The 144,179-nt window shown below is 36.8% G+C and overlaps 3 protein-coding genes, 1 non-coding gene and 3 pseudogenes across 13 annotated transcripts; 6 read left to right on the top strand and 1 right to left on the bottom strand.

Moving 5' to 3' along the window:
• The first annotated feature begins 15,011 nt into the window (after positions 1 to 15,011).
• Positions 15,012 to 32,016, top strand: PLK4 (polo like kinase 4). The gene is made up of 16 exons (XM_029235333.1): positions 15,012 to 15,129; positions 15,796 to 15,891; positions 16,625 to 16,720; positions 16,802 to 16,916; positions 19,123 to 20,149; positions 20,882 to 20,988; positions 22,872 to 23,239; positions 24,095 to 24,199; positions 24,573 to 24,675; positions 25,885 to 26,034; positions 26,904 to 27,037; positions 27,133 to 27,224; positions 27,375 to 27,519; positions 28,310 to 28,450; positions 29,903 to 30,009; positions 31,423 to 32,016. Exons 1-16 carry the CDS (start codon positions 15,100 to 15,102, stop codon positions 31,523 to 31,525), a joined length of 2,919 nt encoding a protein of 972 aa, XP_029091166.1. The 5' UTR covers positions 15,012 to 15,099; the 3' UTR covers positions 31,526 to 32,016.
• A 3,009-nt stretch (positions 32,017 to 35,025) lies between these two features.
• On the bottom strand, positions 35,026 to 78,150 carry MFSD8 (major facilitator superfamily domain containing 8). 7 transcript variants are annotated; one of them, XM_029235718.1, is made up of 13 exons: positions 78,014 to 78,098; positions 69,558 to 69,649; positions 65,185 to 65,228; positions 59,454 to 59,694; positions 58,544 to 58,657; positions 56,082 to 56,226; positions 55,306 to 55,361; positions 51,724 to 51,832; positions 44,136 to 44,270; positions 40,840 to 40,943; positions 40,505 to 40,752; positions 38,618 to 38,728; positions 35,026 to 36,211 (listed from the first exon to the last, which is right to left on the bottom strand). In XM_029235718.1, the coding sequence occupies exons 1-13, from the start codon at positions 78,076 to 78,078 to the stop codon at positions 36,056 to 36,058; spliced, it is 1,620 nt and encodes a 539-aa protein (XP_029091551.1). In that variant the 5' UTR covers positions 78,079 to 78,098; the 3' UTR covers positions 35,026 to 36,055. The 7 variants fall into 7 exon arrangements, 5 of the variants coding, with proteins under 5 accessions (XP_029091551.1, XP_029091555.1, XP_029091554.1 ...); XM_029235722.1 differs by lacking the exon at positions 69,558 to 69,649 and adding an exon at positions 64,681 to 64,770 and having other exon boundaries at positions 78,014 to 78,076; XM_029235720.1 differs by having other exon boundaries at positions 36,101 to 36,211; positions 38,655 to 38,728.
• A 273-nt stretch (positions 78,151 to 78,423) lies between these two features.
• On the top strand, positions 78,424 to 113,113 carry ABHD18 (abhydrolase domain containing 18). 4 transcript variants are annotated; one of them, XR_003795628.1, is made up of 13 exons: positions 78,424 to 78,566; positions 87,782 to 87,890; positions 88,533 to 88,617; positions 92,366 to 92,466; positions 94,050 to 94,128; positions 94,490 to 94,574; positions 96,118 to 96,145; positions 99,783 to 99,921; positions 102,039 to 102,128; positions 102,802 to 102,903; positions 106,829 to 107,207; positions 107,664 to 109,054; positions 110,749 to 113,113. XR_003795628.1 is itself a non-coding variant. In XM_029235736.1 (13 exons), the coding sequence occupies exons 2-13, from the start codon at positions 87,799 to 87,801 to the stop codon at positions 110,798 to 110,800; spliced, it is 1,395 nt and encodes a 464-aa protein (XP_029091569.1). In that variant the 5' UTR covers positions 78,424 to 78,566; positions 87,782 to 87,798; the 3' UTR covers positions 110,801 to 113,113. The 4 variants fall into 4 exon arrangements, 3 of the variants coding, with proteins under 3 accessions (XP_029091569.1, XP_029091570.1, XP_029091571.1); XM_029235736.1 differs by having other exon boundaries at positions 107,664 to 107,826; XM_029235737.1 differs by lacking the exon at positions 102,802 to 102,903 and having other exon boundaries at positions 107,664 to 107,826.
• On the top strand, positions 83,131 to 83,726 carry LOC114902970 (annotated as a pseudogene).
• Positions 99,985 to 100,121, top strand: LOC114903278. Its single transcript, XR_003795672.1, has one exon. It is a non-coding gene; the product is annotated as a small nucleolar RNA SNORA42/SNORA80 family (small nucleolar RNA).
• Positions 113,114 to 114,518: 1,405 nt separating the features above from the next.
• LOC114902470 lies at positions 114,519 to 119,349 on the top strand (annotated as a pseudogene).
• An 8,861-nt stretch (positions 119,350 to 128,210) lies between these two features.
• On the top strand, positions 128,211 to 129,085 carry LOC114902472 (annotated as a pseudogene).
• The last annotated feature ends 15,094 nt before the right edge of the window (positions 129,086 to 144,179 follow it).

The following is a 144,179-nucleotide window of genomic DNA, read 5'->3' on the forward strand; positions in this document are numbered from 1 at the left end:
CCTAAAATTTGTATGGAACCACAAAGGAACCCACATAGCCAAAGCAATTTTGAGAAAGAATAAGAAAATTGGAGGCATCATGATTCCTAATTTCAAACTATGTTGCAAAGCTATAGTAATTAAAACAGTATGGCACCGGGATTAAAAAAGACACATAGGTAGTTCCCTGGTGGGCCGATGGTTAGGACTTGACACTTTCACTGCCATGGCCTGGGTTCAATCCCTAGTCAAGGAACTAAGATCCCACAGGCTAAGCAGTGCAGGGAAAAAAAAAAAAAAAAAAAGACACATAGATCAATGGGACAGACTCAAGAACCCAGAAATAAACCCACACCTATACAATCTACTGATTCATGATAAAGTAGTCAAGAATATACAGTGCAGAAAGGACAACCTGTCAGTAAATGGTGTTGGAAAAACTGGGCAATCACATGCAAAAGAGTAAGACTATACCACTATCTTACATCATACACAAAAATTAACTCAAAATGGATTAAAGACTTGAACACGAGGCTTGAAACCATAAAATTCCTATTAGAAAACATAGGTGGTAAGCTCCTTGACATAGGTTTTAGCAATGACTTTCTAAATCTGACACCAAAAGCAAAAGCCAAGAAAAGAAAAACACACGGCAAAACATCAAACTAAAAAGCTTCTGCACAGCAAAGGAAAACCATCAACAAAAAGGCAACCTACTGAATGAGATAAAATAATTTCAAATCATATATCTGGTAAGGGGTTAATATCCAAAATATAGAAAGAACTCACACAACTCAACAGCAAAAACACAAACAACCCAGAGTTTTCCAAAGAAGACATACAGATGGCCAACAGGCACATGAAAAGATGCTCATCATGACTAATCAGGAAAATGCAAATCAAAACCACAATGTGATACTTTACACCTGTCAGAATGGCTGTCATCAAAAAGTCAACAAATAGCCAGTGTTGGCAAGGATGCAGAGAAAAGGGAACCCATGTGCACTGATGGCGGGAATGTAAATTGGTGCAACCACCATGGAAAACAGTATGGTGTTTCCTTAAAAGATTAAAAATAGAACTACCAGTTCCATTTCTGGGTATTTATCCAAATAAAACAAAAACACTAAATCAAAACTACACATGCACATGCACCCCTATGTTTCACTGCAGTACTATTTACAATAGTCAAGATATGGAAACAACCTAAGTGTCCACTGATAAATAATTAGATAAAGAAGGTATGGTGGGCTTCCCTGGTGATGCAGTGGTTGAGAGTCCGCCTGCCGATGCAGGGGACACAGGTTCGTGCCCCGGTCTGGGAGGATCCCACATGCCGCGGAGCGGCTGGGCCCGTGACCCATGGCTGCTGAGCCTGCGCATCCGGAGCCTGTGCTCTGCAACGGGAGAGGCCACAACAGTGAGAGGCCCACGTACCGCAAAAAAAAAAAAAAAAAAAAAAAAAAGAAGATATGGTATTTTACATATATACTATAATATTATTTGGCCATAAAACAGAAAAAATCTTGCACAAATTGATAACATGATGGACTCAAAGGACATTATGCTAAGTAAAACAAGTCAGTAAGTCAGAGAGAGAAAGAGAAATACCACATGATTTCTCTTATATGTGGAATCTAAACAAATAATGAACAAATGAACAAAACAAGTTCATACATACAGAACACAGACTGGTGGTTCCAAGAGGCAGGTGGTGGGGGTAGGAGAAATAGATGAACTGGGGGGGGGGGGGGTGGGTGGTTTTTTTTTTTTTTTTTTTTTAGTTTAAATAGGTTAAACAAAAATTTTAAAAAGAAAAAAAGAATAGGTATGGAGGGGACAATGGGCCCCTCCAATGTAGGGGATACTGGAAAGTGCCTGAAAGGAAGGTATCCTGCACTTTAGACCATGGAAGGTAGGTCAGTCCCCCATTCCTGGGGTCACCAGCTTTATGTTGTAAGCAGCTTAGCCCCAACAATATTCAGAAGCCCCACTCAGAATTCTCTCAGGAATAAAAAGGAGGGGGTACCAAAAATACAAGGCCTTAGACTTCCAGTAGCCAATGTGACAAGTTCTTATATGAAAATATCAGGCTTTTGGTATGTCCATACTATGGGAAGTTATAAGTTTAATTTATATGTGGTGATCTTGGGTAATTAATTTGATACACTGCGAGTTTAAAAATATAAATTGCAGTACATATAATGATCCCATTTCTTTAAGTAACAGGAAATATGTATATATTTGTACAAAAATAGCAAGGTATGGAAGGAACCATTTCAAAGTTAACATTGATTACCTAAGAGAGAGTAATAGTTTAACAAATATTTTCAAAATAATAGTATATTACATACAAATTAAAATGAAATTTGAAAAAAACACCTGGTGCTGGAGAAGTCTGAAAACCTTGTAGACAAGGAAGGTGTACTTCCTTCTGTATCTTCCTGTTTAGTCTAAAGGGGAGTCTACATTTAAGTGGCTGGGGAATGTCCCCAAAGTGTCCCAGGTTGGAAAATCTTCCTACAAGAGGAGACATCAACGACAGTCAACCACACCAAGTCAGGATGTGATTTTCAGCTGTTAAACTGCAGGGGACATTCAGTGGTTTCCCAAATGTGGTCTGTGAAGGACTAGAGAGTCTGGGAAAGGGGAGTTATGAGGCTAACAGGTGAACTTCTGGGACCCCACTGCCACTGTCTGTTTTGCGATTGGGATTTTCATTAAACTTAGGATTCAGCAGCAACAAAAACAAAAGAAGTTGAACATTTCTGATACAACTGAAAGGGACTTTGGAGTCAAAGAAAATTTACTTAATCTCCCTGAGTCTTAGTTTCTTCATCTGTGTAATGCAGATAAACCACAACCTACAAGGGCTGTTGCGAGGATAAGATGAAATAATGCAGTTAAGCATTTAGCACTTAATAAATGGTCACTTAAAAGACAAAAGGGTCACCTAACTTGGGGTGAATAAAACGGGCTTGAAACATTTTACACTATAGCATTGTCTTCAACTTTGCCTGTCACTTTCAGACATAATGCATTTCAATGACCTGGGGTGAACTGTCACCATCGTGCGCTCTGAGCACCTATTCATTCTGGGTGCTACTTTTCTGTTTGAAAAAGTCACCTCATTTTGTGAGGTAAGGAACCTAAATTCTTATCAGCCTGGAGGGAAAGAAGGGTGATAGAGACCTATGAAGCTCATGTTTAGTAAGCATCACAGTGGAGAAGACTGCTTCTTGCATTCTAGGCCAGGAAAAAAATGTGAGGCCTTTACTGAACCAGGCCGACCCAGGTAGTCTGTCTCCATCAAAATGGGATAATAAATACAAAATGGGATAATAAATACAAAGAAACATAGTGGCTCAGAACCCAAACTCTGAAACTAGACTCCCTGGATTCAAATCATGCATTGGCCACTTACTAGCTATGTGACCCTGGTGAAGTTGCTTGACATCTCTATGCCTTAGTTTCCTCATCTATAAAATAATAACTATTGCATATGGTTATTGAGAGGATCAGATTAGTTAATATATGTAAGGCACTTAGAATATAATAAGAGCTGTATAAGGGTGCTATATAAGAGTTAGCACATATGCTACATTCTACATATACCTAGGCATATATAACTAATCAACGACAGCATTTTTTTCCAATGAATCTGTTTGAGGTGTCTATATCCTTTGCAAAAAAGACACTCGGTGTAGCTGTTAACTGATTAGCTCACCAAATGAAAACTGTTTTCACCTCATAAAGTCAACTGGAATATTATAAGCAGTGGAGAAAGTCAGTTTACCCATACCAGTTTTCTATACCAAACACTCCACAAGAGTAAAATGTATCCTGATTAGAGGCAAATGATGCCATGTAAGGGAGATTCGGCACCCAGGCCTGGTGGCCTGTTGTGTGGACACAAATGTTTTCAGCTGCTGGAGACAGTCTGTTCACATCCTGAGACAAGCAGCCATGAAAACTCATTTTTGTCTGTCCTCATTCGTCATTTGCTATAGAATAAGAGCAGTTACTAAGCCACAGACCACAAAGAAAAAAGTTAGTCTCATAAAATACAGCATGATCCTGCTTGAAAAAGCATGCACACTTCAAAGTCACCCATGGACAGAGACACATAGGTAACCCACTTGAGGACATTTATTTCAACTAGGAGCATTTACCCTGAGAACCCAGCCCTTGGTTAAAGAAAGAGACAGAGAGAGTGAGAGAGGGAATTTTGTTCCACATAAATATTTCAAAAATTATAGGCTACAGAAGGTAGAAAATGAAGCTTCCCTACAATCCTCACATTTATTTGTAAATACTATATATAGCCAATAGACTGTCATAATAAAGTACTCTTATCTCTTGACTTGGGCTACTTCAGAGGGAAACTAATTGTCCTAAGAAATTAGATATTTTTCCCCAGTTTTACTGAGAAATAATTGACATACATCTCTGAATAAGTTTAAAGCAGAGATCTTCTTAAAATAGCTTCCTCAGAGCTATACATCACTATTCTTTGCATTGTTCTGGGTACTAGCATTGTTTCTCATTCTTTTTAACTGTAGGGAAAACCAAAAGTTACATAAATAAAGGAAAAAGGATTTTATGTCTCACCTGGAAGTTAGTGATATTTACTTAATTATAATATAAACTGAATATTGTGATAAACAAAAATTATGAGGTAACTACATTTGGAGGATGAGATTAGATGAAGGGAGGACAGAGAAGGATGAAAGTAAAAACAACTAAATACATAATTCCTCATCTACAACAGAAAACAGATTTAAATCTAAAACTAAAAAATCAACAAAGAACATAAGCATGTTATTTAGTAATAAGGTAAAATATACAAAAATAAGGTGTTAAATGAATTGAAGATGGTTGCACCTGAGGAGCAGAAACGGCTGTTTTTGGATGCTTCTTTATTGTTTGTTAGTAACCTGTGATATAAAACATATGTGTGTTTTGCACCAGTATCAGCATATCAAGAGTGATGCTATGGGCTAGAAATGCCTCGAGGCATTCACCCAGGCCCACAGTGAGTCCCACACACAGACATTTCCCCTTTCAGAACCACTGCTGTGGCTGGATCAGCCCTTGTGGTTCTTATTATGACTGCAAGATGCCTTCAGCAATAAACATCAGGAAACTTTGAAAAAAACAACAAGGTTTATTACTCACAGGTCGTACAGAGTACACAGCACACCTGGGGCTACACAGTGAAGTCACTGATAGAGAAATTTCTCTATTATTTTTGTAAATTTTCTCTAAGTTTGAAATTATTTCAAAATAAAAAGTTTGAAAACAAAAATGCCTTGCAAAAATGTTAAAAGAAGTTCTTTAGAAGATTTGGTGGCTGACGAGAAACTGCTTCCTGGTTCAGAGCCGGCTGTCTTCTCACTTCCACATGGTAAAAGAGGCAAGGGAGCTCTCTGGGTTCTCTTTTATAAGGGAACTAGTCCCATTCATGAGGTCTCCACCTTCATGGCATTATCATCACACAAAAGTGCCATCTCCAAATACCATAAGGTTTCAACATATGAATTTGGAGGGACACAAATATTAAATCTACAGCAAAATGGTGTAGTGTTATTTGTAAATGGACTAAGATTAGTTGTCAACGTACACTGCAAACTCTGGGGAAAACACTAAAAAATGTTAAAAAAAAAAAAAAAAAGAAGTATAACTGATATGCTAAGAAAGGAGAGAAAATGAAATCAAATAAAATGATCAATTAAAACTAAAAGGCAGAAAAAGAGTAGAAGACAAAAATAGGAACAAAGAACAAAGGCAACAAATAGAAAACAGCAACAAATATGGTAAATATTAATCCAAATATATCAATAATTGCTTTGCGGCTCAATAGTTAAATGCACCAATTCAAAGACATGTGATTGTCAGAGTGAAAACCCAACTATCTAAACTTACCTACAAGAAACCCACTTTAAATATAAAGACCCACATAGATTGAAAGTAAGTGGATGGAGAAAAATATATCATGCTAACACTAGTCAAAAGAAAGCAGGAGAAGTTACATTAATTTGCAACAAAGCAGACTTCAAAGTAAGGGAAGTTAACAGGGATAAAGAAAGGTATTACATAATGATAAAAGGGTCAATACTCCAAAAAGACATAACAATTTTTAATGTGTATACACCTAACAACAGAGCATAAACTGGGTGAGACAAAAACCGATAGAACAGCAAGGAGAAATAGATGAAACCACTATCATAGTTGGAGACTTCACTCTCTTAGAAATGAACATATACAGCAGGAAGAAATCAGTAAGGATAAACCTGAACTTAACTGTAATTTAAATATATATATATTTATATATATATCCCTGCAAACAAAAGTCCAGGACCAGATGGCTTCACTGGGGAATCCTACCAAACATACGAAGAAGAACTTATACCAATCCTTCTCAAACTCTTCCAAAAGACTGGATATGAGGGAACATTAACTAAGTCATTCTATGAAGCCACCATTACCCTAATACCAAAACCAGACAAAGACATTACCAAAAAGGAAGATAACAGGCCAATATCTTTGATGAATATACATGCAAAAATCCTCAACAAAATATTAGCAAACTGAATCCAACAACACATAAAAAAGATCACACATCATGACCAAGTTAGATTCATCCTAGGGTCACAAGGATGGTTCAACATATGCAAATCAATCAGTATGATACACCACATAAACAAAAGAAAAGACAAAAACGACATGGTCATCTCAACAGAGGCAGAAAAAGCATTTAACAAAATTCAACATCAATTCATGATAAAAACTCTTACCAAAGTGGGTATAGTGGGAACATATCTCAACGTAGTAAAAACTATTTATGAAAAGCCCACAGCCAACCAAACACTCAATGGTGAAAAGCTGAAGGCCTTCCCACTTCTATTCAACATAGTACTGGAAGTCCTAGCCACAGCAATCAGACAAGAAAAAGAAATAAAAGTATCCAAATTGGAAGAGAAGAGGTAACATTATCATTATGTGCAAAGGATATGATACTAATATATAGAAAACCCTAAAGACTCCACATAAAAACTACTAGAACTGATAAACGAATTCAGCAAGGTAGCAGGACACAAGATTAACATACAAAAATTGGTTGCATTTCTTTACACTAACAATGAAATACCAGAAAGAGGAAGTAAAAAAAAAAATCCCTTTTTAAATGGTATCAAAAAATAAAATACTGGGCTTCCCTGGTGGCGCAGTGGTTGAGAGTCTGCCTGCCGGTGCAGGGGACACGGGTTCAGGTCCCGGTCCAAGAAGATCCCACATGCTGCAGAGCAGCTGGGCCCATGAGCCATGGCTGCTGACCCTGCGCGTCCGGAGCCTGTGCTCCACAACAGGAGAGGCCACAACAGTGAGAGGCCCGCGTACCGCAAAAAAAAAATAATAATAAAATAAAATAAAATACTTTGGAATAAGCCTGATCAAGGAGGTGAAAGACCTATATGCTGAGAACTATAAAACATTGATGAAGGAAACTGAAGATGATTTAAGCAAATGGAAAGCCATCCCATGCTCTTGGAAGAATTAATATTGTTAAAATGGCCATACTACCCAAAGCAATATACAGATTTAATGTCATCCCTATCAAATTACCCATGACATTTTTCACAGAACTAGAACAAATAATCCTAAAATTTATATGGACCCATAAAAGAACCAGAATTGACAAAGCAATCCTAAGGAAAAAGAACAAAGCAAGAGGCATACCTTTCCCAGACTTCAGATAATACTACAATTAGCTACAGTAATCAAAACAGCATGGTATTGTCAGAAAAAAAGACATATGGATCAATGAAACAGAATAGAGAGCCCAGAAATAAACCCACACACCTACGGTCAATTAATCTTGCCAATTAACAAAGGAGGCAAGAATATACAATGGAGAAAAGACAGTCTCTTCAGCAACTGGTGTTGGGAAAGCTGGACAGCCTCATGTAAATCAATGAAATTAGAACACTCCCTCACACCATATATAAAAATAAACTCAAAATGGTTTGAAGACTTAAATATAAGTCGTAACACCATAAAATTCCTACAAGAGAACAGAGCAAAACATTCTCTGACATAAATCATACCAATGTTTTCTTAGATCAGTCTACCAAGGCAATAGAAATAAAAGCAAAAATAAACAAATGGGACCTAATAAAACATAAGCTTTTGCACAGCAAAGGAAACAGTAAACAAAATGAAAAGACAACCTATAGACTAGGAGAAAATATTTGCAAGTGATGCAAACAATAAGGGGTTAATCTCCAAAATATACAAACAGCTCATTCAACTCAATAACAACAACAAAATCCATTTAAAAGGGCTTCCCTGGTGGCGCAGTGGTTGAGAGTCCGCCTGCCGATGCAGGGGACACGGGTTCGTGCCCCGGTCCGGGAAGATCCCGCATGCCGTGGAGCGGCTGGGCCCGTGAGCCATGGCCGCTGAGCCTGCGCATCCGGAGCCTGTGCTCCGCAACAGGAGAGGCCACAACAGTGAGAGGCCCGTGTACCGCAAAAATAAAATAAAATAAAATAAAATAAAATCCATTTAAAAAATGGGCAGAAGACCTAAATAGACATTTCTTCAAAGACATACAGATGGCCAATAGGTACATGAAAAAATGTTCAACATCGCTAATTATTAGAGAAATGCAAATCAAAACAACAATGAGGTATCACCTAATACTGGTCAGAATGTCCATCAGTAAAAAGTCTACAAATAATAAATGCTGCAGAGAGTGTGGAGAAAAAGGAACCCTCCTACACTGTTGGTGCGAATGTAAATTGGTGCAGCCACCATGGAGGCTCCCCAAAAAACTAAAAATAGAGTTGCTATGTGATCCAGAAATCCCATTCTGTGGCATATATCCAGACAAAGCTCTAATTCAAAAAAATACATGCACCCCAATGTTCATAGCAGCACTACTTACAAGAGCCAAGACATGTGAACAACCTAAATGTCCATCAACAGATGAATGGATAAAGAAGATGTGGTATACATATACAATGGAAAAATTACTCAGCCATAAAAAAGAATGAAATAATGCCATTTGCAGCTACATGGATGGACCTAGAGATTATCATACCAAGTGAAATAAGTCAGAAAAAGAAAGATAATAGCATATGATATCACATATATGGAATCTAAAATATGACACAAATGAACTTATCTATGAAACAGAAACAGACTCACAGACATAGAGAACAGATTTGGGGTTGCCCAGGAGGAGGGTGAGTAGGGGAGGGATGGATTGGGGGTTTGGGACTAGCAGATGCAAACCATTATATACAGAAGGGATAAACAACAGGTCTATTGTACAGCACTGGGAACTATATTCAATATCCTCTAATAAATCATAATGGAAAAGAAAAAAATAAAATAATTAAGTAAATAAAATCATCTAAACCTCCCCCTCAGGAAACTAGAAAAAAAAAAAAAAGAGCAAGTTAAATCAAAAGTAAGCAAAAAAAAAGAAACAATAAGAATCAGAGAAATCCAATGTTCATTGCAGCGCTATTTACAATAGCCAGGACATGGAAGCAACCTAAGTGTCCATCGACAGATGAATGGATAAAGAAGATGTGGCGCATATATACAATGGAATATTACCCAGCCATAAAAAGAAACGAAATTGAGTTATTTGTAGTGAGGTGAATAGACCTAGAGTCTGTCATACAGAGTGAAGCAAGTAAGAAAGAGAAAAACAAATACTGTATGCTAATACATATATATGGAATCTAGGGAAAAAAATGGTTCTGATGAACCTAGGGGCAGGACAGGAATAAAGACACAGACGTAGAGAATGGACTTGAGGACACGGGAGGGGGAAGGGTAAGCTGGGACAAAGTAAGAGAGTAGCACTGACATATATACACTACCAAATGTAAAATAGATAGCTAGTGGGAAGCAGCTGCATGGCACAGGGAGATCAGCTCGGTGCTTTGCAACCACCTAGAGGGGTGGAATAAGGAGGGTGGGAGGGAGACGTAAGAGGGAGGGGATATGGGGATATACATATGTATATAGCTGATTCACTTTGTTATAGAGCAGAAACTAACACAACACTGTAAAGCAATTATACTCCAATAAAGATATTAAAAAAAAAGAATTAGAGAAATCAATGAAATTGAAAACAGTAAATCAATAGAGAAAAATCAACAAAACCAAAAGCTAGTTCTTTGAAAAGATCAAAAAATTCATATGACTCTAGCCAGGCTAACTAAGAAAAAAAGAGAGAAGTTACAAATTACTAATATCAGAAATGATAGAGAGGACATCACTACAGATCCCATGGACATGAAAAGGATAATAAAGGAATACTTTGAACATCTCTACACCCACAAATTTCATAACCTAGAAGAAATGGACCAATTTCTGTAACACATAATCTGCCAAAACTCACACAAAAAGAAACAGACAATGTTTAGGCCTATATCTATTAAAGAAATTGAATCAATAATGGATAACCTTCCAAAACAGAAAGCACCAGGCCCAGATGTGTTCACTGGTGAATTCTATCGAACTTTTAAGGAAGAAATAATACCAATTCTCTACAATCTCCTTCAGAAGACAGAGCAGAGGGAATACTTCCTATCTCATTCTCTTAGGTCAGCATTACCATAACACCAAACCCAGTTGACAACATTACAAGGAAAGAAACTACAGACCAATATCTCTCATTAACACAGATGCAAAAATCCTCAACAAAATATTAGTGAATTGAATTAAAAAGTTATATAAAAAGAATTATACACCATGACCAAGTGAGAGTCAACACTCAAAATTTAATTAATGTAATTCATCACATCAACTGGATAAAAAGAAAATCACATGATCATATCAATAGATGCAGAGAAAGTATTTGACAAAATCCAACATCTACTGACGATAAAAACTCTCAATAAACTAGCAGTAGAGGAGATCTTCCTTAACTTGATAAAGAATATCTATAAAAAACCTACAGGGACTTCCCTGGTGGTCCAGTGGTTAAGACTCCGCACTCCCAATGCAAGGGGTGTAGGTTCGATCCCTGGTTAGGGAACTAAGATCCCACATGCCGCGTGGCATGGCCAAAATAGGAAAAATAAATTTAAGAAAAAAACCTACAGCTAACATCGTACTTAATGGTGAGAAACTAGAAGCATTTCCACTAATATCAGAAACAAGGCAAGTATGCCCCCTCCCATAATGCCTTTTCAACATCATACTGGAAGTACTAGCTACTGCAATAAAACAAGAAAAGGAAAGAACACATGTACAGGTTTGGAAGGAAGACATAACTGTCTTTGGTCACAGATTATTCTATCACCTCTGTAGGAAACCAAACAACAACAACAAAAAACCTTACTGGAACTAATAAGTGATTATAGCAAGGTTGCAGGATATATGGTTTATATACAAAAGTCAATTGCTTTCCTATATACCAGCACTGAACAAGTACAATTTGAAATTTAAAATACAATGCAATTTACAGTAGCATCCCCAAAACGAAATACTTAGGTGTAAATCTAACGAAATATGTACAAGATCTATATGAGGAATACAACAGATCTGTGATGAAAGAAATCAAAGAAGAACTAGATAAATGGAGAGATATTCTGTGATCATGGATAGGAAGGCTCAATATTGTCAAGATGTCAGTTTTTCCTAACTTTGATCTACAGATTCAATGCAATCCCAACTGAAATCCCAGCAAGTTATTTTATGGCTATCAACAAGCTGATTCTAAAGTGTATACTGAGAGGCAAAAGACCCAGAATAGCCAGTGCAATATTGAAGGAGAACAAAGTTGGAGGACCGATACTACTAAGGGTATTGGGTCATATAAATCTACTGTAATCAAGACAGTGTGGTACTGGTGAAAGAACAGACAAATAGATCAATGAGAAAGAATAGAGAGCCCAGAAATAGACGCACAGAAATACAGTCAATTAATCATTGACAAAGGAGCAAAGGCAATAGAATGAAGCAAAGATAGTTTTTTCAACAAATGGTGATAAAAAAACTGGTTATCCACATGCAAAAAAATGACTCTATACACAGCCTTTACAGACTTCACAAAAATTAACTCAAAATGGATCACAAACCTAAAAATAAAACTATAAAACTCCTAGAAGATAACACAGGAGAAAACTAAGATTACCTTGGGTATGACAATGGCTTTTTAGATAGAACACCAAGACACAATCCATGAAACAAATAATTGATAAGCTGGACTTCTTTAAAATGAAAAACGTTTGCTCTTCCGAAAGACATCTCAAGATAATGAGAGACAAGCCACAGACTGGGAGGATGTTGCAAAAGAAACAATGATAAAAGACTGTTATCTAAAATACAAAGAACTCTTAAAACTCAACCATAAGAAAACAAACAACACGATTAAAAAACCAAGGCAAAGAGTTCAATCCATATCTCACCAAAGGAGACAGACATACAGATGGCAAATAAACATATGAAAAGATGTCCTACATCATGTATCATCAGGGAAATGCAAATTAAAACAAGATGCAACTACACAGCTATTAGAATTTCTAGGCTAAAATCCAGAACAATGATAACATCAAATGCTGGTGAGGATGTGGAACAGGAATACTAATTCATTGCTAGTAGGAATGAAAAGTGGTACAGCCACTTTGGAAGACAGTTTAGAAGTTTCTTACAAAACTAAAATATACTCTTACCATAAGATCCAGCAATTGCTTTCCTTGGTATTTACTGAAAGGAGCTGAAAACATGTCCACAGAAAATCCTGCAAGTGGACATTTATAGCAGTTTTACTCATAATTGCCAAAACCTGGAAGCAACTCAGATGTCCTTCAATAGGTAAATGGATAAATAAACTGTAATATATCCAGACCACGGAACATTATTCAGCGCTAAAAGAAGTGAGCTATCAAGCCATGAAAAGGCATGGAGGAAACTTAAATGCATATGACTAAGTGAAAGAAGCTAATCTTTAAAGGCTACATTCTATATGATTCCAACTATTCAACATTCTGGAAAATTCAAAACGATGGAAAAAGTAAAAAGATCAGTGGTTGCTGGGGTGGGGTGAGGGTGGTGAATAGGAGGAGCACAGGGGATTTTTAGGGTAGTGAAAATACTATAATGATGGATATATGTCATTATACATTTGTCCAAACCCATAGAATATACAACATCACGAGTGAATCCTAAGGTGAACTATGGACTTTGCATGATTATGATGTCAAGTAGGTTCATCCTTATTAAAAATGTACCTTTCTGGCGAGTGATGTTGATAATGGGGGAAGCTATGCATGTTTGAGAGGAGGGAGTATATGGGAACTCTCAGTACCTTCCACTAAGTTTTCCTGTGAACCTATAACCGCTCTAAAACATTCTTTTCTTTTTAAGTCGATATAATCCCTGATACTAACAGAATAAAGGATAAACACCACAACCTCCACACCCCCCCCAAAAAAAACCCACGATGACAGCAAATTACAGGAACTTCTGAAAGTTTAACAGCAAAAGCAAGTCTAATTGGAAGACTGGACTCTGGAACCAACCGCTCAAGCAATTGTAATATATAACCCTAAAGGAAGGATTTCCAGGAACGAAGGGAAAAGTTGACTTTTCTCTGAACAGCTTTTACACAGCTTGCAAGTAGACAAACTTACATAAACCTGATATATCCATTAATGTAGAAGAAAAGAGCTTTCCATTTAGAAACTGACCTAAGTTTGTGGAGTAGTTCTCAGTTTGTTACATATCCTTGCTGAATATCACCATCTTCTCATCTGCGTAAAGTGTATCATACCAACCTCAGAGGTTTTTTTTTTGTTGTTATTTCTGAGATATACATTTTAAAGTAATAACAAGAATTATGACATAACATTATAGAAGAACAGATAAGATTTTTATAAATTTCTAAAACTTTCAGGTTTTTTTTTTTTTTTTTTTTTGCGGTACGCGGGCCTCTCACTGTTGTGGCCTCTCCCGTTGCGGAGCACAGGCTCCGGACGCGCAGGCTCAGCGGCCATGGCTCACAGGCCCAGCCGCTCCGCGGCATGTGGGATTTTCCCGGACCGGGACACGAACCCATGTCCCCTGCATCAGCAGGCGGACTCTCAACCACTGCGCCAACAGGGAAGCCCTCGGAGGTCTTTTGTGTGTGTGTGTGTGTGGTATGCGGGCCTCTCACTGCTGTGGCCTCTCCCGTTGCGGAGCACAGGCTCCGGACGCGCAGGTTCAGCGGCCATGGCTCACGGGCCCAGCCGCTCCGCGGCATGAGGAATCTTACCGGACCGGGGCCTGAACCCGCGTCCCCTGCATCGGTAGGCAGACTCCCAACCACTGCGCCACCAGGGAAGCCCGTCAGAGGTCTTTTTTGATCAATACATTATCGCACGTGTGTGAGAACTCTCAAATGTGTTATTCTACAAATGGCATTATAATTAATAGAAATTTACCAAAATAAATAATGGAGTCAATTTTCTTAAAGCACCGTATCCATTCATTACAGATATGAAAAAATGGAGTAAGCACAGAGGTGTAAACGGGTGGTTAAGTCAGGTACTGACTTTTTTCCCCTATGCTGCTCCGTCAAGTTTAAGCATTTGGAATTCAAAAATTGTGTTAAACCCTTTACAGAATTGGAAGAAGTACCTTTTCAGACCGTGAAGTGAGTAACTGACCAGTTGTTAATATCTCATATCTTAGGCTACCTTTTTTATCCGTCTTGCGCGGGTCTTCCAAGAGCCGAACTGCCAAGGTTCCCAACCAAGTTCCAGGCCGCCGAAGCACTTCCGGTCCTCGGCCCGGAGGCGAGCGGATAAGGAGCCTGCCACGCATGCGCGCCCAGGCGCTGCTTCTGCGGAACGCCCCGCCTCCTTACGTCCCCTCCAACCTCGCTAGAACGGCAACCGGCGGGAGTTTTTCAAAATGGGAGCGCGGAGGCGCCGCCCAGGCCTCGGAAGGTGCCCGGGAGACCTTTCGGTGGCTGTGGTGTCGTCGCCGGGAGCGGCGGCCTAGAGAGCCGAGCCTGATGGACGCCAAGACACGCTGCCTACTTGGAGCGCTGCCTCGAAAGGACTGCGTAAAGGGAGTTAATCCAGGGAGCACGGACCGCGGCCTGGAAATATGGCGACCTGCATCGGGGAGAAGATCGAGGTGAAAAGACTCGGCAGTCCTCAGTAGGGCGGGTGGGAGTCGGAGTGCTGGGACTCGTCGAGACCCTGGCAGGAAGGGGATAGAGCGCAGCTAACGGCTGCAGGTTGGACGCCGGAGTACTTTGGGAGGGTCCCAACCGCCGGGGGCCCGGCTGTTCGAGGGCGGAGCGGACCGCCCCTCTGAGACGCGGGGGCGGTGGGACAGGTGTGTTGCTCGCGGCCCCGCCCTTCTGTCCCTAGACACCGCGGCTTCATGTCAGCGATCCCGCCGGAGCTGCCGCGTTAGAGCAGGGCAAGGCTATCTTCCCCTTCTCGAAGGGGATGGCGGTTACCTCCGGCGGGAGTTGCGGCGGGATTCCGTTCAGGGCCTTAGCTTTCGGGGGCAGGCTGGGGGTGGGACGAGGATGCTGAGGCTACGCTGAGGCTGAGGAACCAGACCATTAGGGTGCTCTATCCAGAGACCAGCCTGGAAGCTCAGAGACCCGCAAGGCGTCAACATGCTGTCCACCCCAGACACCTGCTGTATCGAGGTGTGATACCTGCTTGAATTTTGAATGCAAATTCTCCTCCCGATCCATTTTAGCCTATTTTTTCCAGCCCCTTCCTATTTTTTCTTCCTTTCTGCGTCGAAAATCATTACACATATTCTTTAATTTTAACTTTTAAGGATTTTAAAGTTGGAAATCTTCTTGGTAAAGGATCATTTGCTGGTGTCTATAGAGCTGAGTCCATTCACACTGGTTTGGAAGTTGCAATCAAAATGGTAAGAATATGTTAATCAGTTTCTCACTTCTACTTTGCAAGTAACTAGAGAGGTTTGCTACTTGAGATGTTAGAAACTCCTTACCTGCCAGCCTTTTCTTTATGCTGTAAAAAACCCATTGCTTAGGCAGAAGACAGTAGTTCCAACAGTTAAACTTAAGGATCTCTTAGGAGATCCTTAACCATGCTTAAATAAGTGTTCTGTCTTTACTCATGTTCATTAGATTTGGTATCTGTTCTAATTATATGTACTTAGAGTAATTGGTAGCAGTCAAAGAACAAATAATTTGTTTATAATAAGAAGAATACACTGTGCATAATTCTGTATTACACTGTAAAAAGCTAAAATACTATTCTTGATTGTTAGAAGTCAGTCTAATAGGGGTAACATAAGGAAATTAAGAAACACCTAAACCAGTAGGAAAAGGGAAGATTTGTTTTAAAGCTTTGCTAAATTTTATTTGTTATTATCATAGATATGATGGTTGAGCTATTAAATTCTTTAAGTTGGTAGAGTGTATTAGAATGCATTGGGCAAGTTTATTGAATGTCCACCCTGTCAAGCACTTTGCTAGGTGCATGGGGAAAATAGACAACGAAATAAATTGATCTCAAAAAGAAGATAAAAGGACTTCAGAATATTTTATAGTATACTTTCTCTTTTCAAAGTTAACATGACAACTTCACATTTGAAAGTTTATCATCAACATTTAAACCTCTCATGTTATTTTTAGATAGATAAGAAAGCCATGTACAAAGCTGGAATGGTACAGAGAGTCCAAAGTGAGGTGAAAATACATTGCCAATTGAAACATCCTTCTATCTTGGAGGTAAGATACAAATTTTATCAAAGTGGCCAAGGGCATTGAATTTTTCTGTATTATAATTTATTATGCCCTTTTACATTTCAGCTGTATAACTATTTTGAAGATAACAATTATGTGTACCTAGTATTAGAAATGTGCCATAATGGAGAAATGAACAGGTATCTAAAAAACAGAAGAAAACCATTCTCAGAAAATGAAGGTAGGCTGTGCTTCTTTTTTTCTTTCTTTCATTTTTCTTAAAAAAAATTGTTTTTGGAGAATACAAATTTTACTCTTTGTAGTTTTGAAGAATGTACTGTTTTATAATTTTTAGTAAAACTGTTTCAATTATTACTTTGGGCTATAAAAAGAGATTTTTGCCCCCCAAGTTAAGAAAGTTGTTAATTCATATAAATAATTCAGGCATTACAGAAATAAAGTAGAAGAAGAAATTTGCTATCCATCTTTTGCCAAAACAACATTTTAAATTAAGTCATTGGTCACAGTTGAATGTGTATCTTTTCAAATTTAGAAAAAGCTTTTTAGGATGCTGTTGATGACTATAAAGTAGTTTCTAAGTCAAACACAGTACCTGTTGAAACCATTTATTATAGAAAATGTCAAACACTTAAGTTAAGACAGTAATATAATGAGCCCCTATGAACTTACCACTGAGCTTCCAAAACTATCAACTCATTGTTTCATCTGTACCCTTCTTATTCCCCCAATTCCTCAGAGTATATTGAAGCAAATCATAGACATCTTTTTATCTTTAAACAATGCAGACTTTAAAAAAAAAACAAAAAACATAAGCACAAAGTCACTATCACACCTAATAATTCCTTACTGTCAAACACATTGTCAGTTTCAGCTTCCCCAGTTTCTTATAAGTAACTTTTTTTACAGTTCAGATCAGGATCAAGTAAGGTCCGTATATCATCACACAAATGATTGTTTTCAAATTATCTTACCCTGCTAACTGACATTGCAGGCTAAGATGGAAAGCTAAGAAAGGTGGTTGCTGATAGGCTTTTTGTCCATTTGATCTATATTTAACCCATTTGGAAAACAATTTGGTCATATGTGTTAAGAGTTAAGGAAATGTTCATATCTTTAGACTGAAAATAAGAACATAATACATAATAAGAAAATAAATTCATATACATATTGATGATGAGTACTGCATTTTTCATAATACTGTATAATAGTAAGGCCTTCTTAAATAAGACAACTTGCAAAAGATAGGAAGGAAATGAATTACCAATTTGATTAATTAAAATTAAGAATGTGTATGACAAAGGATACTGTCAACAAATTTAAAAGTTAAAGATAGGAAGAAAATATTTGTATAACAAATGGCTGTCCAATTAATATTTAAAATATAAGGCATGCCTTAAAAGAAAAGATAATTGTATAGGAAAATGGACAGGGGATGTAAGCAGACTGTTTACAGAAGAGAAAGTATAATTGGCCAATAAACATACGAAAAGATGCTCAAAATCAGTAGTAATCATAAGAATGCCAACTAAAATAACAAGTACCATTTTTTTACCCATTGGATTGAGACTACCTAATTTCAACAAGGATATGCTTGAAAATAACAGCCTTTTGGAGGGCGATTGGCAAGGTATTAAAATACTAAATTTTATCTTTGAACCCAGTGATTCTACTTCTTGAATTTACCATAATGAAGCACCCCATTTATATGCACAAGAAAACAAGCATGTACAAGAATGTTTATTGCTATATTTTTTTATAATCTTGAAATGACCCAAATATTAATCAATAGCAATTTAATAAGATGGAGATCTATGTGTACTGACATAGAAATATCTCCAAGAAATATTGTGAAGTGGCAAAAAAAAGTAATAAACTATATTTTTATACCATTTTTATATTTTAAAAACATTTATTACAGTGTATTTCTATAGATTTAAGTGTACATAAGCACATGGAAGAAAAGTTTAAAAGAATATATATAAACTGTTAATAGTGACTACTTTTTAGGAGGGTTTGGGAGGACATCAAAGGAAATTCAGCTTGCTTTTCTTTTTTTGTCTTTTTTACAATTTGAATTATTTATGAATTGTTTAATTATAAATATTTTCTCTTTCTATGGACTTCTGGTTACCCTAGTTAACTCTGGTCACTCCCAGTTCCTAATAAAATTAAGCTTCCCTTAACTGTATTTAGAAAACTCATTAGTTGGAAAGGACAGAGTTTAAAAGGAGTGCCTAGTTGTCTTAATAGGAATTACTAAACAATATTATGAAATTATCAGAGTGGTATTTTGGCTGGTAAAACTAAGCTACAAACCAGTTTACTAATTGTCATACTGGCATATGTACTTGGGTTTCATAATGTATTCTAAATACTGAATCTTCAGATTTTCTAAATTGTAAGTTTTAATTTTTGCATTCTAATAGCTCGACACTTCATGCACCAGATCATCACAGGAATGCTGTATCTCCATTCTCATGGTATATTACACCGGGACCTCACACTTTCTAACCTCTTACTTACGCATAATATGAACATCAAGATCGCTGATTTTGGGCTGGCCACTCAATTGAAAATGCCACACGAAAAGCACTATACTTTATGTGGAACTCCTAATTACATTTCCCCAGAAATTGCAACTCGAAGTGCACATGGACTTGAATCTGATATTTGGTCCTTGGGCTGTATGTTTTATACGTTAATTATTGGAAGACCACCTTTTGACACTGACACCATCAAGAACACATTAAATAAAGTTGTATTGGCAGATTATGAAATGCCAACTTTTTTGTCAAGAGAAGCCAAGGACCTTATTCACCAGTTACTTCGTAGAAATCCAGCAGATCGTTTAAGTCTGTCTTCAGTATTAGACCATCCTTTTATGTCCCGAAATTCTTCAACAAAAAGTAAAGATTTAGGAACTGTAGAAGACTCGATTGATAGTGGACATGCCACAATTTCTACTGCAATTACGGCTTCTTCCAGTACCAGTATGAGTGGTAGTTTATTTGACAGAAGAAGACTTTTGATTGACCAGCCACTCCCAAATAAAATGACTATATTTCCAAAGAATAAAAATTCAAGTGATTTTTCTTCTTCAGGAGATGGAAGCAGCCTTTATACTCAGTGGGGAAATCAAGAACAAGAAACCAGTAATAGTGGAAGGGGAAGAGCAATCCAAGAGGCAGAAGAAAGGCCACATTCTCGATACCTTCGTAGAGCCCATTCCTCTGATAGATCTGGCATCTCTAATAGTCAGTCGCGAGCAAAAACGTATACAATGGAACGATGTTACTCAGCAGAAATGCTTTCAAAATCCAAAAGATCAGGAGTAGATGAAAATGAAGAAAGATACTCATCCACAAACAGCAATGCTAATATTCTTCACTTCTTTAAAGAAAAGACATCCAATGGTTCTGGATCTTTTGAAAGACCTGATAACAGTCAAGCACTGTAAGAATAATTCTATCAAAAAGCATTTTACTTTTCAATAAACATTGTATTAGCACAAACATGAAGCTGCATCTAACTAAGGGTTACCTTTTTTCTAACCTTGTCAGATATTCCTGGGGCACTTTTAACTATGACTTCTGTTTTTTAATAGGAAGAGAATCAGAATGATGATTTTGAATTGTGGTTAAGAATCTCTTAAAATGAGTGTATGTGCTCATGAATGTATTTGTAGTATGTGTTTAATACTTGGGAATTTCTAGTGTCATTTTAAATTTTATATGAAGCAGGTCTCCAGTGCAATGTATCATATATTAAACATGTCTGATTCCTAAAGTACTCTTAACAGTAACTGTACACACACACACACACACACAAATAGAGAAAGAGAAGTTGACCCTAAGTGATGAGTAATCATATTGACTGCTTCTCACATGAAGACAAGTTTTTAGTGACTAGTGTTTTTCTTTTTCTGATCTTTGATTTTTATGTTTAAATTAAAAGAGGACAGTAGCCATATAGAAATGTTGTCACAGTGCCATGGGCATTTTGGCATGGGAATTTAGCTTCATAGGCACAATTTAGTTATGCAAATGTTGGGTTCTACAGTTAATGTAAAAATTTTTAGGTATTCATATCAGAAGAGAGCTCCCTTTTTTAGTGTTTTTTTATCTTAAAAGGTTTCTACCTTTTAATTTTTTATTAGTTTATGGGAAATTGTTTTTCTTTGTTTAGCTCCAATCATCTTTGTCCAAAAAATGGAAAAACTCCTTTTCCATTTCCAGACCAGACAGCTCAGACTGAAATGGTGCAACAGTGGTTTGGGAATCTGCAAATAAATGGTGAGTTTTTAATGGACTATTTAATAAAAAGTTAATGACTTGGCCACTTACCAAGCATTGCAGTTTTCTATTTGGGTTTTCTTAAGAAAATAGTACATTTTCAATAAGCTTACAATAATAGTAATAATTACTGTTAACACAGTTTGAGTATTTACTGTATCAGCCACTGTCCTTAATGCTTAACATATATTATTAACTTATTAATAATTCTCACAAAAACCATATGAGGAAGATACTATTATTAGCCCTGTCTTATAAATGAGGAAATAGTAGTACGCAAAGGTTAATTTGCCAAGCTGCACTGTCCATAAATACAAGAGAGAGGAGTCTAACCCAAGCAGTCTGGCTCAGAGACTTTACTCTTAACCCCTCCACTCTTGCAGCCTCTCTGTAATAAGTACCTACTATCAGTGCCTATAAAATAATCAAAAGATGGTTGACTTTATTTTTAAGTAGAAGGTGATGTGGACCATCATAGTGTACCAATGGGACCTCACATACACTAAAATACACAGCTACTAAAACCTAAATATTTTTAAACAGCTTTCATCCAAGTCATTATTTATAGATACAGAGTTTGAAAGTTAAACATTTCTCATTATTGAACATGACATTCACAGAAGGTGGGTTGGAAAATAATGATGGAAGAAAGAGAATAAAAAAGAAACATATGGAGAGGAGGAGAGAATTTTTTACTAAGTATCATGTTACCTCAGACAAGTGCGTAATATGGCTGTAATTTAAGCAGAGAGTTGTTATGTCACCTCAAGAGTCTATTTTTTTCATGTATATTATTTTCAAGGGCCCAAAAGAGAACTAATCTTCTCATGTGTACTTGTTAAAGATGATAATTCAAGTTTATGTTTTTTAAAACTACAGATCTTGCACTTAACCTTCTATTGTGTTTATAGATACTTTTATTTGGTAAACATGGACATGTCTGAAGTAACTTTGTTTATAATACTCTAGTAGTGCTGCTACAATTTTAAAGTATATTATTTGATGTAGGATATTTTCTGTCATAATGGGAGTTATGGAGGGAGGCACTTAAAAGTTATTTAAGGGGAAAGCTGAGATATAGATTTTTGTAGTTTAGCATTAGAAAAATTGCCTTACAAAGTTTTATATAGTCTAATTATTTTAAGGGCTTTAAAAAAAACAATGTTCCCATGTGAACTCTAAAACTATATAAAATTTAAATGGATAAAGTTCAAGAACTGTTTTAGAAATGTGGGTACAAATACATTTATAATATTAAGTATTAATAATAAACCTATTTCATATATTTTAGAGTGTTTTGGTTTTAGTTGCATATTTTGTAAGTAAAGATGAAATAGTCCTTAGCTTAAAGAGAGTGAATTTACATGTTATGTAGAATGATTACCTGGGAACTCCTCTCAAATCTATTATTTGTTGCAGCATTGGCAGTTGCTTTAGTATTATAGGTGACCCTAGGTGACTAGTTTTTGCTTTGATTGAAACATTAATTTCATATTAATATCTTTTGTTTCTTAGTCTTAGACTAAAGGTATTCCTTTGCAGTCTGGCTTAAAATGTCCTTTTAAAGTCACTATTTTATTATGCCATATCTTTTTGTTGTTTTTTTTTTTGGCCGAGCCGTGCAGCTTGTGGTATCTTATTTCCCCAACCAGGGATTGAACCTGGGCCCTTGGCAGTGAAAGCGCCAAATCCTAACCACTAGACCACCAGGGAATTCCCTTATGCCGTATCTTAAACTGAAAAATTACAAGCTTTTTTTTAAAACTAGATTTCTTTTGTTCCTCAGGAAAAAAAAAATGCTATTGTAACCAGCATGACATTGTTTTGTGTAGACTTGACTTTTTAATTATTCACTAAATTGCTTTATTCTATGTATATTATAGCTCATTTAAGAGAAACTACTGAATGCAACGGCATTAGCCCAAACAGAGATTTCCAGGGCCATCCAGATTTGCAGGACACATCAAGAAATGCCTGGACTGATACAAGAGCCAAAAAGAGCCCTGATGCTTCTGATAATGCGCATTCTGCAAAACAGTTGAATACCATGAAATATATGACTGCATTTCACAGTAAACCTGAGATAATTCAACAAGAATCTATTTTTGGCTTAGATCCTTCTTCCGAACAAAGCAAGACGAGGGGTGTGGAGCCACCATTGGGTTATCAGAAACATACATTACGAAGCATTACATCTCCTTTGACTGCTTACAGGTTAAAACCAATCAGACAGAAAACGAAGAAGGCTGTGGTATGTCTATTATTTTTCTAAATCACTGGATGATATTTTCCTTGAGTATATGGTTTCTGGTATCAAACATAATAATATCTTTTCAGTTCCCTATAATGTCCCTGTATTTTTGATACGTACTTGATAAACTCACTTAAAAGAGACTGGGTATTTATGGAAAAATAGCTATTGTTTCCTTCTGGGTACTTTAAGAATGGTGAATTGATAGTAATTTTTGAATTTTAAATTATTGATAATGAAAAACATTTAAAAGTAATACTGGCTAAATACTGTGTTAAATATTATCCACAATCCTAATAACTAAGTTAATATTTAATACTATCTTTTGCTTTTGTTTACATTGTTTCTACATTTAATCTAGTCTCAAAAAGATAAACTAGAAAATATCACTTTTTTTAACATCTGAAACTATTTAAAGAAAAGGAGTATGCACAAAATTAAGTATAGCATTTTTTTTTAAATGTCATGTGTGCATTGGGAATGGTGATTTTGATTTTTTAATTCTGTCTTCATCCTGTTTGTCCCTGTTTTCCCTTTCACCCAGTCTTGCCTTTATTTGGCGTGCTATTGTCTTTTCAAGCCCTTAAATTCTCCACCCTACCTTCTGCTTTCTTTCTGTTCACTGGTTATCATTTCACACTTCATTATACCTTCTTTCCTTTGCTCCTTATGTTTCACAGTTGTGCTGAAATACACCTGTGGTCTAGACAATTGCAGTGAAGGGGCTATTTGATTTTTACTTTAATTTTTGTTTCTGCCATGGTTAAGTACTTTTCTCTTAACTAATATGTATGTCAGAACTGTTCTGGTAAATAAGAGAATTGTTACTGATTTTAGTTTTGTTTTTTTTTTTAGGTGAGCATACTTGATTCAGAGGAGGTATGTGTGGAGCTTCTAAAGGAGTATGCATCTCAAGAATATGTGAAAGAAGTTCTTCATATATCTAGTGATGGAAATATGGTAATGTGGATTTCCTTTATTATCTTGCAGCTTCATCACTTAAGCATTTATTATTCCATTCGTTCTATAATGATATTTAAAAAACAATTTTTAGTCGCTTTTCCTGATATGATAGTATCTCTGGAATTCAAAAACTAAAATAGTATACTACATACCTTTAAATAAATTAGTGTGGTGTAAAAAATAATTATAACCAGGAACAAAATCTAAACTTTAGGCTTAAGTTTAAAAAGCAAAAAAATTACTTTTAGAGAATATTTAGCATTTTCAATAAAAATAATATACATGTGAGCTCTTTTTATAATTTTAGTAACAAAATATAATGCTCTAACTTAATGGCATCTAATCAGAATTCTTAAAAATTTTTTGCCAGATCACTATTTATTATCCAAATGACGGAAGAGGTTTTCCTCTTGCAGATAGACCGCCCTCACCTACTGACAACATCAGTAGGTACAGTTTTGACAATTTACCAGGTATGTAAATTTACCAGGGAATAAGTTTAGATAATGGATTTATATATACATAAACTCTATACTGTGGGTATCATAAATTGTAAATATTTTGGCTTCAGTTGGGATGCAGGTTATGTTCTTATAACTTTATATCTGGTGAGATGTGCTATACCTTACTAATCCAATATTTAGTCATATTCTGTGTTATAATGGTATTTTATTGTTTACTTAAGTAAAAACTAACTCTAGAATATTAGTCATGTGTCACACAAATATAATTTGTACACTTGTATAGTTACAATTTGTCTAGAATCATGTTAAAAATTCAACATGAAGTATCTGGTTTTTGACTTTTGAAATCATTACTGTGCTACATAATGATCACTTGTAATTGTGGTTAACCAAATTTGGCTCCCGGTTTAGCTTCTGGATATCATGAATTGGGAAATTAACTACTGAGTAGTAAGACTTCCCTAAGGTAACTTAGAAGCAAATAAGAGAACCTATCTAATCTAACTCTGTTAGAAATTAAGACACATAGACAAGACTATCAAATATTATAAATGACCATAGTTACAGGGAACTGCTAAAATTTACTACTCTATGTTTTACTAATATAAAAAGTGCTACATTTCTTTTCCTAAAGTCATTTGGTTCTGATATCTCAGGTAGAACTCTTTTCATTTCATTTATTAAAACTTTCCTGGAGTCATTATCTTACTTTTAATAAGGAGTCAGTGATTCAAAGTAAGAGATTTTTAAAATAATCATGAGACTGGGACTTTCCTGGCGGTCCAGTGGTTAAGACTTCACCTTCCAACGCGGGGGTGCAGGTTCTATCCCCTGGTCGAGGAGCTAAGATCTCACATGCCTCATGGCCAAAAAACCAAAACAGAACAGAAGCAATGTTGCAACGAATTCAATAAAGACTTTAAAAATGGTCCACATCAAAAAAATCTTTAATAAATAATCATGATACTAATCATCAGATTTTGTTATATACTTCTTAGGCATTTTATTATACTGTCTTTAGTTTTCATTAAAATAGTACACTTACATCTCTAAAATATTTTTATTTGGGTAATGGAACTGTTAGCTTTGGGTAATGGGATTATTAACTTTCGACTTGAATTTTTGAGGAAGAGTAGAAATAAATGTTAGACTGTTATGGAATTTATGTCAACACTTTATTCCCTAATGTTAGGTAACTTTTTTGTTTTCTCTCCCTAGAAAAGTACTGGCGAAAATATCAATATGCTTCCAGATTTGTGCAGCTTGTAAGATCTAAATCTCCCAAAATCACTTATTTTACAAGATATGCTAAATGTGTTTTGATGGAGAATTCCCCTGGTGCTGATTTTGAGGTTTGGTTTTATGATGGTAAGTGCCATTTAGAAATAGTAATTTTTTTCCCTTTAGTTTGTAACTTAGTAGTTGTGGGGTTTTTTGTAAATTCAACACAATGAGATTTATTTATTTATTTTATTTATGGCTGCGCTGCATGGCTTGCGGGGTCTCAAAGCTCTGAATCCTAACCACTAGACCACCAGGGAACTCCCCAACACAGCGAGGTGTGTGTGTGTGTGTGTGTGTGTGTGTGTGTGTGTGTGTGTGTGTATATCCATACATAAAAATTATACAGCACAGTATACTATATGTCAAATGTTAATCAAAATTTATATATACTTGCTTGTAAACAATTTATTTTCTAATACGTATATTAATTCTCTTTCCCCTTTTGGCTCCAGTTTAACAACATTCTGATTGATATTATAAAAAAATAACATGAAATAAACAATATCCTGTTTCTTACTAGAAATTTAAACGGACACATACCAAATTTTTAGGATAATAAATATCACAAAAGGATAAGGTTGAATCAGAGAATTTTATTTTCTAAATCTATAAAGATGTTTACTTTTTAATATGTAAAGTTTCCTCCTTTAAGGGACACATAGTACATACACTCACACAGTACACATAATTATAGCTGTCCTTCACTTATGTTTTTGTATGAGAGTAGTGGTTTTTTAAAAATATAAAAGCATCAAACTTAAGCCAGTTATATGCGGAAAAGAAAAATGGCCTATATTTTTTGAATACTACTTTGAGAGCCTCATTTTATTAATGGCCAATAAGTGAATATAAATGTTACCTTGATCTGGGAGTCATGTACTGGGGTATGATAATGAATATAAATCTAGTAATATTTAAAGAAATAATAAAGGGTTTTCTGCTTAATTTTTAAGGAGCAAAGATACACAAAACAGAAGATTTAATTCAGGTGATCGAAAAGACTGGCAAATCTTACACCTTAAAAGGTGAAAGTGAAGTTAATAGCTTGAAAGAGGAAATAAAAATGTATATGAACCATGCTAATGAGGTATGTACCGACTTTTAGTAGGTTTTTTCTTACCAATTAATAATAATACAAATGACATACATGAAGTAATGACAGAAAGCACTCTTTTGAAATAGGGCCACCGTATTTGTTTAGCACTGGAATCCATAATTTCAGAAGAGGAAAAGAAAAGTGGAAGTGCTCCCTTTTTCCCAATAATTGTAGGAAGGTAAATGTTTGAAAATTTATTAAATATGGCTAAAATGTGTAGAAATGTTTTTTTTAAAAAACAGTTTAATGTTTACATTATGAACATTCTTTTGTTTTCTATAAATTGAAAGCTTTAAAAGAATGTATTTGACATATCTTTCTCCTTCAGAAAACCTAGTAGTACTAGTTCACCTAAGGCCTTAACACCTCCTTCTGTGGATCCAAACTACCCAATGAGAGAGACACCATCTCTGAAGAGAATGATCATAAATAGTGCAGCTTCTCCAAAACAGGCACCAATATTTAATCCTTCTGTAAGTAAATATATGTCACTTCTGTACTTTAAACTCTTCAATGATTGCCTAATGTCCTTGATATCAAACTAAAACACCCTACTGTGGCCTTACTATCGCCTACCTACTTTTCCAGTCTCATCCTGAGCTACCCAACACTCTCTGTGCCTAGTTCCTTGATTAAGCCAAACTCTCAGGGCCTTTTCACATGCTCTTCACTTGACCTGGAACTCTTTTCCTGAACCTCTTAATGGCTAACTCTTTCTCATCTTTCAGGACTCAGTTTAAATATTACCTCAGCAAGGCCTAACCTGACTCCTCTGGGAAAAAGCTAAATATATTAACATATATATTGTTTTATTTTCACTAGTAAAATATCATTCACTGCCTTAATATCCATGATAGAATCATGGTTAAACAAACTTATATTTTTACTCAATGAACTATCATGCCAATAAAAACTATATAGCAATGTAGTAAAATGCAAGATTAAAGAAATAGATCTCTGTTTGTATATATGGGTATGTGTGTATTCACACACACAAACATATATACTATAATTGAAGCTATGAAAAATTATACCTTGGGAAAAGAAGACAAAAGAAATCTACCAAAATCAAAACAGTAGTTCTGTGATTTTTTTTCCTATTTTATACTTTTCCAATTTTCTGTAACGTGATTGTATTTTTTTTAATTTTGTCTTTTAAAAATTAATTTAAGATAATGAAAATCTGGTCATCATCTACTTTTGCTGAAGTTGGCTTATTAGAATGCTAAGGAATAATATCTTTCTTTCTTTTATTGTTTGTAGATGGTTACAAATGAAGGACTTGGCCTTGCAAGTGCAGCTTCTGGAACTAACAGCTCTCCTAGTAGTCTAAAAGATTGTCTCCCTAAATCAGCACAACTTTTCAAGTCTGTTTTTGTGAAAAATGTCGGTTGGGCTACACAGGTGAGAAGTTAGATTTCTCTTTGCAAGACAGTTTTTACACTTTTTGCATTGATTATATCATTAATAATTTTCACATTTTTTTATTTGTATACAGATGGAAAGCTCTAGATATTGTTGATAACATATTGCCTGCTAGGGCCTAGGTGACCTGTTCTTGCCATTTTTTTTTTAATTAATTAATTTATTTTTGGCTGTGTTGGGTCTTCATTTCTGTGTGAGGGCTTTCTCTAGTTGCGGCAAGCGGGGGCCACTCTTCATCGCGATGCGTGGGCCTCTCACTATCGCGGTCTCTCATTGCGGAGCACAGACTCCAGACGCACAGGCTCAGTGGTTGTGGCTCACGGGCCTAGTTGCTCCGCGGCACGTGGGATCTTCCCAGATCAGGGCTCGAACCCGTGTCCCCAGCAGTGGCAGGCAGATTCTCAACCACTGCGCCACCAGGGGAGCCCTTGCCATTTGTTTTTAAAGTAGAGGTCATGATGATGGCTAAACATTAGGATTTGAGAATGCCCAGGGCATCGTAAGTTTTAGAAAGTATTTGTAATCTATATTAATAGAGTAATTTTTATTTGGCAGAAAAGAATTTTTGCATTTAAAAATTAGGTCTACATTGAGTTTCAAACTTAAAGAATTTTATGTAGGTGTAAACTTAGATTTGTATATTTTCTGAAAGCTTGAACTTTGGAGATGTTTGAGCACAGCACATGTAATTTTTGAAGTAAAATATAGCCTAGTCCTTTATGGAGGGTAGGAAATATCGGGAAGGGAACTCAGCATTTGTTGAGTACATGCTATGTGGTACAATGTTTTCCACATACATTGTCTCATTTCCCAAAATAAAACCTAGTAAAGTTGATGTTATCTCCTTTCATAGATAGTAAAATTATGGCTCATAATGGATGGTTGACTTGCATATTCCTAGTTTGCAGAATCTGGATGTAAACCCAGGTCTATTTGATTCCAGCGTCCATGTCTTCTCTGTACTCTGTTTGGAGTGGCACATTGTAAACATCAGTGACTAAAGAAACCAATTTCAAAAGCAAAGATGTAACATTCTCAAGCAGAATAGAAATTCTTTTGGCCTAAGAACAAAGAACAGAGGGAAATCTAATTTAAGAAAGTGTTGCTTGGTTATTTCCTAAATCTCTTCTTGGTTAGAAATACTATGGGAAAGGAAAAAAAAAAGGTTGCTCAGATATCCTAGTGGAAATGAATGGGAAACAGGATTTATGTAGAATAATTTTAATTTATGATGCCCTATCCATTAAAGGAATAATCTGAAAAAGATATGAATATTCTCAAATGTTACTACCATCACAGCCCCAAATTTGTAGTTACCTGAAGGGTTGTTTTGTTTTCTTTTTAAACTATATGAAAATCCTTTTAAACATGAGTACCTTTTAAGAACTTCATATCCTCTGTAGTAATTTTGCTTGCTTATTACTTTTCTAGTTAACTAGTGGAGCTGTGTGGGTTCAGTTTAATGATGGGTCCCAGTTGGTCGTGCAAGCAGGAGTGTCTTCTATTAGTTATACATCTCCAGATGGTCAAACAACTAGGTAAGTTCTTAAAATACTGGTTGAGATTCAGCTCTTTGCTCTAATTTTGTTTTATCTATATGATGAAATAAATGACATAATAAAGTTACTATTTTCATGTTGACAAAGTTCATATTATTATTTAAACTGTTAAATATTCATAGCAGCTCATATAGTCTAATGCATATTTTATGAGTATTTACAGGAATGCAGGGTAATTGGTATGGATTATCCACTCCAAGTGGTTAGACTCCTTTAGCCTTCTTATTCCTTCAGTCTAACTAGGTTGGCCCTTTTCATAAGTAATGGACTTCTAAGTTCAAATATACTTAGACAATTTACATAAAAGAACATAGAAACAAGGAAGCTTTCTTTTAAAAGGTAACCAGATTATTTTTCCCAAATGAAAGGCTGTATCCCCTGATCTAATGTAAAGTGATTAATGTTAAAAGACTTTTTTGGATGTATATATTCATTCTAAATGAGGATGTATGCCAGGCTAATAAGTATGCTAACAAGGAGGATCTGGGAATAGTAACAATAAGCAGTAGTTTGGTCTCCACATTTCAAACCATAACTTACTGAAAAGAGGTAGGGTGCCGACAGTGCCAGTACAAACACGCTACTTTATGAAAAGTGCATATTGTAGAGAAAATACTTGGTACAAATATAACTTGTGGATATCTACCAACTGCTTTTGTGTGTATATATGCAGTACCATCATTTAAAGAACTCATAAAGTGAGAGGTTTTGTTAAATCAGCTCTTTCAAATGATCCAGAAAGTGGACAGATACAGATATAAAATGGGTAGAACCCATGTTCAGAAGATAAAAGTTCAGATTTTACTTGATATGGTCATTTGGAAATTTTTAATATTTAATAGAAATGTATTTATAATGTGTTTAGCTTAGTATTTGCTTTAAATTAGGGTCTTCAATTTAATGAAGAATCCAGATTTTCAGCTTGCTTTAGAAATTATAAAGTCTGTTCAAGTTTTTTGACCTAATTTTCTTTTTATTATTTAAATACATTTAGAAATTGATCTATTTTAAAAGGAAACAGGGACTTCCCTGGCAGTCCAGTGGTTAAGACTTCACCTTCCAGTGCAGAGGGCTGTAGGTTCAATCCCTGGTCGGGGAGCTGGGATCTCACATACCTCGCAGCCAAAGAATAAAAACATAAAACAGAAGCAGTGTTGTAGCAAATTCAATAAAGACTTTTAAAAAAATGGTCCACATCAAAACAATCTTTAAAAAATAAGTAAAGGAAACAAATTGAGTATGCTTAATTTAAGTATCTAATAATTTTGTATGATCTCTCTGAAGTGCCTTTGCCATTGAAGAATTACTGAAAAATATAATGTGACTTTTGGTACTCTTACAAACCAAGTGACTAAGTTATAATTTTATCTTTTTCTCTTTTGCTTCACTTAGGTATGGAGAAAATGAAAAATTACCAGAATACATCAGACAGAAATTACAGTGTCTTTCTTCCATCCTTTTGATGTTTTCTAATCCAACTCCTAGTCTTCATTGATTAAAGCTCCTTTTAGATATATATATGTTTAATAAATAACGTTTTTGTTGGCTTTCAAGTAAAGTGACTTTTTTCATTTTAAAAAACTTCTTCAGAAAGCCTTTCTATAAAAGAGAATTTTAATCTATACCATAACAGATGTATTCTAATGAGAGAACAAAGCAGAATGAAACTTGAGTCACTTACAAAATGTGGTCGTAGACTAAAATAGGACACCTAACTTTGCTCTTAGAACATATACTCCTAAAATTACTGTGTTGACATATTTGTATTGAACAATCTTTTAAAGCAAAAATATAAATGGTGTGTGGTATATTTGTGCTTCTATTTTTTTCCCTACTTCTTAGACATGTTAAGAATCATGGACAAAACATGCTGGAGTTTCTGAATTTTGAACATGTAAATAATGTGTATTTATGTTACAAGTAACATATGTAAACATGTATATTTGTTTTATATTTATTTTTGTAGCACTAGTTTGTGATGAAACATTTCTGAAAATGCATTTTATTAAAAAATAATAAATACAGTGTTACTTTATCTTTTGATTTATTTAATTAAATACTTAATTTAGGGACTTCCCTGGTGGTGCAGTGGTTAAGAACCCACCTGCCAATGCAGGGGACATGGGGTTCAATCCCTGGTCCGTGAAGATCCCACATGCTGCGGAGCAACTAAGCCCGTTCACCACAACTACCGAGCCTGCGCTCTAGAGCCCACAAGCTACAACTACTGAGCCCACGTGCTGCAACTGCTGAAGCCTGCACGCCTAGAGCCCGTGCTCTGCAACGAGAGAAGCCACCGCAATGAGAAGCCCGCACACCGCAACGAGTAGTAGCCCCCGCTTGCTGCAACTAGAGAAAGCCTGCATGCAGCAATGAAGACCCAATGCAGCCAAAAGTTTTTTTTAAAAAAGAAAAATATATAATTTAAAATAATTTACATAGTAAACTCATTTTTAGTTTTTTTGCCTGTTTAAGACCCAATTAAATTTTTTAAATTAATTTTTCAAATGGTAAGTACATTGTTTCTCTACCTTCATCTGAAAATATCTGTATATTTTAATGATAAACATTTTAACACTGAAGACCTCAACAATGCAATTAACTAACATGAGGAAAAAGAATATTTGATAGGGGGACAGCAATTAATGAAATACTCAAGGTAAAATAGGAATAGAATGAAACTACTTAAATATAAAGACTGTTAATGCTTCCTGCTGATTTTTATAATCAGAGAAATATTGGAGCCAATTCCATTAAATAGTCAGGAATACCCAATGTCACAATTATTCAGCATTGTTTTGGAGGTTGTTAACAACGGCAATGAGAAGAAAAATAATAATTTGTAACATAAGTTGCACAGTTAATAAGAAAAAGACAACCCAATAAAAAAATAGGCAAAAGATATGAACAGATAATTCACAAAGGAGAAAATCCATATAATGAATCAAAATCCATATAATATACTCAACCACATCTGTAGTCGGAGAAATACAAGATTAAAACAAAAATCATTTCCCTTTATGAAAGATTCGTAAAAAATAATAATAGTGGTACAATGAGCAGGGCTTTCTCAGGTGGTGTTGATTACGGTGTAAATGATAAAGCAATTTGGCAATATCTATTAGAATTATTTTAATACATAGGTAATCCAACTTTGGGGAGGAAAATTATGTAAACCCTTCTCTTAGGGATAAAAATATGATTAGAAGAAAGAATTTCCTCTTAAAAATGGAAATAATTAAAGGAAGTCCTAGCTTAATTTTGAAAGCTAAAGACTCAAATACATTTTGCTTTGACAGAATTTAGGTGTATTTTTTTTGTCATCTCCTTAATAAGTCTTAATGTGTCTATGTTTCAGGTATTTCTCTTATATATACTATACAGCTGAATTTTTTCAATCCAATGTAATAAGCTCTGTAGTCTACTTTGTTTACATTTATTATCATTTCTGATTTATTTTCACTGTTTGTCATTACAGTTCTATTGCATTTACTTCCCATCTTATTCTGTTTTCTACTAACCATACTTCTTTGCTTTTATTTTCCTTTCCTCCCTTCTTTCACGTTGAATTTCCTTTTCATATGCATATTTAAATTTTCTTTCAGCAGATTTTTCTTGAATTAAAGTTTTTAGAATTTGTTCTGTTTCATTGCTTTTGGTTTTCTTCTTCAAGGACTTCTGCTATATGTATGTTAAATCACCTGTGCCTAATTTTTATATCCATCACTTTCTCCACATCATTTTTTTCTTTGTTATTTTAATTTTCCTCCATCTTTAATTTCCCTTAAGAAGTTATCTATGGCATCTTATTTACTCTTGTGTTCCTTCTAATTTGTTCTTCATGTCTGAAATTATTTTTTAAGTTTTGTATTCTTTCCTGAGCTCGGCCAGCAATATTTTCATACCTTCCTATTATCTTCTCTAGTTCATTGGGAAATTTTCCCATTTCTCAGTTTTTCAAATTACGATGTTATTTTTTAATCTTTCCATTACTTCGTAATTTCTTTCATCTCATTTTATAATACATTCTGTTTTTATCTGTTTTATGGGCATATCTGTCTGGCATGCCTTTGTTGTCTATGACAACATTAGTTCAACTGCACTCTTCCTGTTTCTCCTCAGTATTTATTCCAGTAAATGGCATCTGCATCACTAGCTGTTCATGTCAGAATCCTGGAACTCATTCTTAACACCTTCTTTTACCTCATCTAATCACCAGTTAATCCAAGTCTACCTCTAAAATATATTTTACATGCTTTAAATTCCCAATTCCACTGTCAGTTCCCTAATTCAAGTCACCAGCATCACTCATCTGAACTACTGCAATAGCCTCCTGCTCGTCTCTAAACATCTACTCTTGCCTCCTGTATGAGTCAGGGTTTTTACTTGCAAACATCAAAATCTAACCTAGTTAGTTTACACAGAGAATATATTTATTAAAGGATATCAGCTCACAGACCCTCAAGGAGGGAAAGAGATTCAGGCTTTGCAGCTAAAAACAATGGCTGAATCATAATGTAGGAGCTTCCCCAGAAGAAGACATCCTAACAACGCTGCTCAGCACAGATCCCACAGCCATGCTGATGAAGCTAGGGGACTAGGTTCTGGGAGCTCTGACGGCTTTCTCGAGAATTTAGCCACTGACCTTGCTCCCTCACTAAAGTAAGTTTTGCTTATATTGCTCACTTCCTCCTTTTGCTCAGTTCCTTATGAAGTTTCACATTGGAGGAGTGTACTGGCAGAGCCAGAAACACAAGCTCATGGCCTGGCTGCAAAGGTAGAGAGAACGAATGCATTTTGGCTTCTATCTAAAAGGAGAGGCTCAATGTGAGAAATTCTCCAAATGTAGAAGGGTCTGCAGGAAGTGAAGAGTGGTCACATACATGATAAATGTCCTCCACATCCATTCCAATTCATACTTCACACTGCAGCCAGCTCATTCTAAAATACACAGCTGATTATGTTATTAACTTACGTTAAATTAATTGTGGAAATTTAAAAACAGAAGTACAGATATACCAGGATAAGGAACCTCCATGTGTCTCCCACCCAACTTCAACAAATATTTTGCCAATCCTGTTACATCTCTCTTACTGATATCCTTCCCCCACTGGAGTATTTTGAGGCAAATCCCAGAAATCATATAATTTCTATCATAAACTCTTTAGTACCTTTAACAGATAAGGAGCTTTTAAAAGCATAACCAATAACACACATCTCAGAATTTACAGTAATTCCTTAATATTTAATGGTGAGTCCAGTTTCAAATTTCTCCAGTTACCTCAAAAATACCCTTTTACATTTGACTTAAAACAAGATCCAAAATAAGATCTATATAATGCATTTGATTTATATATCTCTGAAGTTTCTTTTCATCTATGACTGCTGATCTCTCAACTTTTATTTTTTCCACGGCATTTTTTTTTTTAATTTTAAGAAACTGGACCATTTGTCTATAGAATATATCATCTTCTGGGCTTAGATGATTACTTCCTAGAGGTGGCTTTTAGTTGTATCTTTCGTATTTCCTATAAACTGGTAGTTTACATCTACAGGCTTGATTAGATTCTGACTCAATGTTTTTTGGCAGGAACACTTTCATAGGTGGTGCTGAGTACTTGCTGCATCAAATCAGGAGGCACGTAACGCTTACCCACTTTTAATGATGTTAAGAGTGATCAGTGCGTTCAGGTGTTGGCTTCATCCATCCTTTGGAAAGTTCCTCAATAATCTTCCACCTCACTAGTTTTATCATTCACTGATGAATGGTGCCCATATCTATAATATTATTTCTCTAAAGGATGCTAGATGGGGGTTTTTCTAATTCTATTATTCCCTTGTATTTATTAGCTTGGATTATTCTATAGGAAATAACTGTCCCTCAACAGTATTTTATTACCCTGAAGTTTAGATACAGGAAAGGCAGAAGAGAAGCTTAAGTCTTTATTTCCTGGTTTTTAGAGTAAAGAGTTAAAGCCCTGGCAACCTCCAAAGGTGACCAGTGTGTTTCTTACTTTTAATATCATTATGAACTCACAGATTTTGACACATTCGATGTGTTTAAATTGGCTGCAGATATTATTCTTCTCAATGCTTTAATTGTCCCATTTTTGGCTAGTATAAGTCCCTTTATTTGATTCCTGGGTCCTTTTGGCAAGACAAGCCACAAAATGGAGAATGCCTAAAAATAAAGTCAAACAGAGGTACACAATGAAATATATCACCTCATGCTTGTTAAAATGGCTATCAAAAAGATACAAATAACAACTGTTTGCAAGTATGTAGACAAAGGGAACCCTCATGTCCTGTTGATAGGAATGTAAATTGGTGTAGCCGCCATGGAAAACAGTATAGAGGGTCCTCAAAAAATTAAGAACTACCATGTGATCCAGCAATTCCACTTCTGGGTATATATCCAAAGAAGATGAAGGCAGGATCTCAAAGAGATATCTGCACTCTCATGTTCATTGCAGCATTATTCACAACAGCCAAGATATGATGCACAACCTAGGTGTCCATCAACAGATGAATGGATAAGGAAAATGTAAGTAAGTGTGTGTGTATGAATATTATTCGGCCATAAGAAAGGAGACCCTGCCATTTGTGACAAGATGGATGGACCCTGAGGGCATTATGCTAAGTGAAGTAAGTCAGAAAGAAAGGGACAAATACTATATGATATGACTTGTATGTGGAATCTAAAAGAGACAAACTATTAGAGGCAAAGAGTGGAATGACAGTTGCCAGTGGCTAGGCTGTGAAGGAAATGGGGAGATGTTGGTCAAAGAGTATAAACTTCCTGTTATAAGATGAATAAGTTCTAGGGATCTATTGTACAGCATGGTGATTATAGTTAATAACACTGTATTATATACTTAAAAGTTGCTAAGAGAGTAGATAGATCTTAAATGTTCGCACCACGAAAAAAGAAACAGTAATTATGTGATATGATGGAGGTGTTACCTAATGCTATGGTGGTTATCATTTTGCAATACGTAAGTATCAAATCAATATGTTGTACACCTTAAACGTATACAATGTCATATGTCAATTATATGTCGATAAAGCTGGAAAAAAACAAATGACAAAGGGAAAAGATAACCATCTACAAACCAAGGAGAGGCCTCAGAAAAAAACCAACCCTGCTGACAACTTGATCTCAAGCCTTCTAGCTTCCAGAACTATGAAAAATAAATTTTTGTTATTCAAGCCACCCCCCCAAAAAAGGTACAACAAACAACATAAAGTGCAAATTATAGTGTTTACTCTTAGATTTGAAATATTTATAACTTAGAGTAGGAAACATTTGGAAAAGTATTTAGAAATATTTTTGCATTTTTGGATAATACTGATTATCCATATAGATAGTTCTGTACTAGTCCCTTTTAGCAGCATTCAACTTATGTGAGGTAGTAAAGTGTACATAATGTGATTTAGCCAATTTCTAGTAAACTCACTAAACTGTTAGATTACAGCTATTTTACCTCAGATTTATTAGCCTGCCTATATTGGGGCTGTCGGGCTTATCCAAATTTAAAATTCTGCAGTTCTGAGTAGCTATGCAGACACAGATTGAAAACCGTTGGGTCTTCCCTACCACTACTGAGAGAGAAAAAATAAATAAGGTAATAGTTTTTCTCTAGAATTTAAGGGAATTAGAAAATGCCAATAATTTTAAGTTTGCTGTTCAGTATATGTATACAATAACACATATCTGGCTTATGTTTCTAAAGTGAATTATTTATTAGGACTTGAAAGAAAAAAGTAGTTATCTGTACTACAGGTAGCAAAATCCATCTTGATCTCTTAATCCTCTTTATTGCTCAAATATGAGCATTATTCATACATATCCATTAACTTAGGGGTTAATTAGTAAGATCCTGAACTAAAATAAGACGGAAAGTGTAGTATTAAAAATCATGACTTATAGAAGCTAAGGGAGGATGGCAGGCATGGTAAGTATAAAATTTAAGTCATGATTTTACTTCATAAGGAAAACTTTATAATAACAGAAAATGCATTTTTTAATAAATAAAAAGGAGATAGCTGTGAATAAAAGTACCTCTATTAGGTAAAAGATTTCTATAATTTCATTCTATTACAGGTAATTCATACAGAACTCTCCTTATGATTTCACTGCATATTCTCTTGTTATTTTAATGACGCCTCTGCAGTTTGTCTTAAGAGCATAACTTCACATTTATAGACCACTGTCTATTCACTCATGACTTTATGCCACCCCCCAAAAAATGTCATATGAAGACTACTTCTTTTTTGAGATAAGGAAACTATGATCCAGAATTTTTATATTATCTTGCTATTCATAATTACACACAGAATTTCCTATTTTATTCAATATATGTTCTTGTTATTCAACATATGCAATATCTACAACCTGACTTTAGGAAACTGACTCTTAGCAATCATCTAGCAGAGCCTTAAAAGAGAAAGTTCCACACAGCAAGTACTTTCCACCACAGTCTTAGCTAGGTTATTCTTGAATCCTTCCATGCCTTACAGAAAAAGCAATGAGTCTTCTGTAAACCACACCCAGGAGTGTGGTGGTGAGCACCACCATTCCACACACCAGGCTGAAAGCCCATCGTGGACCCCAGGCAGCGTACACTTGGCTGATGAAGACAGGTCCAAGGATCCGTGCTGCACTTCCAGACGCTGTTAACCAGCCCATGTACATACCCTGTTGGGGGAGAAGCAAACTGACACTCAGGTGTAGTTATTTTAAAAGCAAGGATGATGCTAATATTACCAAACTATGACAAACACGAGAATCACTTCCTCTGTTATTTTTAAATTAAAGTACCTCTCTATAAATACAGCAAATAATGAGCAATAAACTTATTTGATGTACTGTTTAGGAAAATAAAAGTGTAAAAGAACGAACACTTTCTGCTGAAATGATTCATAAATTTACTTTTTAAGGCTACTATTTATTCTGTACTTGCTATTTTCCAGACACTGTGTCAGGTGCTCTACATATATTGTTTCCAACGTTCACAAATTTCTATGATTGGTATTATCCCCACTTAACAAATGTGGAAGCTAAAGCTCAGAAAATTCAAGTAACTTATCCAAGAGATATGAAGCCCTGTTTGGCTGACTCCACTGTATTAATTTCCACTATACCACAATGTCACTGCTCCAACTACTGTATCCAAAACTATAGCCCATACAATATACCCAGGAACGTGCAATGCAGCATTACTTTTAATATCCTCCAATTGTAAATAACCTGTCAAGCGTGGATTAAGTAAATAAACTATGGTACATTTAATAAATGGAATGCTAAACAGTTGCTTAAAAGACTATGGTCTTATACAGAATAAGATCTTATAACAAGAATAACATCTCTATACACATTGACGTGGAAAGGCGGCCACGGTATATTAAGGGGAAAAAAAATCCAAGATGTAAAAAAGGTTTATATACATGAGATATAATTCATTTTATCTTTTTTTAAAAAGGCATGAGGGTGGATATGTTTGAAAAGGCATAAAAAATATTGTGACGTGTACAAATGAAGTAAACAGTGGTTGACTTTAGTGTGATGGAGGTAAGGAGAGCCTTCCTTTTCTGCTATATACATTTCAAATTACTTGAATTTTGTTACAACCATCATGTATTGTTTTTGTAATTAATATGCTTTTATTCTTGATTTTGAAAATGTGAAAATATAACTTTATAGATTAAAAAACCCAGAAATTACCAAAATGTTTTACCTATTATTATAGCTTTAATACACTGATGTTAAAATTTTTTTCTTTGCTTTATTTCAATAAACATTAATTTCTACCTTGAAAATGTAAAACTATCAATATAATTTTTATAAAGAACAAGATACTATTTTCATTTTGTTGCCATTTAAATAACTGCTACTAAAAAGAAAAGTCAGAAGTAAAACCTGGAAATAAGCTAAATATACAATAATAGGAAAATGACTGAATAAATGATGGTACATACATAAGATGGAATATGTCTCCATTAAAAATAATTCCCTAAAAGAAAATTAAATGTCATGGGAGAATATTTACAGCGTATTGTTATATTTCTTTAAAAAAAGCAGATTACAGGGACTTCCCTGGTAGCACAGTGGTTAAGAATCTGCCTGCCAATGCAGGGGACACGGGTTCAAGCCCTGGTCCCGGAAGATCCCACGTGCCACGGAGCAACTAAGCCCATGCGCTGCAACTACTGAGCCTGCGCTCTAAAGCCTGTGAGCCACAACTACTGAGCCCACGTGCCTAGATCCCGTGCTCCACAACAGGAGAAGCCATCCAGTGAGAAGCCCGCACACCACAACCAAGATTAGCCCCCGCTCGCAGCAACTAGAGAAAGCCCACGCAACAAAGACCCAACACAGCCAAAAACAAAAAAAACAAATACAGAATGGTCACAAAAAATGTGAATGCTTACAAGTATACCTCACGCAATTGCAGTGTCATGCTAGCTGACTCACCTGAGGTTTTGGCCCCAGAATTTTTGAATATAATGTATATGACATAACATTGCAGGATGGATAGCCTACTCCAATTAGCACAGCTGATGTGAGGAACTGGGCCAGATGGATCATGGGGGTGTAGAGGCACCAGGCTTGTTCAACTGGGCAACCAGTTGGTCCTTCATTGTGATCTTCTCTTGGAATCTTCCAAAGAGTAATAATTATTTCTCCAAATGTGGTATTAGGGATTGAATTATTATGTAAATCTGTAAGAACAAAATCAGTACAGTGTATTACTTGTTAATTTAAATGAATAACAGGGGCTAACATTACAGAATTATGTATAGCTATACCTTCCCACTGTATTTTGGGAAACTGATGTCCCCAAGGTAACAAGATAAAGAAGCCAACCCATACAACAATGAGTCCTCCCAGCAGAATAGCACGCTCGCCAACCCTGTTAAAGGAGAGAAACTGTAATTAAAAAATGAAACATTGTATTATAACATAGCTTCATTACTTTTAGAATTTTTAAGACTATAAATAAAATAATATCTTGATACTTTTAGTGATATACTAATTAAAACGAATGCAAAATATAATTTCCCACTAAAAGGAACCAGGACTCCTCTGAAAACTGGCTGATATCAGGTCTGGGACAGAAAATATATAAGATGAGCCTGGACATCTTATCATAACAGGAAGAACAGAAATTACCAGTGACTACTAGGTTATGATTACAAGGACTCAGAGGGAATTCCCTGGAGGTCCAGTGGTTAGGGCTGTGAGCTTCTACTGTAGGGGGCACGGGTTCAATCCCTGGTAGGGGAACTAAGATCCTGCAGACCTCACGGCATGGCCCCCCACCAAAAAAAAGGACTCAGAGCCAATTTGAGGAAGCTGGCTAAGAATATGACAACGTGAACACCAAAAAGAACAGTAATGACAATGGCTTGAAACACATCACAATGTTATTTATAAATTCATACTATATTAAAATAAAATACTCTTGGTCATTTTTAGAGGATGTTAGGGAACCCACTCAGTATTTTAAAAATCAGTTAATAAAAGAAAAGGATCACCCTGTCTCTCCTACAAAAACTGTACCTCACGATAACCAAATAGGTAGTGATGGAAAAGTTCTCTTTATAGAAAGTGTTCCAGCAAATAAATAAAGGAATGATAGAATTAAAATACCAGCATTTTGCACTGATCTATTAATAAATTAATGGATCTAAGGAATGGTCAATGGCCACTTACATCATAAAAAGAGATAAACAAAACTTTACATTTCTCCTGATGTAAGCACATACCACCACCTATAAAACATTCTTGCCAAAAAACTGAACTCAAGTCTCATCAAGCTTTTAGATCTAAGTACCAATTTTCAAGAAATATTGTAAACACAGGAAAATACTAAAAAACAAACAAAGACACCACAGGGATTTATTCAACAAGATCCAAAATGTGGGAAACTATAGGGCAAACATCTTGGTTAGTTCAATTTGTAAGGGAGAAAAAGAGAGAGATGGAAGAGATGGTAAAGAAACTTATAGATTAAAAGAGACTTAAGAAACGTAAGAGCCTGAGTCAAGTGAGTAAGCTGTGAAATAAAACAATATAAAACAAAACAATTTTTTTTAAAAATTTGAGACAGTGGAGAAAATTTGAATACTCCCTGGATATCTGATGATATTTAGAAATCACTGTTAATTTTTTTAGATGTGATAAATGCTGTCATCATTAACTTTTAGAGATACATACTGAAATATTTATGGAAGACATGAAATGATGTCTAACATCAGCTTCAAAATAATCCAGATGTAGGGAATAGGCAGTGTGGAGTAGGTGGAGGTATAGATGAATCAAGATTGTCCAAGGTTATAATTGTTGAAGCTAGGCAATAGATATTAAACATTCAGTACATGATTCTCTCTATACCTTTGTATATGTTTGAAATTTTCCATAACAAACAATGAAATATACAGGGACTTCCCTGGTGGCGCAGTGGTTGGGAATCTGCCTGCCAATGCAGGGGGCGCAGGTTCAATCCCTGGTCCAGGAGGATCCTACATGATGTGGAGCAGCTGAACCCGCGAGCCACAACTGCTGAGCCTGCGTGCCACAACTGCTGAGCCTGCGTGCCACAACTACTGAAGCCCACGCGCCTGGAGCCCTTGCTCCGCAACGGGAGAGGCCACTGCAATGAGAGGCCCGCACACCGTGGCAAGGAGTGGCCCCCACTCACTGCAACTGGAGAGAGCCTGCACGCAGTGATGAGGACCCAATGCAGCCAAGAATGAATGGATTAATTAATTAATTTTTAAAATAAAATATGCAAACAAGATCAAAGATTCCTAAAACAAAACAAACAAACCCAACACCTCCCATTACCCTCAGAATACCTACAAGGCTTCACATCTTTCCAACCTGATCTTCTCCCATTTGCCATTTCTCTCATTCTTCTCTGGCCAAAACGGCCTTTCTGCTTGTTCCTTAAACGTATGAAGCACAGTCTTCTGGGGCAAGAGAGTTCCAGGCCACTGCATGGCTGTTCTCTGACTTCACTGAGGTCTCTGCTTGGATGTAACTTCCGTTTCAGCTGCCCTCCATGAGCAGTCAATCAGAACAACACTTCCCCTCTCTCCCAACCCTGCCTTGCCACTTTTTATTCTCTTCCTCTGCTCTATTCTTCATAGTACTTCCCATGACCTGATTTCACATTTGTGTTTATTAGCTTTCCCCCCAGTAGAATACAAGCTCTTTGAAGGACATGAAATTGGATCATCTGTAAGAATGCCTATCAGCAGGACCACTCTACTTCTGTAGCAAGATGTAATGCATGTACTATTATTTAACTTTGAATATGAATCTATGTCTATGTCTATATCTTGGCCCCTCTACTTGGCTCTATAAGGGTAGGAATCTTCGTAGTATTCCCCATAACACCTAACCCTACACACTGACTCAATATTTGTTAATTGATTTTAGAACTTTATTAAAGCTCTAAAGTATTGTTAAAATATTTTAGGAATAATTAAATCATTAGAACTGTCTAAATTTATCAACTAATGTTCCACTCCAGACTATATGAATGAACTTAATTTTATACAAGTATTTTTCTTAGTGTGCTCCTTACAGTTATACTTTTACAAAATGCTTCTTTAAAAAAGTGTTCTGTGATCAAAGTTACAAAAAACTTTGCGAAATGCTACGTACTCTTGTCATGAAGGTGATATAGCATATATACTGAAGATTTAGAAGTTTTAGAGTAAAGAAGTTTGGTGATTTTAACCAGAATTTTCCACACTTAACCATTAATCTTTCACAGCAGAACAATGTTTTATGAAATACGCTTATAGAAATACTTTAAATAAAACATAATATACAAAAGATACGTTAGAAGACAATTATTCACTTTGTAAAATATCTTGCTTTACCAAAGAATATACTACATGGTACAGAAATATGCTCCCTTAATAAATTTTAAATCTGTTTGCAAATATTCAAGGACTAAAACTCATGCATAATGACAGAAAAGCTTTATATTACTTTACTAACATATTCATTTACATCATTAGCTCTGTTTCATGTTTCACTTTAAAAAAAAAAAAAAGACTTGAAATAAAACCAAAGACAAATAACCTACTTTTTGGAAAGTAATTTTATCCCCATGAAAATAATAACTGCCTCAACTCCAAGAGCAGCAAGTATTATGCCATCATATAACACAGCTTGTTCTCTGGTCCAGGCATACATATCCATTGTTAATGGAGTAACAATGCTAAGAAAAATAAAAAAGAAATTATTCTTCTTTTATTTCAATCATAGGCATTGTTATTTAAAGTTGAAATAGTAAGATTTAATAATGATACCAACACATTCAAGAATCTGCATCCTTTTTAACAATGACACCAGATCTACAGAAACAAAAATTTTAAGACATTTTAAGTACATTTTGTTGTAACATGCACAAGCTACTAAGTTTGGCTGTTTGCATTTTTATTTTTTAATATTTACTGTAATTATATAAGTAACATGTCCAACACTGCAAAAAGTTTGAAAAACAGGAAAAGGAAACAAATCAACCATAATTCCTACCATTCTAATATAATTAAAAAATCATGGTTGTGTTTTGATTTAAACTGGTCTCTTTTCAATGAAATAATTTTACTATGATTAAGTTATTAACTTACTATGATTAAGTTATTAGAAACTTCTGGGATTTTTTTTTCTCTTCCTCTGTCTCTTTCATACCTATCTTTGAATGTACATATTTTTCTCCCTACCTCCGAATGCTGCTCTTCCTTTATATGACTATCTGTCTCCTTCCTTGCCAAGCTTCTTTTCCTACTTTCTGTCTCCTTCTGTTAACTGGCTAAAAAAGGAATTTAAAAATATTCAAAATATTCATTCTTTTAAAAAAAATCACCATCTTTAATTTTAAAATCAGATGAGCTGCTTTGGAAGATAGTTCACTCATTTCTCAATAAGTGAAACATAGAATTATCATATGATCCACTTCCTGGTATATACCCAAAAGAACTGAAAGCAGGGACTCAGATACTTGTACACTAATGTTCATAGTAGCATTATTTACAATAGCCAAAAGATGGAAGTAACCCACATTTCCACTGACGGATGAATGGATAAACAAAATTGGTATATAAATAACAGTGGAATATTATTCAGCCATAAAAAGGTATAAAATTCTGACACATGCTACAACATGGATGAACCTTGAAAACATCATGCCAAGTGAAACATACAAGACAAAAAATGACAAAAGATGCATGATTCCACTCATATGAAGTACCTAAAATAGGCAAATTCATAAAGAAAGAAAGGCGAATAGAGGAAACCAGGGGCTGGGTGAGGGGGAATGGGACTTAGTGATAAATGGGTGTAGCACTTCTGTTTGGGATGATAAAAAGGTTCTGGAAACGGGTGGTGGTAATGGTTGCACAACACTGTGAATGTATTTAATGCCACTGAATTGTGCAATTAAAAGTAATTAAAATGGTACACCTGAAACAAATACATTATTATATACAAATCTGGCCTCAATAAAAACAAAAGAAAATATGGCAGAAAAGCTCTAAGAATCATAGCAGACTACAAGTTTAATACATGTCCAATAACATGGTTCAAAAATGGGAAATAAATATACAAGAGAATAAATTATATCCTTTAAATTGAAAAAAGAAGTTAAAATAGTAAGTTTATGTTATGTATATTTACCATAATAAAATAAATACCCCCAAAATCAGATGAGCTAAAAATTCCATGTATCTCAATAATTAAAAAAAAAAAATCAAGTATATCTGGCATAAAATATACTGGCATAAAAATGTTACAATATATCAAAAAGTGAAAAAAACAAGTTGTCAAATGATAATATCACATATTCTTGTTGGTTTAAAGACACACACACACACACACACACACACACACCCCTTAATACTTACAGTTGTATAGAAAAAAATGTTTCAAAACAACACACACTGAAGTATTAGCAGTGGTTACCTCCAGGGAAAGAAGTGGATGTGGAAATACAGTTGTAGTGTTTGGAATATTTACAAGAATATACTATTTTAATAATGGAAAGGTATTTTAAAAATTAAAAAGCCATACGACAAGGGACGTCCCTGGTGGTCCAGTGGGTAGAACTCTGCATACCCAACGCAGGGGGCCCGGGTTCAATCCCTGGTTAGGGAACTAGATCCCACATGCATGCTGCAACTTTTAAGAGTTCGCATGCTGCAACTAAGAGTGCACATGTTGCAACTAAGAAGTCCGCATGCTGCATCTAAAAAGATCCCACATGCTGCAACTAAGACCCAGTACCACCAAAATAAATAAATATTTTTAAAAATAAATAAATATCTTTTTTTAAAAGCCATATGGTAACTAACAGTCAACAAAGCCTACACAAGGCAGAGATTTTGTAATATACTAGCTTTCTTCAGGATCAGAGCTTAAACAGAGTTAAAATTTCTAGACTGAACCCAACATATATAAGTAGGGTGCTGCAGGACAGAAGGGAGTGGCAGGATATATTTAAAGTGATGAAAGGGAAAAACTTACAACCAAGATTACTCTACCCAGCAAGGATCTCATTCAGATTCAACAGAGAAATCAAAAGCTTTACAGACAAGCAAAAGCTAAGAGAATTCAACACCACCAAACCAGCTCTACAACAAATTCTAAAGAAACTTCTCTAGGAGGGAAACACAAGAGGAGAAAAAGACCCACAAAAACAAACCCAAAACAATTAAGAAAATGGTAATAGGAGCATACATATCAATAATTACCTTGAATGTAAATGGATTAAATGCTCCAACCAAAAGACAAAGACTGGCTGAATGGATACAAAAACAAGACCCATATATAAGCTGTCTACAAGAGGCCCACTTCAGGGATTTTCCTGGTGGCACAATGGTTAAGAATCTGCCTGCCAACACAGGGGACAGGGGTTCGATCCCTGGTCTGGGAAGATCCCACATATTGCTAAGCAACTAAGCCCGTGACCCACAACTACTGAGCCTGCACTCTAAAGCCCACAAGCCACAACTACTGAGCCCGCATGCCACAACTACTGAGGCCCATGTGCCTAGAGCCCGTGCTCCACAACAAGAGAAGCCACTGCAATGAGAAGCCCACACACCACAATGAAGAATAGCCCTCGCTCGCCACAACTAGAGAAAGCCCACACGCAGCAACAAAGACCCAACACAGCCAAAAATAAATTAATTAATTAAAATAATAAAAAAGAGGAGACCCACTTCAGACCTAGGGACACATACAGACTGAAAGCGAGGAGATAGAAAAAGATGTGCCATGCAAATGGAAATCAAAAGAAAGCTGGAGTAGCAATACTCATATCAGACAAAATAGACTTTAAAATAAAGACTGTTAAAAGAGATAAGGAAGGACACTACATAATGATCAATGGATCAATCCAAGAAGAGGATATAACAATTAAAAATATTTATGCACCCAGCATAGGAGCACCTCAATACATAAGGCAAATGCTAACAGCCATAAAAGGGGAAATCGACAGTAACACAATAATAGTGGGGGACTTTAACACCCCACTTACACCAATAGACAGATCATCCAGACAGAAAATAAATAAGGAAATACAAGCTTTAAATGACACAACAGACCAGATAGATTTAATTGATATTTATAGGACAGTCCACCCGAAAGTGGCAGAATACACTTTCTTCTCAAGTGCACATGGAACATTCTCCAGGATAGATCACAGCTTGGATCACAAATCAAGGCACGGAAAATTTAAGAAAACTGAAATCATATCAAGCATCTTTTCCAACCACAACGCTATGTGATTAGAAATCAATTACAGGAAAAAAACTGTAAAAAACACAAACACATGGAGGGTAAACAATACATTACTAAATGACCAAGAGATCACTGAAGAAATCAAAGAGGAAATTTTAAAAAATACAAAGAAACAAATGACAACCCAAAACTCATGGGATGCAGCAAATGCAGTTCTAAGAGGGAAGTTTATAGTAATTCAATCTCACCTCAGGAAACAAGAAAATCTCAAATACACAATCTAAACTTACACCTAAAGCAACTAGAGAAAGAAGAACAAAAAACACCAAAGTTAGTAGAAAGAAAGAAATCATAAAGATCAGAATAGAAATAAATGAAATAGAAATGAAGAAAACAATAGCAAAGATCAATAAAACTAAAAGTTGGTTCTTTGAGAACAGAAAACAAAATTCATAAACCTTTAGCCAGACTCAACAAGAAAAAAGGGAGAGTATTCAAATCAGTAACATTAGAAATGAAAAAGGAGAAATTACAACTGACACCACAGAAATACAATGGCTCAGAAGAGACTACTTCAAGCAACTATATGCCAATAAAATGGACAACCTGGAAGAAATGGACAAATTCATAGAAAGGTACAACATTCCAAGACTGATTCAAGAAGAATTAAAAAATATAAACAGATGAATCACAAGTAATGAAATTCAAACTGTAATTATAAAGCTTGCAGCAAATAAAAGTCCAGAACCAGATGGCTTCACAGGCAAATTCTATCAAACATTTAGAGAAGAGCTAACACCTATCCTTCTCAAACTCTTCCAAAAAATTGCAGAGGAAGGAACACTCCCAAACTCGTTCTACAAGGCCACAATCACCCTGATGCTGAAACCAGACAAAGATAACACCAAAAAAGGAAATTACAGACCAATATCACTGATGAACATAGACGCAAAAATCCTAAACAAAATTCTAGCAAACAGAAACCAACAACACATTAAAAGGATCACACACCATGATCAAGTGGGATTTATCCCAGGGATGCAAGGATTCTTCAATATATGAAATCAATCAATGTGATACACCATATTAACAAATTAAAGAATAAAAACCATATGATCATATCTCAATAGATGCAGAAAAAGCTTTTGACAAAATTCAACACACATTTATGATAAAAACTCTCCAGAAAGTGGGTATAGAGGGAACCTACCTCAACATAATAAAGGCCATATATGACAAACCTACAGCAAACATCATTCTCAATGGTGAAAAACAAAGCATTTCCTCTAAGATCAGGAACAAGACAAGGATGTCCACTCTCACCACTAATATTCATCATAGTTTTGGAAGTCCTAGCCACGGCAATCAGAGAACAAAAAGAAATAAAAGCAATACAAATTGGAAAAGAAGTAAAACTGTCACTGTTTGCAGATGACATGATACTATACATAGGTAATCCTAAAGATTCCACCAGAAAACTACTAGAGCTAATCGATGAATTTGGTAAAGTTGCAGGATAAAAATTAAAGCAGAGAAATCTCTTACATTCCTATACACTAAGAATGAAAAATCAGGAAGAGAAATTAAGGAAACAATCTCATTTACCATTGCAACAAAAAAGAATAAGATACCGAGGAATCAACCTACCTAAGGAGGCAAAAGACCTGTACTCAGAAAACTATAAAACACTGATGAAAGAAATCAAAGATGACACAACAGATGGAGAGATATACCATGTTCTTGGATGTGAAGAATCAACCCTGTAAAAATGACTATACTACCCAAAGCAATCTACAGATTCAATGCATTCCCTATCAAATTACCAATGGCATTTTTCACAGAATTAGAACAAAAAATTTTACAATTTATATAGAAACATAAAAGACCCCAAATAGCCAAAGCAATCTTGAGAAAGAAAAATGGAGCTGGAGGAATCAGGCTCCCTGACTTCAGACTATACTACAAAGCTACAGTAATCAAGACAGTATGGTACTGGCACAAAAACAGAAAAATAGATCAATGGAACAGGATAGAAAGCCCAGAGATAAACCCACACACCTATGGTCACCTAATCTATGACAAATAAGGTAAGAATATACAAGGGTGAAAAGACAGTCTCTTCAATAAGTGGTGCTGGGATCTCTACAAGTAAAAGAACAAAATTAGAACATTCTCTGACACTATACACAAAAATAAACTCAAAATGGATTAAAAACCTAAATATAAGACCAGACACTATAAAATTCTTAGAGGAAAACATAGAACACTCTCCGACATAAATCACAGCAATATCTTTTTGGATCCACCTCCTAGAGTAATGAAAATAAAAACAAAAATAAACAAATGAGACCTAATTAAATTTAAAAGGTTTTGCACAGCAAAGGAAACCATAAACAAAATGAAAAGACAACCCACGGAATGGGAGAAAATATTTGCAAACGAAGTGATGACCAACAAGGGATTAGTCTCCAAAATATACAAACAGCTCATGCAGCTCAATATCAAAAAAAAAAAAAAAACCCAATCAAAAAATGGAAAGAAGATCTAAATAGACATTTCTCCAAAGAAGACATACAGATGGCCAAGAGGCACTTGAAAAGATGATCAACATCACTAATCATTAGAGAAATGCATATCAAAACTACAATGAGGTATCACCTCACACTGGTCAGAATGGCCATCATCAAAAAATCTACAAACAATAAATGCTGGAGAGGGTGTGGAGAAAAGGGAACCCTCTTGCACTGTTGGTGGGAATGTAAATTGATACAGCCACTATGGAGAACAGTATGGACGTTCATTAAAAAACTAAAAATAGAGCTACCATATGACACTGCAGTCCCACTCCTGGGCATATATCTGGAGAAAACCATAATTCAAAGAGACACATGTACCCCAGTGTTCACTGCAGCACTATTTACAATAGCCAGGACATGGAAACAACCTAAATGTCCATCAACAGATGAAAGGATAAAGAAGATGTGGTACATATATACAATGGAATATTACTCAGCCATAAATAATTGGGTCATTTGTAGAGATGTGGATGGACCCAGAGTATGTCATACAGAGTAAAGTAAGTCAGAAAGGTAAAAACAAATATAGTATATTAACGCATATATGTGGAATCTAGAAAAATGGTACAGATGAACGTATCTTCAGGGCAGGAATTGAGACGCAGATGTAGAGAACGGATATGTGGACACGGTGGGGAAGGGGAGGGTGGGATGAATTGGGAGATTAGGATTGACATATATATGCTACCATGTGTAAAACAGATAGCTAGTGGAACCTGCTGTATATAGCACAGGGAGCTCAGCTCAATGCTCTGTGATGATCTAGGTGGGTGGGATTGTGGGGGAAGTGGGAGGGACGCCCCAGAGGGAGGGGATGTATGTATACATATAGCTGATTCACTTCGTTGTACACCAAAAACTAACACAATACTGTAAAGCAACTATACTCCAATTAAAAAACAAAAAAAGCCATATGATAACTAATGGTCAACAAAGCCTACACAAGGCAGAGATTCTGCAATATACTAAGTTTTTTCAGGATCAGGGCTTAAACAGAGTTAAAATTTCTAGACTGAACCCAACATACATATGTAGGGAGCTACATAGCTTAAAGTAAATTAAATTAATACACAAAGTTTTATAAGCATATTTATTATAAAACTCAGAAGAAAGGGAGAAAGACTAGTGAAACAGACTTCCTTATAAGGAAGGAAGATAAGGCAGTAAGATTACAGGCAGAGAATTAACTACATTCAAGTTAAAGGCAAAAAATTTATATATGCTTTTTACATCATGATAAGAAAAATATGCCTTACATAAGGATTTTGAGAACATCTATATTCCTGATTAATATTGCATTAAGAAATACAGGTTATTTACACAATCAGATTTAGATGAAAACAGAAAATAACTTACGTTTCAAAAAGGGCAAAGATAAACAGAATCACAAAAAACAGAACATTGGTGGCCACAACAGCAACTTGATCAATATTTCCTTGGGGGACCTGAACTTCATCTGTACTTGCTGTAGTAAACAGAAGAAAAATTATATTACCTACACAACTAATTTTTCTTATGACACTAAAACAGTGTAAAATTATACGTAGCAAATTCAATGACTAAACATTTAAAATCATTTTTTTAGGCTTTCAAACAATTTAAAAATTAACAACTTACATAACAGAAATAACTTTTAAATGGCATTTAAAATTAAAGTGAATTTTCTTCCCAGGACATACACTTCAATTCTGTTACCTACAGGAAATACTCAGATTTTCTATTCGGCGTCTCTCAATCAAAAACAGAAATGTATGTCCATAGAATTCTATAAAATGATCTCATACTAAATACTAAATTTGCTTTAAATTTCAGTTGCAGATTTTTTTCTACCTTACCTAAATTTTAAAGTTACACGGATTTCATGAAGACCTCAAATAGTTTATTAAATAAGTTCTCAGTTCTATGATTCACCTCAATGGATATATATTTTGAATTTCAACAGTACGTAGAATTACTATTAGTAAATATCCTTATTTTTTAACCACAATTTTTTTTAAGTTCTTACGTTATCATTTATATGTTTTGCAAAGAACTACCAAGATTTGATTGTGGTTTTATAAATTAGGAAGGCAAATGAGTTAAGATGTTCACTTATCTTGAACTATATAGTTAAGTAACACACTCAATATAAGCTATATCTGATGTAATTGAGAAATGTGAAGCCATATATATTGATACATGTATGTATACACATCCATCATGCTACTTTATAATTTACCCACTTATTCAGAGTAAACCAGGTAAGTAATACAAGAATGTATTTATGTTATCTTTAAGTGTATGTGTGGCAGAAGTGGGGGCAGGGGGTGATTTTCCTAAGACACAATAAATTTCTATAATTTTTTCATAATAGTGTCTGACTTTATATCTCAGGATTCCTGAGGAGGAGTTCTTCCTCCAATAATAAGTGAGATTTGAAAATAGTCTGCTATACTTGGGGGCAATTAAGCACCTTGGACACTTGACATAGGGTTATGACCTCCCTTTCACACAAAGAAAAGCAGTCACACCTTTGTCCAGTTCCTTTTCTGGGGTAGACTCTGGTCCCTGTGGGCCTCAAATTATTTTGGATAGACCTCCCTGATTCTCAATCACCATCTAGAAGCCAGTCTTTACTCCTTTGAATCAAATATCAACATTGCCCCAAGTTAGACTGGAGTTTACTTTTCTGCAGCCTCCAACCAGTGCTAGCTTTAGTGGGGAGACTCAGAAATGTTGCATCCTAAACTGTGGGAACTGACTAGGTATCCTAATTATAAGAATTTTAAGAAAACACTGCATATTGATTAAAAAACTGTAATTGGAAATTAAATCCTATCCCATGATAACATCTTTAATAATAGGAACAACTTGATGTTTTATCTAAACATTTATTGAAATTTTAAAATGATCTTTGTTTTATAAAAATTATTTTGAAGGAGCTAGAAATCTTATGAAAGAAAATAGATCTCTCCTTTTTAAACTCCTATTTGTGCTTTAGAGCAGTGTTTTCCAATAGAACTCTGACGTGATGGAAATGTTCTTTCTCTCTACTGTCCAGTACAGCTGGCTGTTAGTCACATATACCCATTAACTAAGCACTTGACATGTAGCTAGTGTGGGAGTTCCCTGGAGGTCTGGTGGCTAGGACTCGGCGCTTTCACTGATGTGGCCCGGGTTCAATCCCTGGTTAGGGAGCTAAGATCCTGCAAGCCACGCCACACAGCCAAAAAAAAAAAATGTAGCTAGTGAGATAGTGAGAATGAGGAATTTCTTAAATGTAATTAAGTTTAAACAGCCAAATATGACTAGTGGCTACCACATTTGACAATGTAGCTGTATGTCTTTGCTACTCAAAGTGTGGTTCATAGACCAGCAGCATCAGTTCCCATAGGAGCTTGTTATAAATGTAGATTCTCCCTCTCCAGGCCTACTGAAACAGACTCTGCATTTTAACAAGGTTCCCAGGTGTTTTCTAAGCATATTAAAGTCAATAAAGCAAGGATCTATATGGTTATCCCCTTCAACTTATGAAAGATTTCTTGTGCATCTTCCCTTTCTCAGCCCCTCAACCTCACCCTCTTTAACTTGCTCATTCTCTTTACCTTTAAAGAGGTAGAGAGATAGGTCCTTTAAGTTAGCATCCTATCTTACACCTTTTCAAAACAGTAGCTTAAACCCACTGCCGGCACTTCCTCACCACTCATTGTTTCTTTTTTTCTTTCTTTTTATTTTGAAAACTTTCAAACACATCCTTATCCATCTATGCCCTAGATTCAACAATATTTTGCCACACTTGACTCATCTACCCCTTCCTTTCCTCCTTTCTCTCACTCTCTCTTTGTTGCTGTAGTGTTTTTCACTAGATGATTCCCAAATTTCTATCTCTAGCTTTGATCTCTACTGCCAGAATTACAGATGCCTCTGGAATTTTTTAGTTGTTCTAGGGTAGCATTATATTTGGTTTAAACCAAATTGAAATCACCTTATCTTTTCAGCCAGTGTCCCTTCTTAAATTCTCCTTCTCTCATTCCTTCAATTATCTAGAATCAAAACCCAGCAGACATCTTCAACAACCCCCTCCATTCCTTAATATTCCCTATCCAACCTGTCAGAATCTTTTTTTTTTTTTCTTCAAAAGCTCATATCTCATCCCTTCTCCATTCTCAGTTACTGCTGTAGTTCAGGCCTTTACATATCTGGATTAGCCTCACTTGCAATCTATCGTCATACTTCTCCTTTGTTCAAAATTTGCTATAGCTCCTCACCACTCTGCTCTCCACCCGACTACTTTTAACTTTATCTTCCACCAGTTTTGTTGTAAAAATTAAATAAAATGTCTATCAAAGAACTTGGTAAAATTAACAGTGTCTTTTCCAAAACTTTATAAACTCCTTGAGGACAAGGACTAAATTGCATTCTTTTGCATGGGGGGACAATCCTCAAGGAGGACATAACTAGGAGTACTTAAATAATGGTTTATTTAGTAAAATATACCTACTTATCAGACTGGGTACCTATTTATAAGTCAGAGAAAGATATGAAGGATGAAAATGGGTATTTGTAGAGTATACCAAAAGAATAAAAATACAAAAGAGAAACCATACTTATTCCCATGATTAAGTGAATAAAGAAATACTTGAAACAGAAAGATACATTTGGTAGCAATAATACTGAAATCATTCCAAAATCTCAAGGATTTTAGGATATTGGCTTTTTGGAAACAAGATGAAGTGATTTTTAGCAATGGTCTTAACCTTACTAATTGTGCACACCAAGTCACTGATATAGGCATGCCTTTAAAAAAAATCAACTTAGCTAACTTTCAACTTTGAAGATCTTCCCCAATTACCCATTGTACTGTCCTCAGAGACAAAATTCAAGTGAATATCAAAGAGACAGAATCATTAGAAACACTTTGTAATATTATAGTAATTTAGTCAAACAGGTCAATAGTACCTTCTTCAAAATTAATATTTTTACACTGTCGTCCTGAGTCATCCACACGATGTTCTCTTAAAAGAAAAACATAAATATTGTATCCATGAAAGGCTTAGTATAATAGATAATAGTTTAAATTTATTACTAGCTTTCTATTTTTTCACATTCTGGTATAGTTTATTTTACTGTCTTCTGAGTAATGAAATTATTATGATATATAACCAATAAAATTTTTAAAATACAAGTTACAATTATTATTATATTATCATATAAAATGAAAAAAACCTCAATTCATCCAAAAGCACACATGAGCTGCCTTAATCAGTATTTGAAGTTTTCCAATGATTTTTAACATGAGTTATAAACATTTTGGACTCTTGGATGAAACACTCCAAAGAAATATAAAGTAACAAAACTTCTGCAGTTTTATAAAATTTTTTCTAATATATAAAAGATAAGAGATACACATTATGAGTAACTTTTGTATCTAAGGTTGAACCTAATCATTAATCTACTTAAAATGTTGCTTTCATGCCATTTCCCCTACTTAGAAATCTATCATTAGTAGACCAAGACCAAACCTTGAATCTTTAAAGACCTTATAATCTGTTCTTATTCATCATCTATTATTTTAGTTGTCAGTACCACATGCATTAGCTCATAAGAAAATATGAACACAACTAGACATCAAAAACCAAATAAAGACATCATAGAAATAATAATTCTCCAACAATGATAATGCTTATTTAATTTCACAATCTACAAGAGTAGTTTTATCATTTCTATCTAATTACCTTAATATAGTAAGAATCAGAATAATATTTAAAATTCCCAGGAAGGCGCCAAGTAAAACTGGTGCTGTGTACATGTTTATCTGCAGCTTAATGGTATCCCATGTCACACCCTTTTCTCCAATGAGTGCGAAACAAGTCTGAAAAACTTATTAAAATAAAATGTATACAGATTAATTATTATATGGGAGGCACAGGCTAAAATAAATGTGAGAAATATTTACCATAGAATTGGAAGTAATATATGGAATCATCCATCTGCATCAGACATCTCAACAGGGGCAAGAAAATTGGTTCTTGGTGGGGAGAGGCAAAACATTTACTCTTTTTCTGTATAAAGCACAGATATGCATACAGTACATAAAACACATACAATATAGGTCTGTGGTATTAAAATTTCATGGGGTGGAGTGATTAGGAAAGAAATGTCTGAAAAGCCTCCTTAGGGACACAATAACATAAAAAATGTGTGAGAAGCACTGATGTACAGGCATTCACAAGGGATTATACCTAACATAACTTGCCAGTATTTTCTTTTTTTAAAATACATCTCTGTATGAAATTTAAGTTATACAATTTCTTCCATAAGTAAATTATTAAAGTTTAATCAATTTCATTATAAGAAACTGTCACTTTTTTTTTTTTTTGCGGTACGCGGGCCTCTTACTGTTGTGGCCTCTCCCGTTGCGGAGCACAGGCTCCAGACACGCAGGCTCAGCAGCCATGGCTCACGGGCCCAGCCGCTCCGCGGCATGTGGGATCTTCCCAGACCGGGGCACGAACCCACGTCCCCTGCATCGGCAGGCGGACTCTCAACCACTGCGCCACCAGGGAAGCCCGAAACTGTCACATTTTAACTCAATATTTTAAAATATTACTGTGTATATGGTACTTAAATTATATATATTTAATACCACTTTCAATTTGGATCTGTGGCAAAAATCAGATTGGGTAAGTATTGGTTTGCTCTCCTGATTTAGATTCTATATCTCGTTCTGCCAGGACTTTACATGTAACCTTAGAGTGAGGATTAAGTAAAATACTGCACCTAAAGCACTTAGAACAGCATCTAGCATATGGTTAAGCACTCAATAAATGTTTGTGCTTATTGATGTGTTTATTATTGGAAAAGTCATCTAATCTTTTCAGGCCTACATTTACTCATCTTTAATATAAAATGTTTTAGTGAATAATCTTTTTTTTTAATTTTTATTTACTTATTTATTTATTTTTGGCTGCGTTGGGTCTTCATTGCTGCCAGCGGGCTTTCTCTAATTGAGGCGAGCGTGGGCTTCTCATCGCGGTGGCTTCTCTTGTTGAGGAGCACGGGCTCCAGGGGCGCAGGCTTCAGTAGTTGTAGCACACGGGCTTAGTTGCTCTGCAGCATGTGGGATCTTCCCAGACCAGGGCTCAAACCCGTGTCCCCTGCATTGGCAGGCAGATCCTTAACCACTACACCACCAGGGAAGCCCCGTGAATAATCTTTAAAATAGATGGCCAAAATATTTACTGAGAACCTAAGCCTATACCAGGTACTGTGCTAGAAACTGAGGGTAGAGTGGTAAGCTTAAAAAGACCCAGACTATGCCCTCATGCATATAGTAAGGCAATAGGTTCAATTGTTCTACATTTCTGCTTATATTTTATTCCAGAACACCGAACTAAAATACTAGATTCTGGTGAATGATGAATTAGGCTTTCTTCTGTTGAAGCAAAGTAATGGAAACTGGAGGTTGGGGTGTTAATGATGAAGTAAACTGAGCTGGATTCAAATTGATTCTATTTATAACTGCAATATTAAAAGCATGGGCCAATTATATGGCTTTTCAAAGTTATGCTAGGCATAAAAAATTAATTTCTCTACTCATTTAGCAGAAAATTAATCGGCCTTAGGGAAATATTAAATCTCATTAATATATTTTTATATTCATTAAACTATGAAAGCTTGGAAAGAAGAAGAGACTAGTAAATCTTTTTTAAACTCTTTCATTTTCTTCAACCTTAGAAAAGTCTTAAAGGTATGGGCAAAAAGGGGAAAAAACCTCCTATAACTTTCCTCAAATCCTTCAATTAAAAGAATTTTGTTTCTCATAAACAGGAAAAAAAAAGCAAACTCTTGCTGAGATGTCAAGCTAAATGATTATCTGACAGAACATATACTTTGGAATCAGACAGTGAGGTTTGAATCTCATATTTCCCATTTAATATCAGGGTGACCCTGGATAAGTTACTTAGATTCTCCATGCCTTGGTGTCCTAATCTGTACAGTGGGACTAATAACATTTGATTTAGGGAACATGAGTTAACACATATAAAGAGCCTAGCCTCACTGCTAGATCAAAAAATATCAGTTTCCCTCCCTTTGCCTTCAGCTATGAGGTTTTATACTTGAATTGCATCTAACATTTGAACCTCAAAAGTTTTCCCAATTCAAATCCAAGTAATGATAAGTGAAGAACACCTACCTGGACCTAGAATAAAACCTAATGCTTGACATGCACTTGTGTTTGCCATGGAACTTGTTCTTTCCTGAAGAGAGGTAGCACCAGCAATATATGATCTAATAACAGCTACATTTCCTAAGAAAAGACACAATAATACAAAGTAAAAGAAAATATTCTCCAGTTTATAAAAATTCGACTTAATTTGGCTCTATACAGAAGAAGAAATATTAACCTACAACATAGTTACTGCTTCCTCTTTATGATTATACAAGGCATGTATAGTGAACAAATGTATCAATTAATGGAAAATATTACTTTTAGTATTGTGAAAACACAGTTAAAGATGTGAATGAATGAAAAAATGGCATACAGGAAACTTAAACTTTTTTCATCATTAAATACCGAGAAAGCATTGAGTGAATGGAGTCCTACTAATTGCTACATTGTTTTAAAAGAAATATGCTACACACTCTGCATGTTTATAAAAAAAAAAATCCTAAAAATTTGCTGAGCATTTATGTTGAAGAGACTCTGCTAGGGGCTAGAGAATATTTTCAAAAGTCATAGATTGCCTCTAATTACACTAAGTTTACTAGCTAGTTGGTGATAAGGGATGAAAACAGTATATAAGCAAATGCCAGAGACATGTTGGAGAAGCAGTAGTGTAGCCTAAGAAAGCTTCATGGAAGAGGTGGAACTTGAACTGAATCTTGAAGGATGAAGAATCATGGGAACAGAAGAGAGAAACTATAGGTAATGGGAACATCATGAGCAAAGGCAAAATGATAGGAAAGATATTTGCAATGAGACATCTGTATGTTGAATGTCGTATAGGAGATTGAGAAGAGGTGACCCTAGATGAGAGAAGGCCATAAATGTCAGGATGAATGTGAGTCCAACACAACCAAAAATATACATGCATGCATATTACCTGCTCCAAATCCCACCAATCCACGAGCAACCAACATGTAGTATTTATTATGAGAAGCTGGAACCTGGACATATGCATAGAGGCAGTTGGCTGCCACCGAAATGAAAATGGAAACAGTAAGAGGCTCTTTTCTTGGTCGATAGTTAGACCACAAACCAAATATAGGTGAAGCTACCATTTGGCCAAGGCTAAAAGAAGCAATAACCCAGCCCAAAAAACTTGCATCGGCAGTGTGATCAATCTGCAGAAAAAAGTACAATGCTTTAAGAATTGTTATCCGAGAAAAGTAAAGTTAAAAATCCAAATACATTTTTTCTGACCATGTAACATTTCTTATTAAAAAAATAAAAACAATAATTCTAACACATAAGTTTTATAACACCATTACTTACAGTAAGGAATTCAAACTTCTGACATTACAATTAAATGTGTTAACAATTCACTATACACAAGGAAAAATGTTTAGGAAACTTCATCTTTTAGAACAATTATAGAAATTCTGTCATAAAAATCTTGTTTAAAAAATCACATTATATACTTAACAATAACATCATAAAAATAATATGCCATTCTTTAATTCTTGTAAAGTAAATACAATTATTTACCTTATGCTACTCTATAAACTAAACAACCATTAGCACTGTGAATCTATTTTTTTTAACTGGGCACAATAATCAAATGCTTAAAGACAATAATAAAATTTCTCTCATTAAACCTACTACTAATTCTTCCTTTCAGCATAGACAATCCAGGATTCTACCAAAGAGGATTTATATATCATTAATACTGAGGTTAAAACCAAATGATTACAACTCAGAAAATACTTTCAGAAAACAGAAAATTTTAGCTTACAAAAGGGACTATGGAATAAATCAACAGATGGGGTTTTTAAAAATATGGTAGGTTACATAATAATTTGGAAAAATAAAAGCCATTAAATTTTAGGACATAAGTTTAAACATATATAGGTTAAGTGGTAGAACAACTTAATAAGGAAAACCATGGCCTTTTCTCTTCCAAAGATCTTTTTAAAAAGCTTAAAATGAAGATATTTACGTACATTTCTGTTTGTGTGGGATGAGAAATAAGAGTGAATAAGTATAATGACTTCATGTCATATAAATTTAAAAATTAATTTTCAAAAAAGCAATGAAAACAATTTTAATATTAAATGTCTAGTGGTTTGAAAGCAAAAGGATAAAAGTGTCTTCTCAGGATATCAATTGATCATAATAGTCAAGTGTCCATTTCATGGACAGAAGTGAGCTGACTATTGAAGATGGCTCTAACAATTTTAACAACATTTGCTATTTTTATTGGATACTATTCTTTACAATGACTGGAAAACTGGAATCTGCTAGAATTCTGCTAGAATTGTAACAGGAAAGTAAAATGGTTTGGAAGATACAGGTTCTATGCTACAACAGAAGGTATCAGTTCAGTAATTGAACTGTTATCTGTGCTCCTGTGTGTTTCTCTCTCTCTTATAGTAATAACAGCATGTTGTTTCCAATCCTCTGGCCATCTCTAATGATCTCTATCATATTGTTTTCAGGATAAAGTCTAAACTACTTATTATGTAAAACTAGCTCACAAGCTGGTCATTGTCTCTCCTCTCTAACTTCATCTCTCTGCATGCTCCCTTCCCCCAGTTCTAACTTCCAGCCACACAGAACTTTTTGAAGTTTCCAAAATGAGTCAAGCTCTTTGTTTCCAGGCCTTTGCACAGGATCCTCTACTGCCCCTTCCATCAGGAATGCCTTTCCAAACTCCTACTCCGTGGCCCAGACTGCCCCTTCTGGTGACCAGTTTCTGTAGGCCTTCCAAACTCAGCTCAGGTATAACTGCTTTGGGGAAATCTTCCAGGATCTCTTTAGTCTGGATCAGCAACATCTCCCTAACCCCCATGTCTGTCTGTCTGTGTCAATCTGTGTGTATGTCTCTCTCTCCCCCAGCCCCCACTCCTTCTGTCTCTCTCTGCCTCTCTGCCTCTCTCCCTCTCCCTCTAGCTCCCTCTCCCCTGTGAACACGCACACACACTCACACATCAAGCTCTTAAGACTTTTACCCTCTCATATTGTATGGTAATTATCTGTAAACTTGTTTGGTTTTGCACACTTCAGTGAAAGTTAGATCCATCTCTTCTCTTAAAAAAAAAGCCCACAGTGCGCTGTACTGAATTTCAAAACATTCTTCTCTAAACATGTTAATAATATTGACAAAGTCAAAGTTCTAGAACTCTTAATGCTTCGCTATGGGAGCTGAGATGTGTTCCAAGCCTCCTCAACTATTTACTTATAGATTATTGCTTATTCATCCAATTAACAGTCACTAAGGCCTTCTCTGCGACAAAACCTGTACGAGGCTATATGAATACAAATTGAATAAACACAGTTCTTGCCATCAAGGAGTTTCCAAACCAGGTTCTACTTAACTGATTCTGAAAAATCCTACATTTTTGAGTAGCTGAGGAAAAAAACCAGCATGCTTTAATTCTTTATCTGTCAAATGGGGGTAACTTCACAGAGTTGTTATGAGAATTATTTAAGCCAAGACATGTATAGTGCCTAGGGTCATGTCTGCCTATAGTATGCACTAAATGATTGTTACCTATACATAAAAAATTAATATTTCTTGGTATTTTGTTTTTACTGATATGTCAGTTTTATTATTATATTTTATTGTAACATGCATGAGTAGTCCCACTATGTCCCTGGGCCTACAGATAACCTATCATTCCAATTCAAAATCTGGGTTTAAGAATATGAGTTTTCCTGGAAATCAATCACAACTCTGGGCAACACAGGCTACGGAATCACTGGGCTGATAGCTGTCTATCAGCCAGGGCCAGAAGCACAAGTCAGCGATTCACAGCAGTGCCAAATTCCTTTCAGACAGATAACTTACTGTTTGGGGGTTTTAGAGGGGTGGTTGGGCCTAGCTTTTTATCTTTCTCACAGATGACTTTTAAGCTAAGTAATATTTGGTAACATATTATCGTAAAAGAGATAGTAGCCTTCAATTAAAAATGAAAATTTTGATAAACAGCAATGACCTACTGTATAGCACAGGGAACTATATTCAGTAGCTTGTAAAAACCTATAATGGAAACGAATCAGAAAAAGAATGTGTGTGTGTGTGTGTATAACTGAATCACTTTGCTATACACCTGAAACATTGTAAATCAACTATACTTCAATAAAATAAATAAATAACATTTAAAAAAAAGAATGAAAAATCTTAAGACAGTAGGTAACATAGCACTGTAGAGTCAGATTTTGGTTTCAGATAGGCTTGATTCTACCATTTTCTAGCTGTGTGATCTTGGGCAAGCTACCTAACTTCTCTAGTCTGAGTTTCTTTATCTGTTAAACAGGAGTGATAATGACCACCTCACAGAGTTGTTATGAAGATTAAAAGATGATTTAGATGAAAGATTTAGTATTGTGCCTGGCACACAATGAGCTATAATATTATTATGAAATAACTTGAGAAAATTAACTCACAAGGTTTTTGGTGGAAATGTTATGCTTGTTTTGCCAAAGAACTAGTGATATGTTCATGTGCTCTCAATAAATTTACCTTTGAAGAGATTACAAATATCTGGAGAAAGGAGTGTACCTTTTCAAAATTCAATTTATTATGCTGAGTAGACCTAATTTTGTAAATACCTTTCTTTTGAGAATTTTAAGGTTAAACAAACTAGATACAGGGACCATAGAAATCAAGAGTTTTTATACATGGAAATACATATTTTAGCACAGAAGATATTGCTCCAGAATTGTTAAATATTCTGTTCCAATTCTAATAATTCTGCCAGTATGGAAAGAATTTTTAGTGTCATGAGTAATGACTTCATGTAAAATAAATTTTTAATTAGTTTAAATTAATTTTCAAAATGGCAGTGAAAATGTGGCACTAAATCACTAAAAAGTAAAATGTGTATTTTTTCCTATATTTCTTTTAAAAGATAGCATAAGAAAATAGTATTTTTAAGTTAAAAATTATAAAAACTGGGCTTCCCTGGTGGCGCAGTGGTTGAGAGTCCGCCTGCCGATGCAGGGGACACGAGTTCGTGCCCCGGTCCGGGAAGATCCCACATGCCGCGGAGCAGCTGGGCCCATGAGCCATGGCCACTGAGCCTGCGCGTCTGGAGCCTGTGCTCCGCAACGGGAGAGGCCACAACAGTGAGAGGCCCGCGTACCACAAAAAAAAAAAAAAAGAAAACAAAATTATAAAAACTAAAAAATCTAAAATGAAATATAAGATGTCAATAAGTTTCTTATATAATAGGTATAATTTTTAAACGCTGTTACAACACTCAATGATAAGTATTAATGATAAAGGGATATGGAAGCACACAGGAAAACCTTCTAATGCAAACTGGGGTGAGGGACAGTAAGGAAAGGCTTTTCAGAGGAGGTGACATTGGATCAAAGCCTTGAAGAATTAATAAAAAATAGTGGAGAAGAAGGGGAGGAAGGGAATGGCAGAGGAAAGGAGAGATGGAGGGAAGGAAAGCACTCCAGAAAAAAAAGGAGGAAAAAGTGTAAAGATCTGAGGACCTTAGGTTCATCCAAGTACATGATATAATAAATTACTGGCTATAGATCTAATATTGGCCAAGGCTCAGGATCTAGGCTGAAACACACACACACACACACACACACACACACACACTCTCTCTCTCTCTCTCTCTCTCTCTCTCTCTTTCTCTCTCTTTCTCTCTCTCTCCTCTGGAGAAAACCAAAATATAAGGGGCAAGTTGATAAAGAAAAATACACAAAATAATTTAAGAATAAAGAGTTAAGAGTAATGTCATGGAAGCTAAGAGAGAGTTTCAAGAAGCAAAGAGAGGACAACAATGTCAAACACTACCCAAATGTCACCTAAAGTAAGGACTGAAAAGTATCTACTATTTGGTGAGCGATTAAGTCATTGGAGACCTCATCAAGAGCAGTTGCAGGGTAGCAGAGGAGTTAATCAGATTGTAGCAGGTTAAGGAGTGAAGAGGAGTTAGGAAGCACAGAGGAACTCCTTCAAGAACCTTAACTGAAATATTATTATAGATTAATTATGTCTCTACCTTAAATACTGATTTTTAATAAATTCATTACTGGAATTTTAAGACAGAACTGACAGTTATATGTCAAATATATTTTTTAAAAAGGTAGAATTGACAGGACTTGATCATCAACTGATGATCAATTGATGTTAGAGTACCCACCAAACTTGCATCTTCTTGTCACTCCCTCCTTCCCATGTAGTAACCACAGCATCAAAATACACGTATTGTCTATTCTTTTCATAATGTCACCTGACAACCCAAATTATTCTATCAGAAAGCATCAAGTTATTCCATAGCAATATCATTTATACATTATAGGAATTCAGACTATGTCTAGCTTAGTTTCCTTTTTATTAGGGAAGGGGTATGGATGGGATGGGAAAGTGGCTAATAAGTAGGTGACCATACATCTACATTTGCCTGCGATTGTCTGGATATAATCCTATTTTCCTGCTAAAGCACTCTTTTCACTTCAAGAGTGCTCTGGTTTGCACAATCAAGCATACAGTCACCTTACTTATAAGCCTCTTTTGAAGAATTATTATCTCAAGTTATTTTAGTAAAGATTAACTCAGAATACCAAAGAGATTCTCTAGAAAACTCTTAACTACATAAGAGTTATTACTACTACAGCTACATAAGAGACGAATAAAGTGCACAAACCTTTTGGAGATATGGCCATATTGACATTATCACAATAGAAAATCCTGTGAAGAGGCAAATTCTGTTATTTATACTTATAATAATTTCATCACTATAGATACAAATTTTTGAACTATAGCATGGATTTTAAAACATCATTCTGAATTTACAAATTTATAACCACAAATGTCTAATTTATTAAGCAATGGAGTTTTATTTATCAGAAGGAAAATAAATATTAAAGGCTGGAAAACATATATATAATTATAGTCCCTCACCACAATTAACATAATAAAAGCAGAAGACCTATTTCTCCTTATTCACGTGTCTTTACTGTAAATGAAAATTACTGGAACTTCCCTGGTGGCAGAGTGTTTAAGAATCTGCCTGCCAATGCAGGGGACACGGGTTCGAGTCCTGGTCTGGAAGGATCCCACATGTCGTGGAGCAACTAAGCCCGTGCGCCACAACTACTGAGCCTGCGCTCTAGAGCCCACGAGCCACAACTACTGAAACCTGTGCACCTAGAGCCCATGCTCCGCAGCAAGAGAAGCCACCGCAATGAGAAGCCCGCACACTGCAACGAAGAGTAGCCCCTGCTCACCGCAACTAGAGAAAGCCCATGGAACCAACACAGCCAAAAATAAATAAATTTATTTTAAAAAAAAAGGAAAGAAAATTACTGAAAGCTTTGTTAAGTTTTTATAGCAGAAATGAATGGAGGTAAGGCTACCTTGTTATAGAGGAATTGCTAGACTTCTAATCTGTGTTGTTTGGGAGAGATAATTCACTGCAGGGAGGACTAAGAAGAAGGAAAATTATCTTTAAAGGGGGCAGTGGCTATAAAGAACCAGAATTTCTCAAGATGGGCATACCTTAAAAGAAAATTATCTCTGCTAGCTTTTATTGCTTGAGAACTATAATGATAAACTCCAATGTTATTTGTCGATTTTAAATATTAGGCACATCCAATCACAATTCTATCAAGGCTATTTTTAAAAAAAACAGCTCTATTAAGATATAATTCACAATGAATTCACCCATTTAAAGTGTACAATTCAATGGTTCTTAGCGTGCCAGATATGTGCAACCATGACTACAGTCAATTTTAGAATATTTTAGTCACCTCAAAAAGAAACCCTGGACCCTTTAGCTATACTCTTCTATCCTCTATCATTTCCCCAACAGCCCTAAGCAACCACTAATCTACTTTCTGTCTCTATAGATTTTCCTATTCTGGACTTTCATATGAATAGAACCACACAATACGTGGTCTTTTGTGTCTGGCTTCTTTCTTTGCATAATGCTTTCAAGGTTCATTTATGTTGTTGCAGTATCAGTACTACATTCCTTTTTAAAAGTCTGTTTTAAAAAATAATTTAATTATTAGTTTCATCTTAGTGTATTTTGAATTAACACATTGACTTGATGAAAAGAATCAACTAATGTTTGAAAATAAGACTACTATCTCACAATCAAGAAACTTGTAAGCAGGTAAAATGTTTCACATGCCAATTAAAATCTAAAGTTAAAAAATTTTTTGCTGTTAAATTTGACATTATTACTTATATTTTAGATAAATGAGTACAAAAATTAGAAATGCTTTAAATAAAAAAACAATCTGTTGCAGAGATTGTTACCTACACAACATTCATTTGCCCCCTTCCTCCTCTCTGATAGAATCCTGGTTGTATTGAGGTATCCATCACTCCTCCACAAAGCCACAGGCTTTAGAGGACACTGTGTCCACTCCAAATTCCAGAGGGTAGATCCTGATTAGATCTCACTATCCCAGCTGATGATGGGTTTAGAAATTAACAGGTAACCCAATTCTGACCAGTGAGAAATAAGGGGAGGTCTACTTTGGGACCTCCCAGAAAGGACTCCTCGTCTCTTTGGAGGTTTAAAAAATAAGTCCCTTTCAATCAATAAAAATTACTGTGGAAGGATGTGGCACGTGGAACTGCTGCTGCATCCCTCCTATAGCCTAAGAATGAAGGCAATATGCAGAAGAGAGCAAAACCAAAAAACTTATTCTGAAGCAGAGCCAGTGAACTTCACCTGGAGTTGTCCCACTATGGATATCTCATAAGAAAATACAAATTACTGTTCAAGCCAATTTGAATCAACATTTTTTCCTGATATTTGTGGAAAGCATAATAATAGATATACAATCCAAAAAACTGTTGAAAATATCCTTTATTTTGTACTTTTCTTTAGTTTTAGCTTTACTTAAAGTCTATTTTTCCTCAATGTTGAATCATAAAGAAGACTGGCAAGAGAGAGAGAACAAGAGGGTGACCTGGGATAAATGGAAAGGATATGGAAAACAACTTAGTCAAATGACCTTCACTAAATCCATCTCAGGAAAGAAACCATTTGTAAAATTAATGCCTATGGACTTAGAGTCCACGATTGGAAAAAAAATTGATTCCCTAAAACATTCCTTTATAAACTATCACAGTATTGAGAATTCCTATATATTTTCATTCCTTACCATTTTTAACATAATTACAGTTCTTAATATTAAAAAGTTTTTTCCTCATAAAGGTTAACTTTTTCAGTAAATATATTTTCAGAAATAATGTTAATAGGTTAAAATAATCAAGCTATACAGATTAATATTCTTGGACTTTACTACTGGTATGTGTCAATATAAAAGTTAAATGAGGTTCACAGGCAACAAAAGTAAAAAGCAAATACATTAAACTACATCAAAATTTAAAACTTCTGTGAATAAAAGGGCACAATCAGCAGAGTGAAAAAAAGAGTCACGGAATGGTTGAAAATATTTGCAAATCATATATCTGATCAGGGATTAATATTCAGAATATATAAAGAACTACAACTCAACAACAAAAAACAACCTTATTTAAAAAATGGGCAAAGGACTTGAACAGACATTTCTTCAAAGAAAATATACAAATGGTCAATATGCATGTGAAAAGATGCCTAACGTGAGTAAGGAGAGTAAGTAAGTGAGTAAGGGGATACAAACCGAAGTCACAATAAGCTACTACCCGATTAGAATGACTAATGTCAAATAAACATAAAATAAGAGTTGGTGAGGATGTGGAAAAATCTGAACCCTGACTGTTGATTAGAATGTAAAATGCAGCAGCAGCTATGGAAAAAAGTATAGCAGTTCCTCAAAAAGTTAAAAATAGAATTATCATATGATATAGCAATTCCACTTCTGGATATATACCCAAAAGAACTGAAAGCAGGATGTTAAAGAGATATTTGCACACTCATGTTCACAGCAGCTATTTGTAAGAAACAAGATATGGAATCAACCCAAATGTTCATCAACCGATAAATGGATAAACAAAATGTGGTATACTGAAGGGGACCAGAACATTCTACCCCAAAATATGCTGCTTTGGCATATTGATTATTTTGAGCTGAAGGCAACTAACAAACAGCAGACACAGAAGGGCTTTCTGTCTTCCCCCTTTCTGCCTAAAAACTGGGCATAAATTTCCCCTGAGAAATGTGCTCTTCCAGTACCAGGAAGAAGAAAATATTCTTATCACTGCAGATGGAGCATCAATGCTGAGATGAGTCTGCACAAACAAACCTTACTCAAATAACCCTCATCCTCCATTAGTTTCCCCCATGTATTTCCTAGTCACTTTCCCACAATTTACCATCCCTAGAAAGCTAACCCCTTTTCTTTGTCTAGTCACCTCTCCACAATTAGAGACCCTTGTTAAAATAGTATATAAGTCCCTGAGTCTAACCCTTTCTTTGGGGTTTTCACTTTTCTATGAAGCCCCGTATCTCACATAAAAATATTAACATCAAATAAATTTTTATGCTTTTCTCCTGTTGATCTGCCTTTTGTCAGTTTAATTTGCAGGCCCCAAATTAAAAACCTTTCCTTTACTTTCTTAGCTATAAAACCTAAGAAAGTAAAGGAAAAGTTTTCCCTCTCCTACAATTTATACAACAGACTATTATTCAGCCTTAAAAAGGAAGGAAATTCTGACACATGCTACAACATGGATGAACCTTGAGGACATTACGCTAAATGAAATAAATTAATCACAAAATTAAAAATACTGTATGATTTCATTTATATGAACTATCTAGAGTAGCCAAGTTCATAGAAACAGAAAGCAAAATGATGGTTAATGGTGGTTGAGGGAAGGGGAAATGAGTTGTTGTTTAATGGGTATAGAGTTTCAATTTTGCAAGATAAAAAAGCTCTGGAGATTGGTTATACAACCATGTAGAGATATTTAACAACTCTGATCTTAGAAATGGTTAAGATGGTACATTTTATGTTATGTGGTTTTTACCATAATAAAAAAATAATTTTTAATTAAATGACATTAAAATATGATATTTTATCTAAATTTTTTAAATCATGTATAATTTCTAATACTTACCTACACTGCTAAGAAACATAGTAAGATACAGAATCCTAATTGATCTCCATCGGCTCTTATAATGCTCCTCAGTTTCTATAATATCCCATTCTCTAGGTATAAAGAAGAAAAATGTAGTATAAAGTTATCTCAGTACATGCAAATCTTTCTGTGGCATAATTTTATTTTCTCTCTCCTAAAGTCATGAAAATTATATGATAGAGGTATAGTTTACTAATATTGGTTTTTACTATACTAATTCATCTATAAATAAGTATTATATCTTTTAATTTCCATGGATTATATTTATGGATCACTGTGCATAGGAAGTTGGGAGACATGAGGCAGCTTAAAAAGGCAAAACATTTTGTGAACCAATTATTTTGCTATTGTTTGCATGTTATAAACTTATGAATCAAGCATGTTTAAATTTGCTAAATTGACAAAATGAATAAAGTATATCAAAATAAATAAAATAAACTAGCTACAACCATTAGATCTCCTACAGGTGGGATATACAACTAGTAACTATTAAACGATAATAACTCTCATCATTATGACATGCTCTACTTGATGACAGCAAATTAACTTTGCTGTAGGAAGCTATTTTAGTTGGGTACTTTCAGCAAAATTAATATAAAAGTGACACCAGGAAGGTTTGATATGACCTAAGACATTCATAGCCCTGGAACCTCCTGAAACATTTGCCTTTGCTCCAACACAGGTTACCGGACAAGCTCTGTTAGTGGACCAAAGAGAGACCAAGGCCCCTCCAGACTGGGCTGACCTTTCATTATCACCCTTGACCTGGATTAAGGGCAAGTATGTTAACCACGTAGCCTACCTCTGTCAGGTGATAACATTAGCATGTGTACCCATTACATTTTCACATATGCACACAAAAAGAGTTAACAAATTTACCCTAATATAAGCATTATATGTTTTCAAATAATTAAAACAAGCACAACAGACAAAATGCCATCTTATGTTCCAACATTATTTTCTAAAATAGACTTAGTACTGTTAGTCTTCAAAAAAGAAACTATGTTTTTTTTAAATGTGACATGACTGGGAATGTTAGAGAGGGAATGAAGAGAAATAACATTTATTAGATCTATTATGTGCCAGATATATCAGTTCCTGATATATTTGAAGTGTTTAACACTGTATATGCTGTTCCACAAAAATACTGTAATGTCTCATACCTGAAAAATAGCAGAACCCCAGATGCTCGTATTTGCAAATCAATATCTTGAAATTTGGAATACATAATGCAGATACAGGAAGTCCCCTACACACGAACCTTCAAGTTGCAAACTTTCAAAGATGCGAATATGCGTTCGCATGTCCAATCACATAAGTTAGTTCACGTGTCTGCCAAACATTGTCACATGTGTGCATCCTCTAAGAGTGGTTGTGCTTTTGTGTACTTTACTGTACAGTACTGTATAGAGTACAGTAGAACAGTATCTTTATTTCAAGCCCAGGATGTCCAGAAGCAAGCGTAAAAGCAGCGGTGATGTGTCTGGTTCCGCTAAGAAGTGCCAAGTGATAACGACAGAAACAGAAGTGAAAATAATTGAGAGAGTGGAGCGAGGCAAAAAGATGGTTGACGTCGCTCATTCTTATAACATGAATCGTTCAACCATCAGCACGATTCTAAGAACATGGACGAGATCATGGAATACATGAAGTCTGATGTGCCAATGATGTCGACAATAATATCAAAGAAGTGTGGAAAAATGATGGAGATGGAGAAAGTTCTCAGGGTGTAGATGCAGGATCAGTATCAGTGTTGTGTCCCACTCATATTAATGCTGATTCAAGTGGAAGCCAAAAGACTTTATGAAGACTTGAAGAAGAAATACGGTGAAGAATCAAAGGGCGCATCTTTTAATGCCAGCCATGGCTGGTTTCATCAGTTCAATGCTACAGCCAACCTTCACAACGTAAAAGTAAGTGGCGAGGCAGCGAGTGCAGATACGGTAGCTGCCTGGGAATTTCCTGAAATGCTTTGAGAAATTATTGATGAAGGCACGTACTCACCCAAGCAGGTTTTTAATGTGGATGAGACAAGACTGTACTGGAAGAGGATGCCAGACCAAAGTTACATCAGTAAGGAGGAAAAGTCAATGGCAGGCTATAGAGCAGCAAAGGATAAGCTAACTCTGTTGTCTGGTGGCAATGCTTCCAGCGATATGAAGCTGAAGCCTCTCTTAGTTTATCATTCAGAGAACCCAAGAGCCCTTAAAAATATAGCCAAGGGCTCTCTTCCTGTTGTGTGGAAGAGTAACCCCAAAGCCTGGGTTACACAGGCCATTTTCCAGGATTGGTTTTTCCACCACTTTATCCCGGAGGTAGAGAAATATTGCTTGGAACATTCTTTTGCTGCTCGATAATGCTCCAGACCACCCCCCATTCATGAACGACTTTCATCCCAACATCAAAGTAGCGCATCTGCCACCAAGTACTGTGTCCCTCATCCAACTTATGGACCAGGGAGTTACAGCCACTTTCAAGAAATATTATTCACGTTACACTTTTAGTCAGGCAGTAAAGGTGACTGATGAATCAGGAACAATCTTGCAACAGTTTTGGAAGGACTATAACATCTACAAGGCCACAAAAAACACTGACTGCTTGGCGTGAGGTTACGGCCGCCACCATCAATGGGGTTTGGAAGAAGCTTTGCCTGCAGTTTGTTCATGATTTTCATGAATTTGAGAAGGTGGATGAGGAGTCCAAAGAGGTCTTCAGCAACTTAGTGACCCTCAGCGAGAAGCCGGAGCTAGATCTGCAAGAGGACGACTTCATCGAACTCCTTGCTGTGCAACACAAGGAGCTTACTAATGAAGACCTGATGAAACTGGAGACCCAGAGAAAGGACTAAGAGAGACAAGAGGAAGGAGAAGTAACTGAAGAACCGAAGAGATTCACGTAGCAGGAAATGGCAAGGGGATTCTCTTTATTTGAGGCGGCACTGTTAGCTTGTGAGGCACAGGACCTGAACATAGAACATTACATGAAGGTTGCAGCAGCCGTTCAGAATGCAATCCAGTGCTACCGTGTCATCCATGACGAGAAAAAAAGAGCTACTATCCGAACATCATTGGATCGTTTTTTTCAAGGGGGTAGATAGAATTGAATCCAGCAAGGAACCAGAACCTGTGCCACCAACGTCACGCATGAGTGAAACTGCAGCTTGCCCTCTGTCTCCTATTGCTAATGATCCTTCAGCTCTGCCATCTCCCACCTCCTCTCCCTCCTCCAGTCATTAACTCTTCTGGCCTGTTCACTCGATGCCAGTCCCTGTATGCCACCTGTTGTACTGTACTACTGTACTTTTCAACATAAGCCATGGGATTTTCTTGCCAGAAATGTTTGACCAGGATCTACCCAGAAATGGTCCACAAATTCAGAACGTGAGATGTTCCAAAGAAAACAGAAAACTAATCTAGACTTACCAGAGGATTCAATGTTAGTAAGAACAAAAGAGAAGGTCAGGGGATAGTTTTAGGTTGGAGGAGTCTAAAAAGACATAAGGATCAATGCTTGAACATTAATCAGATCCTTTTAAAAAAGAATAGCTGTAGAGTACATTTTTGGAAAAACTGGAAAAATATGACTATAGGCTGTATAGTACATGATATTTTGAATTAGTAGTGTATTTCTAGCTCTGGTAACAGTGACATAGCTGTGTAAAAGAATGTCTATGTTTTGGGGAGGTGGAGGCTGCAGACTAAAATGTTTAGGATAAAGTGCCATAATGTCTGCAACCTACTTTTGGGTAGTCTGGCAAAAGAGGGGTGGTTGTGTGTGTGTATGTGTGTGTGTGTGTAGAAAGATTTGAGCAGTGTGGAGAAGGCTAACAATGACAGGGTAATCAGGTATTTATTGCACTGTTTTTTCAATTTTTCTACGGGTTTAAAATGTTTCAAAATAAAAATTTTACTTTTCCTTCTTTTTTAAAATAAATTTATCTATTTATGTATTTATTTATTTTTGGCTGTGTTGGGTCTTTGTTGCTGTGTGCGGGCTTTCTCTAGTTGCGGTGGGGGGGGTTACTCTTTGTTGCAGTGCACAGGCTTCTCATTGTCGTGGCTTCTCTTGTTGCGGAGCACGGGCTCTAGGCACACAGGCTTCAGTAGTTGTGGCACATGGGCTCAGTAGTTGTGGCTTGCGGGCTCTAGAACTCAGGCTCAGTAGTTGTGGCACACAGGCTTAGTTGCTCCACGGCATGTGGGATCTTCCCAGGCCAGGGATAGAACCTGTGGAGGCTTCCCTGGTGGTGCAGTGGTTAAGACTCCGCCTGCCAATGAAGGGGACACAGGTTCGATCCCTGGCCCGGGAAGATCCCACATGCCGTGGAGCAACTAAGCCCGTGCGCCACAACTACTGAAGCCCGCGTGCCTAGAGCCCATGCTCTGCAACAAGAGAAGCCACTGCAATAAGAAGCCTGCACACTGCAATGAAGAGTAGCCCACGCTCTCCACAACTAGAGAAAGCCCATGCACAGCAATGAAGATCCAACGCAGCCAAAAAAAAATTAAAATTAAAAAAAAAAGTATAACTTTGGTGAAGAAATGTATATTTCTTCCTTGTTGGAGATAGTAGGAACATAGGAGAATATAACTGTCCTTCAATCAAGTTACCATTTTTATTACATTCCAACGTGATTTGTTTAACATTTTGATTCCTTTCTATTATCGTTGCTGTATTCTGGTATTAGTTCTCCATTTGAGATTCTCCTTCAAGTAAAGTTGCAATGCTAAAGGGTTTTGTCCTGTCCAAAATTTTCATTACAAACTATACCTCAAATGATAGCATGGGGCTTCCCTGGTGGCGCAGTGGTTGAGAATCTGCCTGCTAATGCAGGGGACACGGGTTCAAGCCCTAGTCTGGGAAGATCCCACATGCCGTGGAGCAACTAGGCCCGTGAGCCACAACTACTGAGCCTGCGCGTCTGGAGCGTGTGCTCCGCAACAAGAGAGGCCGTGATAGTGAGAGGCCCGCGCACCGCGATGAAGAGTGGCCCCCGCTTGCCACAACTAGAGAAAGCCCTCGCACAGAAACGAAGACCCAACACAGCCAAAAATAAAATAAATAAATAATAATTTTTAAAAAAATGATAGCATGTTTATCAAAGTTGCGACTCAAAAACTATGAGGAATACACATGGATTTACTGAGGGGAAAAATAAAATTGTACTTTTACCAGAGAGAGCATCTGTGAACTACTGAACAGCAAAAAAGAACCTTACTGAAAGAGGATAAGAGAAAGCAGTGTGTGGTCACTGACAAAATAGTGTAATGGTATAAAAGTTATAGAAATTAAAAGACAGAAACAAATTGAGAATGTTCTATAAAAGTATCTTGTATACAACCATAAGTTCTAGTAATATTTGTTTTACAGAGACTAGGCTAACGTTGCAAAGAAAAATTTTAAGCACCTATAATACTTTAGGATATTCTAAGAGAGGGATCAGCAAACTACAGTCTAATAGGCCAAATCTGGCCTACCACATGTTTTTGTGTAGCCCATGAGCTAAGAATGGTTTTTACAGTTGAATATTTGTGATCAATTTCATGACAGAAAACATTAACTTTGACAATAACATTGACGATGAACAATAACATTCATTATTAGACTTGTATTACAAAAAATTGTACTCATTTATTATTACATTTTAAATTTCATTACTACAAAATTTTGTGGAAATTTATTTTCTTTCTTGTTATCTAAGTACCTATATAATAACTTTGATTTTGCCTCCTGGCCTGCAAAGCCTAAAATATTTACCATATGGGCCTTTACAGGAAAAGTCTGCCAACCCTGGTCTCTTAAATTCTATGGATAAGGTCAGTGGGGATTCCTGAGGACTTGATGAAAAGCTGAGGTTGGTGGTGAACTAGGCTCATCTTTTTGCAATTTACTCAAAGTGAACAGGGCTTGCCAGTTAGTTTTACATATGTTCCCTTTACTAGGGAATCTACGTTTTTAAAGACAGTACACTTATTGAATTATTCTCAAAATACTCCCTTTTTATTTTAAAAATGCTAAATCTAGAAATTAAATTCAGATAGGCAGAACATCTGAATTTAAATGGACCCTAATGAGCATCAATTACTTGAACAAAAGAGAAAGAAAAAAAATCCCCTTTTAAAGTAGGTTTATTTGGACAAAGTGACAGAATGTACCATAAGAATACATCTAACCATAACTCAAGGATCCTGAAATCTATCTGGAAAACAACCAAGAATTAGGAGGAAGCAAAAACAATGCTGAGAAATCCAAAAATCACAAAGTCCATGTACTCAAGCTCATGCACTTGATTGATACGAGAGACCTTTAGCTTTCGGTCAGAGCTTCCATGTTCTAACTCCCTACAATTCTATTAAGCTTAGATACATGATTTTCAAAGCCACAGCAAACTAGAAGTCCCAAAGAAAAGTTGGGAGAAGTTTGCAGACAGCAACAAAAACAGAGGTTGCCAACAGATAACAAAAACATGATGAGGATAGTCTGCCAGAAACAGAATAGGCTGAAAAATGAAAAATAGATGTGAAAAGTATAGCACTGTAGAACAAATCAGTATAGCAGCACATAGTCCCAAATGCCTTATTAGGACCGGATGATGTCACTCTTATCACAATATATTTCAGCAGTGACATTAATTTTAATGATCTCAAGATAAAATGTAAACAAAATTACATTCCATATATTCCATTTAGTAAATCAGGGACCTGACAAATACATTTTCCAAAGGGTTTCAAACAAAGTGATTTTTAAAAAAGGTTTGGTGCTCATACACAGAAATAAACTCAAAGGATTAAGGACCTAAATGTAAGGTTGGATACTACTGTATAAAACTCTTAGAGGAAAATATAGGCAGAATACTCTCTGACGTAAATCACAGCAAGATCTTTTTCTACCATCTCCTAGAGTAATGAAAATAAAAACAAAAATAAACAAATGAGACCTAATTAAACTTAAAAGCTTTTGCACAACAAAAGAAACCATAAACAAAATGAAAAGACAGCCCTCAGAATGGGAGAAAATATTTGCAAACGAAGCATCTGACAAGGGAATAATCTCCAAAATATACCAACTGCACATGCAGCTCAATATCAAAAAAACCCACAAACAACCCAATCAAAACCTGGACAGAAGACCTAAACAGACATTTCTCCAAAGAGAGCATACAGATGGCCAACAAATACATGAAAAGATGGTCAACATCATTAGTTATTAGAGAAACTACAATGAGGTATCACCTCACACTGGTCAGAATGGCCATCAACAAAAATTCTACAAACGATAAATGCTGGTGGGAATGTAAATTGGTACAGCCACTATGGAGAACAGTATGGAGGTTCCTTAAGAAACTAAAAATAGAGCTACTACATGATCCAGCAATCCCACTCCTAGGCATACATCCAGAGAAAACCATAATTCGAAATGATGCATGCACCCTGATGTTCACTGCAGCACTATTTACAACAGCCAGGACATGGAAGCAACCTCAATGTCCATCAACAGAGAAATGGATAAAGAAGACGTGGAACATATATACAATGGAATATTACTCAGCCATAAAAAGAAGGAAACAGTACCACTTGCAAAGACGTGGACAGATCTAGACATTGTCATACAGAGTGAAGTAAGTCAGAAAGAGAAAAACAAATATCATGATATCACTTATATGTGGAATCTAGAAAAATGGTAGAGATGAACCTATCTGCAAAGCAGAAATAGAGTCTCAGATGTAGAGAACAAACTTATGGTTGGGGAGGCAGTGGGATGAATTGGGATGTTGGGACTGACGTATCTCCACATATATACAGCTGTCACAGACAGCTGAAGTTTACCTGTGAATTTAGTTAACTTACTGTAATAATTATATATGTTTAAAATAATACTTAACTTCGTTTTCCTAAAGGTTTAAATACATAACTGCAGAGTAAGAAACAAACTCTAACAACTCCAGGGTCAAAATAACCAGAATAATAAGGGTCAAAATACACTAAATCCCTTAAATGCTTAAAAATTAGTCTTTATTTATACATTTGACATAGGACAAAGGGGAGTTCATCTTAGGTTTACATGCAAAAAAGTATCAAGAAGTTATCAGGCAATTAGTTAAGTGAATACTGAGACCGGTATCTTCAAGTCTCGAATAAAACTGTGTGAAACGTATAATCAGTTCTGTAAAGGGCCAAATGCAGAGGCTTGGTTGCTGCATCAGTGTTGGTGCAGAGGTACAAGAGGCAGTTTGCGTTTCTTCAACACTTTCAACAGAACCCGCCGGCTCAAGGCGCCCCGCGGAAGTGAAAGCGCATCTCCAAGTCTCGCGCAACCTGCCGCCGGCTCCCGCCACCCTGACACCCCTCCTTCGGCCCACAAAGCCTAATGCAGGGAAAGGGACCAGTGCCAATAGCGCAGGAGGGTCAGAAGGCCTTCCCCCAACATCCGCTCACCTGCTTCCGGGTATGCTGTGGCCTAAGAGCGGCTCCTGCTCAGCCTCTACCCCCAAGCTCGCCATAATTACTGCTCCCACAAGGCTTGGGGCCAACTCTCGCGATACCTCCTGCTCCCTCCCATTCCAGGCGGCCTGAAGCTGTCAAAACTGGCCAGCAAGCGCGCGTGCACACCCAGAGACCAGAGTGGGCGGAGCACCCCAGGTCAGAGGCGGGGGCCCGCGGGAGGAGGGGCGGTGCCGAGAGGATGATGAGAGTTAAGGGCGGGGCCCTAAGTCCTTATCCTCCTCCAGGGTACGCGCCTCTCCGCCTCCAGGAACAAGGCGCGGAAGAGCCAGGGAGGGTTCGGGGGCGTGTCCAAACAGCCAGCCCGCCCAGGGTTCGTCCTCCTCCTCAGCTTTCCTGTCAGCTCGCCGTCGCTTCTCAGTTCCTGGAGAGGCTGCTGTAGCTGCGGTTGGGGATCAGAAAGGAGGCGAGTCCCGAGAGGCTAGAGAGCCGCGGTGTTCGGAGTCTCGGCCAGCTGGACAGCAGGCGCCCACCAAGCGGCCATTGAGTAAGTAGACGGTCTCAGCCGCGCTTCCCAAGCCTCTTGCCGCGCTTGCCTACGTGCCAGTAGGCAGGACTGAGAGCGCAAGGCTTGGCGGGAGATGCGGGGGTCCCGGGCCGAGTGAGGTGGGCAGGCGGGCTGTCCCTTCTCCCTGTGGAAGGTGGAGGTGGCTACGCGCTGTGGTTTTCTTGCTCGGCTAACTACAAAGGCACCTTACCCGTAGTGCCTTATTAGGACCTGGGATGAAGATGATCCTCAAATTCGAACCCACCGCCGCCTGCGTGGACTGAGAGCTTCCGCCGTGCAAGATGCCACTCAGCAGAGCCTGCTGCTGTAACCTGGGGGTTAGAAAAGCCACAGCACCAGTTTGACAATGACCAGATCTTTTCATCACAAGGAAAATGACATTTTTAGAAAATATGTTCTGGGTTGTTTTTGTTTGTTTTCAGTAGATCTTGGTGCTGCTCCTTTCCTGGTGCTTACATATTAACGTCTTACCCCTACAAGCAGGCTTGTAAGCTAATTGGTAGCAGTAGTCATGTGTGTCACAATTACTGTTTTATTAGCACTAGATACATTCTTATGTGATTTCATTTGATCACAACTGTCCTATGACAGGTAAAGCAGACACGTTTCTATTTTACAGAGAACTAAGGCTTAGAAAAGTTAATAACTTACCCAGAATCACTCAGTGTGAAAGTATCAGTTGAGACTCAAATTCAGTTGTTTTCGATCAATATTTAGGAGCACTTATCCTATGCCAGGCACTATACTGGTTATGTGTTGTACAGTATATGACATCACTCTGATCTTTGTCTTGTTTGTGACCTTGTGTGTATCCTGTTTGACACATTCCACTGGTGAACAGCTAAACTTGAAATGTGTTTTCTACTAGTTCAGAATTATCTTCTGAATCCAGACCTGACATTGTATACTTGGATTCAGTCTTGCAAGTTTGTTTGTAACAGCTCACAAAAGCATATCAGATTCCTGTGATTGTTTCCAAGAAGATACATGGGTAAAATTAGTATTTTTTTGTCATAATGTTGCTTTACTGTATCTTCAGCTTCTTTTTAATCTCTGGAGTCTAGCACAGAGTATGGCATATATATATATGTATATTTGGTAAAGGAACTTTTAACCAATATTGCACCAAGCAGAATGGTTACTAAATAAATATATGTTGAATGAACACTTATTGAATTACCTCATTTCATCCCTACAACAATCCTCTGAGGTGGGATTGTCTCAAGCATACAAGGAAATTGAAAGTATGGAGATTAAGTAATTTGCCTAGGGTCACACCTCCAATTAGCAACAGAGCTAGAATCCAAGAAACACAGGACTCCTGACTGTAAAGCCTGTGCTTTTCACCACCAGCCTTCCTATGAAAAGAATGTCAACATTCTTTTCCCATATCTCTTAAAATATTTCAAAACAAGTAATCAATTTTTATATAAATGAAATAATTTGCTATTATGTATTAGGCCAGCTATTATTCCCCCTTTATAGTTTAATGTGGCTTATTCAATCCACCTTCACACTGCTCGTGAAGAACCCAGGTCTTCTGACACTGCTACTTTCCATTGTTGCCTCCAAGTGATGACTTCAGATGGCAGAAGTACATGGGATGAATGCATGTACAACTGGTGAAATCTAAATAAGCTCTGTGTATTGTACCAATAAAAAAAAAAGGAACAAATCATTTCTTAGAAACATACAACATCCACAGTAAACATTAAAAAATTTTGTTTAAAAACCTAATTATTTCTTTTAAAGCCCATGGAAAAGAAGAACTAAATTTGAAAAGAGATTCAATTATTTGCTAAATGTTTCACATAAGCATATGAGACAGTCCACCTGTGGTATTTCCTTAGATGACTGCTTAGAATAGAATAGATAGATAGCTAGAATAGATACCTCTCCAAACAAATAAACAAAGTTCCTGTTTTCTTATTCTTCTCCAAATTAAGATGGAAAGGAATTAAATTTGATGAGGTAGGGTAATAGATTTTAATAGTGGATATCGGTGTATCTAAACCCTAATGTAAGTTGCTACTTAAACTTGCATTGAAAATAAGTGATTTAAAAGTGAAGTTATAAGATAAAAATTAGGTCTGCATTTTTGTGGAGTAAAGCTCTTGTACATGGTGGTATTTTTTTTATTTCATATATGCCTTTGAGATATGTATCAACTATATGAGGATAAAAGTCCAGAAACAATTAGTGTTGCACTTAAATGCTTAAGTACTTGAGTGATAGGCAATAAAAGTACTAGATGGCATAAATAGACATTGAGTGTCATTTTAGCAATAGAGCTCATTTCCAAAAAGACTTTTCATTCCTTGGCACTATACTAGAACTTCTATATTTGTTTCACTTTGTTTTTCTTTTTTGCATTGTCTATATAAAAGTATAGATGACAATTGTGTCAGTTTGGCTTGATACACACTGCAAAAGTGGGTCCTGTTTCTGCAGAAGCTCACTGGTGTCAGTTCAGCTTAATGTGGGGACTTTAAAAAGTATCTGATGTGGCTCCAGATGGGGCCCCCTCTTGGTATATTGGAGTTATCTTTACCCTGGGCTTGGATTATAATCTGTTCATGGTGGCACTGGATAGCAGTTAGCCCTGCCTAGAAGGACCTACATGTTTAGAGCATCCCAGAAAACCTGGTATTATATATCATTCTTGGGGCTGAAATGGGATTTAAGAAGATCTGTGTAAACCCCAGACTCCCAGAACGAAGATTATCATAAGCTATGTGTGTGTTTGATTTGCTTTCTGTTCATGATTGGTCAGTTGTTTACTGTCAGGTAAATGTAGCAAGGAAAATGCTGGCTCTAGATTTGGAGTGCTGACTCTTATGGCCTATATTACATGAAATTAAAGTGATTCAGCATCTTTCCTAGTATAGGGTTGAAAATTAGAAATGCCTAAACAATTTAGGCACCTAATAAATATAGAACTTTACAAAATACTTGAAGAGTTCATTTTTCTCAGGTCTTTTCCTGTTCTCTGGCAACTTTGTACTTTTGCATGTTTGTCTTAGCTTGTTTATCTATTACCACCCCAGAAGAATACTGTGTAGAAAAATGGGTTGTCTCATGAATAGTTTAGTACTTTTCTTCTTACTGTAAAACATGAGTGTTAGAATTTTGTTGTTTTTTACACTAACATGGAATATGCATATTGCTTTTGAAGCCGTGGATGTTACAAGGGAAGATATTGGCCCCCCATTCTTTTCCTACCACTGTAGAGAAAATAAGTAGTCTATAATACTTGCAAAAGATAATGAAGTCCTGTGTTGTAATGACATGCCGTTGTTCTCCTGCAGTTTAATAAATGTACATGAAAATGTATCAGTGCTATTTTTTGAACAATTCCAGAAAGACCCAAGTGAAACAGGAGGGAAGGGGGCAGGGCACAACCTTTAAAAGAATGACAGAGCCTGAGGACATGACATAAACTGATTAGAACCAAATAGGTCCAAGATGGCAGACTAGTCAACTTCCACTAGACCTTAAGCCTCAGGATACGCTCATTTTAACACATCAGCAAGCTAAATGACACACCCACAGGCACCATGACAGTTCCAAGGCCGACCATAAAGGTCAAAAAGTAGGTAGTGGCCCACTTTCTGGAAATCCCCACCCCTTCCCCAAAATAGCTGGAATACTCCTCCCACTCACTAGCCTATGGAATTACTTACCCTTATAAAAACTGACAACCCCATACCCTGGTGCCTTTCTCACCTTCTGAGATGGCCCACACTCTGTGGATTGTGTTTCTCTCTAAATAAATCCACTTTTTACCTTTCACTTTGTCTCTCCCTGAATTCTTTCTGCAATGAGACATCAAGAACCTGAGCTTCATTAAGTCCTGAGACCAGATGTGTGATCTCAGTTAAAAGACTGTGGGTTCGAGTCCCAGTCTGGGTTTTGGCTGGGTTCAAGCCCTGGCCCATGGGTTCAAGTCCCAATCTGAGTTGCACAGTTTCACAAAGAGTAAAAAATTAAAATCATCATTCATCACTCGGAATTTTTTCCTTATGCTCTAGAACCCCCCTGAATAGAGTTGCATATCTTAATATATAAAAAAAGTTGGTCTCTTATTTGAAATACAGAACACTAATTCAGAATTTTGCTATTTGGGTAAATAATAAACTGTTCCATTTCTACCACAGCTGGGTATACTCAATTGAACTCTATTGAGTTAATCTATGGGTGATATTAATCACCCATAGATTAACACTACAGGAGTCAGTGCAGATCCCACCAGTTAAAGGTTCAGTTCTCCAGATGCCATTGCTTCTGATGCCAGCCAGACTTTTGACTGACTTGGCTACAGATTTGGGGCTTCCAGTAACCCCCTTGGATCAATAATTTGCTAGAACAACTCAGAAGAACTAAGTAGGGCTTCCCTGGTGGCGCAGTGGTTGAGAGTCCGCCTGCCAATGCAGCGGACATGGGTTCGTGCCCTGGTCCGGGAGGATCCCACATGCCGCGGAGCGGCTGGGCCCCTGAGCCCAGCGCGTCCGGAGCCTGTGCTCCGCGGCGGGAGAGGCCACAGCAGTGAGGGGCCCGCGTACCGCAAAAAAAAAAAAAAAAAAATATTGATCACGCTTTGTGCCAGGCTAACGGAATGGTGGGGCAGGTACTTGGTGCAGTTGGAGCTTTACCTGAGGTCTTCACAGAATTGGAAATTTCCTATTTCCTGCTTAGACGGCTTCTAGGTGTACTCACTGAAGGAGACAAGAAAGCAGCAAAAGTGCAAAAGCTGTCTAAGAATGAAGTACTTACGGTGAACATAGGATCCCTGTCGACAGAAGGAAGAGTTAGTGCAGTCAACGCTGATTTGGGCAAAATCGTTTTGACTAATCCTGTGTGCACAGAAGCAGGAGAAAAAATTGCCCTTAGCCGAAGAGTTAAGAAACACTGGCGTTTAATTGGTTGGGGTCAAATAAGAAGAGGAGTGACAATCAAGCCAACAGTAGATGATGACTGAAAAATTAAATAAGAGATTTGGATGAAGTCGGAATTTCTCTTAACAACCTAGGGGTATATTTTCAAAGCAATAGTGAGAAATTAATTTCATAGCTCATTACCTTAGGAGTAGCTGTAAGGATATTCTCATTTTTTGGTGATGAAAATTTAACCTCGTACTAAAATAGGGTCTACAATAAATGTAAAAATTGGTGTAATGTTAGATTGAATCTCCATTTTACCAGAAATTAATCATTCCCAAATGTCTAATTTATACATCAGTGCAGGTTTGAAAGGAAACTGCTACAATCAGCCTTTGCTGTAGCACACATACCACTGAACCTGTTTGAAATAAAATTTTTCTTCTTAAAAAAAAAAAAAGTACACAGATTTCCTCAGCTTTCACAATCAGTTACAGAGCTATCATTTAAGGATTAGAGATATTAGTATACTTAAAGTTATAAAGATAAGCAGTAAAAAAATATCAACTAAAATTGGGTGGTGGGGAGAAGGGATCAAATATATCTCATTAGTTATCACCAGGAGTTAATAAATATTATATAGAACATGGAAATACAGGTTTGAGTATTAAATAGAGTTATAAGGATAATCAATAATAATGTTGCTATTATTAGTAAGTATAGCACTTAAATTTGCAAAGTGCTGTTTAAGTGCTTCAAGTATAGTAACTCATTTATTTCTCATACCAATCTGAGGTAAGTACTGTCATTATCCCTGTTTTACAGATGGATTACAGAAAGGATAAGTGACTTGCTCAAAGTCACATAGTAAAGGATTCAACCAAGGGAGTTTGCCTCTAGAGTATATGCTTTTAGCTGTTATGATATATTGCATCTTAAATGTATCATTTTCAAATGTACATACACTCAAATGTAAAACAAATATGAATGATTAAAAAAACTGAAGTCAATAAAACAAAAAAATAGAAAAATTATCATAATAACAAAAAATATAAATAGGTTAAACTCACCCATTAATAGAAAAAATGAGGTAGGCCTGTATATCCTGAAATTGAAAGAGCTTTGCAGATATTTATAAATAATCAGGGTGAGGAAGAAATGTCAAAAAATACAAATACTGTAGTTGATCTCTTCTGTGTTTAAAGAAACACACCAGGACTTCCCTGGTGGTCCAGTGGTAAAGAATCCGCCTTGCAATGCAGGGGGCGTGGGTTCGATCCCTGGTCAGGGAACTAAGATCCCACATGCCTCAGGGCAACTAAGCCCAGGTGCCACAACTACTGAGCTCGCGCGCCTCAACTAGAGCTTGCATGCTGCAAACTACAGAACCCATGTGCCCTGGAACCTGCGCGCCACAACTAGAGAAGAGAAAACCCCAAACCCGCATGCTGCAACTGGAGAGAAACCCGCACACCACAATGAAGACCCTGCACGCTTCAACAAAGATCCCGCGTGCCGCAAATAAGAGCCAACACAGCCAAAAATAAATTAAATAAATAATAAATAAATCTTTTAAAAAATAAAATCGCTAAAAAAAACCACACACACCAAAATCCCTAAAATATGTGTATGTATATAAATGGATAGAACAAGGGGTCACAAGAGTACAGCATTAACAGCAGTTACCTTTTGGAAAGAGAGGAAGCTTAGCAGAAATGAAGAGAGACTTTTTAGCTTTACTCTGTATTTTTTTTTTTTCCTGCGGTATGCGGGCCTCTCACTGTTGTGGCCTCTCCCGTTGCGGAGCACAGGCTCCGGACGCTCAGACTCAGCGGCCATGGCTCACGGGCCCAGCCGCTCTGTGGCATGTGGGATCTTCCCGGACCGGGGCACGAACCTGTGTCCCCTACATCGGCAGGCGGACTCAACCACTGCGCCACCAGGGAAGCCCATACAGTGAACATTTTTTAACTAGAAAATGAAGAAGAGAATATGTGATCACTGTCACTTGCCTTTCTTCTTGTATAAATTATCTGTTCCTGTGCTTTATTCACTAACTAGATAGTTTTTAACAAATTTCGTTGGAACATAGTACATGAATAGACTTCAGAACTTATATGATTTTAATGAGATTTGCAGTTTAAAGATTTGGCAGCTCTTTTTTGTCATGTAGGTCTTGGTTTAAATGTTACCTCTTTGGTTAAGTGAGGCTTTTTTTGACCATCAAAGGAGCCCTCTGGTCTTTATCATGCTGTCTTGTTATATTATGATAATAATGTTGTCATCATCTAGTCTTACTTACTTTTTTTCCTAAAAATAATTTGTTTTCTTTCCCTGAAGTATAAGATCCATGAGAGGAAGAACGTGCCTTGATCATCTTGTAGCACAGGACCTAAAATAATTCTTGGCATATAGTAAGCACTTAATAAATACTGTTGCATGAATGAAAAAAGTAATACTCATTCTTAAAAATTCAGAAACCTACACTTAGGCCATCCAATAATGGCTGAGCTATGGTGAACTGATTAATGATAATTCATAGGAATCTAGTAATCAGAATACCAGTTTGTTTATTTATAGTAGTAGATATGAATAGTGTAATAAACAGAGCTGGATATGCATTATGGGTTTTTTCCTAGCATTATTATGCAAAAAGCAAATTTAATCAAGAATAAAAAATGAATAACACGTGGAAATTGGGGAAAAAGAGAGGTGGGCAGTTTTAAAAAATACTAGATACTATACTCTGGCTACTGATTGTATTGCCTAACACAGGGGTCCCCAACCCCTGGGCTGCGAACCGGTACTGGTCTGAAGCCTGTTAGGAACCAGGCCGCACAGCAGGAGGTGAGCGGCGGGCCAGCGAGCAAAGCTTCATCTGCCACTCCCCATCGCTCACAGTACCACCTGAACCATTTCTCCCACTGTCCGTGTGTGGAGAAACTCTCTTCCACGAACCCGGTCGCTGGTGCCAAAAAGGTTGAGGACCGCTGGCCTGACAAGTATATTATCTAGTAAATGTTTATTCTTGGTCCTGAGAATCGTAAGAGGCAGTATGAATGATTTGGTTTTGCTGGTCCAGTCATAAAAATAATAAAGTGCCAGTCCGATTGATGGTGGATTAGATCGTACACTTATGCAAACAAAGAAGAGCATTAAGTTAAAGTTGTAGTTTGTTACAAATCAAAGAGTAAAAATATGACATAAATGGTGGTTCCCCAAAAAGCATTCAAAGTAATAGATAAGCCCTTATTAAAGCTCACTGATGGAGCTGCAAATTTCCATTTTCCATTTTTCTAAGTAGAATAAACCCTGAACCTGAATCAGGTTTTGCCTGGAAATCAAAACTACACCATTCAGTTTGAAAAGACAGAGGCAGATATTTTTTTAAAACGTTAGAAATGTTTGGGAAAGGTAGTTAAGTGGTACATAAGTAGTAGCACTGATTAATTACTACTTTTCATGCACTATAGAGTAGAAGACAGGCAGTGTAGTATAGCAGATCTTCAGCCATGTGCCTGAGGTTCAGTCTTAGGTCTGCCCCCCACTTGTTGTGTGACCTTAAGTAAATCATATCCTCTGTGTGCCTCAGTTTCCTTGTCTTGGGGTACTATATCTTCATAAGATTGTTGGGAGGTTTAAGCAAGAACGTACGTGTGTGTGTGTGTGTGTGTGTGTGTATGTGTGTGTGTGTGTAGTTTTTAAATGGTGCCTGGCAGATAAAATAGTACTACATAGGTATTAGCCACTCCTATTCAACAAATATTGAATATTTACTGTCAGTCACTGTACTGAGGATGGGAAGGTCCTGCCCTAGAGGAATTCAGAGTTTACTGTAGCTCAGGGCTCTACTTCTTCTCTACTTTCATCCGAGTTCTTTTTCCTGTATCTTGTATCTTATTTCCAAGAGAATACATTCAAAGATCTAGTTTAATCTCATTTTAAAATTTTCCCCCAGTTTTATTGAGATATAATTGATAATGTTGTATTATTTTAAAGTATACCACATAATGACCTGATATATGTATATACTGTGATGTGTTTACCACAATAAGTTTAGTTAACATCCATCACCTCACATAGTTACAGTTTTTTTTCTTGTAATGAGTACTTTTAACATCTCTAAGATAAATAAGTCGTGGGGCTATAATGTACAGCATGGTAACTATAGTTAACAATACTGTGTTGTGTATTTAAAAGTTGCCAAGAGAGTAGGTCAATGTTTAATTTTTACCTGATATTTGTAGAGGTGGTTAGAAAGTTGACCTGCCGAGTAAAATAAAATGTTTTAAAGTCATTTAAATTTTTGTTTTATAGATGTTTGTTTGCTACTAATGGGTGTGAGCAAGTTAGATATTCTATATCGGAGACTTCTCCTTACAAAACTTTTTATCAGAGGATGGGGAAGGCCAGAGGATCTCAAAAGGTAAGCATTTTTCCTGAATGCCTCTTCTAAATTTGTTGTTTTAGTAAACATTTGAAACTTCATTTCAGTTACAAAGTCCTTTACTATAAACATAAAGTGATTGGTAAATTAAGCATTAACTACTATATAAGAAAGAAATTATTTCCTTTTCTCTTTTATCTAATTATTGCTCTTAAGTTTTAACCCATATAATCATAAATTGAACTATTTTAAAAGTAATTCAGACTTAAAAATAAAGAGCTCTCAGACATAGATTTTTAACTTTGGTAATTTTTTATCCATTACAGATTTCAGGGACTAAACTTTCTTGGGTAACTTGAATTTGTAATGACTGTAAAACTGTGGTATAGTGTAGCTCATGGAAGTATTTGAACTTGTGAAAAATAATTTTAGGGATTTGTGCCTTTAATTTTGAGTCTTGAATATGTTAATTACTTTTGGAGCAATGATATTTCTCATGTTTTTTCTGAGACAAAATGTCAAGCTTGAAAAAAACCAAAGCCTAATTTTTTCTTTAATTATTAAAATTAAATTTTAACATAGTTTATGAACTGGGCTTGCTAATTTTTAATTACTTTTCATCAGTCTCAATATAATGGGAATACTGAAGTTTTTTCTTTTTTTCCCCCCTTCCCATAATAGACTCTTTGAATTCAGAAAGATTATTGGAAATCGAGAAAGATGTCAGAATCTGGTTTCAAGTGATTATCCAATATACATCGATAAGGTATTCAGATGAAAGAAACGCAATTATAGAAATTCAGGTTTTATATAACTGTGTGGCAAGAGTGGGCTGAATGTTGGAGTATAAAAACAATAAACTCTAAAACATGAGTACAATATAGATTTTTCATTTAATATTTTTTAAATGCTATTATGTACCCTAACTGAATGCTTATAGTAACTATATGCATGTTTATATGGGAGCATATATTTAATACTTAACTAAATACAAGAAAATATTTAGGGATGGATCTTTTTGAGCCTCATCTTTTATCTTTAGGCTCAAGAGAGTTAAATTATTCAACATTCAGAAGAATTACAAGTAATACAGGGAAGTACTCTACTGAGAGAATCAGCACATGAGAAGTTACTAGCAAAACAACTGTTAAATAACATCAGGGAAATGTTATGGGATATAGTTAATTGCTGAGAGAAGGGTAAAAAGAAAATGCTATAAAATTAGAGAATATGAGAAAATATATTTGAAATAATTTTGTTTTTAAGCAGCCATGTTTTCCTGTAAAACACTTCTAGGCTTATGTAATTGGATACTTGAAGCGCTGTAGGGGAGGGCCTGCAGCTGGGTAGGCTTCACATCCCTCATGGCCTTCAACCACAGTAACTCTACTTTCGTCGCTTTTATATATTGGATGTCTTTAGCAGATTTCATTTTTCAAAAGACTTTCACTGCTAAAAACAGGATCTTATAAATTGGAAATCCCTCCTCTATACCACATAGCTGTTCCTTTTGTATCTTCTGGATTTAGAACATTTCTCCCTCAAATTTTGCTAAATATTTCCATTTTCTCTGTTTTTTTCCTATTAAAAAATCATAGACTTGAACAAATTTAAAACATACCAAGTAAAGATCAAAACTCTAATTTATGCCACTTTCCACCTCCTAATTCCATTTTCCTCCCAAGGAGGAATTACTGTTAGGATTTTAGAATGCTTTCTTACAGATAACCTTCTTCTCCCCCACCTTCTCTCTCTTGCTCTCTCACTCTCAGTTTTTAAAGATTGAGATATAATTCAAATACAGAAAAATTACCCTTTTAAAATGTACAATTCAGTGTTGTTGTTTTTTATTATTACATTCCCAAGATGTGCAACTATCACTATCTAATTCCAGAATATTTTTATTGCCCCCAGAAGAAACCCTGTACCCATTAGCTGTCACCTCCCACTTCCCCAGCCTCCCACCTTCTGATAATTACTCATCTGTTGTCTCTGTGGATTCACCCATTCTGGACATTTCATATAAATGGAATCATCCAACATGTGGCCTTTTGTTTCTGGGTTATTTCATTTAGCAAAATTTTAAGGTTCATCCATGTTGTACCATGTACCACTGCTTCATTCTTTTTTATGGCTAAATAATATCCCATTGTGTATATGTACAACATTTTGTTTATCCATTATTCAGTTGATGGGCATTTGAGTTTCTACTTTTTTTTTTTTGGCTCCATTGGGTCTTAGTTGCGGCACATTGGATCTTCGTTGAGGCATGTGGGATCTTTTGTTGTGGCATGAGGGCTTCTCTCTAGTTGTGGCATGCGGGTTTTCTCTTCTCTAGTTGTGGCACGCAGGCTCCAGGGCGCGTGGGCTCTGTAGTTGTGGCTCCAGAGTGCGTGGGCTCTGTAGTTTGCGGCACCCGGGCTTCTCTCTAGTTGAGGTGTGCAAGCTCAGTAGTTGTGGGCGCGCAGGTTTAGTTGCCCTGTGGCATGTGGGATCTTAGTTCCCTGACCAGGGATCGAATCTACATCCCCTGCATTGGAAGGCAGAGTCTTTACCACTGGACCGCTAGGGAAGTCCCGAGTTGTTTCTACTTTTAACTGTTATGAATAATAATGCTATGAATATTCATGTACTAGTGTTCTTGTGGATATATTTTTTTCACTTCCCTTGGGTATATATCTAGGAGTGGAATTGCTCAGTCACATGGTAACTGTATGCTTAAACTTTTAACAAACTGTCAACTGTTTTCCAAAGTGCACCATTTTACTTTTCCACAAGCAGTGTATAATGCTTTCAATTTCTCCACATTCTTACTAATATTTCTACTTGCCCTAGCCTTCCTAGTGGGTGTGAAGTATATTTTATTGTGATTTTGATATGTCTTTCCCTAATGACTGTGATGTTGAGCATCCTTTGATGTACTTATTGGCCATTTGTATATCTTCTTTTGAGAAATATCTGTGAAACCCTTGCCCATTTTTAATTGGGTTATTCCTCTTTTTAGTGTTGAGTTGTAGCTTGCTTAATTTTAAAATCTGTCTTATATATGGCTCTGAAAGTGTTTTTTTCTTACCAAATTGCCATTTATCCCAACACTATTTGTTGAATTATTATTCCCTTTCACATTAGTTTGTGCTGCCTCCTTTGTCAAATAATTCTTCTAAAATAGATAAAAGAAAACTTTAAAACTGTAGGAGGGGGCTTCCCTGGTGGCGCAGTGGTTGAGAGTCCGCCTACTGATGAAGGGGACGCGGGTTCGTGCCCAGGTCCGCGAAGATCCCACATGCCGCAGAGCCTGCGCGTCCGGAGCCTGTGCTCCGCAACGGGAGAGGCCACAACAGTGAGAGGCCCGCGTACCGCAAAAGAAAAAAAAAAAAAAAAAAAAAAAACTGTAGGAGGCACAAAGATGACTAAAATGTAAACACTTCCTGGATTAAAAATTTCATATTATACACGTTAGGTCTCCTTACGGTTTTCAAAAAATGCAATGCAATCCTAATTAAAATATTCAGTTTAGAGCCAAGGTCCATAAAAGGATCCTAAAATTATTTTGGGAAGAACTCAAATATATATTTGGGAAGTACAGTCAGATCAGGAATACTTGAAAAGGAAGAGTGGTAAGTAAAAACGATCTCAGTCATATATCAATGGGTATTGTAAGGCACAGTATGATCAGCACAGCCTGACACTGGTTTAGAAATAAATGATATGCTAATGAGACCTGATAAATGATTGAAAATAATTTGTAAAATTATTTTCCAAAAAATAATTTTACAAAAAAATTTATGGAAAGTTACTTCATGATAAAGTAGTATTTTAAGTCATTTGCAAAGAAAGTGTGGATTATTTAATAAATGATGCTGAAACAACTGGTTAGTATTTGTGTTTTTTAAAGAGGTTGATATATTTAGCTTCTAAAAATACAGTTTTTTGTTTCTGGTTTTAATGAAAATATGTGATGCTTTACTGCTAATTTAATTTTGACTATTGGCCTGATAAAGATTTTTTTATTTAAAAAAAATAACTATTTGAGGTGGAAAAAAAAACTTAGGTGTTGAATATTAGTAAATGCCTTTGCTACATATGTAACTATCACATTTCTCCTTATTTAATGTGTTGACGTGACTCATTTCATCAATAGGTTACCTGAAAACAAGCCATTCTAACATATATAATGTCAACCCTTATTTGATTGTGGTAAATTATAATTTGTTTGTAAATTGTTTTTATATTTATATTGTTGAATTCTTGTAACAAATATTTTATTTTGTTATTGTATGTCATTGTACAAATAAGGTTTACTTATAGTTTGTTTTCCCGAGTAGACTCAAGTAGAGAACAAAAAAGGAAATGAAATGTGTGTAGGAGCCTTTAGAAAGCAGAATGGGGCAAAAGGATACTTAGTAGGCACTAAAAAAAGTTACAATTGAATAGAACTTTTAAACAGAAAACATCTATGATAGACCTAGATACCACTGTCCTTGTGTATGCATCTTGGTTTTGCTTTTTTTTAGATTGAAGAGCAGTCAGACTGTAAGATCCTAGATGGACACTTTGTTTCCCCCATGGCCCACTATGTGCCTGATATCATGCCAGTTGAATCTGTTATTGCAAGGTAAGTATTTTTATTCAGAAAGTTAAAGTAGTAGGTTGTTTACGTTCACTTATACAATTACAATAATATCAATGCCATGTTATTTCAAATTACTTATTATTAATTGCAGTAATTATTTAGCATTTTTCCATTAAATGTGGGGTGGGACGGAGTAAAAATACAGAGCTTTAGTATACATTTGAACTTAAGTTGTTATCAGCTTAATCTTCAAAATTTCAAGAAGCAAGACAGTGCTGGGAATGCTAAATGAAGCAGAGTTGTTAACGTTGGTAGTTTTGATTATGAGACTGAAAATTAATAGTTTTCATGAGCACAAAACAGATATAATCATTAAACCATCCTAAATTTTCTTGTCTATGTTCTATTCAACAATTTATTGACAATAGATAAGTAGTGATATTTTCCCTTGCCCAGGCAAAGTAAGCTCAGAATTCAGGTTTATGTTGCCTGAGAACAAAACCGCCTAAGGTCAAACCTTGAGCTGACAGAGTGCAGTGTTCTACTGTGATAATAATTCCAAAATGTCAACTGCTAAGGAAATTGAAAGGAGAAGTAAATCAGTTTGGGAAGATAAAAAAGTTCTGAAGATGGATGGTGGTAGTGATTGCATAACAATGTAAGTGTACTTAATGTCACTGAACTGTACACTTTGGTAAAAATGGTAAATTTTATGTTATATGCATTTTACTACAATGATAAAAAAAGAAGTCATATAGGAAAAAACATTAAATGAGAGGACCAAGATACTACGATAAGAAGACGAGAAATAGAGAAGACTATGTTTTTTCTGCTGTGGTTTGCTTTTACCTCCAAACATAAAAGTTTTAATAAATCAAATCCTGTTATACACTCCAAGTTGAAAAAAAGATAACATGAACTATATTATTGATATGAACAGCTTGTACTGCCAAGCATTATTCCTGCAAGGAGAAGTGGAGCTATCTAAAGAATTGTTTTTCTAGGACTTAATCATATATATTGATGTCTTTAAAAATAAGAAAATTTCAAAAAAAATAAATAAGAAAATTTCTTTATTCATATATGAAGTTGTGGTATTGAATAAGGTAAAAATGATTGCAATAAATTCTGTGCTTATATTGTAATTGAATTTTTAATACCGTAACACCAAGCAAATTTACAGTATCTTTGTTGCCAGTTGGGCAAACATTAGTTTAATCAGTCAATTACAGTTTTTTTAATACCAAAACATATGTTTATGTTTATTACATTCCCATAACCATTATAACAGAATTTTAATGCATTTTAATAAATAAATGATAATGAAAATTCATCAGTGCCTGAAAACTCAGATTTTTTTAAACTACTAAATGATCATGATATTTTAAATACACAATTCTACATTGCTAATATCTATTGAAATAGAATTTATAGATGAATAATCATGCCATAAAGCACCTGTACTTTCATCCAACAGGACATGGAAAACAGCAAGTCAATTACAGTTTGAATGTCAAAATTCTGAATGACCTTTTCTCCCAAATAATTTAATTATGAAACTTTTAAGAATTCAAAGTTTGTATTAAAAGGCTTTTAGTTTCACTGATGTGTTTTATTTTAAATAGGTTCCAATTTATTGTGCCTAAAGAATGGAACAGCAAATATAGACCCGTATGCATTCATCTTGCTGGAACAGGAGATCATGTAAGACTTTATTATAACATCTTAATCCCTAATTTGTTAAGTTACTCTCCTTAACAGATGTGGTTATTATATTTTTTAATTTAATTTAATTTTAATTTTATATTAGACTACAGTTGATTTACAATATTGTGTTAGTTTCAGGTGTACAGCAAAGTGATTCAGTTATACATGTACATATATCCATTCTTTTGTAGATTCTTTTCCCATATAGGTTATTACAGAATATTGAGTAGAGTTCCCGATGCTATACAGCAGGTCCTTGTTGTTTACCTATTTTATATATAGTAGTGTGTATGTGTTAATCCCACACTCCTAATTTATTTATTATATTCTTTAAGTACATCATCTTTTCTTTCCTCAGCATTACTGGAGACGACGAACACTAATGGCTCGTCCTATGATTAAAGAAGCCCGAATGGCTTCTTTGCTGTTAGAAAACCCTTATTATATCCTTTTGTGATACCTAGAAATCTTTTCTCTTATTTATTTATTTATAGATTTAGTCATCAAAAGGAATGATAGTAACCAGCTTTTCTAAACCAGTTAAATTTAGTCAGTTCAGAATATGCTTAAGAATTAAGCAGCAAGAATGAAAAGAAGTGAAAAATTGTTTCATGCCTTTTTAAAAGGCAATTTAAGGATTTTGCTTCTGTTGTATAATGAAGATAAACCACTCTTCTGTTTCTTTTGAGATTTATACTGGATTTTAATATTAATAAGTCAAGTGTTTGACTTATTAAGGAAACCCTCATGTTTTAAATACATTTACATTTAAGTATCAGTTGAGGTTTAGAACAGTTCTTAACTTAATTTTCAAGATTATGTCAGACTATTCCCAGAAGAAGAAATGAAACTGATGCGCAGATATAAAGAAATGTTCAGCGTTGCTGGTAATAAGAGAAATGTAAAGTTAAAAGAGCAGTTACAAAAGATTTAAAAAATAAAACACAGTAGTCATAAGGCTATTGTGAAATGGGCACTGTTATTACTGATGACTGTGAAAATCAGTTCAACCCTTTGGGAAAGCATTTTTACTATATGCATCAGAAACCTTTAAAAATCTCACATCCCTTGACATTTTGATTCTGGGAAGTTTATTCTAAGGATAAAATATTAAGAAAAGAGCAAATGATAGAAAAGAGGAAAGATATTTAATAGCTTATAACTTATAATAGTAAAACATTAGAAATAGCTTAAATGTCTAACAATAGAAAAACGGTTAAGTAAATTGTGGTTCATAGCATTGGAATGTTGTACAGTTGGTTGTGTTATGTTTATTACTTTACTACCTGTATGACCTTGAACCTGTTAGTTAACCTTTTAGTGCCTCAACTTTTCCTTGGTAAATGGGAATAATCTCTTAGGTTATTCAGAGTATTAGAATAGTTAATACTGGTAAATAATAAGGATGCAGTAAATTTTAACAGTTATTATTTAAAAAGTTTACAGTAATGAATGAAAAGTATTTATAATGCAAAAAGAGGATATAAAACTCTATGGTATGGCATAGGTATGCAAAACACCTAAAATAGAAAATCCATTATTTTCTATTTAGAAACTGTGCCTAAGGGAAAATTTTGGAAAGAAATACAAAAAATATTAATATGGTTGTCTGTAGATAAAATAGTTTTTCTTCTAACATGATTTTCTGAATTTTCTAGATTTTTTTATAAGTGAAAAAAGAAACCAATAAACTTCATTTTAAAATTAAGTTGGGGATTACACAACCCTGCTGAATTACTAAAAATATTGAATTGTACATTTTAGATGGGTGAATTGTATGGTATGTGATTATGTCTCAATGAAGCTTTTTAAAAAAAGAAAAATAATTAAGTTGAAAAACCTGAGAACTCCTAAACAGCCTATTTGGAAAATAGTTATTTCAGCATTAAATTGTCTTCAAGTTGAACTATTTTGCTTAAGTTAATGTGTTTTGAGACACAGTGTGTTTAATTATTTAAAAACTTTCTCTTTGACCCACATTCTTAAATGGCTGCAGGAAACCCAAGGACCAAATGTAAGTATGTGTTATCTTCATTTTCCAGTCTTTATACTGAATTTTCAGCCATCTTAAAATTTTTGATAGCCTAACCATTTTTTCTGAAAAACAGAATTCTGGGCCCCTTGCATTCTTGTGGTACCTGGATCTTTGCATATAATTATTCTACATGGTTGTATAATAAATAACCATTGACAAAATGAATTTTTGTACACTTTGGCAAGGTTTCATATAGGAGCTAATTATGTATGTCTTTATGTGAATTAAATTTTAAAAAATAGATTATAGGGACTTCCCTGGCAGTTCAGTGGTTAAGACTTTGCCTTCCAATGCAGGGGGTGTGGGTTCCATCCCTGGTCAAGGAGCTAAGATCCCACATGCCTCGCAGCCAAAAACAAAAGAAAACAAAACAAAACATAAAACAGAAGCAATATTGTAACAAATTCAATAAAGACTTAAAAAAATAGATTGTAACTTGGTCACTTTAGTAATAAAATCATATTTTTTATAATTATATAAGAATAGTTCTGGATTCTAAAAATATATATTTAAGTGCTTCTTATAAAGAAATGTACTTATGTAAAATCAGTTTCTAAAACAAAGTTTCAATTGAATTGGTGTGTATTTAAATTTATCAAAACATGTATTATAAAAATGTTCTAACATTATATTCATAAATTATGTATTTTGTGAAAATAAGCAACATTTAAGATTTTGGTAATACATGAACCTAGTATTATTTGAATTCTTTTACATTGCTATTTATTTTATTTTTTGTTGTTGTTGCCTTGTTTCTTTTTTTAAGATTTTAATTTTATTTGAGTATAATTGATTTACAACGTTGTGTTAGTTTCTGCTGTACAGCAAAGTGAGTCAGTTATACAAATACATCTATTCACTATTTTTTAGATTCTCTTCTCACATAGGTTATCACAGAATATTGAGTAGAGTTCGCTGTGCTATACAGTAAGTCCTTGTTGGTTATCTATCTTTTTTTCTTAATTTAAATTTATTTATTTTTTTATTTTTGGCTGTGTTGGCTCTTCGTTGCTGCACACGGGCTTTCTCTAGTTATGGCAAGCGGGGGCTGCTCTTCGTTGCAGTACACGGGCTTCTCATTGCGGTGGCTTCTCTTGTTGCGGAGCACGGGCTCTAGGCTCGCGGGCTCTAGAGTGCAGGCTCAGTAGTTGTGGCACACGGGCCTAGTTGCTCCGTGGCATGTGGGATCTTCCCAGACCAGGGCTCAAACCCGTGTCCCCTGCATTGGCAGGTGGATTCTTAACCTCTACGCCACCACGGAAGCCCTGGCAGGCTGATTCTTAACCACTGCACCACCAGGGAAGTCCCGGTTATCTATCTTATATATAATAGTATGTGTATGTTCATCCCAAGCTCCTGATTTATCCCTCCCCCGCCACATTTCCACTTTGGTAACTGTAAGTGTGTTTTTGATATCTGTAAGTCTTTCTGTTTTGTAAATAAGTTTATTTGTATCTTTTTTAAAATTAGATTCCACATATGATTGATACCATATGCTATTTGTCTTTCTCGGTATGACTTACTTCACTTAGTATGATAATCTTGAGGTCCATCCATGTTGCTCCAAATGGCATTATTTCATTTTTATGGCTGAGTAATATTCCATTGTATAGATAGATAGATAGATAGATATACCACATCTTCTTTATCCACTCCTCTGTTGATGGACATTTAGGTTGCTTCCATGTCTTAGCTATTGTAAATAGTGCTGCAGTGAACATTGGGGTGCGTGTATCCTTTCAGATTATGGTTTTCTCTGGATATGCCCAGGAGTGGGATTGCTGGATCATATGGTAGTTCTATTTTAAGTTTTTTAAGGAACCTCCATACTGTTCTCCATAGAGGTTGTACCAATTTACATTCCCACCAACAGTGTAGGTGGGTTCCCTTTTCTCCACACCCTCTCCAGCATTTATTGTTTGTAGACTTTTTGCTGATGGCCATTCTGACTGGTGCGAGGTGATACCTCACTGCAGATTTGATTTGCATTTTTCTAATTATTAGTGATGTTGAACATCTTATCATGTGCTTTTTGGCCATCTGTATGTCTTCTTTGGAGGAATGACTATTTAGATCTTTTGCCCATTTTTTGATTGGGTTGTTTGTTTGTTTTTTTGACACAGAGCTGTAAGAGCTGTTTGTGTATTCTGGAGATTAATCCCTTGTCAGTTGCTTTGTTTGCAAATATTATCTCCCATTCTGTGGGTTGTCTTTTTGTTTTGTTTATGGTTTCCTTTGCTGTGGAAAAGCTTTTGAGTTTAATTAGGTCCCATTTGTTTATTTTTGTTTTTATTTCCATTACTCTAGGAGATGATAGAAAAAGATATTGCTGTGATTTATGTCAGAGTGTTCTGCCTATGTTTTCCTCCAAGAGTTTTATAGTACCTGGTCTTACATTTAGGTCTTTAATCCATTTTGAGTTTATTTTTGTGTATGGTGTTAGAGAATGTTCTAATTTCATTCTTTTACATGTAGCTGTCCAGTTTTCCCAGCACCACTTATTGAAGAGACTGTCTTTTCTCCATTGTATATTCTTGCCTCCCTTGTCATAGATTAAATGACCATAGGTGCATGAGTTTATTTCTGGACTTTCTATCCTATTCCATTGATCTATATTTCTGTTTTTGTGCCAGTACCATACTGTTTTGATTACTGTAGCTTTGTAGTATAGCTACAGTATACTACAGGAATCAGCTGGAGTCTGCTTCCTCCAGCTCCATTTTTCTTTCTCAAGATTGCTTTAGCTATTTGGGGTCTTTTGTGTTTCCATATAAATTAAAAAAAATTTTGCTCTAGTTCTGTGAAAAATGCCTAGTATTAGGTGAATTATTTTACTCTGCTTTAAAAAAATGTGCTTTATGTTCTATTGTAATTATTTTTTTCTTAGAAGGGACAACTATAAATTTTCCTTATATCAATCATGGTAATTTAATGAAAAATTGACAGTATAGAAATATTATTTTCTCATACATATTTTAAGTTTTAAGTTATATCAAGTAAATAAGACATTCTTTTCTGGACTTCAAAATAGTTTGGTAGTTGAAACTCAAGGAAAATTATATGTTGTAGAGCAGATACAGCTTTTTTTTTTTTTAATTTATTTTTGGCTGCGTTGGGTCTTCCTTGCTGTGCGCAGGCTTTCTCTAGTTGCAGCGAGAGGGGGCTACTCTTCGTTGTGGTGTGTGGGCTTCTCATTGCGGTGGCTTCTCTTGTGGAGCACAGGCTCTAGGCACGCAGGCTTCAGTAGTTGTGGCTCACGGGCTCTAGAGCGCAGGCTCAGTAGTTGTGGCGCATGGGTTTAGTTGCTCCGCAGCATGTGGGATCTTCCTGCATCAGGGCTCGAACCCATGTCCCCTGCATTGGCAGGCAGATTCTTAACCACTGTACCACCAGAGAAGTCCCTAGATACAGCTTTTTTAAAAAATAAGTTTTGGGTGATTAATATGCAGAACAATGTTAGCAGCATTCCAATTCCATCCATTTATTCCATTGTTTTACTTAGCTATCTGGTCCTTTAAAGGAAAAACATGTATTCTGGCTGCCTGTTGTAAATTTGCATATATTATAATGTAAATACATAAAATAAATAATTTTCTCTTTTGTTTTGTGAGGCTAGAAGGTCCAGCTTAAAAAACGTGTCTGATCTTTTTGTGATGGGAGGAGCTCTTGTTTTAGAATCTGCAGCTCTCTTGCACTGGCTAGAGAGGGAGGGTTATGGACCTCTAGGAATGACCGGAATATCCATGGGAGGACACGTAAGCATTTTCATTTTAACTGATATTTAATTGTGGTTATGTTAATAAAATCTAGGGAATCAAGCAAGGTAATGGATTTATGGCACATCCTCCTCTGTGGGAGTCTCATAGTGTACGCATGCCAGAGAAAATTGCAGCCTTGAACCATTGCCCAGTCTCCTTACCTGTGGGCTGTGAGCACTGAAAGGGGTTGTACAGTGCGGGAGGTGGGGGGAAGATCTAGGGAATCTATTTATTTAAAAATTCACTTTAGGTATAGAATTAATTTTAGTTTTGGCGAAAGCAGAAACAGATTCTAAATTTTCATTCCAATTATGAAGTAACGATATTTTTTGTATGATTCATGTAGACACTGATTATACTACTTACTCCACAGCTATATCTCAGGTGTTAGATTTAATATTTTATTAAAAGTTGATTATAAACTTAACTTCAAGTGTCAACTATAAATGCCTTATTTTGCTGTTAAATTGGTGAAGACAGCTAATTTGGAAAACACTTTTCCTTTATCTCTTCTCTCCATCAACCTGTTTTACCTTTGCTTTCTAGAGTGTACTAAAACGGCCCCTAATTGGTTTCTCTGTCTAGTCTTTGCACTCCTTAACCTTATTCTTAAGGCTTTTTCTCCACACTGTTAACTAGAGTGGTCTTCCTAAATCTGATCTCTGCTCTCTCCTGCTTAAAACCTTCCACAGGTTTTGCTATTGAACTGGACACTAGCAATGCCAGGTGCTGGCACCCATCTAGTGCCCCCTCATTCCCTTTCACCTGGCCGAATAAGAGCTTGTCCTTCCGCTTCCAGATTAGAGTTTACTTCCTGTGAGAAACTCTTCCAGATTCCCAGCCTTATCCCAGACTATACTTCGTTTCTCAATAACACGTACTTAATTCATTTTACTGTGATTACTTGTCTAGCAGTCTGTTTTCTCTATAAAGCAATTGATTTCAGTGAGGGCCAGGAACATGCTCTGGTTCATTTTCTGGACATATTAGTCATACAGTACATTAAAATATATATATTGTGTAAGTCATTTGAATTATAAAATTAAGTGTAAAACCATACTCAAATTCAAAACAACTACCAAAGAGTGAAACTAATAAAATTAGCTTCAAAAACTCAAATTCAAAACAACTAAAGACAGTGAAACTGAAGAGTGGGAAAGGATTTCTCTTCCTAACTAGTAGTGTTTCCATTGTTATGACCTAGGTCGGGGTGTTATAACTGTCAGCTGGACTACTACCTATAAACTGGCTTCCCTACCTCAAATCTCACCCTCTCTAATCAATGTTATAAAATACTATTTAGCTTCATTGAATCACTTGACAATAACACTCCTTTGCTCAGGTCTCTTTATTAATTCCCCATTATCTACAGAACAAAGCGACCTCTAATCTGATCCTGATCGATCTTTCTAGCCCTACCTATCTCCCCTACCCCCCATTGGTCACATGTGCCCTACTGACCAGCGTAACTGAAGTATATTGGCTTGTTTCCCTACCAGACCCTGTGTTTCTCACCATTTTGCCTTTGATTATACTGTCTCCTTTATATGGAAGACCACACCCCATCTTTCATTTCACCTAAAAGACTCAACCATTTCATGAAGCCTTCTCTGATTCCTCTAGCCAAAAATAACATTTCCCTTCTCTAAACATATTACATCATTTTATATCAGTTATAATCTGCTTTGTAGTTCACCAAATTCTTGACATCTTTCAGTCAACCTCGAAAGCCTGAGATGTTATGGTTGAGATTTTGCTCTATCTGAGCAGGTCACTTACATAATGAGTGTGCTTAGCCTACTGCCCAGCATCTACATCCCAGCATGTTTGCTCTATATCTATCAGTAGAAAGTAGCTTTCTGTGATGGGTCTTAAGGTACTTAAAATTTCCTAATACATTTTATTGCTTTTTTAGGGGGCAGTTATATGTCATTGTTGAGTTTTATGGTTTGGGGAATTTGGAGAGTTTGCTAGACATTCTCATGAGTGTTTAAGAGACTTTGTGTTCATGTCTTATCTCATCAGCTACTATACAAAGTACTTCTTAATATTAAATATTTTTCATTTTGGTGAATGTAAACTTTAAACTGAATCTCTCTGTTATCATGTTACAGATGGCTTCCTTAGCAGTATCCAGCTGGCCTAAGCCCATGCCACTGATTCCATGTCTGTCTTGGTCCACAGCATCTGGGGTCTTCACTACGGTAATTTAATTGCAATTAATGTGTAGATAATTATATATAATTAACGGTAATTGTTTGCAGAGTTCCAAAATCACCCCCAGGCTTGGTGATTCACTGGAAGGACTCGCAGGACTCAGTATATAGCTGTACTCACAACTAAAACTTATTGCAGCAAAATGATACACTACAAAATCAATCAAGGGAAAAGGCACACAAGGCAAAGTCCAGAGGAAACCAGGCATAAACTTCCAGTGGAGTCTCTCATGTTGTATTTAATTCCCTCAGCAATGAGTTATGACAATATGTGCAAAGTGTTGTCCATCAGTGAAGCTCATTTGAGCCTAGGAGTCCAGGGTTTATATCAGGGGTCAGTTGCTTAGGCACCCTCTGCCTAGCATGTACTAAATTCCAGAAGGAAATCAGGTGTTCAGTAGAAACTACATTGTCTGTATAAGCAGTTTAGGCACAGTGACCCACTTTATCATTTTGGAAGTTTTATATCAGGGTAAAGAACTGTTTACTAGTCAAGTTACCAGACTCTAGGCAAGGGCCAACCTCACAAGTAGGCTTGTTTAAAGATAGGAAATCTCAAGTCTGCTTTGTTAATTTTTTTCTGCACAGTAATAATAATAAAAACTATTGGACAACATGCTTTATACGTGTGATTTGATCTTAATTTAGTTTGTTATTTCAGGGCGTGCTAAGTAAATCGATTAATTGGAGGGAGCTAGAAAAGCAGTATTATACACAGACAGTTTATGAAGAAGAAATTATTCACATGCTTGAATATTGTGGAGTAAGTATTTTTAACTTCTGCAGAACATTGTGGGGGAAATGTTGATCATGTTTAATGATTCAGATTTTTAAAAAGAATTGCAGTTTTGTTTTGTTTTTTTAACATATATAACTTTTTTTTTTGTGACCACTCCACGTGACTTGTGAGATTTTAGTTCCCCAGCCAGGGATTGAACCCAGCCCTCAGCAATGAGAGCACGGAGTCCTAACCACTGGACTGCCAGGGAATTCCCTGAATTGCAGATTTTTAAAAAGCAGTACTATTTTTTACTTAATAAAATCCTTCATTTAAAAATAAAATATAGAAAATCATGCAAAGCAAGTGCATAGCTTACTACATTTATTAAATGGCTAACACATTTGAATAGAACTTGACCACCCGGCTCAGAACTTAGCACCCAACCCACAAACCACTTTCATGCGTCCTAATCAGAAGACCTTTCTCCCCCTACTATTTAGTTATCATTATCCTGATTTTTATAGTGATTACTTCCTTCTGTCAAATATGCATCCCTGGACACTTCAGTTCTTTTATTTTATGGGTCTTTTAAGTGTCTTTTAATCCGTAAGTTCCCTTTCATCCTTTTCTTTTCCTTATAATTTATCTATTGAAGAACTTGGGCTATTTACCTGTAGAGTTTCTCACAGTCTAGATTTTTGTTTGCATTCTCATGGTACACTTTAGCATTTTTGCCTGCAAATTGGCAACTAGGTCTAGAGGCTTGATTAAACTCAGTTTATCATTCTTTAGTAAGAGTATAGGAAGCAGATAATGTCTGGCTGCTCATTTTGTGGTGTAAGCAGCCGTTGATGCTTAATGTCTGTGTCTATTATATTGAGTGTTGCAAAAGGCTGATACTCTAATTCTATACTCTTTTTTTCATTTATTAATTGGAATACTTTGATTTTAAAAAAGCCACTTCCCTTATCAATTATTTGGTTACCTCATAGTTCATTACATATACCTTAATTTACCAATTATCAGGGAAATGAGTTGGTTCTCTATTATTCTCCTAAGGTGACCAATTCTTTTCAGAAATGTTTTTTTCTTTTCATGAATTTTAAAATTTTGCACATTCAGTTTAAAAGTTACAGAGAACCTCAAGAAACCTCAGGGAAAAATACTCTTTCTACTATCAACGAGGACTTTTTATTTGTAATTCCATCAAAATAAAACTCACTCTTGTAGGGGACTTCTCTGGCAGTCCAGAGGTTAGGACTCTGCACGCCCACTGCAGGCGCACGGGTTTGACCCCTGGTCTGGAAGAAGATCCAGCCTGCAGTGCAGCTTGGTCGGGGAAGGGGGAGAGGGAGGAGGCGGGGGGGGGGGGGGGGGGGGGGGGGGGGCTCACTCTTGTAAAATAGGTCTATTTTGCGGAGCCTCAAAGGGCAGTTAATTACTTGCCTAAGAACTTTATTACAAAATAGCTCTCCCTGTTAGCTAGTTCCTGTGTCCCACTATACATATAATCAGAAAGATACTTATATTTGAGAGCTTATGAGAAAACCTAACATGCATTTTTTAAGGGAGGTTCATAAATTTTGGCTGTCTGAAATGACAGTGTATTCTTCTCCAGCCCTTTCTCTCTGTGACTCTTGGTGATTGTATACAAGAGTGCTTTTGTCTTAGTTAGAACTAGTTCACAGTTATGAATATTCAAGAAATATCAAGCCAGCTTCCTTTTTTTTATTTTAAAAACTGTGTTTTCCCAATCAAAAGAAATTAAATTTGTTGATGTACTGCTCTGAATAATTCTAGGATGCTTTGATCTTCCATTTCCTGATGTTACTAAACTTCCTTTCCTTCCTTTTTATATTTCTGTGATCTGGATAGCTTTAGTGATTTGTTCTGCTAACCAGGTTGTTGTGGTTTGTTTGTTTTCCCTTGCCTTCAACCCATTTTTCGTTCTTTTATTTTTTAAATAGGTTGTATGGTCATATAGTTCAAGCATCAAAAAGCATAAAAAGAAATATAGTAAAACGATTCCTACCCTTGTTCCCAGTTTGCCTAGGTCCTATCTCTGTCAACAAATAACCCACTATATTATTTAGTATTTCAAGGAATTTTTCAAACTGAAAGAAATCTCAACTTTTCTCTCTTCCCTTTTCTTATGGACAATACACAAATGTTTCCTTTTTCTTTTTCACTGCTGCATAACAGCCTATTATATGGACGGATGTACCATGATTTATTAACCAGTATCCTGTTGATGGGCATTTATGTTGCTTCTCATCCTTCACTATTAACAAACAGTTCTGCAATGAGTAACATTGTACATACATCAGTTCACAAGTGCAAATTCCTAGAAATGTTGTTGCTGAGTAGAAGGGTATAAGCAGTTGTAATCTTAGATTTTGTCTAATTCTAGTTGTGTGAATTTACACTACCAGCAGGAACATGTGTGTCTGTTTCCCCATAAGTTCACAAATTCAGTGTGTTATCAGACTTACATGGTTTTTTGGTCAACCAGACAGGGAAATTTGGTATAGTTTTTATTTAATTTACTTAAGTAGGGACTTCCCTGGCGGTGCCGTCCAGTAGTTAGGACTCCACGCTTCTACTGCAGGGGGCATGGGTTCAATCCCTGGTCATGGAACTAAGATCCTGCATCCCTCAGCAAAAAAAAATTTACTTAAGAATAAGTGAAATTGAACATGTTTATAAGTTTTTTGTTTTTAATTAATTTATTTATTTATTTTTGGCTGCATTGGGTCTTCGTTGCTGTGTGCGGGCTTTCTCTAGTTGCGGCGAGTGGGGGCTACTGTTTGCTGTGGTGCACGGGCTTCTCATTGCAGTGGCTTCTCTTTTGGGGAGCTTGGGCTCTAGGCGCACGGGCTTCAGTAGTTGTAGCACACGGGCTCAGTAGTTGTGGCTCTTGGTCTCTAGAGTACAGGCTCAGTAGTTGTGGTGGCGCACGGGCTTAGTTGCTCTGCGGCATGTGGAGTCCTCCCAGACCAGGGCTCGAACCCGTGTCCCCTGCATTGGCAGGTGGATTCTTAACCACTGCACCACCAGGGATGTCCAACCTTGATAATTTTTAATTTTTCTTAGTTCAGCCTGAGAAAGGGATTTGGGGTGGCTGGTGTATTACTGCCAGGATGCACTCATAAGAATTTTAGAAGTTCTAAGGTTAAAGCAAATCATGGATTTCAAAACTTTGGCAATAAAAAACATGACACAGGCGGGAATTCCCTGGAGGTCCAGTGGTTAGGACTCCGTGCTTCCACTGCTGGGGACCCAGGTTCAATCCCTGGTCAGGGAATTGAGATCCTGCAAGCCGCAAGGTGCAGCCAAAACAAAACAAAACACATGTCACAGGCTAAATGATAGTCTTTACTATTTAGTAAGAAACATTCAGCAATAAAGTATCATTTATCTTCATCCTCAGTTAAATTTTGACATCTCTTTTCTCTTTTTGTTTTTATTATGGTAAAATATACACAATATAAAATTTACCATTTTAACCATTTTTAAGTGTACGGTTCAGTAGTATTAAGTACATTTACATTGTTGTGCAACCATCACCACCATCCATCTCCAGAACTTTTTCATCTTCCTAAACTGAAACTCTGTACCCATGAAACAAAACTCTATTCACCCCTCTTCCCATCCCCTGGCAACTACCATTCTACTTTCTATCTGTATGAATTTGAGTACTCTAGGTACCTCATAAAAATGGAATCATACAATATTGTCCTTTTGTGTCTGGCTTATTCATTTTGCATAATGTCTTCAAAGTTCATCCATGTTGTAGCATGTGTCAGAATTTCATTCCCTTTTAAGACTGAATAATAATCTATTGTATGTATATACTACATTTTGTTTATCCACTGATGGATGTTTGTGTTTTCTCTGTTTTAACAAGGTTGTTAAATAAAATCCTATTTTATATTAAATGACATTTTCTTTTCTTTCATATAATCAGACAGATTCTTTCAAAATGGGACAAGAGTTCCTGAAACACTTCCCTAGCAGTGCAGACAAGCTAACTAACCTTAACCTGGTTTCTAGAACTTTAAATTTAGATATGGCGGACCAAGTTGTGTCCCAAAAAGCTGCTGAGTGCCATAAATCTAGTAAAACATCTATCAGTGCCACATCAGAAGGACTCTTGTTGCAAGATACCTCTAGGATGGGGTGCTTCAATCAAACACTTTCAACCAACAAAAGTAGTTATACGCGCTGTAATCCTCAGTCATACCACCTACTCAGTAAAGAACAAAGAAGAAACACTCTTCAGAAAGAATCTTTAATATTTATGAAAGGAGTTATGGATGAATGTACTCATGTAGCAAATTTCTCAGGTATTAATTTTTATATGAAATTGAGAATATTTGCTGATGATATGTGATAATCATGCTGATGATATGTAAAATAGGTGAAATATTTTTAAGGATGCTTTACAAGATAATTTCATATTTTCAAGAATATATTTATTGTTGGCTCCACATTGTGTTTTCTAAGATAAGTTGGTTATGTAAATGTATCATATTTAAATTTTATCCATGAAAATCTAAGACCATTTTATTAGTTCTTTAAAAACATTGGGTTTTGTATCTTCTTTAGAATATTCATCTCAATTTTGTATTAGATAATAATAATCAGAAGTTTAATAATCAGAAGTTTTAGTTCGGCAAATGTTTTACTTACTGCATTGTATGGTGTATTTTATTTTCCAATATGATTACTAGTATTTATATAAAATTCTTAGAGCTTCTTAAAAGTATATATGTTGCATCTTAAAAAAATCCTGTACCTAGTTCCAGTTGACCCAAGCCTCATCATAGTGGTTCAAGCCAAAGAAGATGCCTATATTCCACGAACAGGAGTTCGAAGTCTACAAGAAATTTGGCCTGGTTGTGAAATCCGATATCTAGAAGGGGGTCATATTAGTGCTTATCTTTTTAAACAAGGACTCTTCAGGTAAGATGATTGGTCTAACAGGTGTCTATTTATTTGTTGTTTGTTTTGGGGACTTTTTTGGCTCAACAAATATAAAGATTGGGTATTTTTGTTATACATTTTAGCCCTCTTATTTCCTTCCTGCCTCTCACAATTCTCACACTGTGATACTCTTTCCTATCTTGTCTTTTTATTTTCTTTTCCTTCTAGAGAACTAGGAAATAGCATATGATAGGCATGCTTTGTTGTGTGGTTTTACCCTCTTGAAATATTAATAGCCAGGTGTTTTAGGGTGTAGGGAGGAACATTAGCATTTGCAAAACTCGCTTTAGCTCATCATGAACTTTTCACTCCACTGTGATGTTCTTCTCTCAGAATGACCTGAGTATCTGTGGAATAATCTAGCAATGTTTTTCAGTAGCAGGTGAATATTGAACCCTAAAAGAAAAGTGAAATACTGGTTTTATTTTTAATAACCTTGTATGACTCTGGTATTTGATAAAATTTATAAAGACTTTTTGCTATTATTCTAGTTTTTTGATAAAAAAACTGTTTTATTTCTACTTCTATTCAGATTTGATTGTAAAAGGTATCATTGGAATATTTATCATTAATGGTTAAATTAGTTCACACGAAGTGCTTAGACCAGTGCCCTGTGCAGTGTTCCAAAACTGCCAGCTGGATAGTGGTATAATAGAAGAATGCGTGTGCTGTATGTTTGACATGTTTTAGTTCTTTTTAACCTAAGGAATAATTCTTTGTATGTTGTTGCTTATGTAGTTCAGTTTATAGATATCACCTTTTTGAGGTACAGTCTAATTCTCCAAGTCTCAGTAATGTCCTCAAGAATATAGTAACCCTTTCTTTTTATAGTATGATCTTTTAAAAAATACTCATGTATCAAGCATTTGAGTCCCTGTTACTTGGTGAGTGAGCAGACTACTTATCCAGTACTCAAGTGACCCTCTGGCACAGCAAAACTAAGACAAAAACAAACGAAAATTGTGAGTACTTAGTGTTGCTAGGGTTGCTCAAGAGTCTAAAGTTCTGTTATACATGTGAATGCAGGGAGCGCACATGCTTGTTTTAGTAAATCGTTGTCAAATTTCTTTTACTCTTTTATGTATCTACGTGGGAGTGTGGCTGAGAGGCATTAGGAAGAATAGAAGTCAGCAGTAAAAACTCATAAGTGCTAATCTGAAGGCTTCATTTGAGAAAGAGATAAATGTTAGCTATCAACATGTGCCAGGTACTAGAGCAATTGCTTCATATGTTATTTTTAATATCACCTTTACACAGAAACACAGGAAACAAAAAAGATTAAATAACATGCTCTGGTGGAGTAACTGCTAAGCCATTTGGCCTCTCCTACTCCCCACTAGTTACTTCAAAACCTAACAAAATTTAGGGCTTCCCTGGTGGCGCAGTGGTTGACAGTCTGCCTGCCGATACAGGGGATGTGGGTTCATGCCCCAGTCCGGGAAGATCCCACGTGCTACAGAGCGGCTGGGCCTGTGAGCCATGGCCGCTGAGCCTGCGTGTCCAGAGCCTGTGCTCCACAACGGGAGAGGCCACAACAGTGAGAGGTCCGCGTACCGCAAAAAAAAAAAAAAAAAATGACATTGGAGTAGTAGAATTTTACAAATTCAGTCTTTTCATTCCCCAGATTTTAAAATAAAACAAGCCAATCCTTTATGTGCTCCAATAATTTGGGTTAAGTTATTTAGAACTGATTGATAATACAAATGAATAAGAGACTATTCAAATGATTTAAAATGCATATGTATATCTTTACTAACGCTCCTCATACCATGTACACAAGCCCAGATTGCAACCTTAGACCTCATTTTATAGATTTTTTGAGCGAAATACACACAAACATTATACAAAGCTTTGTCTTTCCAACAAATTGGAAATCACAGTCTGTAGCAGGTGCCAGTTTTAAAGTTAATATCTTTTTAAGGATGTGGGGAAATGCTTAGTCAAACAAGTATAACACAGGATTAATATGATCTCAGTTATCATTTAAACTGGGTGAAAATACAGACATAAGCATTTTTTAAAAAAAGCTTGTAGGAAAAGATTAAATGTAGATATCTTAGAGTGATGGGATTATGACTTTTTTCCCTTTTTCTGAATTTTCTACAATGAAAATGTATTTGACAATAGGAAAAAAAAATAAGCCTTAAAAATAATATCTTATGAACCTGGGCCAGATCAGTTTGACTCTTCCTTTCCAGTTAAAATACTACAATACCTAGTGGAGTTAATGTAGGAAACTAAGGCTTTTTTATTTTTATTTTTTTTTGCGGTACGCGGGCCTCTCACTGTTATGGCCTCTTCCTTGTGGAGCACAGGCTCTGGACGCGCAGGCTCAGCGGCCATGGCTCACGGGCCCAGCCGCTCCGCGGCATGTGGGATCCTCCCGGACCGGGGCACGAACCCGTGTTCCCTGCATCGGCAGGCGGACTCTCAACCATTGCGCCACCAGGGAAGCCCCGGAAACTAAGGCTTTTAAGTTCAGTTGCTATATCATAACCTATGCAGTAGATTGAATATTACATTTGAAAAGTTCTATAGCCAGTTAATTTTCAACAAGTAACAGAATAAAAAGAAACCAGTTCCTTTTCATTTTATCATTTCATATTTTATACATAAATGTATACATATATAAATTTAAAGGCACAAAAAAGTGCTTCATGGGAAAAGATGGCATTTATGAACCATCGGTTGGAAGTACATTTGAAGTTTTCCAGTGCTGGTGAAGTTACATGGATCCAAACACTCAGCCTCACGTACCTGCCTCTTCCACAGCTATTGATATTTGGAGAGGAGGTCAGCTTGCAAGACACAGGTTATTTGGAAATAACTTATAGTAAAGACACTGTCTGTCCCCCTTTTTTTGCTAATCACTTGTAGTTTTTCTTTCATATTTAATTTTAGGCGCGCCATCTATGATGCATTTGAACGCTTCCTCCGTAAATACGCTAACTAATGGGATCACGTATGTAACCAGTGCAGCCATCATGTTTCTTATGGAAGGAGTTTGATCCTTTGATGATGTGAAGAACAAGCAGACAGCACTATATATCTAATTGCTGTCAATTTAGTCTGGAATTCAGTGTTACAGATCAGTCAACTATAATCTTTAAATACATTTGAATAATTGTAAACCAATATTTGGATGAAATAATGCTGAACTATTTTGTACTATTTGTGGGAATCCCATAAAATCAATATCTAGTCTGTTGTTACTATTTATGTAAACTTTACATTTTAAATTATGAATAATTTATTAATTTAAAATAAATTTATTCATAGAAACCCTATTGGTTTTTAAAGAACTGCTAAGTCAAACTTAGTTTGTAATATGTCACCCTATATTGTATATATGACCTTACATGACATTTCTATTATTGATTTGATTCGAGAAACATGTTTTTTCTTTTATGGATCCACAGTGAATTTATAATCTTATTTTCAACTTTAATTTTCTGCCATGGATACTTATCATGTGTAAAATCAGTTTTAACTTTGAATACTAAAAAATCCTTTTTGCTCTCTACTTAAGTACTTTTAATAATTAAATTGAATGTGAGAATGCAGATAAGATGCATAAGACTTGGCTAAACTTTAAAACTTTGCCAAATATTAGGTTAGAAAAAAATGCCAAACATTTTTCCCCTACTTGAAAAGATTCAATTCATGAACACTGAAATAATGAAAGACCTATTGCGTTAATAACTGTTTGTTAACATTTTCTTGTATACATACTCTGAATTTGCTAAACATCTAACTTTAGGCCAAGTACTTAACAGCTTTGGTTTTTTAATTTCAGAAATTAATGGCCACATATGAAATTGATCTGTCCGTATAAACTTTATTTTACGGAAAAGATATAATAACTAGTACTTTTTAAAAATATTATATGGCTACACTTGGTGCTTTCTTTTTATTTTATTTTACTTTTAAACTTTTTTGGCTGCACCACACGGCCTGTGGGATCTTAGTTCCCCAACCAGGGATTGAACCCGGGCCCTCAGCGAGAGTGCAGAGTCCTAACCACTGGACCGCCAGGGAATTCCTGGTGCTTTCTTTTTATGTTAAACTTCTCAAGCCAAAAACGAAAATGTTTTTAAAAGTAGAAAATATTTGGGGTTTAGAAAAAATATATTTGAGTTTTATTTTTTTGAAATATGTGTTGTCTGTGGGTTATTTTAAAATATGTATTCCTAGTCTAGTAAGGATATTTGAATTATAAGATGCCTTTGTAGCTTTTTAAAGGAGATTTTATTTGGCCCTCTAATGCCTCCATCACCTTAATTTTTAAAAACTATTTTTAAATGATTAATGTGAAGTCACTGATGGCATACAGTGTTGTAAATTCTGTAAAAGTACTTTGACATAACAAACAAACATAGTTACAGCCATTTGAGCTATAGCAATTTTACATGTTCAGATTTGAACCTTTACATTTCACTAAAAGTGTGAAATCTACTAAAGTTCTCCAACAAAATACCCTTTAAAGATAAAGTAAACCTTGTTGTTAACTGAATTACAAGTATTTTCTTATGTATTTAGTGAGGTGATTGCTTTCTGAGCAATGGCTTTAGTGAAACCAGTACTTTATTTTTCACATAAATATTTCCTACTAAGCAATAATGTACTATGGTATGTAACTTTCTATTGGTAAAAGAATGAAATTTCATTTCAGTTTAATTAATTCTTAGGCATAACTAATTTCTCCCAAATAAATGTGAAAGAGGTGTTTTTAACATTTCTTCTCTTATCCAGATGTTCTAAGAATATATGCACACAACTACCTAAAGAAGTGCTGTCTGCCATTTTGAAGATTGGGTACATAAATTGCTAGAAATTCATTTAGCCCAGAGTTGCAAACTGGCAATCAGTACAGGACAGCTTGTCCCACAGTTGTTTTATTCAGTGTGCATAATACCTCCAGCAAAATTTTTGAATTCGAGAAGTCTTTAGACTGGGTATGCATTCCCCAGTTTGCCATAATCCACCAGACTCCAAGCTCTTGTATTAGACTACTTCACTACTTTGTGTTTCCCACTTAGCCCTGAAGACATCTGAGCCTGACACCCCGACTTAGATCTGTGGTTAAAAAACGTTTCTGAATTTCATGATTTGATAATGTTGTAAGTACTATTAAATCATTTTAGCATATGCATTTTAGATTGTTTCTTATGAATGTAAATTTTAAGGTGGTGCTTTCTTTTATAAAGATTATTGAATTATTGACTCTGTAACTGAAATTTTAAAAATAATTTCCAAATATTTTTTACTTCACAATAAAAGTCTTAAAAATTAATTACTTGTTATGTTCAAGATGTATTATTCTAAACGCAGAAAACCCATGTCACATTTGATTAATATAGCCAAACTTGAACTAAGTGTATGTTCCTTCTTAGTAATATTATGACCCAAACAACGTAAGGCAAATATAAGCAAAGGAGTCTCTAGCAAAACAGTATTCAGTATCTACAACAAGAGCCAAATTTCCCCCCAAAATGTGTGATGTCAGGGAAACCAGCATTCTGACAGACCAATCTAAATGTTGTGTAACTCACTATTAGATATTATTACATTTACACTAGTAAATGTACTGCAAACAATTAAAATCTAGAGATAAGAACTATAGGACTGGGAATAGGTGTCCTGAGTAGAGGCTGCTGTAGAAACTCGGTTTAGAAATAAAAGAAAAGTTATGGCAGATTAGACAAAGGGAAAAGAGGTACATTTTGACCATTTTGCAGGAGCAGAGTAACCTAATTCTAGGAATACTGTTATAGGCAGAATCCTAAGAAACCAATGACTGTGTGAAGGACTTTGAAAACAGTTTTAACTAGAAAATGTTGGACCAAAAATCCAAGGATTTTCCTCAGGACTAAAAGAGCTAATAGGCAGATTCACCAGATTGTGTTAATTAAGAAAAACTGTATAAACAACTGTAAAAAGTTTAATCTGTGTATAAACTAGCTGGGATAAAAGTTTTCCTATATACAGTACCTGAATAAAGTACCTACCTAAAGTACGTACCACTTTACTGCTCTAAGTGTGGTCAGTAGATTTGCAGCATCCTCTGGGAGTTTGTTAGAAACTTAGAATCTCAGGTGCCATCCCAAACTTCCTGAGTCAGAATCTGCATTTGAATAAGATCTCCAGATGGTCCAAATACACATTACGTTTTGAAAAACACCCTTCTAAGGTCAGTGGTTCTCAAATTTTAGCCTGCATAGGAATCACCTGGAGACTTGTTAAAAAGATTTCTGGGCCCCAGTGCCCAGAGTTTCTGATTCAGTGAGTCTGGGGCAGGGCTGGGGAATTTGTAATTCTAACAAGTTTCCTAGGACACTGATGCTGTTATCTAAGGGGTTACACTTGAAGAACCTAAGAGCCATGGCTCTAATTGGATCTCAGGCCTTGGCTGCACATTAGAATCACCTGGTGGGGAGTTCCCTGGTGGTCCAGTGGGTAAGACTCTGAGCTCCCAATGCAGAGGGCCCGGGTTGGATCCCTGGTTAGGGAGCTAGATCCCACATGCATGCCACAACTAAGTCCACATGCTGCAACTAAAAACATGCCGCAAACGAAGATATCACATGCTGCGACTAAGACCTGGCACAACCAAAATAATAAAAATAAATAAAAATAAATCATGTGGGGGAGTTTTAAAAACATAGGTAAGAATGCTCAGACCTCACCCCAAAGATTCAGATTTAGTTGCCTTGAGGTACCCAAGCTCCCCGGGCAATTCTAATGTGCAGCCAGGTTTAAGAACCATGTGCTTCAGCAAAGGAAAACATAAACAAGACGAAAAGTCAACCCTCAGAATGGGAGAAAATATTTGCAAACGAAGCAACTGACGAAGGATTAATCTCCAAAATATACAAGCAGTTCATGCAGCTCAATATCAAAAAAAACAAACAACCCAGGCTTCCCTGGTGGCGCAGTGGTTGAGAGTCCGCCTGCCGATGCAGGGGACACGGGTTCGTGCCCTGGTACGGGAAGATCCCACATGCCGCGGAGAGGCTGGGCCCATGAGCCATGGCCGCTGAGCCTGCGCGTCCGGAGCCTGTTGCTCCACAACGGGAGAGGCCACAGCAGTGAGAGGCCCGTGTACCACAAAAAAAACCAAAAAAACAAACAAAACAAACAAACAACCCAATCCAAAAATGGGCAGAAGACCTAAATAGACATTTCTCCAAGGAAGATATACAGATTGCCAACAAACACATGAAAAGATGCTCAACATCACTAATCATTAGAGAAATGCAAATCAAAACTACAATGAGATATCACCTCACACCAGTCAGAATGGCCATCATCAAAAAATCTACAAACAATAAATGCTGGAGAGGGTGTGGAGAAAAGGGAACCCTCTTGCACTGTTAAAATTGATATAGCCACTATGGAAAACAGTAGGGAGTTTCTTAAAAATCTAAAAATAGAACTACCATACGACCCAGCAAATCCACTACTGGGCATATACCCTGAGAAAACCATAATTCAAAAAGAGTCATGTACCACAATGTTCATTGCAGCTCTATTTACAATAGCCAGGACATGGAAGCAACCTAAGTGTCCATAGAGAGATGAATGGATAAAGAAGATGTGGCACATATATACAATGGAATATTACACAGCCATAAAAAGAAATGAAATTGAGCTATTTGTAGTGAGGTGGATGGACTTGGAGTCTGTCATACAGAATGAAGTATGTCAGAAAGAGAAAAACAAATACCGTATGGTAACACATATATATGGAATCTTAAAAAAAAAAAAAGGTTCTGAAGAACCTAGCGGCAGGACAGGAATAAAGATGCAGATGTAGAGAATGGACTTGAGGACACGGGGAGGGGGAAGGGTAAGCTGGGACGAAGTGAGAGAGTGACATGGACAGATATACACTACCAAATGTAAAATAGATAGCTAGTGGGAAGCAGCCACATAACACAGGGAGATCAGCTCGGTGCTTTATGACCACCTAGAGGGGTGGGATAGGGAGGATGGGAGGGAGACGCAAGAGGGAGGAGATATGGGGATATATGTTTATGTATGGCTGATTCACTTTGTTATAAAGCAGAAACTAACACACCATTGTAAAGCAATTATACTCCAATAAAGATGTTAAAAAAGAACGATGTGCTTTCAAGGACTCAAGGGAAGAGGAATAGCTGCTGAAGGAAAGGATATAAAGTCATTAAATCAACATAGATTTTGGAAAAGAATTCCCAATTTCTGGGTGTTATCAGCACCCAAGAGATATTAAAGTAGCCAAGAGGGCCTGTGTCCCTTTTGCTTCTATATTGTTAAGGGTAGATGTGTATTAGAACAGAATGAGCTGAGGGTGCATTTATGCACTTACGTGCAGCAAAGCTTCTGTAAACCTTAAACATAAAGCAGAGACAAGTATGAGCAAGGAAGAAATGCTACCCCTTTTGCTTTATTTTCTTCAACCATAAAGATTACATCTTCCCTTCTTTTTTAAAAAAAATTTATTGTTTATTCATTTAATTTATTTTTGACTGCGTCGGGTCTTCGTTGCTGCCTGTGGACTCTCTAGTTGAGGCGTGTGGGCTTAGCTGCCCTGAAGCATGTGGAATCCTAGTTCCCTGACCAGGGATCGAACCCACGTCCCCTGCATTGGAAGGCGGATTCTTTACCACTGGACCACCAGGGAAGCTCCACATATTCCCTTCTTAACCACATGAAATTGCTTTTTAAAATGCAAATATGGGTTACCCTGGTGGCGCAGTGGTTGGGACTCCGCCTGCCGATGCAGCGTGCGAGAGTTTGTGCCCGGCCCGGGAGGGTCCCACGTGCCGCGGAGCGGCTGGGCCCGTGGGCCGTGGCCGCTGGGCCTGTGCGTCCGGAGCCTGTGCTCCGCGGTGGGAGAGGCTGCGGCGGATGCCCGCGTACCACCAAAAAAAAAAAAAAGTAGATATATTGGCTCTTTGAAAAGTTAAAGCATTTCTTTAGAAAATTTTTGCTTTCACTTCTAGAGCAGTTACTCCTCAAGATTTTTCCATCCATATCAGTCACCAAAATAGATGCCTTTGCTATTGTATGTTTTAGAGACACTTGTCAGGAACTCATAGACCTTTGATCCACTTCCCTTGCCCTGTAGATAACAACTGACTTTAACTCCTTACACTCAGGCAAAAGGCAATCACTGATCCTGGTCTGCGTTTTTACTCAAGCTCAACTGTAATCCTATACCAACAGCATCACCTGCTAAGCATTCAGTCCTGAACTAATTCCCCAACCTGCAACTCCTCTACAAAACACCAATTGGCTAGTTGATACACAACGATAACATGGAACTGAATATATTTTCTACTTGGAAATATAAATATGTTTGTACATTTATTATTTCATAGTCTTCCTTCTAGATGTCATTTTATATGTCTTAGGCCGTAAAGTGAGAGAAAATAAATTGGTAATCTGAGAGATGCATTGGGAAGACCTTTTGAGTAATAAAATCTACTTGAGAGGAGATAGGTTTGCTGTCACTTGCAGAACTGTACCGACAGGACTATCTGGGGTTTGCTCTTATTTCTTCTTTAGGGTCATATCTTTAATTCACTCTTTGGTATCTCCAAAATGGATGAAGATTCTATGCAGCTGGTCCGGTAATGTGCTCTGTGTCCTGATACCTGCCAGGTCTTCAGGGTTTTTTTATATCAGAAAGTAATCATGACACTTTTGGGAACAAATTCCTCCAGAGAATAGAGCTAAGCCTCTTGCAGCAGTTAGCCAACTTGTGAATTCAAAGGCAAAGTTCTTGGAAGAAACTAAAAGTGCAACTCCAGTGAACACACAAGTGATAAGAAATTGAAACAGTCTTATTGCTGATATGGAGAAAGTCTTGGTGGTCTGGATAGAAGACCAAACCAACTACAATATTCCCTTAAGCCAAAGCCTAATTCAGAGCAAGCCCCTGACTCTTCAATTCTATGAGACTGAGAGAGGTGAGGAAGCTGCAAAAGAAAAGGTTGAAACTAGCAGAAATTGGTTCGTAAGATTTAAGGAAAGAAGCTACCTTCAAAACATAAAAGTGCAAAGGGAAGCAGTGAGTGCTCATGCAGAAACTGCAGCAATTTATCCAGATGACCTAGCTAAGATAAGTAATGCAGGTGGCTTCATTAAACAGCAGATTTTCAATGTAAATGAAACATTCTTCCATTGGAATAAGATGCCATCTAGGACTTTTATAGCTAGAGAGAAGAAGTCAATGCCTGCCTGCAAAGCTTCAAAGGACAGGCTGGCTCTCTTGTTAGGGGCTAACGCAGCTGGTGACTTTAAGTTGAAGCCAATGCTCATTTACCATTCCAAAAAGTCCTAGGGCCCTTAAGAATAATGCTAAATCTACTCTGCCTGTGTGTTATAAATGGAAAAACAAAGCCTGGGTGACAGCACATCTCTTTATAACATGGCTTACTGAATATTTTAAACCCACTGTTGAGACCTACTGCTCAGAAAAAAAGATTCTCTTCAAAATATTATTCTCACCAACAATGCACCTGGTCACCCAAGAGATCTGATGAGGATGTACAATGAGATTGTTGTTTTCATGCATGCTAATACAACATCCATTCTGAAGTCCGAGAATCAAGGAGTCATTTCAACTTTCAGTCTCAGTATTTAAGAAATAGCTTTTGTAAGGCTATAGCTGCCATAGATAGTGATTTATCTGATGGATCTAGGCGAAGTCAATTGAAAACCTTCTGGAAAGGATTCGCCATTCTAGATGCCATTAAGATAATTTGTGATTGATGGAAAGAGGTCAAAATATCAACATTAACAGGAATTTGGAAGAAGTTGATTCCAACCCTCATGGATGTCTTTTAAGTGTTCAAGACTTCAGTGGAGGAAGGAACTGCAGGTATGGTAGAATAGAAAGAGAACTGGAATTAGAAGTGGAGCCTGAAGATATGACTGAATTGCTTCAATCTCATGATAAAACCTGAATGGATACGGAGTTACTTTTTTTTTTTTTCCAGCCGCACCACGAGGCATGCGGGCATCTTCACCGACATGGGATTGAACCCGTGCCCCCTGCATTGAGAGTGCAGAGTCATAACCACTGGACCACCAGGGAAGTCCAGGAATTGCTTCTTATGGCTAAGCAAAGAAAGTGGTTTCATGAGATGGAATCTACTCCTAGTGAAGACACCATGAAGATTGTTGAAATAACAATGAAGGATTTAGAATATTACACAAATTTAGTTGGTAAGGCAGCGGTAGGGTTTAACAAGAGGATTGATTCCAATTTTGAAAGAAGTTCTACTGGGGTAAAATGCTATCAAACAGCATTGCATGCTATAGAGAAATTGTTTGTGAAGGGAAGCAGTCAGTTAATGCGGCAACTTCATGGTTGTCTTATTTTAAGAAATGGCCACGCCCACCCCAGCCTTTAGCATCCACCACCCTGATCAGTCAACAACCATCAACATTAAGGCAAGACCTCCAACAGCAGAAAGATTACGACTCACTGAAGGTTCAGATGATGGTTAGCATTTTTTAGCAATAAAATATTTTTTACTTTATGTACTCTTTTAAAAGACATAATGCGGGCTTCCCTGGTGGCTCAGTGGTTGGGAGTCCACCTGCCGATGCAGGGGACACAGGTTCGTGCCCCAGCCCAGGAGGATCCCACATGCCACAGAGCGGCTGAGCCCGTGAGTCATGGCCGCTGAGCCTGCGCGTCCGGAGCCTGTGCTCCGCAACGGGAGAGGCCACAGCAGTGAGAGGCCCGGGTACCGCAAAAAAAAAAAAAAAAAGTACATGAAAAGATCAGTAGGGAAATGCAAATCAAAACTACAGTGAGATTGTACTTTACAGCCCTTAGGATGGCTATTAACCAAAAATGGAAAGTAACAACTGTTGGCAAGGACATTGAGAAATTGGAACATTTGTGCATTGATGGTATAAATGTAAAATGGTGCAGCCACTGTGAAAAGCAGTATGGTAGTTCCTCAAAAAGTAAACATAGAATTACCATACAATCTGGCCAGTCTGAGACAGGAAGGGGGCAGGGCACAACCTTTAAAAGAATGACATAGCCTAAGGATATGACATAAACTGATTAGCACCAACTAGGTCCAAGATGGAGGATGAGTGGACTTCCACTAGACCTTCAGCCTCAGTATACACTCTTTGTAACACATCAGCAAGCTAAATGACACAACCACAGGTGCCATGACAGTTCCAAGGCCGACCATAAAGGTCAAAAGTGGGTGGTGGCCCAATTCCTGGAAATCCCCACCCCTTCCCCAAAATAGCCAGAATATTCCTCCCACTCATTAGCCTATGAAATTACCCACTCCTTTAAAAACTGACAACCTCATACACTGATGCCTCTCCCACCTTCTGAGATGGCCCACACTCTGTCAATGGAGTGTGTTTCTCCCTGAATAAGACTTCTTTCTCTTTACTATGGCTTGCTCTTGAATTCTTTCTAGTGGTAAGCCAAGAACCCACACTCAGAGGCTGTCCCAGGGATGTGACTTGGGACGTGACCATCCTCTCGTGCCCCACTCTCTTTCCTGCAACAATTCCACTTTTAAATATCTATTCAAAATAATTGAAAGCATGAACTCAAACTGATACTTATACATCAATGTTCATAGCAGCATTACTCATGATAGGTAAAAGATGGAAACAACCCAAATGTCCATCGACAGATGGATAAACAAAATGTTGTATTTTTCGGCCCTAAAAAGGAATGAAATGTTGACATATGCTACAACACGGATGCACCTTGGAAAAAATTAAGCTAAGTGAAATAAGCCAGACACAAAAGGACAAATAATGTAATATGCCATTTACAGGAGCTACCTAGAGCAGTCAGATTCAGAGACAGAAAGTAGAATGTTGGTTACCAGGGGCTGGGAGGAGGGGGGAATGGGATACTATTGATTGATGAGTATAGAATTTCAGTTTGAGAAGATTAAAAATTTCTAGAAATGGATGGTGATGATGGTGGCACATTGTGAATATATTAATGCCCCTAAACAATACATTTAAAAATAGTTAAAGGGTAATTTCCCTGGTGGTCCAGAGGTTAGGACTCTATGCTTTCACTGCTGAGGGTCCTGCACAGCGAGGCCAAAAATATATATAAATAAAAATAGTTAAAATGGTAAATTTCATCACAATTTTTAAAACAAGAGTGAATGGGGGAAGGGAGGGAGATGCAAGAAGGAAAAGATATATGTATATGTATAACTGATTCACTTTGTTATAAAGCAGAAACTAAAACACCATCGTAAAGCAATTATACTCCAATAAAGATGTTAAAAAAAAAAAGAGTGAATGGGGGAGGGGCTAGGATGTGAAGATAGCAACTATAAGCTTCTCTTTGGAAAGGTATGCTAGAAAGACTAGCAGTGACTGGAGGGGGAAATGGTTTCAAATTAGATTTTGTTTGTTTGACAGTGAACACTAAAGTTTGTCTATATGTTGATGAAAATGATCCAGGAGAGAAGAGACTGTTGTTGATTCAAGAAAGGGGTAATGAGCAAACCAATTCCTTGAATAAGAAAGAATTTCAAATCATATTGTAAAACCAAAAGTTTCCATAATTGACTGTCTTTAATTTGTCTGATTGATAACTGCATGTTGTTCGAACACTATTAAACAAGAAAACAGGAATATTTTGATTATTTTGTTGTTGAATTATCCATCTTGGAATTATATTTTTAAAATTAGGCATTAAATGTTCTAGGCAGTTTATCTTCTTAAGACATAGATGTCAACATAACACATAGCCTTCTATGAAGTACATATTTTTCCAAGTGTCCAGTTATAGTACAGTAATGTCATATGTTATAGTAAATCCTTATACTATCACCCAGGTTTTAAAATTAACTTGGACAAAGTTCTCAAATTAACTACATTATCTAATCATATATACTTAAAGAGATACTCTAAAATATAGTGAGTATGATTTCACTTCCTATTTATTTCTCAAAATGACTAAGGACTTTTATCTGATCTTCCCATATTTCTTACTTAGATTTAACTGACAAACGGTTGAAATCTTAAAACTTTATATCTAAATTGTTTGAAACAAAAGGAAATTTTTAAAAATGAGTTTTCACACTATTATTCAACAAAAATAGCTAAGAAAAATTTCCCTCAAGATTTCCTAAGAATTTTGAGAAAAGATTGAACCTGAAAATTTCAAGTGAGGAGGTAGAGATTATATCAGAAGTAAATAACCAAGAAACAGGAGATAATGGAAAATGTCTGGAGACCTATATATTTACTCCTATGAATATCATTCATTCTCATTAAACTCCAGGTACTACAAGGCAAATAATAGATTGACATTAATTACATTATAAAAACAATTTTGTAATGGTTTTGTGAGTCACCAAAAGAAGTATTTTTATTTACTATTTTTAAATGGACAAAATTTTTACGATTTTGATTGACTTATAAACAGTACCCATTTGTCAATTTCTTTTTTTTGTTTTCTTTTTAGTAGTTCATTCCTTTTTATTGCTAAATAGTATTACATTGTACAGATATACCATAGTTTGTTTATCCATTTACCTATTGATGGACATTTGGACTGTTTCCAGTTTTTGACTATTACTAATAAAGCTGTTGTGAACATTTGTATACAAGTCTTTGCATGGACACAAGTTTTCATTTCTTTTGAGTAAACACCTAGGTATAGAATGGCTGGGTCATATGGGAAGTGCTTGTTAAGAAACTGCCAAACTGCTTTCCAAAGAGGCTGCACCATTTTACATTCCCACCATTTGCCCTACATTCTGACAATACTTGGTTTGGTCTGTCTTTTGGATTTTAGCCAATTTAGTGGGTGTGGCTTTAATTTGCATTTCCCTGATGAGTAATGATGTTGAGCATCTTTTCATGTGCTTATTGATCATTTGCGTACCTTCTTTGGAGAAACAGCTTATCAAATCTTTAATCCTTTTTTTTTTTTCACACACACACTGTATTTTATTTTTACAAGAGATAAATAAACTGACACCAAGCATTGTAAATAGATGACGTTTGTCAATTTCTAAATGATCCAACTGCTACAGAAGAACCATAGCATGGGGACTTCCCTGGTGGTCCAGTGGGTAAGACTCCACGATCCCAATGCAGGGGGCTCAGTTTCGATCCCTGGTCGGGGAACTAGATCCCACATGCATGCCACAACTAAGAAGTCCGCATGCTGCAACGAAGATACGGAGTGCTGCAACTAAGACCAGGTGCAGCCAAAAAAAAAAAAAAAAAAGAAAAAAAAGCATGATCTACATACTCCCTTGATCACAGATGTTATATTAGGTCAACAATAATAAAGTTGAGCAATGGCACTAATAGAACAAATTATTCTTACTGGGAATGTGTTTTGGTACTTCCATCTGGATACATATGAATTCACCTCACAAAAAATGAGGGAGGAACTCAGATTCAAAACCACTTAGTAGGGTCTAGAAATCTTTAGTTTTTTATTAGTAGTTTTATCTTTACACTGATATGTAAAGATATCCAAGAGTTATTGAAATAATATACAGTATGCAAAGAAAAAGGATATATAAACATGCATAGAAAAAATTGGAAGGATATAATATACAAGGAACTATGACTATTTCTGGGGAGTGAGTAGAACGGAAAACTTAAGCTTTTCAATTAATGACATTGTTGTTTAAAAATTTTACCATTGCACGTATGATTTCAAACATAAAAAACAGACACAGTCATTTTTAAAATTTTCTTTGAGATTAGTGGCTTATGATAAATTTCTAGCAGTGGAATAATTAGGCTGAAATACCTAAGAATTTCTATGGTGCAAACCTTGTGCCAAATTGGAAAAGATGCTTCAAATGTTGCAGATACAGCACCTCTTAAAGTGTTTATTATTTCAGCACACGGTCTGGAATTCTGATAAACATTCTTCCTATAAAAAAGTGGCAGAGCCCTTTTTCACAATATAGCTGACCTGCCCTGTTTTCAGCCACCTACCTTCTTATAGCAGGTGAAACTCAGATGTATTAGAAAATGCATTAAATAGAGAAATAAACTGATGTACCCATTTTAAAAAGCTTCCTTAAAGCCATGGCAAGCCAATCTATAATTTAAGATTAAAAAAAAAAGCAAGTTGCAGATATGGTTTTATAGTATTACATAATATTAAGAAAAACCTTAGAAAAGAATATATATTTACAAAGCAAAATGTTATGACGCTGAGAATGTTCTTTATGCCCTCAAGGAATTGGAAGAATTTTGAGAGTGGTAACGGAGTTTGATAATAGAACAATCCTGAACTACACAAAGGGGACAGCTCATTGGTTAAAGAATAAATACTAATCATCTGTAGATAAATTACTTATAGAAATAAACAACAGAAAACAAAACTAATGATAGGTACAGTCATACAGGTCAAATATAAACGAAGAATCATATTTCCTTGATAATATTTTTAGTGCAAATTAACCAAGGAAATATCAGATTATACAGAACTAACTAATCACTCTAAAGTCAAACACAGCTAAAGTGAAAAAAGTTTATGAATGTATCAAAATTTCTTGACGAAATTTAGAACGGCAAATTTGACCTAGGAAACTCAGTCAAAACAAAGGTCTTCAGGGAGTTCCCTGGCGGCCTAGTGGTTAGGATTTCAGGCTTTCACTGGCATGGCCTGGGTTCAATCCCTGGTTGGGAAACTGAGATCCCGCAAGCACTTGGCACAGCCAGAAAGAAAATGAAAGAGAAAGAAAGGAAAAAAAAAAGTCTTCAAAGAACATTCACAATATAAAATTAAGGGGGACAAGAATTGGCCTCACATTATTTTAGTTAAAAATTAGCATAAAAATGAAACTAGCTTAACTGCTCTATAGAAAAATTGATCAAAGAGTCAATTTTGTTTAGTGGAATTTGCTCCTGAAAATATTTTATAAGTGTCATGACTAGGGCATGCATTGTCCTGAAGGTTAGGTTAAGGATTTTGGTGTTTATGCAAAACTACAGGAAGGCATTAAGGGTTTTTTTCAGGTGGCGCAGGTGGGGATGGTGTGGGGAGATGTGGAGTTGTGGGAGATTGAATATGATTTAATGCATTTTAAACAGCTCATTCACTCTGGCTGCAGTGAAAAGAACTAGTTGTAGGGGGCCAGCAGTCTATGCAAAGAGATCAACTGGCAGGCTATCAGAGTGGTCCAGGTGAGGGATGATGATAGCTAAAATTATGACGGCAGTGGATACAGAGAGAGTTGGATGGATTCCAGAGATGGATTTCAGGTGATGGATTAGTGATGAGTTGGAATAGAAGATAAGCGAGTGGTGACTTTTCAAAGAAATAGAGAACCCTGGAAGAAGACCAGTGTGAGGGAATGAATGGATCTAGAGTCTAGTCTGGCATGTACAGATTTTTGATGTCTAAAAAGAGACAGTAGCATATATGAATCTGAGGCTCAGAGAAGAGGTTTGGGTAAAAGAAAAAAAACTTGCAATCACTTGTGCTTATAGGGTAACTGATATTATAGGTACGGTGAAGATTTTGAGGAGCCTAGGGAAGAAAGAGAACAACGGTTCTCAAACTGTTTGGCCTCAGGAATCATTTATACTCTTAAAACTTGGAGACCCTAAGGAGCTTTTGTTTATGTAGATTACATTTATCAATGTTACTACATTACAAATTAAAACTAAGATATACACACATATTATAAATTTATTTATTTTATTTATATTATTTATTTTATTTTTGGCTGCGTTGGGTCTTCGTTTCTGTGCTCAGGCTTTTCTCTAGTTGCGGCGAGCAGGGGCTACTCTTCATTGTGGCGTGCGGGCTTCTCATTGCGGTGGTTTCTCTTGTTGCAGAGCACGGGCTCTAGGTGCGTGGGCTTCAGTAGTTGTGGCTCGCGGGCTCTAGAGTACAGGCTCAGTAGTTGTGGCGCACGGGCTCAGTTGCTCCGTGGCATGTGGGATCGTCCTGGATCAGGGCTCGAACCTGTGTCCCCTGCATTAGCAGGCAGATTCCTAACCACTGCACCACCAGGGAAGACCAAGAAATCTTTTTAAATATCGATTAATGTTAAAATAACAATAATAAACTCATTACATGTTGTATTAGATTTCTAGAGTTGCTGTGAAAAAGTAACACAGACTGAGTGGCCTTAAACAACAGAAATTCTCTTGCAGTTCTGGAGGTTAGAAGGCCAAAATCAAGGTGTCCACAGGACCATGCTCCTTCTGAAGGTGTTCCAGTGAAAGATGTGTTCCATGCCCCTCTCCTAGCTCCTGGTGGTTGAAGGCAATCTTTGTCATGCTTTGGCTTATAGATGCATGATTCCAATCTCTGCCTCCTTCCTCACATGGCATTCTCATTCCTGTGATCAAATTACTCTCTTCTTATAAGGACACCAGTCACTGGATTAGGGCCCACTCTAATCCAGTATGGCCTAATTTTAACTTGATTACATCTGCAAAGACCTATTTCCAAAGATCACATTCACTGGTACTGGTGGTTAAGACTTGAGCGTATCTTTTGGCAGACACAATTCAACCCACGAATGCTAACATTTATAACGTTTTTAATAAAAATAACTTTGTTTTCCAATACACCCCCCCAAATTTTTTTAGTGAGTAGTGAAGCATTACTTCAGTTTTGTAAAACTTTTAAATATCTAACTTCATGGAAGACAGCTGGACTGCCATATCTGCTTCCCCGCATTTAATCTGTTCTGAAAGATTAAAGTATATGAAGAAAATCTGGCTGGAAAGAGGAAAAGTGTTTTCCTTTTCAGATAACTGAGGATATTCTTCTTTGATACTACACCCAAATACTACAAGTGATAGTCTCGTAAACGTTGCAGTGTGGTATCTCAAACCATATTAACTTTTCATTCTTTGATTCATTAAAAACCATTGTTCTGTATCCTGGAACAGAAAGAGGATATTAGTAGAAAAAGTGGTGCAATCTGAACAAAGTCTGTAGTTTAGTTAATAGTGTTGCACCAATGTTAATTTCTTAGTTTTGACAAATTTACCACAGTTATATAAGATTTTAGGGGTAGCTCAGTGAAGGTCATATGGGAAATCTTGCTACTGTCTTTGCAACTCTTCTATAAATTTCAGATTATTTTGCATTAAAAAGTTTTTTTAATGGATGCTCATATTAACATGTTTATTAATGTTTTGCAATTTAAAAAATATTTTCACCTCTTATCTTGCTTTATCATAACAAATGGGTTGGCAGTAATGGCTGGAATTACTATGGCCATTTTATAAAAGAAAAAACAGTGAAAGAAGTTCAGATACTTGATAAGATTCTCACTGTTGAATGGTAGAGCCAGAACTCTTCCCCTTCCTCTCCTTCTGTCTCAGTCTTCCAGAGAGATTCCCCTTAGCCTGGGTTAAGGACTCTAATCTTTTATTTCTGTAACTTTTATCGTAGCCCTTATCTCATTATATTTATTTATTTTTTATGTGGACCATTTTTTTTAAGTCTTTATTTAGTTTATTACAATATTGCTTCTGTTTTATGTGTTGGTTTCCTGGCCCCAAGGCATGTGGGATCTTAGCTCCCCGACCAGGGATGGAACCGGCACCGCTGCATTGGAAGGCGAAGTCTTAACCACTGGACCACCAGGGAAGTCCCTCATTATATTTAAATAGTCAACTATCTGTGCCCCACCCTTTCCAAACCCGGTCTGTGAAAGAAGCAGGTCTGATTCATTTTTTTATGCATGCATAGTTCAAGGACTACCAGATGGTCCATTAAAGTTTGCAGAATGATTCCAAGGGCAGTGCTCTTTCCACTATACCGGGTTATAATTTTAAACTACAGCTGACCCTTGAAAATCAGGGGTTAGGTTAGGAACGCTGACCCTCTCCGCAGTAGAAAATCCTCCTGTAATTTACAGTCAGCCCGGCACTGCATATACTTGGTTCCTCCATATCGTCTGTTCTGCATCCCCATATTCAACCAACCCTGCTTGATCCTGTACTGCTGTAGTATTTATTATTTTTAAAAATCCGGGTGGGGCTTCCCGGTGGCGCAGTGGTTGAGAATCTGCCTGCTAATGTAGGGGACACGGGTTCAAGCCCTGGTCTGGGAAGGTCCCACATGCCGTGGAGCAACTAGGCCCGTGAGCCACAACTACTGAGCCAGCGCGTCTGGAGCCTGTGCTCCGCAACAAGAGAGGCCGCGATAGTGAGAGGCCCGCGCACAGCGATGAAGAGTGGGCCCCGCTTGCCGCAACTGGAGAAAGCCCTCGCACAGAAACGAAGACCCAACACAGCCAAAAATAAATTAATTAATTAATAAACTCCTACCCCCAACATCTTCTTTAAAAAAAAAAAAAATCCGGGTGTAGCTGGACTCAAGCAGTTCAAACCCCTGTTGTTCAAGGATGACTGTATATTATTTAGATTCAGCAGCTGAGGAAAGCAGGAGGCGGTCGCCTTGGTGGAAGATCCTGTTCTTCGGGGTAAACTGCAATCTGCTAGGTATACTTTTGCAGGTTCCAGTTAGAAGTGAGACGTCCAAGGATCACTCTAAAGATAAAGTAGTCACCAGGGAGTAAAGTGAGAAGCACTGTGACAGGGGTAAAATTCAGAATAGGCACCGCGCTTCCAAGAATAGCAGCAGCGCTGGTCTTCGTGCAGCTCTACCGCTCACCTCGGCAGCAGCCCCGGCTCGGGCGCTCGGTAAGTTCCAGCACATCAGGCACCTCCGGCTCCAGCAGCTCCTCTGCTGGTCAAATCCTTCTCCACACAGATATGACAAGAGGCGGTGCTCCTCCTCCCAGTCAAACCACCCAAGAGAGATGGAAGAGGAAAGAAAGGGAGGAGACGTTCCCCCTGTCCCAACCCCAAAGGGTGCCAAGCATGGGAAAGCTCACCAAAACTGTGACCAAGGCTCATGGCATGGAGATATTCTCCACCTGTGGGAAAATTAAGATGATTGACACACCTGTAGAAGGGAAGCACCCTGATCTATTTGAAGGCCAAACATAGTAGAGTTTGAGAATCCATTTCGAGGCGAGAAGGCCCTGAAGCATATGGACAGAGGATACATTGATGACCAGGGGACCAACGCCACCGGTGTGCTGGCCCCCGGCCTAGGCAGCCCCCCAGGTGAACTAGCCCTCCCGGGAGAAAGCTGCTACTGGTTCCCCAGTGGCGCAGGTCATGCCCCCCCCGAGGCTCAGGTCTCTGTGTGCCAGTGACCCCCTTTGCCAGCCACGCCACAGTCCCAATTCCTCTGGGTAAGCAGGGCCACTGAAGTTCATGTCCCCTGTAATCTATATCCCACGCAACTCGGTTTTGTCACTGGTCTACAATGGAAGATAGGAAAGAAATCATCTCAGAGGCAGGCTTCTAAAGCAGCAACTGAGACTTTTCCTGTGAAGGCTGAGCTCTGGCTGCAGGAGTGCTGTTGGTTTGGGATGGACCTCCAGGTTCCTGGCTAGAAAGCTCACACACTTCCAGCTCCTGTGACAGAGTCGGTTCAGTGGCAAAGCCAGCAGGGACAAACAAGGCTCCAGGTGGCAGTGTGGCCCCTGCTTGGGTGCACAGTTTTCCTTTCCACAGATGACCTGGGACCACACTGGTGGCCTGGTCATGCTCTTGCTTGTTACCCTGAGAGATCCTTCAGGAAAAGGGGGGAAGCTTTGCTGCAGCTGCCTTTTCTGTTAGGCCTGGCCCCTTGCTCCCCGGCTTGAATCCTTTTCTGACCTCTAGGGTCAAAACATCCAAAGAGCCTCTCTCTGTTATCCCATGTTAGTTGACATAAATGGTTGTTTTTACACATACTCATGCACATATACGTACACCCTACATCTCCCTTTCTGTCTCTGAAATAGGTGAACAGGTCAAGAACAGCTCTGCAGAGTCATCACGGACCCCCCTGTGGCTGGTATACATGGTGGTCCTGCAGGTTACCTTGGCAGCATCTACATTGTTTTGGCTTTTATTGTATAGTCAGTATAATGGGGGAGAGGGGCTGGAGGTTGAATTAATCACCAATGGCCAATGATTTAATCAATCATGCTTAAGTGATGAAACTTCCAGAAAAATCCATAAGCAGTGGGATTTGGAGAGCTTCTGGGTTGGTGAACACATCAAGGTGCTGGGAAGAGGGGGGTGACATGCTGGGAGAGAGCCTGGAAGCTCTGAGTTCCTCCTTCCCCTTACCTTGCCCTGTGCATCTCTTTCATCTGGCTGTTCCTGAGTTGTATCCTTTAAAACCAAGTAGTAAATGTTAATAATGTGCTTCCCTGAGTTCTATGAGCCATTCGTTCAAATTATCAAACCTAAAGAGGGGGTTGTGGGAACCTCTGATTTGTAATTGGCTGGGCAAAAGTGTGGGTGGCCTGAGTATCATGTTTGTTGCTGCTGTCTAAAGTGAGGGCAGGGACTTCCCTGGTGGTCCAGTGGTTAAGAATCCACCTTCCAATGCAGGGGACATGGGTTTGATCCCTGGTTGGGGAACTAAGATCCCACATGCTGCAGGGCAACTAAGTCCATGCACCACAACTGGAGAAGCATGCACGCCACAACGAGGGACCAGCACAGCCATGCCCCCTACCAAAAAAAAAAAAAAAATGAGGGCAGACTTGTGGGACTGGGTATTTTAACTTGTGAGGTAGTTAGTGTCAGAATTGAATTGAGGGACTTCCCTGATGGTCCAGTGGTTAAGACTCGGTGCTCCCAATGCAGGGGTCCTGGGTTCGATCCCTGGTCAGGGAACTAGATCCCACATGCCGCAACTAAGACCCGGCGCAGCCAAATAAGTAAATAAATACATGTTAAAAAAAAGAAAAAGAAGAATTGAATTGAATTGTTGGACACCCAGGTGGTGTAGGAGAATCAGAAAACTGGAGAATTGGTGGCTGGTATCAGAAAACACTCCAGATCTATCATCAAAATCTGTTCTAAATATTCACCTATAAATGCTGATCTGTAATGAAATTTTACATATTTCAACTTTGAAAACGACTTTTCATGTAGATAGGTACTGCCAAATAACTAATATCAATTTAAAGCAAATGCTTTTAATTCAACATATTTACCATCCTTTGCAAGGCAGTTGTAGCATTTTATTAGATTGTTCTCTCTTATTATCTATCTGGCTTTTATCTGTACAAAGTGATGACAACACCACATATGGTCTCTGTCACAACTACTCAATTCTGCCATTGTAGTGCGAAAACAGCCACAGAAAATACATAAATGAATGAGTATGCTGTGTTCCAATAAAATTTATTTATGGAACTGGAATTTAAATTTCATATAGTTTTCATGTATCACAAAATATTCTTTTTCCTTTTCCTTTTAACCATTAAAAGATGTAATAACCAAGTTAAGAGGAAAATTAACTAAGATTCAGGCCTTTGGGCTGGAAGATCTGGTTAGAAAAGATGTATAGGCCAGAGGGAATTGTACTTTTGTTCTGAAAAGCTGCTCAATTATACAATTGGCTTTATGGCTTTGGTTTTCTTGGAGGGGAAACGTGAAAAGATGTTTAGGGTCCACCATTTTTAAAGCTTGTATCAAATATATTCTAGACTTCTAAATTTTTGTGCAATATGCTATTATCAAGTTGACGGAGGTCAAATTTTAAGCTAATAGCTATTGACCTCAGCCATTATCATATTCATGCTGCAACTAAAAAAGATCCTGCATGCCGCAACTAAGACTCGATGCAGCCAAATAAATAAATAAATATTAAAAAAAGAAAAAGTGAATGTTGAAAAGTGTTTTAAAAGTCAGGCTTGGGGCTTCCCTGGTGGCACAGTGGTTGAGAGTCCGCCTGCCGATGCAGGGGACACGGGTTCGTGCCCCGGTCCGGGAAGATCCCACATGCCGCGGAGCAGCTGGGCCTGTGAGCCATGGCCGCTGAGCCTGCGCGTCCGGAGCCTGTGCTCCGCAACGGGAGAGGCCACAACAGTGAGAGGCTCCCGTACCAAAAAAAAAAAAAAAAAAAATTAGGTTTATAGGTCTAGGGATCTAATATACAACATGATGACAATAGTTAATAACACTGTATCAAATACTGCAAATTCACTAAGAGGGTAGATTTCAAGTGCTGTCATCACACAAAATATATGGTAACTATGTGAAGAAAAGATATGTTAATTAGCTTGACTACAGTGTCATTTTGCTTTGTATAGCAAACCGTCATCTTGTACACCTTAAATATGTGAAATTTTTATGTTTATAAAATACCCCAAAATAAATAAAAAAGCTAAAAAGTGTAAAAACCATTGAATATTCTGTAATAACCTATATGGGAAAAGAATCTGAAAAAGAATGGAGCTATATATATATGTATAAATATAACTGAATAGCTTTGGTGTTCATCTGAAACTAACATAACATTGTTAAACAACTATACTCCAATATAAAATAAAAATTAAATTAAATTTTAAAAATATTCTTAGCTTGCACCTGTATAAAGTAAGTGGTGGACAGGATTTGACTGATGCTCTATATAGTTTGCCAAGTCCTGATCCAGATAATCTATATAACCCTGAATCATTTTCTTTTTTTTAATGGAAGGTGGGGTCTCTTTTTTAAAAATATTTATTTATTTATTTGTTTTTGGTTGCGTCAGGTCTTAGTGGCACGAGGGATCTTTTGTTGCGGCACTGGGCTCCAGAGCGTGCAGGCTCTGTAGTTGCAGTTCGTGGGCTCTCTAGTTGTGGGCTGCAGAGTGTGGACTCCAGAGTGTGTGGGCTCTGTAGTTGCAGCACTGGAGCTTAGCTGCCCCTCGGCATGTGTGATATTAGCGCGCCAACTGGGGATCGAACCTGCGTCCCCTGAATTGGAGGGCAGATTCTTAACCACTGGACCACCAGGGAAGTCCCGATTTTCTAGGTAATATATTTTCACTAATGCTTATGATTGCCTTGGAAACAAGAAGTTTTGGAGTAATAAATACGTTGTTCTTATTTAAGGAATATGTAATAATAATAACAACATTTAAGTCAGAAAAAGAAAGCCAATGGTCTTACGTTTTGTCTTACCAATGTATGATTTGGTAATATTTTTAGTCATTTGAAAAATATTGGCTTACTGAGTTATGCAGACCTTCCAAATGTTGACACACTTGATTACACAACATTTAAAAAATTACATTCATTAATGTGAATACAGTCTCTAGATTACACAACAGTATGGCATCAATGTCAATGTTCTGTCTTCTATAATTTTACTGTGGCTATGTGAAATGTTAACACTTGAGAAATCTGGGTGAAGAGGATACGAAAATTCGTTGTACTATTCTTGCAACATTTTGTAAGTCTGAAATTATTTCAAAATTAAGCATTAAAAAATAAAGAAAGTGTTTATAATGGCAAAAAAAATTACATTAAAATCACTACTGATCTCATCAGAAATAATCTTTAAGCATTGGGAAGCTATTGAACTCATGGTGGTACTTACAAGTTTTTCAAACTTCTAATTTTCTCTTGATAGCCTGAATTTTATCACTGGCAACAAATATCGTCAGTTGTTTCCATTGACATGAAAGGCTCACTTGATTTTTGAGAAAATGTCTGCCAAATTACCTAAATATGAACAAACCTAGTTTGCTGTCAGGTGTTCTTTCCAGTACAAATGAATTCCATGAGAAACATAGCTAGTCCACTTAAAACTCAAACAATCTCAGCACTTATCCTCAAGACAATCACCATACTTTGATATACAGCAGAAATGATTTTTATATACTTCATATTTCATCACATGGAATATTAAAAACACATGCACGGTTAAGTTTTAATCAAATTAATAATTTTTACTGCTCCATCAAGGACATTCTAAGGGGAAGCTTACAATTAAAAAAACAAACAAACTGTGAATGTGTGACAGTGAAGAACACAATGACGGCTAGTACAGTTTGGTGCCACTGCCTCAATTCATATGCTAAGTAGGCATAGATTTATCTACCATTGCTTTTGTGCCATCAGTGCAAGTGTCAACACAGGGAAAAAGGCAAATAATGTCTTAATATTGTTATGAAAATAGTTTTGACCTCATAGACTCCCTGAAAGGGTGCCCAAGGCCTAGGGTTTTGGGGAGCACATTTTGAAGATCTGCTATCCTAGGACATAGCCTTGGACACCTATACCAACAAGTAACGTTTAGGCAAAGAAAGATTAAAACGGTAGACTGAGAAGAAGCTAGAAAGGCAGAAGGAAAACAATGAGAACGTGGTATCGTGGAAGTAGGGAAAAGAGGAACAATCAGGAACTCATGGAAAAACAAAAACTGTACCAGAAAAATCAATAACCATATATATATGACTTTAACTAAGATGTAGTAAAGGGCTTCCCTGGTGGTGCAGTGGTTAAGAATCTGCCTGCCATTGCAGGGGAAATGGTTTTGAGCCCTGGTCTGGGAAGATCCCATATGCCGTGGAGCAACTAAGCCTGTGCTCCACAACTACAGAGCCTGCATGCCTAGAGCCCGTGCTCTGCTACAAGAGAAGCCACTGCAATGAGAAGCCCACGCACCACAATGAAGAGTAGCCCTTGCTCGCCGCAATTAGAGGAAGCCCACGCATAGCAACGAAGACCCAACGCAGCCAAATAAATAAATTAAATAAATAAATAAATTTATTTTAAAAAAATGAAATGTAGTAAAAATTTGTTGGTTATCTTATACTGATGGAATGTAAGATATGAATCCATTTTGTTTCTTGTTTCTAGGGGATCCTGACATTGACAACACAGAGAAGGAAACGCAATCTTGGCACACTACATTGTTCTGCAGTGAGGAATATCTACATACTCATAAGAAAACATAAATCTGTTTATGGATTCTTAAATTTTAGAACCAATCTATGAATAAACCACAAAGAAGTGCATTATGGCTACACAATAGAATATAAACAATTAAGCTTGACAATGTAAATGAAAGGAAGAAATGCTGTCCAGGATGTGGCAAATTCTCAAACACTGCCAGTGGGAGTATAAATTGATACCAGAGTATGGAAAATGGTTTGGCAATATCCACAACAGATGAGATATGCATACCCTATGACTCAGAAATTCTATTCTTAAAATTATACCCTAGAGAAATTGGCACATGCACACCAGAAAAGAAAAATTTTACCATAGCAATATTTATAATAATAGCCCCAAACTGAAAACAACCCAAATGTCCATGAACAATAGAATAAATAAAAAACTGTGGTATAGTCATACAATGGAATATACAAACTATAACAAAATGAATGACTTACAGCTGCTTTAAACAACTTGTATGAATCTTAAAAACAATATTGAATGAAAGATGACACAGGGACTTCCCTGGTGGCACAGTGGTTAAGAATCCGCCTGCCAATGCAGGGGACACAGGTTCGATCCCTAGTCCAGGAAGATCCCACATGCTGCGGAGCAACTAAGCCCAGGCGCTACAACTACTGAGCTTGCGCTCTAGAGCCCACAAGCCACAACTATTGGACCCGCATGCCGCAAATACTGAAGCCCGTGCGCCTAGAGCCCGTGCTCCGAAACAAAGAGAAGCCACCACAATGAGAAGCCCATGCACCGCAACAAAGAGTAGCCCCTGCTCGCCGCAACGAGAGAAAGCCCCGCTTAGCAACGAAGACCCAACGCAGCCAAAAATAAATAAATAAATAAATAAATAAATAAATTTTAAAAAATAGGCAAACCTATGGGATACATACTTCAGTGATAGGCCATAAAGAAAAACAAGGAAATGATTACCTCTTAAGGGGGAGAAAGTGCTGTGAATGGGAAAGGATACACGCAGGTTCTAATTCTTGACCTGGTTAGCTGTTCACTTTATCCATTCATTTGTATATTTGTTGTTTTTGATTTTGGGGAGGCACTTTTCTGTGTATGCTATATTTCACAATAAAGAAGGTTAAAATGTTAAAAACAAACAAAAGTTGAAAGAACGTGGGGTAGGGTGATATATTCTCATTTTACAGAGTGAGGATATAAGAGATTCTGTCTAAAATTGATGGAGGGAATTTCCTGGCAGCCCAGTGGTTAAGACTCCGTATTTTCACTGAGGAGGTCCCAGGTTCAATCCCTGGTCGGGGATCAAAGATCCCACAAGCCGTGAGGCATGGCCAAGTAAATAAATATAATGAAAAGTTTTTTTTTTTGCGGTACGCAGGCCTCTCACCGCTGTGGCCTCTCCCGCTGCGGAGCCCAGGCTCTGGACGCGCAGGCCCAGCGGCCATGGCCCACGGGTGCAGCCGCTCCGCGGCACGTGGGATCTTCCCGGACCAGGGCTCGAACTTGGGTCCCCCGCATCGGCAGGTGGACTCTCAACCACTAATGAAAAGGTTTTTTTTAACTTTTTAAAAGGGCTTCCCTGGTGGCGCAGTGGTTAAGAATCCACCTGCCAATCGCAGGGGACACATAGTTCGAGCCCTGGTCCGGGAAAATCCCACATGCCGTGGAGCAACTAAGCCCGTGCGCCACAACTACTGAGCCTGCGCTCTAGAGCCCGCGAGCCACAACTACTGAAGGCCGCACGTCTACAGCCTGTGCTCTGCAACAAGAGAAGCCACTGCAATGAGAAGCCCGCACACTGCAACGAAGAGTAGCCCCCGCTTGCCGCAACTAGAGAGAAGCCGGCATGCAGCAACGAAGACCCAACACAGCCAAAAATAAAATAAATTAAAAAAAATAATAAATTTATTTAAAAAATTAAAATTGATGGAGTAGTAAGTAAACATTCAAATATGTTCCTTAAACAGATAAACGATAAATATCAAAAATAGGGAGGAAAGGGAGGATGGGCTAATGTAAGTGTGCTCAATCCTCATGTTTTATAGTGGCAAGTCAAAATTTGAGAGATGGTGACTTTGGGGACTAGGACTCAGTGAGGTAGAATATTTTTTCCCATTATAAACACTATAAACAATATTGTACCATTTGGTTTTACCATATGATAGAGTAATTGGATTTAAGAAACAAAATAAATCACCGCAAGATATATTTTTTTAATATTTCTGAACAAGCTTAAGGAAAAAGAAAGGCAATATAGTGTAGTATATTGTTAAGCGTATGAATTATGGAGAAAATTGGGGCCAGATGGCTTGGGCTCAAATCTTTGCCTTGGCACTTTCTTAACTGTATGATCCTGGGCAAGCCATTTATCCACTTGGTTTCCTTGTCTGAAAATGGAGGCAATAATCATTTCTATTTTATATGGTTGTTTTGAGGATTAACACATGCAAAGCACTTAGAATAGTGTTAAGTATATGTGTGTTAATTATTAGCTATCATTGAGTATTTAATTCTAATAAATGAAAGATGAAGGCTGAAAATTAGTCAGTGGACTTATTAACATGTAGGTCATTGGTGATTTTAATGATATGATTGAGTGTGGAGTCAGAAACTGGACTGAAGATGAAGCAGAAAAGAAATAGAGATACATACTGAAGTGTCTATAGGCAAAATTGTCTCAGATTTATTTTAAAATACTGCAGGAGAAAACGACTGTGTGTGTGTGTGTGTGTGTGTGTGTGTAAGTTGTAGCAGGCAGAATAATGATCCTGTACAGATGTTCTAATCCTTGGAACCTGTGAACAGGTTACCTTATCTGGCAAAAGGGCTTTTGCAGATGTGATTACATTAAGGATCTTGAGATGGGGAGATTATCCTGGATCATACAGATGGGCCCAATCTAATCTTTTTTAAAAAAAATAAATTTTATTTATTTATTTATTTATTTTTGGCTGCATTGGGTCTTTGTTTGAGCGGGGGCTACTCTTCATTGTGGTGCGTGGGCTTCTCATTGCGGTGGCTTCTCTTGTTGCGGAGCACGGGCTCTAGGCATGCGGGCTCAGCAGTTGTGGCTCGCGGGCGCTAGAGCGCAGGTTCAGTAGTTGTGGTGCACGGGCTTAGTTGCTCCGTGGCATGTGGGATCCTCCTGGACCAGGGCTCGAACCCGTGTCCCCTGCATTGGTAGGTGGATTCTGAACTATTGTGCCACTAGGGAAGCCCCAATCTAATCTTATGAATCCTCAAAAGTAGAAGAGGGAGGCAGAACAGAGGCGCAAAGGGAGATTTGACTACATTACAGAGGAGGTTGGAGAGATGTGATGTGAGAAGGACTCAACCAATAACTGCTGGCTTTGAAGATGGAGAAAGGGACCCCTGAGCCAAGGAATGTGTAGGCAGCCTCTAGAAGCTAGAAAAAACTAGCATCTACATAAAGGAACGAAGCTCTGACAACACCTTGATTTTATCCTGGTGAGACCCCAGTTGGACTTCTAACCTACGAACCACAAGATAATAAATTTTTGTTGTTTAAAGCCACTAAAATTTTGGTAATTTGTTATGACTGCAATACAAAACTAATACAGGGGTATACATAAATGAAACAAAAGTGGCAAAATGTGGTTAATTGTTAAAGTTGGATGATGGGTAAATGAGAGTTCCCTATATTATTCTTTCTATTTCTGTTTATATTTCAAAGTGAAAAGAAATAATAAAAGAGATCTGCTTTGATGCACTTGGAGAAGTTGATGTATTAAATACCAAATATAGGGACTTCCCTGGCGGTCCAGTGGCTAAGACACCATGCTTCCACTGCAGGGGGCATGGGTTCCATCCTTGGTGGGGAACTAAGATCCCGCATGCTGTGCCTCAGGCTAAAAAATAGAAAAAACAAAAAACAAATATAAGTTATTATTTTTCAATGAATAATGTTACTATTAAATTAATTAGACTCTGATCTTCACTGATCTACATATCCCTTCTCTAATAGGCAAACCTTGGTGGGAAGCCAGGTTTGGCTATCACAGAATCAAGAGCAGTGGGGAGCAAGTACAGTTAGTAGCTATCTTCATGCCTGTGTACTTTATGATGGACAGATATGTCCATCACTACTTTGAGATGTTCAAATTCAGAAGACAGGACACTCTAATTTCAAGAAAATACTAGCGGGAATTACCTGGCAGTCCAGAGGTCAGGACTCCTGCTTCCACTGCAGGGGACACAGGTTAGATCCCTAGTGGGGGAAGTAAGATCCTGCATGCCACACAGTGTGGCCAAAAAAAGAAATACTAGCAACATATTAATATATATCATATCCAATTATTTAATAAATTTCTTAAAGCACTCTCTTTTTAAATTAATTAATTAATTAATTTTTGGCTGTGTTGGGTCTTTGTTGCTGTGTGCGGGCTTTCTCTAGTTGTGGCGAGTGGGGGCCACTCTTCATTGCGGTGCGCGGGCTTCTCATTGTCGTGGCTTCTCTTGTTGCGGAGCACGGGCTCCAGGCACGCAGGCTTCAGTAGTTGTGGCATGTGGGCTCAGTAGTTGTGGCTCACGGGCTCTAGAGCTCAGGCTCAGTAGTTGTGGCACACGGGCTTAGTTGCTCCGCGGCATGTGGGATCTTCCCGGACCAGGGCTCGAACCTGTGTCCCCTGCATTGGCAGGCGGACTCTTAACCACTGTGCCACCAGGGAAGCCCAGCACTGTCTCTTTTCTATTATCACATACCTGTAGTAACAACAATAGCTAATATTTTGATAGTTTTTAACATCATGGACTAGGCAATGTATCAAGCATCTTACATATTTTAACTCTTCTAATTTTCACAAGAACTTTATAAGGTAGGTACCATTATTATCCCCATTTTATATATGAGAAAACTGAGTACATACAGAGAGCAATTATTCAAATATAAGCAAATAATTATGATCCTCTGAGCATTCACAGGCAATCACTTGAGTCATTTAGCATGAATAATCGATCACATTCCACATAAGTTTTTTTCTTAATTCCATCCTTCTTCCCAAGGGTAACCACTATCCTGACTTTTTAAAAAAATTATATTTATTTATTTTGCTGTGTTGGGTCTTTGTTGCTGCACGAGGGTTTTCTCTAGTTGCGGCGAACAGGGGCTACTCTTCTATGCACTGCCCGGGCTTCTCACTGCAGTGGCTTCTCTTTCTGCGGAATACGGGCTCTAGGCACGCGGGCTTCAGTAGTTGTGGCTTGTGAGCTCTAGAGCGCAGGCTCAGTAGTTGTGGTGCACGGGCTTAGTTGCTCCATGGCATGTGGGCTCTTCCTGGACCATGGCTCAAAGCCGTGTCCCCTGCATTGGCAGGCAGATTCTTAACCACTGCACAACCAGGGAAATCCCCCCTGACTTTTAATAGATTGAATTTTGCTCTTTTTGAACTTTATGTAACTTAATTTTGTATAAATCGCAGTGTATTGGTTTGTGTCCTCCATCTTTTTTTTGTTTAACAGTTTAACATTATGTCTATGATAATCCCATTGTTTCTTATAGCTATAGTTTGTTCATTTTTCAAAGCTGTATGGTATTTCATTATATAACTATGCCACTAATATATTCTACTGTTGATGAACAGTTAGGTTATTTCCAGTTAAGGGCTATTATAAAGAATGCTGCTATGAACATTTGGTTCATGTCATTTGGTGCACAAATTACTGTTGGGTAGGACTAAAATGGCCAGGTCAGAGATATGTTCCTGTTCAACTATAGTAAATACTGCCCAACAGACTTCCAAAATGGTTGTGCTAATTTATATTATGAATGTATAAGAGTTCTCATTTATCCCCATCCCCATCAACAATTTTGCTAGTGTCAGACCCTTTTTTTAATCACTCTGGTGGGTTATAGTGTTTTCTCATTGTGGTTTTAATTTGCATTTTCCTGATTTCTTTCTTTCTTTTTTTTTTTAATGTGGACCATTTGCGGAGCACAGGCTCCGGATGCGCAGGCTCAGTGGCCATGGCTCACGGGCCTAGCCGCTCCGCGGCATGTGGGATCTTCCCAGACCGGGGCACAAACCTGTGTCCCCTGCATCGGCAGGTGGACTCTCAACCACTGTGCCACCAGGGAAGCCCCTCCCTGATTTCTAATAAGGTTGAACATGATTTTCATGTTTATTCCCTATATTTTGATTCTCTCAGATGTTACACTCAGGGTGTACCACCTACAGTTAATTCTCATTAATTTCTCCTACTTAATTACATGTTAAGAATACTAAGAAAATGAGGCAAAGTGCCTAATCCCACACTCCTACGTCAACCCCTATTAGTTACTCTAGGGAGAAATTTAGAACTTGATTTCCTTCTTTATCTTACTTCTCACAACTATTAGATCAGCAAGTCCTATTTCCAAAATGAAAGTCACTTTATTGCCATATGTGCTGCCACAACTTGAATCCAGACCATCAACTCATTCCTGGACTACCACAACCACTTCTTTTTCACAGTTTAGATTTTGCCACTGCCCATCTCCCTTCATTTTCCATACTGCAGCAACACGGGTGTTAATTAATTGCTAAAACTTTTTGGTGTCTTCCTATTGCTCTGAGAATAAAATTCAAACCCTGCCACACCTAGAAGCCCCTGCAGGTCTGCCTTAGGCTACCTCTCCAATCTCATCCCTACCCATGCTTTGTTTATTGTGTCCTAGCTACAGTCCTCTTACCAGGCCTTGGTAAATACACTCCCACTTCTTCCACCAAGGAGCTTACACCAAGCTCTTTTCATTTTAACAGAATACTTGTCCCATAGCCTGTTCCTTCTCATCCTTTAATTCTCAGTTTAAATTTTACCTCCTTGATTTGTTTTCTTCATAATACTTATCAACAATCTGTAATTATTGAGTTTGGTTTTTGTCAGTTTCCTCTAATAATAGTAATAATAATAATAGTTGTAGTGGTAATGATGGCAGATTTTAGTCATTGACCCTTACAATCTGCCAGGTACCACTCTATGAGTTTTATTTAAAAAAAATTTATTTATTTGGCTGTGCTGGGTCTTTGTTGTGGCATGCAGGATCTTTAGTTGCGGCATGAGGGATCTTTAGTTGCAGCATGCAAACTCTTAGTTGGGGCATGTGGGATCCAGTTGGGATCCAGTTCCCCGATCAGGGATAGAACCCAGGGCCCCTGCATTGGGAGTGTGAAGTCTTAGCCACTGGACCACCAGGGAAGTCCCCACCCTATGAGTTTTAAATAAACTTACCCTTTTAATCCTCACAGCAACCATACAACTAGGTACAATTATTCTTCACACTTTACAGATAAGGAAACTAAATCACAGAGAGGTTAAATAATTTGCCCTCAGTTTTACTGTTAGGAAGTGGCAGAGCTGACATTTGAACCCAGATAATCTAGTTTCAGTTTAACCACTGTGCCACTGTCATTTTTTTAAAAACTGTATGTTACAATCTGTATGTACCTGTGTCAGGAAATTAATTTAGTGCTTTTTTAGAAAAGTAAAATGGAATAGATCACATGAGAATGTACTCATTTGTAAGGATATGTTAACTGGTTTGTGAAGCTTTTGGTTCAATTATATGCATCAAGTCATGAGGTGTGAAAGCTACTGCACTATGCATTCTGCCTTTCTGCGTAAGTTCGTGAACTGACCAGTTCACCAGTGTATCCCCAGGGTCTAGCTCAGTCATAGGACCACAGTAAGCACTCAGTGAATACTTATTAATTGATTAAAATTAGCTATAATAAGTTTTAAGAATGTGACAAAACTTTTCGCTAATTTCTCTGTCAGAGAAACTTTATTTTTTCTAATGTCAACCACTGAAGTTCATTTGAACTTGAATTTAAAGATCTCATTTGTGTTGTGCCAGTATTCATAAAGCTATACTAATATTAAATATAACTGGATAGTGTGAAGAATTCAGAAAGGTTATTAATCCTTTGTATACCCTATTGTTTGAAAATCCCTGTTCTTTGAAAACTGGAAGAGAATTCCTTGAGCTTATGCTTTTAGAGTTATTTTTTTGAAAGATTAACTATTACTTCATTATTTGTGTTATTTCAAGTTATTGTAGAAGAAAAAGACTAAATAGTGTGGCAGGAAAGGCAGACAGTGTTCAGTATCAATCCTAGCTATTACTGGCTGAGAGTTTTTAGACAAGGCCCAAACTTTTGAGAGAGCTCCTATTCTGTTGAACTGGTGTATTAAAACCTACCTAAAAGTAGAGAGATCTACTACTTAGGAATGGCAATCTGGTTGAAAGGTAGCCTAGATTTGTTTTGGAGCTATGTTTACATGACAAGCACAGTGTTTTTACCTATTTGTATGATACAGATAAGTAAAAAAAGAGCAAAATTTTCTAGAGGTGCTTTTATTCTCACTTTAAGATTGAATACATCAGTTGTATTAATCGAAGGGAAGGAGCAAAGCCTTTCAAACACACAGCACTGATCCTACCTTGAAGGTTAGAGATAATTGGAAGTATTTAGTACTTCTCTGAGAATTACCTCATAATTAAAGCAGTTATTATGATAAGCAGGGCCCAAGGCTCTGCAACTGGAGGAAATGATGTTTCAGTGTATCTAGTTTAAAAATCTAGTTTTTTTAAGAGTTATTTTAGGACTTCCCAGGTGGCTCAGTGGTTGAGAATCCGCCTGTAGAGCCCGTGCTCCGCAACAAGAGAAGCCACCGCAATGAGAAGCCCGTGCACCGCAAGGAAGAGTAGCCCCTGCTGGCCGCAACTAGAGAAAGCCCGCGGGCAGCAACGAAGACCCAACGCAGCCAAAAAAAAAATTAATAAATTTATATTAAAAAAAATTTATTTTATAGGAAGTTAAAAAAAACTCTGGGTTTAGTTTTATCTTCTCCTTGAACTGTAGGACTTTGAAATAGATTATATCTAATGTATTCTTTGAAACCTTTCTAGTATGCAGTGCAGCTATCTGCACATTGGATTTTTACCAGCCTGAACCTCAATTGCACTGGTAATAAAAACAAAGATCTTGATTGTTCTCTTGGGACTTCGATTTCCTGAGACACCGGGGGAGGGGGAGGAGAAGGAGAAATGGGTTCAATCACCTGAAGACATATTAGCATACTCTAAACAGGAAAAACAAGATTCACCTTTTTAGAGGCTCATTTGAACATGTGATCATCAAGTTTGTATAATTTCTTTAGGTGTTTCATAACTTCTGAGGCCTAGAGAACATTTTCTCTTTTTTGAAAAGATAACCCTATATCTCTGTTCTAGATTCCAGTTTTTCATTTTTTTTTAAAAAAAAGATCAGGCTTCTAACCTTAGTAATTCAGTAAAATTAAATCCACATATCCTGGTTAAGTCTATGGATTTAAAAGCAATAAAAATAGGCAGTATTATTGAGCTAAGGTCTTGGTAAGCATTTTACACATATTATCTCATGCAATCCTCACAATAATTGTATCAAATAGGTCTCAGTGGAGGCAGAGAGGCTGGCCAGTTAAGAGGTTGTAACAGTATTACAGAAGCATAAAGGCAGTTTGGAGTAGGGTGGTGGCAGTGGAGAAAGCAGGACTTTGTGACAGACACTTAGGAGGTACAATCAGTCTTGGTGAGTGTCTAGAACACTGCTTGGCAGATGCTTA

The sequence above is a fragment of the Monodon monoceros genome, unplaced genomic scaffold (genome assembly GCF_005190385.1).
Source record: "Monodon monoceros isolate NGI ecotype Baffin Bay Population unplaced genomic scaffold, NGI_Narwhal_1 Super_Scaffold_20, whole genome shotgun sequence".
Classification (NCBI taxonomy): Eukaryota; Metazoa; Chordata; class Mammalia; order Artiodactyla; family Monodontidae; genus Monodon; species Monodon monoceros.

Coding starts and splice junctions, on each gene's coding strand:
- PLK4 (XM_029235333.1), top strand. CDS start 15,100: ATGGCGACCTGCATCGGGGAGAAGATCGAG. Junction 27,225..27,374: donor TTCCCAATAATTGTAGGAAG/GTAAATGTTTGA, acceptor TTTCTCCTTCAG/AAAACCTAGTAGTACTAGTT. Junction 30,010..31,422: donor CCAGATGGTCAAACAACTAG/GTAAGTTCTTAA, acceptor TGCTTCACTTAG/GTATGGAGAAAATGAAAAAT.
- MFSD8 (XM_029235718.1), bottom strand. CDS start 78,078: ATGGCGAGCTTGGGGGTAGAGGCTGAGCAGGAGCCGCTCTTAGGCCAC. Junction 65,229..69,557: donor TATGTTTCTTAGCAGTGTAG/GTAAGTATTAGA, acceptor GCCTCTTCACAG/GATTTTCTATTGTGATAATG. Junction 36,212..38,617: donor CACGATGGGCTTTCAGCCTG/GTGTGTGGAATG, acceptor CTTTATTTTTAG/GCATTCTCCATTTTGTGGCT.
- ABHD18 (XM_029235736.1), top strand. CDS start 87,799: ATGGGTGTGAGCAAGTTAGATATTCTATATCGGAGACTTCTCCTTACA. Junction 102,129..102,801: donor CATCTGGGGTCTTCACTACG/GTAATTTAATTG, acceptor TTGTTATTTCAG/GGCGTGCTAAGTAAATCGAT. Junction 107,208..107,663: donor TCATGTAGCAAATTTCTCAG/GTATTAATTTTT, acceptor TCCTGTACCTAG/TTCCAGTTGACCCAAGCCTC.